This window comes from Xiphophorus couchianus, chromosome 5 (genome assembly GCF_001444195.1).
Source record: "Xiphophorus couchianus chromosome 5, X_couchianus-1.0, whole genome shotgun sequence".
Classification (NCBI taxonomy): Eukaryota; Metazoa; Chordata; class Actinopteri; order Cyprinodontiformes; family Poeciliidae; genus Xiphophorus; species Xiphophorus couchianus.
The window spans coordinates 10,647,489-10,762,087 of NC_040232.1; the positions used below are offsets into that span (position 1 = coordinate 10,647,489).

A 114,599-nucleotide genomic window follows, 5' to 3' on the forward strand; every position below is an offset into this window, starting at 1 on the left:
GAAATAAGCCTCCACAAAACTGATATATGAAAAAAAGTTTGATTTTATAATATGTTCAGAGTGCAGCCGGAATGAAAGATGGATTTATTTTACTGGTAAACATAAAACGGTAAATGCGACACGCACATTTAGCGTTTAGTTATAATTCAGCATGTATGTACAGGAGTCACCATGGAAGCATTTTTCAGCAGCTCCGCACCAGAGCTGTGTCCGACTGCGATCCGTGCGTAAAAGCGCGTCAGCTGCGCTCTGCCTCCCTCTGCCTCTCCCCGTCATGCGCTCTGATTTCCTTTCATCGCGGTCCCAAAACGGTCAGCTTCACTCTGAAGTACGCATCATATTTACATCTGCTTTAGCCTGCAGTCGAAGGACGTCATTACGCACTCGGATCAGCTGAGCCACAACAGAGAAGTATAACAGTGAAGTCCTGCTGGCTTTTGGGTTGAAGGAACCGGAGGAAAGGGACAGTCCAAAGTTTTCCTCTGGAGACAAAGACGCCGCTTTTTCAGACGACTACGAGAAGTTAACTCACCGGAAACATGAAGAAGACCGCCAATTCAGGTACAAATATGATCAGAAACGTTTCATCTTGCTTAGTGATAACATATAGCAGAAAGTCATTCATTATGTGCCTTCATGTATTTATGTTGATTGTTAATTGATGTATATTGGTACAGGAATGATTATGACTCAATTTGCTTTTAATCTTCTGATAATACAGCAGATCTGATATAAGATTGGATAAAATGCATTGTAAATAATACTCCAATTTACATGTGTTTTAAATAAAATTAAATATAGAAATATAAGTAAAATAATGTACATCACATAGGAGATGTCTATGAAAACTCATAATATGCAATGTATGTGCAAATTACTGCTAATTACGCTCTTAACCTTTATTTTTTTCTTCTCTTGAGCTGTTCTGTTTCTTGGTTCCAACTTGTCACATTCTTTTAGACGTCATAACCTCTGTTGTTTTGGGCTAATTTGTTTTGCAGATGAGTGTATGACCCTCAGGAAACCCCTTCTGGGTCTCTTGGCTTCTGCGGTCTTATGTGCCATCCTGAGTGTCATCATCATCATCATCAACTTCTATCCTTTTCTTCCTGACCTTCTGTTTGAACGCATCGACTCCTTCGGGCTGCGCTCTCTGTCTTGAGTCATGATGCGTGCCTGTGTGTCCGTTTGGCTTCACTTTTTAAATGTCTGATTTCTCATAATATCAGGTTACATGGATATTATTCAAGCAGCATTGTTAGAGTTCAGGAGTTGGAAGTGCCTTGCAAAAGCATTCATGAGCCATAAAGATTTCCTCATTTTGACACATTACAACCACAGGCGTCCATATGTTGTAGTGTGTAGGAAGGATTCATGGTTTTCATTTTTCAGAGACAAAAAATCTAAAATAAAAATCGGTATGCATTTGTGTTGAGCCTTCCTGTATCAGAGCTTTGTAGAATCACATTTTCACTGCACTGCACTATACGCTTTGCAATTTGCACATCTCAAGATGTCTTGCAGATTCTTCTTTTCAAAATAGGTCAAACTCAGTCAGATTAGATGAGCAGCTGCAGTTTACTAATTGGATTTAATTCTGGAGTATTCTAACATATAAATATACTTTGATTTAATCCATTCCTGTACATTCAGGGTCATTGTCTGGATGGAAGGTGAACCAGTCTCAAGCCTTGCCCTGTATTTTGCCCCATCAGCTTGGACCAGCTTCCCTGCCGTAGAAAAGCACCCACTGCACGATGCTACCGCCACCATGTTTCACAGTGGGAACCCGAAACTTAATTCTGTTTGATTAAACCAGAGCAGAGTCTTGAACTCGCATAAGGACGCCTTTTGACAAGTTGAAAATGGGACTTCTTATGGCTTTTTTTTCCTCCATTGACTTTCTTGTTGCCAATTTTCCATAAATCAAGGGATGCTTCTCTGTGTGTGATTCCTTTAAAAATAACCAGATCAGACCCTTGTAAAAGTGGCATCAGTTGGTCCCCAGAAATGCTGTAGTAGCAAAGTTTCAAGTCTTAATTAGAAAATATGCTCCTCTTATGTTTTTGTGACAGCCAGATGAGTGCATGGGATTTATTAAAGCAACCAGGTGAAACGTCTGAGCTTTAAAAGCTTTTACACACTACTGTGAATATTAGGGATCAAAGGGGGGAAGTGAAGCTGCGGCTCCTTACGTCGAAACTGTGGGTCAAGTTACCTCTTTGCTGCTCCACTTTTTGACAAACAAAAAAAATCACAATGAGAGAAAAATGACCAAACCTTAATTGTTTCTTATTCGATTTATTTAACAAACAAATCCATCTAAAATAAATGCTAACTTAGACTATCGTCTCACCTTTCTTTACTTTTGAGTTAGCCTCATTCTTATGGCTTTGGAAATAAAACTGTTCATTGTGACGTAATTTCACCAGGCAGACAGGGTTCAGCCACAGAGAAGAAATATAAGGAAACTGAATCTAATTTAGTTTTTTTTAAGTGTTATAACAGTGCTGGACCTCTTCAACAGGCCAGGAATCGGACAGAATAAATCAAATAAAATAAATGCACAGTGTATGTGTACGTTTGGAAAGCACAAAAATATTCACATGATGTGAGAATAAATCCTTGCAGGCTCAAAAGACCTTTTCACACAGCAGCAGTGACAGCTCTATTTCTGGTTCTGGGGACATGCAAACACATAAATGTGGGTCACACAAACAAAATGTTGCACTTAGGCTTTCTAATTCTGCAGAATGATCCTAGCAGTAAGCTAAAATAGGCTTGAGCATGTAGTCAAGATTATGCCCCCAAAAACTGTCTTCTCATGTCAACCTTTGGATTTATTTCACATAAAGCAGGAGTTCTAACCCCCAACAGAGGTCATTTGAAAACACACAAACATTTATTTTTTGGTATATTTGTAAATATTAAGAGAAAATAAAATCTCACAACCTTTTTTTTGTTGTCGAATGGAGACATTATGGCCATGCTGCCCTGGATAAAGAGACACATTTCCAGTATTAAAACCCTTCCACCGCTAATAATAAAGCAACCAACAAGATAAGAACAAAAGACAAATTTTAATTTTCAAATGAGGTAAGTTCAAATTAACATAAACGATGTCCATTGTCCTAAAGCAAGTAGTTCTGGTGAGTACCTGCACGTCTGTAAGTGAGAGTTGTGTATGTTGTTGCAATTTCATATTTCTCAAAGCATTTCCCTAAAGTTAGAGCTTGGATATTTTCCCACATTGGGAAAATAAGTTTGGTAGCGGTCATCAAAGGTGGCATGCTGGCCTCGTTACGGTGTGTTATCACCAACTTCCAGTTTCTGTCTCTGGAGAGTTTCACTGCAACACCTGCCATGACAAAGCATCACCGTACAAACACTCTCACAGAGTCTGAGATTTTTTTCCTCACTCTTGAGTTGTTAGCCATGTGGGTGGTCTGACTGCCGCATCACATCTGATGCATGATGAGAGCGGTTTTCTGTCTTGATGTTTGGCAAGAATTTTCCCCCAGAAAACTGCCCACATCTACACACGTTTCCAGCAGGATGGGTATCTTGCCTCACTGGATAAAGCAAATGTTTGAACTGAGAGGCCACTCTGCTTTTTGATCTATTCTTTGTGGGGGAGAAAGCATAAGACCTGGCAACCACATGCTGCCTTTCACAGATTGCAGTTGAGAAACATTGTCCAGGAGGCTTTATGACCTCAAGGTGTCACATTATTGGTCAAGCTGGTGAATTTCATGGCTGAACTGAGAAAGAACTCAATTTGAAGTGGTTTTTTGTTATTTTATTTTTTGTTTAATGATTGAACTGGCTTACCCCGAGAAAAAGATTTGATCAGTGTGGAGTTTACAGATGTAAAAAGTTGGACTGAATTTGGAATAACAGTAAATCAGCTACGAATTTGCAAAAAGAAAAGTAGATAAACTAAAGAAAACAGTCAATTTAATTCATTCACCAAACAGTAAAGGTTTGCGTAACTCACCTAAAACTGGCAATGAGACAATGCGTTGTTTCAGTAGTATCCTGAAAATATGGTTAATCTCTGTTTGAAATGTCACATATCTGACCAGAAACTACCAGGACCATCTGAACATGGAAGAAGTCTTATTTTTACCTTTTACCTCTAACAATTATTTGCTGTTTTTATGCAGCAAAGTCCACAGAGACCTGAAGTCTGTTGGAGTTAATGAACTGGATGCTTCCATGTTCTTGTGCAGTTTCATGTAATGTAACCCTCGAGTAAAGAGCATGAGCAGGCAGACCCAGGGGAGTAAATGCACTCTTACTTTCCTGCCTTTAGTCCCTCTTTTCTTCCTACGCATGAAAGATTTCGGTGAGCTGCGCTATATATTTTCTTGTTTGGCTTTTCGTTTTTTCTAAAGCAGGCTTGTCCTCAGCTGGAACAGGCTTCTCTGGTGCTGTTTGTTCTTATTAGTCTGAGTTTAAATTTATTTTGTCTCAATTTAGCATTGCCTTTTTTAAGACCCTAATTTCTTACTTTAGTTTGGACTAAACATTTTAGAGCGGTGAAAGAATAACGGCCACGACTGAGCCTGCAGGATTTCATGTGAAGCTGCACACTATATGTTATAGAGTGTCTTCCAAAAGTGTTTATACCCCTTGAACGTTATTGTTACCAACTAGAAGCAGTGTTTAAATTTGCTTTCCCAATAAAATCTTAAAAATCTAGCATGTATTTGTATTCTGATCCCTATTTCCCTTATTCCCTTAAATAAATAATAGCCTTCTTCAAAAGTAAATAGAGCATACAAGTGTGTCATTTATTCACTTTATGTATTTCAGAAAACTGTCACTATACAACAGCCCAGCCTCACAGTAGCTGCATTTGCATTACAAATGTGTGCAAAACTTTGTCACTATTCCGCTAATGTCGAAAAAACACAATTTCACAATTGTGGTGTCAATTAAGAAACCAATTAAAATCATACATGAGTGTTCACGCGATAAGTCATCGGAAAAAAAAAAAGCCACACCGTGATCCTCCACCTACTTCCTGTTGTCTTCTTTGTGGTTTGAGCCAGTGGCAACATCCGGTTGTTGATTGTGAGACTCGTGGTGCGAAAAAAACATTATTTGCATTACAGTTTTGCGAAATAAACCGATTTTGATACAGCCAGAATACATCCTACAGTCCTGTTTTAACCATTTTTTTTGTAAATTGCCATTTTTACATTAAGCAAATGTATTTTTTAGAAGTCAAATTGCACAGCTAAATGGTCAGTACAAATCCGGCTAGTGACACATGGTGACGGCATCATCATCCATTGGGGACAAATTAAAAGCTGCAAAAGACTGAAAGAGTCTTTCTCCTGTTTGTCCCACAGCAGAAAACCTAATATTTTAAATCTGATGTCACTCTATTTGCACAGCAAAATAAAATATTGTTAGTAACATTCTGTTTGAAAGATTTGTTTCTGAGTCATTTGACATTAAATGCTATGATGACCAATATATTCCAACTTACTTTGAAGAATGTCTTGGTACAGTATCAAAAACTTTGTATAAATGCATCAAACCTTATAACTGTAGTCCGAGGCTCATCATTCATCCTCCCACTAAATCTCACCATCGCGTCCTCAAGAGAACGAGCAGATGAGGGGAGTCAATACTGCTCTTTATTTCTGCTTAACAATGCCTCTTCAGTGATAGCTAAGCTGGATTCCCTTATGTCTGAGTCACACTCTGGCCCGGTCTGCCAGTTCATTCTCTACAAGCCCCTGTGGTAGAGAAACTGTCGTTCATTGTCTATTTTTTTCATCACCTCAGTGCAGAGCGGCCCGGCTCGCTGCATATTATGACCCTTATCTCCCCAAAGACCTCGAGCTTAAGTTTGAAACCTCTTTTATCAGTCTTAGGTGCTAAGAAGAAAAGCTGACTCTGTTGGCCCCCCAGGGCTGCATTAGAACCCAACTACTCAGCTAAAGTTTTTCTCCCAGTTGACTTTCTGCTCTGAGATAAGCTAATAGCCTAATGCGTTCCCTCCCATTACTGGTGAAACGACATATGGTTTCTGTTCTGTCTCTCGGGGTCGTGTCTCCCGGTTATCTGTCCTCACAGCTGTGATTCCGATCTGAGTAAGCGTAGCTCAGGGCTCTGAAACGCTGACCCATACCTCCATAATGCACGCTCCAACAAAGGAGACCTCTCTCCCGCTGATGAGCTGTCTCATATACCCCGTGCATTTGTGTATGCACATCCACGCATGTGAGCATGACATCATCTGCCACTGTGTAAGAGTTTGGTTATAAATAGAGGCGGCCGTTGATGACGGTGATGATGTTATGCTTAACAAAGCCCCCTGTGAACAACAAGGGCGAACTCGAGCCATGTCACTGCTGCTTATCGTGATGAGCAGCAAGTCAGCTGTAAATGATTTGGCCTCATGTTCATTTAGGAAACACCTGATGTTGGAGCAGATGTCATCTGAAAAGCATAAGGTCACTGTAACTAGAGCGCCACTGCGATACAAGCTTGATATCAGATGTAGGACAAGCAGTAGTGTTTGTGTTCTAATTTTATTTGTTGCTGCTGCAAATGAAACCTTTGAGGTATTTGTGTCTGGCTTCAAGAAAATCAGAGCTGGTTCAAGAAGTCTTATAAGTTGCAAGGTGGGCCACCATGGATGGAATTAGTTTGTCCAAAATGTTTGACTGATGTGCTCCTGAAATGGTTGCTGAACCATTTTATGTCTGTGCCAAGCAGCTTCATCCTTCTGAAAGTGACCTCAGTCATCAGTGTATATCGTTTTTATGAAAGGGTTCAACACTTAGGCGATGTTCACACAGCGGACAAATGCAACCCATATCTGACTTTTAAATGGCAGCCTGAATGCCCCATTGCAGTGGTTTCACCCCAGAAAATACACAAAAACCACCAGTGATGTATTTTGTTTTCAAAGCATCTGCAGTCTGAACAGTCATGTCACATTTTATCCGACTTTTACGTCACTGAAGTGAGACATGCATCATAATTTTGCGACATGAAGAACCAGATACTGTAAATCTGGATGTAAACAATAATGCTGAAAATTATAATTGTGAAAAAATTATGACAAAAATCTTAGTCACACTCCTGTTTCTGACTGTGCAGTAGTCTCTCATACTGGATGAGCATGTAGCGACAGCGGACAGTCGCTTGCATTGCGATCCCTCATACTGAGCGTGCATGTAGTGGGATGTCACACTTTTTGTGAGAGAAATTAAAAACACAACTAATTTATTTCTCCTTTTTTTTTATATATTAAACTCAAACTGCTGAAATGTAGACAAAAGAGAGATGTAATAAATTTTCATGTGGTTTGGCATCAGTGTCCTGGAAATTACAGCTTTGGCCTGAGTGGTGAGTGCTTTTCCTGACTGCTTATTAGGTCACTTGTCTTGCAGTTCCACTGGAATAGAGAGATCTCTCTAGTAATGCGAGACGGAATAGTTTATTTAAAAACAAGTAATGTTTTACTGCTGCATAAAACAAGACTGGAGCCGATCCGCACAGAGTGCTTTGTCACTGAATTGTGAGGAGACTGAGGAGTTCTTTTGTGGTATGTGCCATTGGAGTAACAGTGGGTACTTGCGAGACGACTAAGAAATAAGATTAAATTTATTTTTGTAATGAATAGCAACTTTGTAGATGAGCTGAATACATGCAGTTGTGGATAAATGAGATGGAGTGGGAAGAAGAGAGAGCGGTGGAGACCAGAGCGTGAAAGGAGCAGACTCAGCTTCATTGTGGCCACTCTTGTTGGTCAAAAGTTCAAATTCGTGTTCAAACTGCTTGTGTAGTAGAACTCTAGCGCTATAATTCACATTTAGCTTTGGTAGAAGAATTCAATATTTAAATGCTCATCTAATAATATTGTCATTAATTTTTACATTATACGATCAAGTTTTGAGTTGCAGGTTTTTCTAGGGCCAATGCTTTCTGTTTCAGTTTAAACACTCCTTAAGTCGCCATTGTCAATAGTAATCACACCGTTATGCTTTGTAATGCTTCCCCTCAATTAGATGGGCAGGATTTTGGTTTGAGTTTGGGTTGGCTTTGGCTTTAGACCAGAAGGAAGGGAAATAACTCTAAACCTCCACATGGCCCGTCCTTGGTAAGACGCTGGACCCACTTCGCCCCTGGTCCTCAAAATGATGTGTTAATGGGGGATTCTGATTTGTAGTGTAAAAGCACTACAAATCAGTAATGAATAGCTTAGATTTGCTGAAGTGAGGTTCTGTGAAATTGCCTCCAGCAATAGTTCCCTTACTTGTTGTAAAACGATTTAATGTAGTGGTGAGGAAACTTAGAGAAATTCTAAGAGCAGTGAAAACCTAACAGGCAGTTTTAGATGCTTTTAGATATTTTGAACAACTTTACCAGAAAATGTTAACATCCATGTAATACAACACGGTGTAGACATTTGCAATAGACCACTGTTTGTCACTGTTTTCAGTTTGCCTTCCAGAGGACGGAAAAAGTTAAAGGGTAATGCCCACGGTGAGAGTCAATGATTATGAGTTTGCCATAATCCTTCATGGCCCTGCAGCTGTAAGTGCGTAGAAGCAAGAGTGGAGCCAGTAATCCACTCTGCTGTTCGCTCTACCCACTGCAGCTTGGCACGGTTCTTTGAGGTGGAGGACTCAAACCAGACAGTTATTGACGATGTGAGGCAGTACTGGATGATTGCCGTTTAGAGCTGAAACATCAAGAACTGTGGCAGGTTGAATTTCAGGTTGAACTGTTGCAGGAAAAAAAAAAATACTTTGCCTTTCTAGCATACAGTGGAAGCTGAAGTATAAAATGTCATAAAATAGACACATGAAAGCATAAGTAGCTTAAACCTGTAGATGAACCTCCATTTCATAACTGGTTTAGTGATACTAGCAAATAAAACTGCAGCATTCTCATGTACAATTTTAAAAACTCTTTACCACACAATTTTTAAAGAGCAACAACCTGACTCATATCTGTCACTAAACTCTGTTATTTCAGCACATTGATTTTCTTATACAGCAGGGACTAAAAATGCTGTACATATTGCAACACATTTGCTCTGTTTTATTATTTGAAGCCTTCAACCTCTGGAATAAGGTAATGAAACAGCCTTTTAAGGTACAAAAAAAAAAAATCAACATTCTCCATTGATTACACAAGGAGGATGATTACGGTTTTTAATGCTAACTATGCCAATTGCTAATATAAGACACTGAAGACAGATTATAATGTGAACTTCTCAAAGATTTCGTCCTTGCTTTAAATTATTAAAACCCTTTTCACAGAAACTACTCTCTCACATGAATGGATGTTGCCAGTGCAATATATGTATTGATCACCGCTATTAACATTCCTCAATTGTAGTTCTTAAAAATAAATTGTAATGGGCTAAATTATTGTCATCGCTGTTCAAAAATTGGAGATCCGAAACTGGACACAAAACTCTTATTGGTACATAATTTGTAGAGATCATTAGGCGTATAACACAAACCTCATTATTGCTCAACACATCTTGCATATCTCTGTGTAGACAATATTAGAGGCCATTCCCATTAGTGCTTTCAGGGCTGCTAAAATAATTCTGAACAGTAACTCTGCATGATGAATTTCTTATGCAATATCCACAGAATCCACCTATTTATCAGCTGCAACAAGAAACCTCTTATTTCCTGAAAGACATCTAAAACCTTTTTAGGATATCCCATTTTATTGAGGTTGCTGCCAATCCTCTTTCACTTCTAATGGTTACCTTATGCTGAGAAAGAAATAGCCAGCAGTGTTACCACAGTGAGGCAGGAAAAGACAGACACACAGACTGCACTACCAGCACTTTTACTGCCTCTGACAGCCTAAATGACCCGAGAATGGGATTTAAATAAGAGAGGAGCCTGTGTGAGTTATTGCTTGAATGAATGAGGTTTTTTTGTAAGCTGGAAAAGCACGTTGTTCCCTGCGCACGAGCACTGTGTAAGCACTGTGTCACGTGCTGCCAATCCTTCTGAATCCCCACGATTTGTTTTTTGAATTGTGAACAGATTTTGTTTGAACATGTATCGATCATTTTGTAAAAACTTCTGTCTGAAGTTTTAACTTAAACTATCATTGTCATTGAGACATCTAGTATACACTAGAATTTCTGATCATTTTGTGAGCCTTTACATAGGTAATTCTTTAATTGTAGGTTTACTTTTTATTTTTTGGTCTGTTAGTGTATCTGTCCTGCCATTCAACCTTTTGAGATAAGGCTTTGAACTTAATCAAAGGTATAGTTTGTAGCATTCATAGCTTAGCATAGCAAGTCTCAGCCTAGCTAGTTCACTTTGTCACATTGTTACTTTTTCCTAAATAAATCCTTTATCCTCTAACAGATCCTCTTCTAAATCCACCACAGACACTGTGTCTCTTATAAAGTTCCTCATCGTTCTGCTAATACTTTGTTGCTACGCTGAGAGAACGTTATTGACGAGGGCAGTTAAGCGGGATCTTTTAGCTCAGCAACATCTGTCACAGCTAACCGTAACCACCGACGCTAACAGAAGTCAGTAGTGAAGATGAGAACAGGTGGTGTCACGCTGACAGGTTATTTTCTGTCAGCGAAGAAAATAACCCAGAGACGGTGGTTAGAAAACAGTCTTGTGTTGACTTTCTTTGTTTTACAAAATCCATCTTGCAGGCAGGACCAAAGCTTAAAGAGTTGGTGTCTAACAATGTAACTGACCCAACTCTGTGTCAATTAGGCCGCTGATCTACTGCTTTCATTGGCCAGTCAGACCAATTTGTACAAAGAAACAAAATGTTGGGACCCAAACAGTGTGTCTGCCCATCGGGAAAAATGTCTAGTATGCCAGATGGCCAGTTCGTCTTGAATGGTTTGTAATCCAATTGAGGCATAAATAGGAACTCGTAGAACATTTATATCTTCTTTTGTAAAGACTACAGCCCCAGATTGTTTTTTTACAGTCAAAAATACTGGTTTGAATGGTCTACCATGACCTATTCACATAAAGCATAGTTTGTGACCTATAAATTGCAAAGTTATAATTTGGAGGCCATTGTGGTTTAACTACTCTCGTTTAAGAACTTCTCCATTATCGTCCTTTATTTTTGTTTCTTGCAACACAGGGAGAAGACAGAATTACTCCACTTTTACCACTTAATGTGGTCTGACAATAATGTAGCATGTTTGTTTTGGAGGTTGATAGGTTGTAACTCCTTAGGAAAAAACAAATAAAACAAGATGAACACACGTTTAAGATGTTGATTTGCTGTGTCACTGCCTGTTTTCTTTCTCCTATAGTTGCTTGAACATCTTGGGCTGAAAGTTCAAAGCTCTATAAACAGCCTAAAAGGTCAAATGAATATTACAAAAAACTCTTTCCACTGATAAAATCTTAACCGTTAATATCTGTAATCCTGGATAAACAGTGTGGTTTAACGCCTGCCTGTGGCTCTTGATAGTGTGAGTTGGTTTGTTTTTGTTTTTTATTGTACTTATTCCAGTCTTTGAAGTATGTTTTATTCCTGATTTTTATTGTTTTTCCTTCTATTTTATAATTTGTCTTTTGGAACTTAGTTAGTGCTTTGCAGCGCTCTGGTTAAGCTAATTGTGTTTTTAAAATGTGTTTTACAATGGAGCTGTACAGCTTTACAGTTTTTAACTTTATAGAGCTCAAATAGCTACTTGGCGATAATTTGATTCACAGACATCTTGTGTGAAAGATCTCTAACTTGATCAGATTTCTATGATCATCCAATGTTCTTTTCCAGTTGTAACAGCAGGCAGTTGCACAAGCTTCTCCCACTTCCTGTCTGAGCAGAAATGTCACTTTCACCTTGCCTGGTTTCTGACAGGCAAGCAGAGCAGAAATCAATTCTCCCCCTCTATGTCATGGAAAAATGCTTGAAAATGTCAAAGATTTCCATCTGTTATTATTCTCATTAAAAGCGCCTGGCAGGTGTTAGTGGGTCACACCAGGGCCTGTGTTTTTTTTTGTTTTTTTTTACCAGCACAAAAGGGAGTGATTGATTGCAGAGAGATTCTCACAGAAATAAAGTGCAGAAAAGTTCTTCTATCTGCAATTTTCAGGAACAGAAAAACGTGTACTGAAGATGAAATGAAGGATTGTTCCAAAAATAGTTTCACATGTTCATGCTCTGAGCTTTGCATAAATTAAATCTTTCTTGGTTGGGCAGTAAAGCTTCATTATTACACGCAGTTAAAGTGACTGTACTTTATGAAAGTTCTGGTCTCAAGGAAGTTGAGATGTAAGAGTTGTAAAAGCAGGAGGTAATGCCGAAGTTCTTTGGCTTGAACTTATATTAACCCTTTCCCAACTGGATCCTTGAGCTGTTAAACAATTCAAAAACATATTACTGAAGTGAAAACTTTCACTGTTACCCTTCATCTTTAAATCCATAAATCTTTCAGTCTGCAAGGATTAGAATGATCCTACTTTCCTTGGAATACCGGATAAGAAATTGATAAGAAAAGAGTAAAAGATTAAAATTAAATGTAAAATTTTCAGGGTTGTTTGTGCTCAAATTGTTTTTAAAATTTTTTTGCTGTCTAGAAAATTGATACCGGATTTTACAAAATCATTGCATCTTCATACACCGTTGACACACAACACGCACACAAAGGGAGAAGGGAGTGTTAGCATTAGTGTGTGTGGTCCACTTTTAAACGTGCCTTTCAATGATGGATGAGCTGCGTTTTCTCTGTACATGCCTCAGGTTGTGTGTGCTGAGTGCTGCAGCTGTAGGAAGAGACTCCCGTGTTACGGACAGCATCTTCCTCTCATCCTCTGTGTGATTGCGAGGAACGCAGAGGAAGATGAGAGCTGCGTGTCTCTCTGGTGAAGTCATCTTTCTGTGGTTTGCTGCAGCACATCACCCTGTTGTCCCCTCCTACTGTCTTATGTGTGCAGAAAGGATTTTTAAATATCTGCTGCTATGTTTGGATGAAAGACTTAAGGGAAACTCTGCATCTGTATGTGCTTAGTTAGGAATGCTGGTGAGTAGTATTTATATAGATATATACATAGATCAAGTGAGTGTTTGCAGCGCAGTGTGAATGTCTGTCTTTTGATAATTGCTTGTGTCAAAACTTAGAGCTATCCTCAAACCCGCTTGAGAAATAGTTGCAGGTGCCTTTCATAAAGTCACCAGCAGGAATATTTCAATAAAATTTAACTATGAGGGGCATGCCGTGGGGGCGGAGGGGTTAGCGCGACCCACATTCAAGCAAACGTAGCCTCGACGCGGCTGTCGCGGGTTCGACTCCGGACCCGACGACGTTTACCGCATGTCTTCCCCCCTTTCCTGTCAGCCTACTTTGAAAAAGGGACTCTAGAGCCCACAAAAAGACCCCTTGCGGGGCGATAAAAAGAAAAAAAAAAATTTTAACTATGAGTTCTTTCTTCTTTTTTTTTATTTTAAATGTAGCTGCACACAAAAGTCACAACTAAATCAATGGACAATCCTGTAGAATGGCTCTTAATTGATGTTTCAAAGTTTTCTTCGACATTAGGCCACTAGGCATATTTTCACCTCTGTTGACATGGATGCTTCAAGCCATCACCTTATCCTTTGGTCTTACCCTTCATGCATCTCTTTCTGCCTCTCCACCATGCATTCCTGCTATTCTCATTTTGTCTCTTATCCTTCCTCACACTGCTCATTCTCCATCATTGTGCAGCGCTCCCCTGCAGGCAACTCTTTAGCGTTGGCTGGCATGCTGGTGAGTCCTTTGTCCAACCATTATGCAACTAAATTTAGCTAGTGTGTGTCACGTGCTCTGCCACAGGTCATGCTCTGAAGTGACAGCTTACATTAATGCTCACCCCAAGGCACACCATCTCCTCCTGGTCAATGTGGGAGACTTTTTTTTCTCCATTCTGGCTCAGCATGGGGGTCGAGTTTGTTTCGCATGAGTGAACAAGGACACGTGTCCGTCTGAGTCTTATGAGCATCTGCCTCATCGCGTGGAAACATGGACTGTGTTTGGTATTAGTGGATCTAAGGTAGGGTAAATAGGAGGCTGAGTGTGTGTGTAGGATGAACTCTGATATTAGTGGAATCAGCTTGGATATGTCTATCTTTGCTGCATGTATCTACTGTACCTCTCTGTGCCATTGTATTGTGTGTGGGAGTTTTTCTAAGGCTCAGCTGTAACTGAGCAGTAGGTTGTAGGTTACAGTGATTAAAGGTGTTGGAAAAAAAAACATTTTCTGATTCAGATGACATAAAACCACAGGATGTAACCAGTTTTCTTATTAGAGCCACAGCCTTATAACTTCTGGGGAGGCTGCAGGATTTCAAAACAAGGTTATTTTAAAAGGTTTTTGAAAGATAATATTTTACTTGTGGTAACTCTCTTGGCATCTTTAATTCGTATAAATCCAGATTAGTCGTCATGAAGACTGCAGCTGAGGTGGAGCGAAAGAAAAGCAGATTTCTAGTGAATTAGAATCTCCAATCTAAAAAGAGTATTATGTTATTTGTGGCGTTTGCATTGGAAAGTTACTTTCAGAGAAGCTCATTTTTATTTTAATTTGCTCCAATTTTTATGCTAATGAGAACCTTTAAAGAATCGATTTATTTTTGAATACACTGAAATTGGCAAATTTTAAAATATCAACTCCAAATCATTTGTATCCAACATAAATTAATAAAACCATTGATTATAGTTACTCCACCTTCACACACTTGCAAATGTCACGTCTGCTTCTAACAGAAACATCACTGACCACCCAGCAGGAAGTCGCAAGAGCAAATCTCTGGATGCTGGATTTCAAATTTTTTGAGAAAACTGAATTTAAGAAAAAAAAAAGAAATGCAAATGAGAAATCAGCCTCAAGTCTTGTTGTATACTACATGAACTGTATAATCTACATAATCCTAAAATTTTTAAATAAAATCATTTTTATCATTAGCAGTAATAAGGAATTGTTAGAATTTTTAAACCAAGTAGATGTTTATTTCTTCAAATCAATAGACTTTTTGATATTGTGCTACTACGTATTATGTATTATGTATTATTGTGCTACTATGACCTGCGTTAAGCAGGTACCACTATACTAGTTTGTATGAAATTAGTTATGAAGAGAATGGATTAATGAATGAATCAGCAGTTCTTTTTATGCACAAAAACACATGAAACAATATATGTTTTATATGTACAATTGAACTGTCTAGTGCTATCTAGTGCAAGTAGTGCTAAGAACCTGTGTCTTCCTGTGTGCCATGCAAATGAGACTGAGTCATCTAATACATGCACTGATGCTGTGTGCTTCATGTTTGTTCTTTTAAACTCAGTGATTAGCTGCTGCCTTATATGTCTGGAAAATTATCACAGAGCAGAAAAAGCCAGTGGCCAAAAGAGACGTGTCTATTTTTAAAAGTGCAGACACGTCACCCTGTAAACCTCCTGCTTTCCTACGATGTACTCAGCAGCAAAATGCTTTTTATTCTGTTGTTTGGTTATAAGCATAGCAACATTACAGACTAAATTTAGCTTAAGGTAATTTATAGAAAACTGCTGTAGCTTCTTTCATAGCTATTCTAAGAATGCATAAATATACATCACAGAACAAATGATGACATAAATGGAGATGATGAGAACCGATTTTTTCCAATGAGACTAACTCCAAATAAGTTATGCGTAACTGTAAAACTGCACATGCAAAGATTGTCAGGGTGCTTAGTCTCATTTTAAAATTTTTTATTTACTGCCACAGTTTTGTTAATTGAAAGTATTGCTAATTCCATGGTTTAATTATAAAAATGATCTGGTGTTTACTAAAACTCTCATTATCTATGAGATAATGTTATCTGTGCTGCATAACGTGCATAGATGTGCTTTCTCCACACTTCTTGTCACCTCTGCTGAAGATATGTAAAATGCTTTAAAATAAATTGAACTTGAATCTTGTCAGCATAACCAGACACTAAAAAAATTTAGAGAATGCCATTGTGATTGTTCACTGTTGCTAAATGCACAGTGGACAAAATGAAAGACATGAAGAATGAGTTGTTGCAGTGAGTAACTCCATGCAATCATTTGGTTTTCCTTCAAAAGAAATCCTGCTGTATTAAATGGAACTGAACTGCAGAGTTTTACAACTAGGATTAAATGTGAATGTAAGTAACTGTGTCTGTATGACCGGATTGAATTCACTAAATAGTTTTCTACTTAAAGTTGTATATTCTTTTAAGTTCCTAAAGACATTCCTTGTGAATCAATATTATATAAATAAAGTGAAAATGAATTAAAGTGTATTAGTTGGATTTTAGTACTTCCATTTATGTTTTTGCAAAATATCCTGTGCTCCCCTGTTGTTAATACTTTACACAACCTGCTTTTGCCAACAGGATAATACTATCCAGATTTCCTCTCCTGTGCTCTTTTCAGCTTTTCAAGTTTTTTAATCCAGGGACAGAAGATTTAAGATTTGTTATTTTAACTCTAGACTTGTGCATGTTAAGGTGACTCAGCTTTGTAAAATAAACTCATATATTAGCAATTAAATATTATTTAACACCTTGATCAACTTTGTAAAACGTAAATCAGACATTGAGATGTATCTGTTAAAATTAGTTTACTAGGATTTGTTGAAGGCGTCAAAGGAAACCACAACTTCACAGTGCGGCAGGGCAGGTGTTTATCTACCTGTTGATAGTTCTGTTTAATTACTTCTGCAAGATATAGTCGTACAACACTGACATTCTAATATCCGTTGCAGAACACATGGTGAAAACATTTTGTAAATGAACGTCTTCATACTACATTCCACCTTTCTTCCCACCCTCCACTATTCAAACCCAGTCAGCTCGTACTTTCAGTCTGGTTAAGGACATTGTTCTTTATTAAACTCGCATATAAAATATTGCCTGTGATGGACTGACGACCTGTCCAGGGTGTACCCCACCTCTCGCCCGTTGACAGCTGGAGATAGGCACCAGCAACTGACCTGACCCTATTGGGATAAGGGTGTAAGAAAATGGATAGATGGGTAAAATGTTGTTTTTTCTGCCATTCTGCCCTTTATAAAATAATACATCCACATCAGTTGGTGTATTAATTGGGCTTCCTTCTAGTAGATGTGGTGCTGATAGCTTTAAAACAATCTTAAATTAATAGTCAAGTCAAGTCTATTTGTATAGTACAGTTCAGCAACAAGATGGATCAAAGTGCTTTACATGATAAAAACATAAGAGCTCTCGGTAGTGCCTATTGATTTAACACTGCATTAATCTCTGAGGGTTTCCAAAAGGCCAAATTAGTCTTGGTAAGTGAGGTAGCAGCAGTTGTTTTGCAGCCAGCTGATGGTGTGCAGCCTCTGGTGGGGGAGTGACTGTGCTGCTGCTACACACAGTCAGAGAAATTTCTGGTTCCCTCAGCTCTTTCTCGGGCATTTTATTTAAATCACTTTTAACCATATAGGAGACGTATGAGGGAATATGCTTGTGGCTTTGAAGGCATAACTTTGTAAAACCTTGGTATACCATAATATTCTGCCTGTAGCCACTTGAGTTGAAATGTAGTGTGCAATATAGGATAATTAAAAGTTTGCAATGTCCAGAAAACTGTGCAACCAATACACTAGTAAGACATTATACAGAGGGCTCCAAGGCTGGGCTACAGTCTTGGTTTCAGCAGTAGGATCTGCCAGCCATACTATGTTTGTTTATCGTGATGCTCGGAATATGGACAGAAAGGTTCTGCTTCAGCAGAACTTGTTTGTGTTCTAACAGGGGAAACACTTAGATTCTTTGATGTCCATAAATATCTTGAGGTCTGTACCATTCCGTGACTGTGTGAGTCTGTTTATTTTGCTCAAAGTGAATTGGTAGCTAATTGTAAATCTTGAGGTCAGGGTGTTGAGAGAGATTGTTCTTTGCAAAAAAGAGGAAGAGGAAGTCAGTGAGTTGTTTTTCTTGGACCGACAGAAAGATTTGTGCATCTGTGTGTGTCTGTTTGTGTCTGGGCATTGTCTCTTTGACTTTCATGTCAAGAAGCTCACTAAATGGTCCTTGACCTTGTAAGAGCAGCATGTGGGGAGTCTGATGGGATGTGTGTTTGTGTTCACACTCTGACGTTTTCCACAACTTAACACGTTCCAAGCAGAAATATCAGAATACATTATCAATATTTTATGTGACAGACGAACACAAAGGAGAGGAATTGGCATTTTTAGTCATTTGAAACTCCAATTCCGATTTTCTGAATATAACCATGTATACTTTTTTCCCTGATCTTTCAGATAAAATTCCAATAAAACAAATTGAAATGTGTCATTGTAACTTGACAAAATGTGAAAAAGTAGGAATACTTTTGCAAGGCACTGAAGATGTGTGTGTTTGAGTAAAAGGTTTAAGAAGCTCTCCCATCATTTAGTTATACACTTAAGTCAAATCTTAAAGCACTGAGCTGAGAGAAGTTCACAGATATGTGCGCGAGATCAACACACTTGAGAGTGAGTGATCCTATTATTAGAGCGGTGTGAAGACGTGTTCTTGAGATGCACTTGATGCATGAAACTCTCAGACTGAAGTGCTTATATCCGCTGCGTGTAGAGAGTTCTCTCTTGTCCATTTCAGCAGTTTCACTGTGTTTGAAATGTAGCTTTCATGTGGGTTTGTGGATCCTTTTAATAAAGTCATTAAAGCAATTACAACATAGCACTGGAGTGTGCTGTCTGTTTCTTCTCTGACCAAAATAGCTTTTTTAAAAAATAATTCACTGTCAGCACGGCAGCAGAGGCAAAAGGGGAGAAGAAGAGTAGCTTGGGTATAGCAGGAACTAAAAAAAATGAGATAGCGACTCCATACGATTCACAGATGGTGGCGGATGTCTGATCTGTTCACTTGTTTTATTCTGACAGGCTGAAAACATTAAAAGTTGGAGGACAGGAGAGCAACAGAGACAGACGGAGGAAAGGGGAGAAGGAGAGAGGAAGGGTGGGTGGAAAGACGGGGACAGAATGACTAAGTCAGGAGAAAGGGGAAGTCTTCTTGCAAAAAGAAAAGAGGGAGGGGAGGAAGGAGAGAAAAAGCGAGAGGTTACATGTGGCTATCTGAGGTAGCCGTTGAGTTATGGATCGAGACAGAATAGCTGGTAAGTTTTTACTCTTTCTATACTTCTTTTGCTCTTTTACAGCAGAGGAGGCAACTTCTCAGACATATGAAAGCTTAGCTCTAGATGCCTTCCTTTTTATGATTTTTTTTGTATATTTTGTTTATTTTGTGGTGAGGCAGCTGTCCTGAGACATGTGTATGTGTGTCAGTTCATCCTTCTCTCTCTCTGTGTGATTCAATGGGCAGCCGTAGCTACAGTTGGCTAGCTTTAAAATCCATCCATCCATCCATCCATTTTCTGTTCACCCTTGTCCCTAATGGGGTCGGGAGGGTTGCTGGTGCCTATCTCCAGCTACGTTCCGGGCGAGAGGCGGGGTACACCCTGGACAGGTCGCCAGTCTATCGCAGAGCTTTAAAATCACCCAGAATATTTCTGGGTGATACAGTGAGCTAACCTCATGTGATGTGCTGTCAGAGTTAACTTCCCGAAATGACAAGTCCTAATCTCCCAGGGCTAAAGTGGCGCTTTGATTGTCAGCCTTGAAATCATAGATGACCCCCCCCCACACACGCACAGCTGGAGTCCACAGATAGATACACAGAATGAAATATTTATTCCATAATCACAAGCTTGGACACTTAGATGAGGGGGATGATGACTTCACTTGTCAGATTACTTCTGGCCAGCCTTAGTTATTTTAAGTTATGTAGAAGTGGAGTGACGCTCATGTGAGATTTTAAATCAGCTCAAAACTCCTGAGTTAGAGAGCATCAGACTTTACCTGAAGACCTGCATTTGCTATTTTTTGTCACTCGCAGCACAAATCATGTGTTGCTTTTCTTAGGTTTAGGGTGTAGGTCAGACTTTGGTGAGACATTTCTCAGCTTTCTGCCCCTGCTTGCTACTGTAGAGTTTAAATGAAACTTAATGGTGTGCATCAGGGCGAATCGTAGGCAAACGGTTCCTGGTGTTTGTAGAGACCATTAGAGTCCTTTCTGGTTTGAGAAAACGATATAACGTGTGTTCATGTGTGCTTTTAGGGAATTCCCATTTAGTATTTGATTTAGTATTAACCAGGTCGACTGTTTGTTCATCGAGGCTTGGCTTCATTCTGACTTTATTTGACTGTCAGTGAGAACTCTGGGCCTACTGGGTGACTTTGTCCCAAGCCTCTGCAGACACTTTTATTTCCACTGGGTGGCACTGTTGCAGTGTTGTAATCCTCTCTCACGCAGCCCCTTATCTATACGTTCGATGGAATTTCCATGTGCATGATTTATATTCTGCAGACAGAGAGATATTTTTGTTTATGGGGTGGGGAGGAATGTAGTAGGCTGACACTGATAAGATATGAAGGCGGAGAACTGAATTATGGAGCTTTATTTTTTTTTCCTCCATCAGAAAACACAGTAGTTAGGCATTGTTTCGCCTCTTGCTTCTTTTCATTTGCAGAAGCTACACTCGGCCAAGGTTTCTTCCTGGTTTTTCAGGCTGAGTTGTGGACTTCTGTTTGAGCCTGTTGTCTTGACAACAGCCACAGAAGAAGCCTCATCTCATCTTGAGTTTTCCAGACAGAAGAAATAAGACAGTGTGGTATAAATGGGTTATTATACGCCTTTATTGAGCATGTGTCTGTGCCTCAGCCGTCCAAAGCAAAGTCTCCTCTCAGTTTCCTTTTGAAATCCGTTGAAGATTAATTTAATACATTCAATACGACGAATGCTCTGACACTGGGGTCACATGTGGCCACCACATTGACTTGTTGAAACTGCTTATTGACAGTGCAGAAGATAAAAAAGATGAGGGATATTTGTTGTTTGAAGTCTGGCCAATAAAACAGGAACTTATTGACTAGAGCAATTACAGTATTTGCACGGTCTGTTGAACATAAGTGAGGGAATGATTCAACCCAGGATTCAGTGTTAGATCTAAAATTAGATTGGCTATTATTTTCAAAACAAATTAATACATTCCAATGGAGGAAATAAGTTAGTTCAAACCAGCTCACATCTGTTTGGAGACATGACTTAAGATGGTGTTTGCACCAAGACACTGAAATGTTCGATTACTCTCTGCTGAATAACTCGAGTTCACTTAGAATAAAAACAGATAATTTATCACCAGCAATTTCCTAGACCTGCCATGGATTCTCAATGGGGGTTTAGGTCTGAACTTTGACTGGGACATTTGAAAACACATGAACAGGCTTTGATCTAAACCCTTCCTGTAGTGATTCTGGTGTGTGTGGGTTTAGGAATACGTCCTAAACCCACGCACTCTAAATACGCTGACACTATGTCAGCGTATTTAGACACTGACATGTTTCCCACTTTTAACAGCCATTTCTCCCATTTCCTTAGTTCAACTTCAATTACTTGTTTTCCCTCACAGCTGCACAAAGTGTATAATCAACCACCAGCTTCTTGTTCTGCAATTAACTTTCTTACATAAATATGTCCCAGTCAGTCAGATCTACTTGTTAACATCCTGTATGCCACCGGACAGTTTCCCTTTGTCTCTCGTGTTTTGTAAGATTTTAGTTTTTCTTATTTTCATCTCCCTGCGTCCTTCATGCATTTGGGTCCTGCAATTTATGACAATTTATGACCATTCCAGCCACAGTTGTTTGTTTAGATTGCAGCTCAGTATCAAGTACAGCGTAGCTGTGGCTCAGTGGGAAATGTAGTCATTTTCCAATTGCAAAATGTTGGCTCAAATCAAACATCCTCCCCTGCCAGAAGACCCTGTCTTTGCAAGGCAATTAACCCCAACTTATTTACTAATCTCTGTTGGTGTAGAAAAGTTTGTAAATGAGTGAGACTTGTGTTTTTTTAAAGATATTTTTAGAAAATTATATTTTTAGTAATAAATTAATAAGGATATCTAAGCAAAAAATGTCTGCATGAGTAAAAAATTGGATTTCAAGATTAGTCCAGCCTTTGTTTCTTCCCATTAACTCCGACTAGCTTATCCATCCCTGCTGAAGAAAAGTCTCCCCACAGCATGATGCTTCCACCATGTTTTACCAAACATTAAAAAATTAGATGCATTGACTAATTATGTGAATTATGAAGGTAATTAGTTGCACTATATTTTATTTGGAGGCTTCGGAGTAAAAAAAGCATCTGAATATAAAATACATGAAACACATCTAATATTTTTATTTGATCAATTAATTTGCAATGGTCTATCCCAATAAAATACACAGATGATTTTAATTGTGCTGTAACAAAATGTTAAACCTTTAAAGGGTTTTACATGCCAGAATTTTTTTAAAATGCAACCCGAGATTTTTGCAATAAATAATTTTTCATTCACATTAAGGGTAATATAAAGATTGAAGCACAAATATTGGAGAGACACTCTTCTTCTCTTGGCTTATGGATAGTAATGGTAAAGCTCATATGGTTTTTGGGTTAGCACTTTGCCTGGAACTGATTCTGCAAGGCCAGCAGTGAAACCTGAAGAGAATGTGGTGGGATTTAAATAACCATTTATTAAATCTGCAGACAGATGGGAGGAAAATCACTCTGCATGCTGGGATATTAAAAGCAAAGAAAATCTTCACATAAAATAATAATAATAAAAAAAGAAATTAAACTCATTTCACTTATGAAGGTTCTGCTAACTAAAAAAAAATACTTTTCAGCTCAATCCAGATTAGAAAAAAGTGGTAGTAAATTGAACTGAAACACAGAATGGGGAAAATACTAAAACCAAAGTGAAAATAAAACCAAGGACAACTTCACAGAGATAATTTTTGCTAGAGTTGATACTCTGTAGCCGCCCTGAGCTTCAGGTCCTCACACCTTAAAGCTTTTGGCCTCCTAACCCCACCCACACTGATAAACACACATGAACCTGAAGTCAGAGGAAATTAAGGAAATCACTCAGCTCTCCATGTTCCATAAATGAAGTGTACAGGATATCCTCAATGAGTAAACGCCCTATAGTCCTCCTCCTACTGCCCTCCTCATATCTCTATTCACATTGTTCCTCTGATCATTATTCAGTCATGATAAATTAGGGAACTGGTAAAACAGCCAGTGCAGTGACTGAAGGAAGCTGACAGGGGAAGCTCCACCTACAGGCATCCTGCCGGCGAGAGCTACTGACAGGTGATGTTGGAAACAAAGGTCGGTCAAGAGGAGGCAGAGAAAGCTCATAATTGTGCTTTTATGGTCAGTTTTACAAAAAGAACAAAGAAGTAAGAGACAAAGTTTTTCCGTTTGTAAAGTCCTTGGAGAGACCTTAGAGTTGTTTGGTATGAAAGTGCCTATGATTCTGTAATAATTTTGACTTTTAAGGTAAAATTAAAAGAAAAATAGCTAATCATCGTTGATGTAAATATCAATGAAGTTATTGCGTCATTGATGATTGCAGCAATTTATTTCTAAATGAGTTTTGGAAGTCTTGTACCAGCAATCTGAAAGGAATATTTGGATCTGCAAAAGCTACAAAAGCAAAAATAAAATGTCTTTTTTTATTGGAATTAACATTAAAATACAATTTATTCAAGAACTGTTGAAGTCTACATGGACACTGATGCTCCTGACACAACTGATTTTATTTTTTAAATTTTCAATAGTCAGTATTTGTCCATGTTAATGCTAATGGAAATAATGGTTTGGATCAAAGTCAAAAGTTTAAATTGGCCATCATGTAGTATTGTCAGCCCAAATGCACTTCACTGATGGCTGTTTAAGTAAATCTTTTAGGATATACTTAAATTTAACTGAGTGTTACATGTAACTGCCTTTTCAATCTATATGTTAAATGAAATTTTCATGCTAACCACAAGTTGGAAACAAACGTAATGTTGGGATCTAAACTGAGCTTAAATTATAAATAAAATATAGAATGAATGCAATATATTATTGCAAAACCTTCTGAACACTGTCATAATTGCATTTTGCACTAACTTATGTTTTCTGTTTTTCAGGATAAATGGGGGGTTAGGTCTGAACTTTGACTGTTATTAAAAGTAGCATTAAAATACAATAAAAAGGAGACAAGTTTAGGGGTGAAATGTTACAAAATGTTAAAGTGAAAAAAAATAAAAATTCTGGTTTTGTTTTTTACTTTTTTCCCATGGATCCCAGAGTTGCTCATTCTGATACAAAGAACGCTGCAATGTGTTCACTCAATACCTTTTTTTTCTAGGAATCTTGAGCAGAAATATTTTAATAGTAATTTCCTGAAAGAGTTGCCATAGATTGGAGGTAAAAAAAAACAAAACAAAACAAAAAAACTTTTAAAACACTTTGATTGTTTCTGAATGTTTCTGGGTAAATAAATGTAACCTTTAAATGAATCCAAAGACCTCAGTGTTTACTGGGCTATTTCAAGGGAACAGACACACAAACACGCCTGTTTCCAGTCACAGTTAAGAAACCACACATGTGTACAGGCTCACATTAAAGTACAGTTACTCACAGAGTAAATGCCCACGCACACACAAGCAGGAACAAATGCCTAAGAGGCTGTGTTTCAGCTCACTACAACAGAGACTTGTGGTATGGAAGCATATGTTTTACAGAACATTGCACTGGCTTGTGAAAATAAAAGCGCTCCCCTCTGGTGCATTCTTATACGCATATATAATCAAACACAAAGCACAACATATGGTAGACATCACAGGCATAAAGTTCCGTTCCTTTAAGTAGAAAGTGTGCAGCAAAAACTCTCCAAAATGAAATTATTTGGATAAATTATTTGCATGTTTGTCAAATATGTAAAGATTACACATGACAGGCAGAAAATAAGAGGGGTCAATTAATGTAGCCTGCACTGCATTATAAAGAGTGACTAAAGCAACTTCTAATTTGAAAACGAGAACTGCAACTCTGCTGCATAATTATTGTTTTGCAAAGCTTAGAAATTTGACAGTGACACCTGCTGGCCAAACAGAAACAACTCTTCACATCATTTCGGTGCTTAGTGGTGCATCAGATTATTTTTTTTTGGCTCAGTTGAGCTCAGATAAATGTATTTAAAATCAGATGACAACATAGAATCATCTCTGTGCACCTGACGTAATACTGGTCTAATTCAGATTTAATTGCGTTCAGTCAGCCACATTCATATCAATCCAAGACCTGAGTTTAATTTGATTTAAATCAAATTTATTTCCAAAGAAATACATAAAAAAATAATTATTTCATGAAATAAAAACATATTTTATGTGTATTTTCTTGAGTCTTTGCAATCCCAGTTGAATAAAAGAGAGTAAGAACTCTATTTTGAGAGAAATAAATCTCCATCAGAACATCGGTCTGCTTCGTTTGGCTGAAGGTTCAAGAGCCACAAACCCTCTCAAAACTCTCTTTTGCTGCATTTGCACCTTCTGACAACATACATTTTATAAATGCTTTTAAAAATGAATATTTTTTAAATCAATATTGTATGTGAAAGGACTCGATGTTCTGAAATTAGACATGCTTTCTTTGGCAGGAGAAAAGGATGGACATCAGCTAGAAAAATTCATTTTAGAAGATGTAATTGAAAAACGTAAAATACGTTAAGGTCTTTGCATTGGGTAACAAGGACAGGGAGCATGAAATAAGAAACATGCCTGAAATGGAAGAATCCAGCACTGAATAATACAAATCCAGAGTTTAAATACATGAGGTGAGGGTGAGCAGTGACAAAAGATAAACTAATCAGAAGAAAAGTGGTGCATCTGGGGAAAGCTAGGAAAGTGAGAGAGAAAACTAATTAACACAGAAAGAGCTGAACTTAGACTCAAAGAAGAAGAAACTTAAAAATACCTAAGAAAATATATTCAAATGTACAAATAAGGAACACAAGAGTCCTCTGTTTTCTGGTTGGAGGAGACGGAGGAGACGCACATTATGACCACACGAGCCAAGATTTATGATTCTCTGCAATTCATGTCTGAAATGGATTATTTACTATGTCCAAAGCTAAGGTAATAATTTCAGCATTGCTCTTGCAGCAAAAGACAGACTTGAGAGGGCCTGTGCTTAGGATTTACATTATTCCTAATGTAGCATATTATTGAAGCTGGTCAGGAACATTAAACCTTTATTATACTGACAAGATTATTTTAGCTTTATTTTCCTTTATTTTGTACTTTACTTTTCATTTTTGCAAGTCAGAGAATTTTATTTTATTTTTTTGGAATAAAAGAAGAACCTAAGGCTCTCTCTGTGAGAAATGTGTTTTGTCTGTTTTGGGAAGGATGATTGTAATTTATTTAGTTCACATACTTTCAAGAGCTTTCAGTAATCTGGCTGTAAAATGTGATGATATTAGCCTTCTGAGGAAACAGAGTGAAAGATATCCATTTAAAAAATAATTTTGTTGTAGTGCAGCTGGGACCATAGACAATCAGTAAAGCTCTTGGCTGCAATAACCTGCCAAGAGAATGAAGAAGTTTATAGTTATTAAAAATAATGGTGCACAAGAAGTGCAAGAGGGAAGTGTGGAAGTTTTGTGGTTGTTGGTTTAACATCCCAGGTTCAGTCCAATACTCGTCTATGTAATGGTGCAAATTGCTATGTTAAATCCCACAGGGAGGCAGATCAGTCAATGAGCAACTATACTGGAAGCTGTCTTCTGTGGTGTCATTGTTTCCAAAATTGTTCACACTTTACAAAGTATTTTGGTAGCTCTCCTGTGTTTAAATTCCTTGACCATCTACCCTTCGTCAGCATCTCCCAGGGGTCACAGATGTCAAGAATTTGACTTGGTGAAGTCATTTTTGCTGGGTTTAATGAACCCGTACGCTCCATGTGCCATGCACTGTTCTTTGTCCAGACACACCTTCAGAGAAGCTGCATTAGGAAAGCAGACTGGCTCAGAAACACACAGCATTATTCTGTATTCTCAGTGACCTCTGAGGTGTTAGGGTCAGGGGCCTCCGGGGTGCTTACTATTCTGTTTATGCCCCTAAGAACGGAGCTTTTCATTCAGGTGGGATTCTCAGTGAATTTTCCAGCCTTTTAGCTGATGCCGTTTACACTGAAAAACTAGATGTGATCTGGGTCATGACATCCATTGTGTTACAAATGTCTGTTGAGTGTGTAGAAAGGAAAATATCAGTTCCCTGTGGTGCACACACATGGCTTAGGCTTATTTTAAACACTTTTTGAAGACTTTTACCATTGAAATGTAACCCAGCATCAATATATTTTCTTCACAAATCTCCTGTTTGTCTCATGACAAACAGGACGTTGTGGAAAACTATTCAGTGATTGGTCCTCTACTTCATTTGATGTGTGGGTTAAGAACATAGCAGTATGCTAAATTGGGATTTGTTGAAAACTTTTGATGTCTCATAACTCTAATTATTCTATCAACACAGTTTTAACAATGTTTCATTTTTCACTTCAAAAATCTATCATTAAACCTGCAGAAACAGTTTCAAGGACGAGCTATGAAATCATGGCGGCACATCAAGCACAAGCTTTTCATCGCTGTCTCTGCCAAAAACATGCTGCAGTATTGGGTTACATCGTCAGATGTCCACGACAAACTCAGAATCCTGCCCCCTTTTTTAACTGAGTCACAGAGGACAGGTTGATGGAAGAATCATCTACAGACTAACTAGATGAGACACTGTCAGCAGCTTCTGAATTACTCCGTCTGACCCGTCTGGCACCAACAACTATGCCACGATCAAAGTTGTTTTTGATTGCAGTTCTTTCTTCATAGGGACGCTTGGGTTCATCGTCGCCTTCGTCACTTCTATCTAAATGCTTTGAGACGCTGTCATGTGATTGACTGAGCCACTGCTTATATCAACAAATATTTAGCCAGGTGTACCTAATGAAGTACTTGATGAGCATAGTTCACTCTAAAAGCAAAATGCCACAGTCAGTTTATTTCTTTGTTTTGCTATTTTCATCGTTTAGCAAGATTACAACAATCCAACACCAGAGATGCTAGTTTGCAGAGTGGAGCATTGCTCAGTGTGGCTAATTTGTAGGAATAGCAAGACTATTTGTGTTTATATCAGTGTTATTTTTGTTCACATTTCTTCTGAGATGTGAGGAGACTGTAGGTTTCAGGTTTCGTAACAAAAAAGCACATGAAGGCGTTTTGTAAAGAAGAGGACAGGGGTTGACTGAAATTGCTTAAACACCAACTTTGTATTTTGCAAAGAGCTGAAAAACGTCCATCACCTTCACTTCCAACATTGATCGCTAAGCAGACCCTTAGAACCGGTCCAGTTAAAGCAGTTACCCCCAACTGCAGTTACAGCGTCTTTTCAAGCTGGCACCAGTGGGAAGAAGAAGTAAGTAAATATATTTCTCAAGTCTACTCAGTTAACGTAATCCGGTTACACTTTAATTGAAGGGGTGTGCATAAGACTGACATGACACTGTCATAAACATGAAGGAGTCGTTATGAATATTTACAACTGTTGTCATGAAGTGTCATTCGGTAAATCATGACACATTTAATGCAAAGTTGACACTTTTAATAAAATTTTAATGCAAATTTTAATAGAACTTTGCATTAAAAGGGTAATTATTGACCAAATAATGCAAATTTACACTTTTAATTGACTTTTACTGCAACTGCGCATTAAAAGTTGCATTATTTACAAAATGACACTTTATGAGAACAGTTGTAAACATTCATGGACACTCCTGATTGCTTTGCTTGCAGTCCTTACTGCCCCTTTGTTTTTATTCGACTTGTGCAGTTGCTAAAAAGGGAAATGTACCTCTGACTGTTTGCTTTGAGTCAACTGTGACAGAAGTTATTCTCTTCCTCCATCAGTTTAGCTCGATTGTCTACGACGGTCGCCTGAAAATCAACACATGTAACCTGATATCTTTTCTGATTGTAATTCATTTCAATTGCTTTTGCTCTTTCACTCTTTAAAAGCTTGATATAGAAATCAGATCTGAAAACCTGTTACGTTGAAAAGAGTCTCAGGTTATTAGGGCGTCTGTCTACATGAATGCCTGTGTGTGCACGTAGGAGTGTGTGGGGGGCGGGGGACACACTCATGCATAGGACACTAGAGGAAGGGAGTGTGTGTGCATGTAGGGGGTGTGTGGACGCGTGTGTGTGGGGTGGGGGGTGCGTGTGTGTGTGTTGCTACAGGGAGGAGGAGAAGGGAGGAGGCTTGCCTTTTCCCCTCACTCTGACGTGCGTATGCAGCAACAGAGCAAACTTAGTGGGAACGCTGTTCCCTTCACTGAGAGCTGTGGGCTAAGTTGTGTTTTGTATTGGGTCTATTTTTGAGTTTCTGCAGAATCAAGAGGGAGCCACTTCAAGGAAAAAAACAATTTTTGTGAAAGTTTAAGCCAGGAAAAAAAAAAAATGTCTGATGCTGGAGTAAACCCGCACTTGGAGGGAATTATTTTGGATTTTGAAGGTTTGTCATTTATTTTCTCTATTTTTCTCAATCCCAGTGTTTATCCTGGCCTTTTATAATGAACGCCAGCATCTGTCAGATACTGTCCACAATCTTTCCACTTGGTATGAACTCGCAGGGTTCAAGTCTGTATGGTGTCTTATTTGTGTTTTTACAAGACTGGTTGTTAGCCTGTCAAAAATAGGGCGGTGGGTAAATGCTCGCCAAATCAGCCTGTCATCTGTTGTTGATTATCCTAGAGAGTAACGTCAGTAACAGCAACAAACACAGCTTTGCCTTCACTTCAGCATGTTAAAGCACCTGCATGTAGCACGTAAGACATTTGTCCTACTCTTTTCCCTGCTTTGTTTGTCTGGTGCATCTGTTCCCTTTGTCCTATTTTCCTCTTGTATTCTGTCATCCTTCCTTCTCTCAGCCTTCCTTTCCTGTTCCTGCTGCTGTCAGTACCTCCAGCTGCTGCTCGGCCTGCTGCGTTTGACGTCACGGCCTGATGACGTGAACTATACTCACAAAGCTGGTTAGGGCTCAACAATGAGAAGTGCTCTGACTCAGAACCTGGCAAAAGTATTTGTGCCTCTTCAACTTCTACATGTATTGTCACAAAACAAAATATAACATGACAGACCAAACGAAGTGGAGCATCATTATGAATTGACAGAAAAGTAATACAAGTACATTTTCCATCAATGGACTAACTTCTTTACTTCTTTATGCTAATCCAAAAGTTTAAAAACAATAAAGAAATTGAGTCAAGTCTCTTATGTTCACAAATGTTTTAATGTGTTGTACTAAATTAGATACACAGCTCTGGAAAAAACTAAGAGTCCACTGCGCTGAACCCCACTGAAAACCTCCTGGTTATTCCACCAAATATTGATTTCTGATTTCTTCCGGAGTCAAAACATAAGTTTTGTTGTTTCTAAATGAAGATGAACTTGTTTTATTTGCATTATTTGAGGTCTGAAAGCACTGCATCTTTTTTGTTATTTTGACCATTTCTCATTTTCTGCAAATAAATAGAAAATTTTTGTTTGGAATTTCAGAGACATGCTGTCAGTAGTTCATAGAGTAAAAGAACAATGTTCATTTTACTCAAACATTTACCTATAATAAGCAAAATCAGAGAAATTGATCATTTTAAGTGGTCTCTTAATTTCTTTCAGAGCTGTATGTGTTTTGGAAGGAAACTTAATTTTTATTTAGTTGGAACTAAGCAGTATCTGTTACTTTCAATGTTTGATGATGTGACTTATAATCTAATTTATTTAGTTTGATCTCCCAAAATTAAGGAAATCAGCACAGATAAATCGGTGCACCCATAATTAGATTATAATACATATTAACCATATAAGATGATGATGATGCAGAAAAGTAGTTGTGAAAATGTTTCATCTACAGAAAATAATTAAGTTTATTTGATGTCTGGATATTAATGAAAGACTGAAGATTTCCTGAAACTTAAAGGGGGATGGTGTAGGCATATTGTGTCATTTTATAGTGCAGCCAAGTAACTCTGTTCATTTCAGTTCTTACATCAAAAATATCATCATAGCCTGTCTCTTTAAGAACCTCCTGCCAGTTGCTGCTACAGTTTACCAAGTCGTTGCAACTGGAGGCATAAAAAGCTGCAAACCAGTAAATAAGACTGCTAAACACATCTGCCTGAATAAGTTAGCATGAGAGGATGTGTGTTTTTCTTTTAGTTGTCAGGTTCCTCAGTTTTGGGCATACTCTGATCAAGCTCCTTCTTTGTGCATATTTTTATTACTTCACTGAACACCTATATCTATGACTCTTTCATATTGCCCAGACCTGCAGGGAATCATGCAGTAAACCTGACGGAGTGAGCTGCGCTGCTCCTGAGCAGCACTCACACCCATCACCATCAGTGGAGGGAAGTGTTTTTGACAGTGCACCATTAAGGTTTTTCTTACCCAGAAAAATACCATAGCTTGAAACTTCATCGTTTATTGTTTGGCCTTGTCCTGTCAGTGGCGAGGGTTGGTTGTGTTTTTCTGTGTGTGACCACGGATTTTTCTGCTCTGTGAGAACTGACAGCATCTAAAGCCCCACTATGCATGAAACGGTTTTATATAACCGGTGTTTGACACAGAGTTACTGTCCTAATCAGTTGACTTATTGCATGTGGCTACAAAACCAAATTTTCTCAAGGATTTAGGCAGTGAAGTATACCCAGACATTTAGGAAAATTGCATTGGCTGCTTGTTATGCACATTCTTTATTAAATAATCTACTGAATTGGCTTTCTGAGGGTTATTTTGTTAAATTGTTTAATAGCGCTGTCACATAGTGTAAGTTGTTCACATGGTTTATTAGTGGCTTGACCCCATGTTTTCTCCAGCTAATGATATAGCTGTGGGATTTATTCTCACTTAGACCTTCGTTGCTTTTCTTCCCTATTTTGTAATTTTCTTGTAAAAATCACTGGTTTCCTAATCGCTTCCTGTTTTAAATGCCTATTCAGCACTTGACTCACTGGGTCCAGACTAAAATCTTGATGTCTCAACAATACAGAGACACAAACTACTTATATGTATAGTTGTTGTGACACAGTTTATGTTTATAAAATGACAGGAATACTCTGGCTGTCAAGCAGCTGACAGCAGACTAGCAACCTGAGCAGCTTGGTTCAAGAGTTGCCCTGATAATATTAGTTAAATTATACTGTTACACAAAATCCCAAAACATTATAGTGTTGTGTTTTTGCTGATACATTACTACAAAATTTAGTAGGTGTTTATTTGAAATGTCTAAAAGTCTATATCATTATAATTTATTTAAAAAAGGACCAATGCACATTAAATATGTTTATTTATTTCATGTAAGATTTAGCCATAGAGACTGATTTTCGTTTCCACCGAAGGTGCAAAAAAAGATAACTTTATCTTTAATATGTTATACATTATATCCAATATGCGATGCAGCAGCAGTAGGAATAATTATTGTTTGCATGTTTTGTTTAAAATCAATGAGATATGACACATTTTTTATACAATTTTTATGTATATTCAAAGAGTAAGATTATTTTTATTTAATTTTCAAAAATTGCTCTGCCATCGCTTTCGATATTTACATTAGAAATGCTGCATTATTCTAACAGGCCATAGTCCCAGTTTATATCTTTAAGTTTTGGTAAACTAATGGAAAGCATGTTTTAACTAAGCTTGGTGTGGCCACAGATTGCTAATTTTTTGCCTAATTCACATGTTACAGTGTCTTAGTCATCTTATATAATTGCTGACCAATTTTGGCAGAAAAGCTTATTGTCTGGTGAGAGCTAAACGTAGCCACAACCTTGGATTCCCCCATAGCAATCATGTAGCAAAATGGAAAGCAACAAGTTAGACAGACACAGTCCAGTGGCAGTGTGGGCTTAAATACAAGCTGCACATTTATTATTAGGCTTAATTGGCAACATTTTCATAAAAATGAAATTGTAAGATTATAAAGTTCTTGGACAAGGAACAGATTCCCCTCAAGTTAATAAAAAAAATTAAAGGGGAACAAAATGAGCGTTACTGTATTCATGAGTGACTTCTTTTTTTTTCTAAAATATGTTTCTGGAACTTTATTGAACGGTTGATTTACAGGAAATATGGCGTAGAGAGAGGAGACCAGGAATCGAACCCAGAACAACCACGTTGAAGGTTGTACATAGTGCAGGAACAATTGAGCCACTCAGCACCCTATAAGTAACACTTTAAGGGTTTTACCTGCAATGCTAGTAAAACCGTTGTGTAAAAGGACATGTCTCACTTTCTCACATGTTGTCTCACCTACAACATGTAGGTCAAACCTACATGTTGTGACCTTTTCAAAAAGTAAGAGTGCAAAGACGGTGAAATGAAGATATATTTTTAAATATGGACTTCAAAACCTCCTTGACATTCAATGCTTAATATGTTTAAACTCTCTTTTTGTGGCATTCCATAATCAGAAACACTCTTCTTTTTCAATTCCAGTTTATTTCAAACATGAGTATAAATTACAGAAACCAAAGAAAAAAAGTATGATCAAAGAAAGCAAGTCTAAACTCATTCAAAACAGAAAATGATTAAAATGATTTAGATTTTGCTTAACTCAAACAGAGCAGATATTAATTTCATTCCATATACATAACAGTCCTGCAGTTAAAAATGGCTATTAGAGATAAACATTTTAAAAAATTAAATTTAAAGAAACAAAATAGGCTTTATTGTAAAATCTGGATGCAAAGTTCCTTGCTTTCTAGAAGAAATTTAAAATTTAACTGCTTCCCTGTAAAATTAAAAATAGCCTCCTTCATTTATTCTCTGTTGTTCATTTAATCTCTTGAGTGTCAAACACAGGATGAGGTAGAAATACTAGACTTTGTGAAACTGTGTTTCTTGTTTTCAAGGGCTTGCTTTAAAAGTGCTTTTGGGCTTGTTCAGATGTTCATCTCCAAATTTCTAATCCTAAATTTCAAGCTGGCAGAAAATGTTTTTGTTTTATTTTCACTTGTCTCTTTTAGTAGCTTTTTTCTGCTTTCAAGTTAGACTTGTTTTTTTTTTTTTGGTTGATTTTTTTTCCGTTTTAAAGGAATCTCTCATTCCTCTGGAATTATTCTTATTTATTTTTTCAAAAACTGTTAAAGAGTGTACCTGAATAAAAGCAATTAGAGTTCAAATTCAACATCTTTACGATTTTGCTCTTTTACCGTTCTTATCTCATTTGATTATTGATCAATCCTGAGACCAGGACATTACTCATGTGTTCAATGGGCAAAAGGTGGGGTAAACCTTGCATTCCAAACAAAAGAATTTATCCACATCATTACAACGAAGGAAAATTTAAATTCAGCAGAACAGTTTTTGGAGCATGGGAGGTAATTGGAGAACTCTGAGAAAACCCACAGAGACTTAACGAGTGTATGTAAACTCCATGCAGAGTCCCCTGCTGAGATTCAAACCTGCAACAATTTAGAGTTAACAGAGGCAACAGGGCCAGCCTCCTCTCTCTTCATTAAATTCTCAAATTAGTGCATGTAATAAAGTTATATTTGTAAAAAAAAAACAAAAAAAAAACTTGTTTCATTTCTGGGTAGTATTTTTTGTTGACTGTGCTTTTCATGCAGCTGATTGTATTCTGGTCTAAAGAGAGCTAGATTATTTTATTGCTTGCAGTAGACTGTAAATACTTTTAAAAAAAACTAAAGGAAAAACTGTCTCATATCTGAAAATCAGATTAGTTTCCCCTATTAATTTGTGGGGAGACAGTTGAAATGTTATTGTGTCTAGTTCTTAACCAACAAAGACACTTTTGGGGCAAACTTCCCTCCCTGTGGGTGAAGAAAGGTTTAAAAATAAACATATTCTCGTTATACATACATAGTTTTCACAAGCATTTTGAACGCAACTCTACAAGTAAACATGAGCACATGTGTTGTAGGCGCACCGCAGGCCAGAAACAGATCACATAATCAGCACTGTGTTTTGAACTGAAGGAAACTTTCTTAGGGGGTGTGTGTGTGAGTGGTCTAACTTGTGTATAATTACGATGCCAGCTCTTGGCCACTGGCTGTGCTCCTCTACTTTTCAATGGAAGTCAGATTCAAGCTGACTTTCAGCCCAATGAAATCTTCCCAGGGGGTAATTCCATCCCTCCGTGTTTGCGAGTTGGACAGTGCAGCTATTTCCTCGCATTAACCAAGAGCAGGGAAGATGCATGAAAGTAAAAACAGGGAGTCATGGAAATCCTTTGCTCTTACGACTGGAGGTGGATGACATTTGGCTGACATTTGGCATTAGAACATGGAGGGAAACACTTTAAGCTGTTCCATGTAAAAGTGTAGAAGTAAATATTATATTTCACCACACACATGCACAGCTTATTCTGTGCATGTCACAGCAATGCACAGAATAAACTGTAAAATGCAATGAAAGCCTGGATGTGTTTATGGGTGAAATGAAATCAGAGCATGATTTAATTATTTCTGCTTATTGTTTCTTTCCAGCTTCAAACCTCACATATTAATTATTTGACATTTTAACTAATACCTAATAGGAAAATGCTATCAAGTGGAAATAAAAATAGGGAACCACTTAGTTCATGATGAAGAAATATTAAAATTTTGATGCCTAATATATATATTTTTATTTATTTCTGGCATTGTTCTTTTTCTCTTTTTCTTGTATGTACAGTCTGTTTCAAGTCACCCCAGCTTCTCAAAGGAAATGCACCCAGGGCTTTCCATTTCATAATTTTCATCCACCCTTTGGTGGATCAAATTAGACATTTTGGATCAATGTCATTTTGCATGCTCCAATTCTTGAGATTGTCCTACAATTTCCTAAACCCCTCTCTGATGAACAATAAAATTAATGGTAGATTCTACGTTGGTGAGCTGAGTAGGTTCTGCTGCAGCAGAGCATCCCCAGACAATGGCATCCTCACCGCCATGCTTTATATTTGCTATGAGATTATTTTCCTAGAATTCTATATTTGATTTAAGCAAAACATGTCCTCTGTTCTCCATTTTGGACTCATCTGTGCAAAAAACTGCAGAAGCCCTGGTCTTTGTTTATGTTCACTTTGTGAATCTTTAGTCTGGAATTGCATTTTGTTAGGGAGCAAAGGTTTCTTCCTTTAACATTACCCAAGGAAGTGTTTGTCTCTTTCTGATTGTAGAGGTGTGAGCCTTGTTATCCACAGTAACAAGTCTCTGCTGTAGGTCTCATGGTGACATTTTAGCTTTAAAAAAACAAACAAAAAAAACTTATATGAATATCTTGTGCTCTAATTTCAGGAAATGCTTTCTTTGACAGCCACACCTGGCTAGCCTTGAATTCCCTCCAGGCTGATAGTCTCCCAGCACTTTATTTACTTTAAAACTCACTGATATCATACTGTACCTGTCAAATGCAGCTAAAGGAAGAATTACTGATTCTATCTTAACAGACAGCTTCATAATCACTGTCTGACAACACTGTAAAATACCACTGGAACAGGAACAGGAATTTTATTTAAAAAGAGAAAATGAATTGATATAGGTTGAGTTCAGTTTATTTATACAGTGTCAGTTAAAATAAATGGCATCTTAAGACACTGTACACACTAAGTAAAAGTGAGTTCAATCCAGTGACCGAGAGCTGTAGAGTTGAATGCTGAACAAGGTGTCACAGGCATATTTGATCATGTTTTTCCAAGAAAAGGAAAATACATGCCAATTGCTATATGGTTTTTTCTTTGTTGTCTCCATGCAGCCCTTAAGAGGTCCTTTGAGGTGGAGGATGTTGACACTTCGTCCCATTCTTCACCCGGCTCTCGCCGAGCCACCAACTCCCCGCACCGTAACGCCATGTCTCCCACCAGTATCTACTACCGTGACCTTGGCAGCGCCGCCCCCGCTACCAACAACAACAACCTCAACTACTCCCAACCACGGTCCATCATGGGTGGCGGTGGCTCCAGGACCCCTGAACCTGTGTCACGCCGTTCTGAGCTCTCCATTGACATCTCCTCCCCTAGCAAGCAGGTGGACAACATCACCAGCCCTGCCTCCTCGCGCTTTGTGAGTAACAGTGCGCTGAAGCGCCCCGAAGTCTTGGGACACTCCAGGACCCCAGAGATGGGCCACAGGAGGGAGGTCACATTTGCCAAGACCCTCACTGATTCCCCAGTGATCCGCCGCAACGAGGGCAACAATAACAACAACGGGATCATCCGAGCTCCTGAGCAGAATCACACTCGCAAGTTTGAGTCGCTGAGTCTTGGTGATGTGCGTAAACCTGAAATCAACATCACTAAAGCTCCTCCAGAGAACAATGGCCACCACCCAGCTGTGCACCACCCTCACCACCCCAACCCACACCAAAACACCATCGTCACCACCTTCCGCTGCTCCTCTCCCAGCCATGCTGGACGCAAGTCACCTAACCCTGACAGTAAGTCTGCACAGCTCAGTGCAACACATGCTTGCTTTAGTTATATTCTCTTTTACTGTCCAATTCTGTCTTACCAAATACAACTCCAAGCAGGATTTCTGTCTTAACCAGAACTAATTTTCTTTAATTGCTTTGCAGATGACTGTACAACTGTGTTTTTTAGCACAATTTTCTTTCTAAATAAAACAGAGCAGAAGCCATGAGGAAGTTACAATAAAAAGAAACTTAGAAACATTTTAGACATTTGAAGTATGTCCTAAACTTAGGAAATTTTGGAAAAACTTCATTGTCAGTATTTACGTCTGGTCAATTATGAATCTGTGACAGAAACAGCATTATTTATAACGAAGCACTAATGCAGAAGACCTATACTTGGACCTTTATCAGTGTAAATGCGGCTACATACTGTTGTCCTCTACTTTCTGCTGGTATGTCACATTGAAAAATTAAGAAAACTTTGAGGGCACGAGTACCTTTTCAATGAACTGTTCTTGAAAACCTTTACAACTTATCCTGCCCCACATTCAATATCACTCCCTACTTAACACGTGAAAAAATATGATCTTACATTTCTTAGACCATGGCTAGAACATGTTATCTGAAAGCAGTTTTTTAAAGGTTTTGTTGGCTCTAGTGGCCTTTATTTGAAAGCAGTTCGACAGAAAAGAGGGTATTGAGGGGGGAGGAAGACATGCGGCAAATGTTGCCAGGCCGGGAATCGAACGTGCGACCACCACCACAAGGACTAAGGCCTTTATATGTGGGTCATGCTTTGCCCCTGCTCCACCACAGCATCCTCTGAAAGCAGTTTTTACTTTTTGTTTTATTTTTGTTCCATAAGTTACCATATTTTTCAGACTATAAGCCGCTACTTTTTTCTGCGCTTTGAGCCATGCGGCTTATAGCCCGGTGCGGCTTTTCTGTGGATTTTTCTTCAACTGCCAGGGGGCTCTTTAGCAGGAAGTGAATCATTGGAAGTCAAAATTGGAAATCAAAGAAGAAAGTGCTAACTTTCATTTAGAACAAGCACATGCTAGTAGCAGGCACGACGGAGAAATGTTTTCAAACTCACATGATGCAGCTTTAAAGTTGAAGGCTATCAATCCAGCTGTACAGGAGGAAAATAAAGCCGCTGCACGTAAGCTCGGCGTGAACAAAACCATGGCTCAGCTTTGGAGATGGGAGGGTGGCGTCCTTAATATATCCAGCAGGTTTATTAGGACGCAGCCTCCTGCTGGGTCCTTATGGAAAACCGAGAGCGGCAGAGATACCAGCGGCGTATTGCCCGGTGCGGCTTATATATGTACGTTTCTAGTTTAAAAAAGAAAAAAATTTGTAGGTGCAGCTTATAGTCTGGTGCTCTCTATAGTCCGGAAAATACTGTAGTTCAGTAACCTGTCTTAGAAGATCAACACTAGCCTACCACTATGGTGTTGCAATGTCTGCAGTGGAAAATCATTTAAACTAAGTGAAAGCGACTGTCTTCTAGTCACATAAACCCAAGTCACACATTCTCCTTTGGTGGACGAACAGGCATCCTGCTGGTTTAACAATATTGCTTTTTCCACAGTAGAGTTTCTTTGAACTTTCCCCGTAAGTCTGTAGCTGTTGCTCCACATCCATTCACACTATTCTATAACTGAGTGAACCAGTATTAGATATCGCACCAAGAAACAGTCAACAACAGGAGCAGCTTGTCTGATTAATCGGATGTCTGCCTGTCTGCCAGTAACACAAGAAACCGTGTCCTTGGAGAACCATCTGTCAGCAGTAAGAGAAGGCAGACTGCCTGTCTGTATTTGTGGTTATTCATTTCTTTTGTTCATGGCATATTAAAGCTTGGGGGATTTTTGTGATGTGTGGAAAACCTCACATGGCAAAACCAGTTTGGCGTGGCAGTTGAGCTCTTAATTAGAGTTATGATAGAAGTGAAATTATACATGTATGTAACTGAGAACGAAGACGTTTTCCCCTCTGGGTTGGATTAGTTCTGTTTGATTCTGTATGACAATATGATCCAATTACATGCAGAGTACAATTGATTGTTCCTTCTCAAAACCACACTACTGCATGTATTTCAGTGTGGAATATTTTTGAGTACAATTACATGGCTTACAGATATGTTTGCCACATTTTAATAACACATAGGCAGGTTTATATAACCCATATATATTTTTGTGACACTTATACAACTTTTGTTAAGTTATTTTGGTAATAAAAGTTAATTAAGTTCACAGACTTATTGGGTCGAGTGTGTAAAATATACAGATGTGGACACGTGTGTTGACAGTCATGGTAAAGATCTGAACAATTTGAAATTTGATTTGAAGTAAGTAAATAAATAAATCAAACTCAGACCAAGTGTCTTAAGAAATGCTATTTTTGTTCTATAACTCTTCAAAAACTGTCAAATGAACACATTTCTGTGTTCATTTGAATATATGTTTTGGATCTTTGTCCGTTTCCATTTTACTGTTAAAGTTGTTAAAATTTGTATTAGATAGCCTGATGTTTCAAAGAGCTCTGGCTGTATGCTCTTAACAAGCTTCCCTGGGCTTTTGGAAAAGAATCAGGCCCTTTCCATAACACATCTTCCATCATACCCAACAATGGACTTGATGGATTTCTCCACATATTCATTCTTTGTTTTGCGCCAAATCCAGCCAGTGTTTGTTGCTCAATCTGAGCCTCAATGATTCCAGCATTTCTTCTGGAATCATTCAATATAAAAACAGCAAAGATTATTTTAAATTGTTGTCTATATAATTTCATTTCTATTATAAGTGACGCCTTGAAATTGTCCTGTTTCTTTAAAAAACTCCTGCTCTTTCAAACATTCTCCCTTCAGTATCTTATCACAACAATGCTCCTTCTTTATGCTGTTTGAAACAGCTTTTAGGAGTATCGAACTGAGAAGAAGTGTGTATGATAAACTCAACACTGGAAACTCATGCATGAAATAATCAAAGCAACACAGGGAATGTTATTCACTGTTTTTGATGAGGGAATAACAGTGTACAAAAAAAAGTTTTAAAAAGTTGATTTTAAAGATTTTTTATATATCTTTGTCATGCATGGCAACACATTTTTCTGCATCTTTATATAGAGCAATAGTATCATCCCATTGAATAGTACTGTAAAGCAGAGGCTCATCTGGAGTGATGACTTTTACATCGTCACACTGATTTATGCTTTTTATTTTTTTGTCCTTTCTACTATATGCAATAGGGAAGATATTCACCAGACCATTCCAATATTGTTCGATCATCTTCATCACTGCCAAAAGTAACATGTGAAATAAATGGCTGTAGCTACTAGAGGAAAACTAGGTCTTTTTGAGATGCATTGCTATTAAATGCATTACTCAGGTATTTTCGTACTTACTTTTTGATTAGATATAATCTCGGTCTGATTTTAGGCCATTTAATGTTTTGTACTCTTAGCTGGGTCACACTATTATGTGTTCAAAGATGAAATAGCCCACTTTATCATTTAGCAGATGTTTTGTCTTCAGACTGTGAACAATGCGCCAATGTCTGAGTCTGTCCGTGTTCGCCAGTGCTGCAGTATGTCATGTTGTGTTCTGCCTCTTTGCTGTCTTTTGTAAGCATCTATAAATCTCTTATCTGTGTCTTTGCTGAGGGTTTGACATGGAGCTGTTAGAGATTATTTAGGCTCTAGCTACTTACTGGTCCACAGGGAGGGGCCCAGTCAGGACTCGAAATGAGTAGTGACCTCACTGGGAGTCCCAACGGCTAAAAGCTGTAACCCACCCATTTTTCAGGCATGTAACAATTACTTTCATTTAGATTAAAAAAAATATTCTGAAAAGTGTGGCATGCAATTGTATTCATCCAATTTGAAGAATCCCTTACACTGCAGTCATGGCAGTAACCTTAGGCTACGTCTATTTTAGCTTTCAGCTTGTGACTGAAATGTTTAGCTTTCTTATTTGTAAAGCAGCTCAAGCTCAGTCAGACTGGATGGAATACAGTTTCACAAATACAGTTTCATCTGAACCATTGCTTTGTAGCTGGCTGTTGGCTTATTGTGCAGAATCTCGAGTCTTCTGCAACATCTAATCGGTTTGCTGATGCTACCATCACCATGTTTCACTTGGGGATGATGTGTTCAGGGTGATATGCAGAATTAGCTTTTGCAGTCAAAGACAGCGGCCTGAACACTCACCAAAAAAACAACAAAACAAAACAAACTGTTGTGGTTTCAATTTTTCCCACACTTGCCATTTCCTGTATGGCTTGTGGCAAAACGAACAGACCTTCTTATTGCTTTTCGCCTGTCTCTCTTTTATAAAGGCAAAATTGTTTGAAGTTCTGCACTTCCCTCAGAATTTCACTCATGAGCTGCGGATCTCTGTAGCTCCTCCAGAGTTACCATGGATCACGAGGCGGCTTCTCTTATTAATGATCTCAGAGCTCCGACTCTGTATTTAGATAGACTGCCTTGTTGGGTTTTCAGAGATGTCCAAAGCTTGGGTTTTCTTTGACATCATAACTGCTGTGAATGTCTGGACAACAGCAGACAAGTCATAACTGGAGCTTTAGTGCTGACCTGTCTGCTGTTGTCATGATGCTCTTTGTTCACTGCAGACCTCTAACAAACCTCCATGGCCTTCACAGATCAGCTCAATTTATACTGACTCTATTTACATATAAGGTCACTTTTAGATGGTGCCTTAGTAAAGGGGGCTGAATATAAATAATAGTTTTGCAAAGGATCGTGAGAAATCTATTTATCCATAACTTTTCCGTGATACAATTAACGTGTTGGGTTAATCTTGTTATTTTTTATGTGAATATCAATTGTGATTTCTTGGCTGTTCCATAAGCTACCTTCCTGCCCATTCAGTTTTTCCACGGCAAAATGACATCACAAGCAAGTGCACACAGAGTCCACTCTGCTTCCTTCCTTGTTCTTTCAACTGGGATTGTTTCCCCTGCAGTGTGACCTCACTGCAGGGTATTTCCTCTCTCTTGGGTCTTGTGATATTATGATATTAGTCCATCAACTTCCCAGCTCCTGGTGCTCTGTACTGTTTGGAATATTGCAAAGAAAGACATCAGGATGTTTATACTAAAGGTGATCCTTATAAATGTTATGGGTAACCAACCATTTTGTGTGAACTGTTACTGATGGTTGCTTACTGTTGGGCAAATAGGTCATTTAGGTTCAAGAATTTCGTCTTACTTCTTTCCACTAAAAAGCAATTGATCATCTTCTGAAACCACATCCTCGACTTCAATTACAGAAAGACAGATGTAGTTATTTATCTTTTAGGGAGTGAGACCAAAATCTCTCTTCTAATGGGTTGTGGTACTTAACAAGAGTGAGGCAAGAATTATAGTAATTTCTGAGTAGAATACAGAGCTGACGCGAGTTGAAGCCTTAGAAAAGTCCCATCTCAAAATGGGAAGGGACATTTACGGTACTTAGATGAATTATAGAAGCACATTTTAAAGCAATGGCAAGAAATCCCTCCATCTGTTTTCTGTACCTGCCTGTTCCTGTTCAGCATAGCGGGGAGGATGAGCCATGCCATTAATCCTTGCATCCATTGCCAAGATCCAGAAGGATCTAATTTTATAGTGTGGCTAATGATGAGACCTCATTCCATATAAACTCACAATTATTAAAATAATTATACGTCTTGTCAAAGTGAAGTGTGTCTTGTCAAACAAGATGAGCTTGACTGCATCAAGTGAAGTAACTGTAAGGTATTATTATTAGTCCAGATATGATTTGTGTCCCATGCAAAAAGTTAGACCAATGAGACTCATTGACTGATCAGGATCAGCTCAAGGAACCTGATAGAAAGCCTAACCCTTAGTCCCAACACCAGATCAACACCTTAGGCCCTAAGGTGTTGATCTGTCCAACAAATTCCCCAAACTGCAGTTGGATGGAGGATCTTAGGGATGCGTAGGAACAAGTCGAGTCCACGCTATGCAACTCAGCAACTGCCAATGTCCTGACTGCAGATATCGAAGGTCAGCTGTGTCTATTCTATTAAAACAGAGCTGATACTGGTCAGATATTGTAGCATTGTTGCAGAAAGTGATGAATGTTAGCAGAAGTAGAGAAAGAAAATTTGCATTAAAATAAGCAGCATGATAAGATAACCTGATGGTTACTTTGGAGGAAGACGCAGATCTCTTTATAAGAAAACATGCCGTCAGCAAACATGGAACAGAGTTGTAGTAGTAGTTTGACAGATATTATTCCATTAAGGACACTTTGTTTTGGCTTTTTCCAGCTAGAATCCTTCATGAAGACTTGTAGGTTCAGGAATCCACAAACAAACAAAAAAAAAGTCAAGCTAATTACACTCAAGTCTGTGTTGAGACTGACTGATTGAGGCTTAGAAACAGAGAGTTGCTTTCATGTTAACACTAAAGATGAATTTCCTCCATTTTTACAGCTACTAGAGAGCGGTGAGGTCAGCAGGGGCAGCATTCAACCATAAACTGCGTCCTTATCTGAGGACTGGTGGGTTATCGTTGCGATCACATCCTCATTTAGTTTCGTCTTTAGTCATGACTCTAGGGAAACAACCACTTTTATAGCAGTGGCCCAAGGGTAAAAATAACAAGACTGAAGCCAAGAATATTTTTTGGGAAGATGTGCATTTAAAGAGTGGTAGTACTATTGTGTCATGTCTTCCTGTTGTTCTGATCAAGAACAAAAGAGATATCGTCACATCAGACCAGCAGATGCTTTAAGTAGAGCTGGAAAATGGCTTCAAACTGTCCAAATAAACACACTGTCTTCAGCTGCATTTGTCTTACAATTAAGGTGTAACTGTTCTGGTCAAAGGAGCAAGTGAAATCATTTGTCTTTAATTTGTATTGACCTTCTGAGACTGAGGGGGAGGGATCCACAGAGACTGATTTGTCTCTGCTTGTCCGCAAGTCAAAAAAAGAGTATGCAAACAGACTTTCGTTATCTTTGGATTTTTTTTTGCTGATTTTCATTGTCTCTCATCAACAAGCCCTCACACACACACACACACATGCATTCAGCCATACATGCACCCTCAGGCAGAGGCATATCGGAGGTCAATCCTCTCCCAGTGTAATTACTCTGGACTGATCCCAGACCATTACTCAGCGTGACCTGTTGGCTAATTACCCTGGAAAGAAAGAAGTGAGAGGCAAAGTAGAGGAAGCAGAGATTTTTGTCTTGGTGCTTATGAGGGAGAACTGCTGTAGAGAGAGAATGAAGTCAGCATCCAGATTTAAAAGGATGATTTGAAAGAATATGACTGCAATAATCACCCATTTTGACATATTGGACTATTTGTAGTACTGAAACAAACATAACTGGGCTACAGAAGTATAGATTTACTTGTTCAATGACTTCAGATTGCTGGACATAATAAAACCACAAAAGCAACATTGTGTATTATCCCCCCTATGCCAGCAAAAGAGTGCCTCACCAGACATCTGTAGGCATCCCATGTTGTCTGACCGTAGACTATTAATGTTGGACACTCCATTGGGTAGAATTGTTCAATTGTCCTCAAATACAAGTAGAAAAATCAGTTAATTTATGCACATTGATATGGTGAAGGCGACTTGGTGAGGTTCAAACCGAGCACCAGAATGGGAGAGGAATGATACTTAATTATCTTTGGCTTGTGGTGCCAAATGGACTGGATTTTAGATTCCTGACCACATCCATCCCAGAGAGTAGCAATTTTCTGATTACTATGATTACATTTTCTGATGATTCCAACACCTTGTTAATCTTACGAAGGCAGTTATGAAAGCAAAAGATGGTCCAGTCCAGTACTAGTAAAGTGTACCTAATAAAGGGCACAGACCTGCTTTTGCAGGGAAGCACAGATTGTTAAAGACAGTGTGTCTGGTTGAGCCAAATAATGAGCACTCTGGAAGTCAGTCTCTTATATCAATCTTGTTCAAAAATGCCCTGCAGTGAGAGCAGCAACAGTCCCTTCCAGATATCCAGAACTGCATTTTGGTCTTGTGTTTCTCCTCCACCAGGAGGCAGTGTTTGATAGATAACATCCAATTACAGGGTAAATGGGACAAAACCACATTTCCTTATGGCTGCAGCCTGATGAAGCTCCTGGAACTGAAACATGGACCACATGAGTGTAACTTCAGGAGAAATGTATCAGAACAGAGATTACTTGCCTTTCTCATGGAATGAGATTTTCTTTTAACACTCTTACGTATTATTTCCTCCATATATTTATTTTTAACACTGCTTTGAAGTCTGCAGAAACTAACAAAGCTTGAGAATATTTGTAATAAATGTCTTTATCTAAAAGGGGGAGGGAGTGTAACTGAGCACTGGGAGGATGACCATACAACCCCACACAAATAGACTCACACACACACACACACACACACACACACACACACCCCTGCACGTATACACACACAGTTCCGCACTCCCAGATAAGGCTTTCGGAAGTTGAAGTTTACTTTGAGCATCTGGGGGAAGTCAAGGGTTAAAGAAGTTTCCCACCACTGCAGAAAGACCTTTGTCCTATTCAGTCATCATGCCATGTCCCACAGCTGCTGCAAACACCCCCTTACCGTTCAGCTTCCTGTGTATGCTGAGCACCCCAATGCAGATACCGACTTCTTCTTTAGCAGATTCAATTTCTCTTCCCTCTCATTTGTATGAATATGTTTCTTTTGGCCTAACACTGAACTCCACAGGAGGTTTTACTTAAAGGCTTGTTTTTGGCAATTACATACATAACAAAACTCCAATCTTGTCATAAGATGAAAGGCAGATAGTAGATATGGGCTTCGGGCTGCAAAGAGCAGGCTAAGATAAAACTTACACTCAGCGGTTATCTTCAATTATGTGATCCAGCTCCATTTGGATCCTCTGTTTATTCAAAGATTAGAGGTTCTTTTGTCCAAGAAACTAATGGGAAAATCATGTCTTTTATATTCACAATCAAATTAGTGAGATTAAACTTGAGTTCTGTCAGTTATCAAAACAAAAACAAACATTGCATAGCTGTGCTTTGTTGTCTGCCATTTTTAGTATTTAAAGAAAACATTTTGTTAGGTTTCCGTCTGACTTCAAATGATGAATATGCAAATCGTTTGAATTGAGTATGCAGTTATGATTTAGAAGAACAAGGAAATATGAATATTCTATAATAATCAGCCTTATCATTCTTTGCTAATGAAGTTTTACACACTTGTTAGCTCACAGACAACATGCTTCAAAAAGAGCAACCGTATAATGTCTGCATGGACAGATGGTCAAACATGTCACATTCCTGCCATCTGTTGAGATGAATATGAGAGCAGAGATTCAGCAGCTTTTGTTTTTTAATTTCTGTTTCTAACTCTAGTCATTGGAAAAAATATGAATGGAAGCTATAGTTAAACATTTTCTGCATTGAATACAATGGAGACGCTTGTGGCCCAATGAGTATCTGCTTTGCATAATAACTTAGTTGGAAGATTTGCACTTTTACTGCACATCCTATACTCAAGTCACACAATTTGATCATCAGTTATCACAGATTTCTGAACATAAATAAAATTGGAAAGTCTCAAACCCACCAATTATACTGAGCTGCTAAGATATTTAACCAAGGGCTACACAAATATTGCAGCAAAAACCTAATAAAAACACTTAATCACATTGTATATTCAATGGTTAATGTAGCTCCAGCTGACATCAAAAAGTCAATTCAAAACCTCAAAAGCCTTTTTAAAATCGTATTTCTGCAATATACAGTACATACCTGCAAGCCGCCTGTTATGGACCACTTGTCCTTTCACATCATATAAGACAATCAGCTGAGACCACAGGCCATATGAATATTTAAATTATATAGCTTGGATTGTGGAACCAAAGGGGCATGGTTTGTAACTTGATTTCCCCAGGGTTGAGCTCTGTGTCGCAGTCCTCATGCACACTGTCCTTTTGTATTTTGGTGCATTCGCTGCAAAAACACAAAATCTTACCAATTAATTTTGGCTTAGTTTGTAGCCAAAATGAAATGAGACAAAACGAACATACAAGTAACCTTTTAGCAAGCTTTAGATTGAGCTTGTTTTAAGTAAATGGTTCCTTAATATTGATGAAAAGTAGCAGTTCCACTGGCAGATAATTTCATTTATAACATGGAGAAAATGTCTTATTAAAAGTAAAATAATCTGCTAGTGGAGCTAGTACTTTTTTAAAAATCAAGTATTATTCATCCAACAGCAGTCCTCTCCTCCACTACAAACGCACAAGAACTAAACAGGTACAGAAAACAGCGAGCAGCTTCAGAAGTCACTATCTAAATGTATTATGAAGACTGAATGCACATTGCAAAGTTATATGAAAAAGCTTTTAAAATCTTTATCATGTTATGGACAGGTACTTTCAGCGACAAATTAATATGCGCAGTTTAAATTAGACTTTGAAGAGTGAACTACATACTTAGCCGACTGCAGGACTGTGTATTAAAAAGTATTTCCTTTTATGACATCTTAGAAGCTACTCTTGCCTAAACATTCAAAAGCACCATTCATAAGGGTGATCTTTTGTTGTCACAGAGATTTACGCTGACAATTTAGGGATTTGGATAATTCAAAGGAAGCTTTTAGGTTCTCTTTCCAAAAGGGAACGCCATAATCTGTTTGAAAAATAGACGTGTCGGTGGAGCTCAGATAAATGTCTAGTGAACTTTCACCTCCAGTCTGGATGGCACGAAAAGCTCGGTGATGCTACACAGCAGACTGAACACATCAACATCACTCAGGAGAACAGGAGGCAGGCAAGGATGAGGAATTCAACACTGAAGGGGGGCAGGGGGCAAGCTGTTTCAAAGGAACAACCACTGGCAGCTGGAAATTCTGGAGGTAAAAAAAGTAAAAGTGATGCTCACTGATCCCTGAAAGCAGAACTTCTCCCTTGGCCGTAATTTGCCTCCTTGCTTCTGTCTTCGTGGGGTTTCCATTAAAGATAATTAGCATCATAACTCGGTTAGATGTTTCTGGAAGACATGCAGCAACTACACAAATAGTTTAATTACAGAGCTGCTTCCGCCTTTTTTTTCTTCTTCCCTCTTACTGGCTTTGAGTCGTCCCCTGCCCCTGCAGATCCAGGGATTCCCCAGAAGGCAGAGCCCATGGAGTCGCTCTGTTTATTGTTCATTAGGGAAGGCTTTGCCTCGTGAAGATCATGAGATAGATCTAAGTGTGTATGAGTCCGGGAAGGGATTGTTTCTTCAATTAGATCTTGTTGTTGCAAAGAAAACTTACTAACAGCTGCTAACCTGATAAAGTGTGAAGTTGGACCTTTGAATCCCCATCCAAGCAAGAGGTGAAACAGAAAAAGGCTCACAGGAGAGATGACTTCTACTTGCAGTGAAATATACAGCAACCACACAGATTTCACGCTTGGTGAGTATCAAGTTTGGTTGTTAACACTTATCTCAAAGGCTTTCATGCGTTGTTTCACTAAACTGATATTGGACACTGGCTGGTTGAAGCCAAACATGTCCGATGCTCATAATGCTTGTAAAGATGTGGATAAGGGAAATTGATGAATGATTTGCCCTTTTTCCACTGTTGTAATATAGTTGCAGTATTCCCTCTTGTGAGACTCTGCTGCTTAGTTTTTTTTTCATTTTTTGGAGAAACAGTCTCTCAATTCACTGCCTTTGTGGTGTTATTTTAAAGAACACATGATTTAAACTTATTGTAGTTGGCTGGTTAAGGCTGCAGTTTCTCTCAGACTGTCTGAGTCCTGGAAGGATGTTTCCACTAAACACAGCTGAAGAAAACTTTGGCGGCTTAGAGCTCACAGATAAATATCACAAGCAAACACTGTTCTATCAATGAAAACCATAAAATCTGCTCAGTTTTTCTGTCCACTTTGGGGTAACCATATCTAAAGTCCATAAAAGCAGCAAGTGAAAAAGAAAACAGAGTTTTTATTAACTTACTTTTTTCATTTTTTTTGTCACACTGCTACCAAATAGCATGTGTTTTATTGAAATTTGATGTAATTGTCCACAGTAGCACGTTGTGATTAATACTTGTAGTTTTCAAAATATTGCACAAATTACAATCTGCAAATGCACACCACAAGCAACCAAGTGGCCCATGATGCATATCTTATGTTGGGGAAACTATTGACTGGACATCATGTGTGGTGTGGTGGTGGTAGCATCATGCTGTGGGCATGCTACTCTTTAGTAGGTGGAGGAAAGATGGATGCAACTCATTACTAAACAATTCTGGAAGAAAAACCTGTTAGAAATAGCAAGACTTGAGAATCAGTCAGAAGTTCCCTTTTCAGAAGGAAAAAAAAAATCAACAACCTTTTCAATAATACTGCTGAAAAATACACGCCAGCCCTTTACATTTGTCTTTATATATATATAAAAAACATAATTTCACTACTTTTTAATAGTTTATCAAGTAACGAGGCAACAAGGAGAAGTTCAAGGGGAGTGAATACTTTTGTAAAGACGTGTATATTGGTATTAAGAAGCTCGGGATGTGCATGTGTACGGTACTTTAATTTAAGTGTATTGGTAACATGTGGGAGTGATGTCAGATAGGGACGGAGGCTGCTGAGTCCTGGGGGCCCGCAGTGGGGAGTCCTCACTCGTCACACATGCTGTCTCCATTTGCACCACAGGGGAGTGGAGCAACAGCGGCACAAAACACACAACAGGAAGACTGTAACAGAACTATCTTCCCTGTAGATATCCAGGCCAAGCCAGATGTTCCTCCTCTTTTCCCTTTCTCCTTTTCGAGCAATAATTTTCTACCCACCCCCGTCCTCCTTATTTATCTCTTTCTTCCTGTCTCCTCTTTTCCTTAACGTCCTTCCTTTCCTTCTCTTTCTGTTCTCCCCCTCTCTATATGAGAACATGTCCCAGAGTCGCTTGAGCTGCTGAGTTACAAAAGTGACTCTTTTAATCGGCTCCTTCAAACTCCTCCATCTATCCTCAGCAATCATCCCTGACCTGGGCCAGTCGCAGATCTCCCCCACTGACCCGTCAAACAGTGTCTCCCACAAAGATTCATACTCCCAAGAACTTTCTCACTTCTTGTTTTCTTACAACCAAACACTTCAAAACAATTTTATCAGGATTTGTATGTGATGGATCGAAGGTAGTGCAAGTTGGGAAGTGCAAGGATATTTATTATTTATCCAATTCTAGAAGTCTGTGTGTATTTGTACTCACCCGACCTCTCCCACCCCTCCAGTCAACACTTTGCAGAACCAACTTTTTCCGCAATTACTGAAAAAGTTGTTAATTTTTGATGTGGGTTGTAATGTAGATAACTTTACAGATTGAAAGGCAGATTGGATAAAAATCAGTTTACACATGAATAGTCTTGATCTACAGGTTCCCATTGCAGCTCTGGCACTATGTTTAGGTCCTTTGTCCTGCTGGAGGGTAAACCTCCACCTCTGTCCAATATTTCACAGCCTCTAACAGGTTTTCCTCTAGAATTGCCCTGTATTTAGCTCCGTCCAACTCACCATCAACTCTTCTTTTGTGCCTCTTCTCTTGTCATCTGACATGGGCTGGACGTGACATGGACCCTCTGATTGGAGATTACGATTCGTTAGCCCTAAGGATTTCATGATTGGTTGCTTTTCTAAATAACCTCTCTGGGGTTAAGGTGAAAGATCCTCACATTTTTTTCTCCTAAGACACAAGAACAAGGTAAATATAAAAGCGTATTTGTCAGGAGCGTATCTTGTTACCTTAACACTTTAGCTTGCTTGTGTTGAATGGAAATGAACAAGGTCACTTGCATGCATGCACACCCACACACTATCCATTCCCTTGATTTTGTAAATGCTACTTTTTCTCTTTTTTCCAGTCTGTCACATCATACAGACTTCTCATTTGATCTTAGGTTCCCACAAGAGGAAATGGCAGCTTGAGACACTGGTGTGTCATGGGTTTCATCTAGAGAACATTGCTTACTGAGTGGAGACAACTTTATGGGAACATTTTCTTTGATAAGAGGAGATATGCAACAAAATGCTGTCATATCAAAAGGGCTACACTGTTGATGCATGTTGGGGAAAACATTTAAGATTTCTCTCAAGAGACACCAAAGCCAATTTAAACAAAAAAGAAAAAGAAATGTTGGAAGAAAAATCCTCGCTTACTCATAAAACATCGATAAGTTAAAGCAAAGACAGATCAGATATCTTCTCTGTAGACAAGAGGTCGTAAATGTTGAGTTGTGTTCTTGAAAAAAGTTTGCATAACTTTGTCTGCAGAACACAGATTCAATTTTTGTAAGATTCTTAAGTGACCTTCCAAGTAGACAAACCTCTGCTCCATGTCAGTTCTTTCAGATCGGATTCAACATATTTTCTGAGATTTTTAAAATTAATTTCATTATGTCTATAAGGACAATTAATACACATACCTTTTACATTTGCCAAAAGTACCCGATAAACACAATTTTCTACTTTGACTTTCACAAGAAAACCACAACCAAAACAAAGACTGAAACCCAGCCGTGGCAGGAAGGAAGCCTTTCTGCTGAACGTTATAAACGTCTCTTAGACCTTCAGCCGGTGTGCTGATGGGAAAAAAAAGTATCAACCCATATCAACACAGGAACAAATAAATCACTGAGTTGTCCATGTCACTCTAACTCATCAATAATCTCAACCCGTCTTTCACTTTAATCATTAAGTTTATTCCCAGAACATATTTCTTTTTCCTTTTGACATTGCAGTCTTGCAGTTCGGGTTTGCAGGGGTCACAGGATGCAGGAGTGATTCAAATTTCTAGGAAACATTTGGAAACAGTTTCATTTGTTTTGCTGCCAATGTTAAATTCGACGCAGCTTCACTCAATCTAGCTGGTGTTGTTTAGCCTTTAGGATATCCTTTCTTAAAGGAATAGATGCCAGTTATGTGGGAAATAATTTCCATGTGTATTGTGTGAGCCTAACATGCTTTAGTATAAAACTATAAGCAATTTGTGGCCACATGCAAAGGTGAAATCAGTGACTGAAGTATAAAAATCCACAACCACATCTTTTCTTTTTTATTCAAAAAAGCAAATTATTAATTTTTGATTACAGTAGATCAAAGTGAGGGTTAATTAAAGTATGTATTTTTTTCTTTTGATAGAGCTAAATTTTGAAGAATTTAGTCAGAATACAATATTCTAGTCTAATAAAACATCTCAAATCCATTTGATGTTGAAGAATGTAATGCTAGAGGCTAAAATAAAAGTAATTGTATATTGTTTATCACCACATCTGGACATAAAATAGCCTTTCACAACTTAAAACACTGTAAGATTACAAGTGTGTGTATTTGGTTGGCTTTATTTGTTTAATGAGACTTCTTATCATGCTAAGCGGTCTTATTTGGCCCCCCGTTTTTACACTAATCCAAGCTAAAGTATAGCCTCTTTTACAAATGATCTCTTTAAATGTCTAAATATAGAAGAGTTTTGAGTTAGTCATGGGTTTAATCATGTGTTAGTCAGAGCTGGAGGGATGCTGTGTTTGTGCCTCCCAGAGACAGAGAGCTAGTGATCGCTGAGGAAAGGAGATGACCAAATCTCCTCAGCTGGTCCACACACAGTTTGTAAAATTTAATACCCTCCTCTGTTAAACAAAGCAGTGGGAGGGAAGGAGCAGATGGACACACACAGGAGGAGGGAAAGATAATATTATACCAACACAATCATGCACACACACACAGGTTGAAGTCTATTTGCATTTTCAGTTGTGACATAGACAATTTTTTCTTTCTCAAGTGGGTTTTCTCGCTCCCACGTGGATTGGGAAAACTCTCCTGTTTCCCTAAAGTTCTCCACTGACTTTCTCTGAATGAGGGGTGTGGCAGACGAGTGCCTTGGGATGGCGGTCACGTGACACTGTGGGCGTGGCCAGGGAGCAGCAGCAACAGAAGCAGTTTGGCCTCACAAGCTGGAGCTGTGATTCAGAAAGGAAGAGAGTGGGAGAGAAGGAAATAGAAGGAGAGGAAAGGGTTGGGTGAGTTGTCACTTTTCATGTTTGCTCTGTTCTTTCTGTCTTGTGCTAAAACTTGGGAATGGTTTCACGAAGAAAGAAAAAAAGTGTTAGGCTTGAAGAGTAAAGTAGGAAAACAGAGAGGGGGTTGAAATGGATGTGTTGAAGCTGCTTGTTTCTCATTTTGCCAGGTGTTCGTTGCTGTGTTGTGCTTGGACTGAAGTTCTGAAGCAGAAAGGTGAAGCTTGAGCGTGTTTTGCGAGGAGGTGTGTGGAAAGACCGTAATTTTGTTTGACAGCCTTATACTTGGTGGAATATCTGCTCCCCTGCTCTCTCATTGTTCAGTCATTGGAGAGAGTGTGGGGGGTCAGCACTCCCATTCCTCCTCCCCTCTTCTTTTCTTTCTTCCCCCCCCCCCATTGTGTCCTCTGCTCTGCAACATGCATAGATGGTCAAACTTCCAAAATGAAGCTTGACCATCTCAGCTGACCAATCAAAATAGCCTCTTCCCACTCTATTAGTGATTTGTCTGTCTTTCTTCTGTGGATTCACCTCTTACCACAATCCCTTGAGTTCCCAGCCTCAGTTTGGCCCAGATCAGTGAAGCCAAGCTGTTTTGATGCAGCTTAATTTTGATTGTCTCAACAATAATTTGTTGGGGGAGAAGAAAAAAAAAATCTATCTTGTTTTATTTTTAGATTTTCAGATCTGCTATTAATCAGAAAATAATAACTGACCTTTGATTTATGTTAAGCGTTCAGACTTTCGAAGTATCATCCATCAACCACATGTTCACTGTGTCACATGGTCTTCCTCTCTGACTTGCCCTCTCTTTCCTGAATAGTTGCATTGTTGGATACTACACCCAGGTGTCTTAGATCAGAAGTTTTCTTTCCTAAAGTTTTTTTGTCAGTCTAAGGAGGTCAGAGAAGACTTGTCCTAGCAAACTGAGTTTATTATGTCTGGACATGGACGAGTATCACGGTGTAACCAGATTCAAAACTGCTACTGTTGAGTTATTTACACAGTTAAAGTCCTTTTATTGAGATGCCAGAGAAAACTTTGGAGTAACTGGGGTTGCAGCACTGCCCCTCCCCCTCTCATTGCTAAGAACTGCTTATTCAGAAGACTAAAAAGAACCAAATGCTCTTTAACCAAAAAAGGAGAAATTTGCCTCTTTGGAAACTTTTTGGTTTGAAAAGACTGCCGTCATGTAGAAAGTAACCAGTGTCACTCGTCACGCTGATTTAGGCAACTTTGTTTTAAAATCATTTGCAAGTTATGAACAACAACTCTGTTAAGTTGGGATGCTACCCCAGGAGATAGCTCAACTAATTGCCTGGTGCTAGCTAATACCACATTGTTATACTCCCTGTCCAATTCCTAAAGTGCAGAAGGGAAAAAAATATATTTTGAGCCCAATAATTTTCCAGGTTGTGTTTGGATTATAATAATTCATTCAGTAAAATTTCAGATTTATGAGGCAAAAGATATTAGAATTGCTTCCACTGCATCCTGCAGAGTTAAAGCTCTTTGGTCACTAAAATTACTGTTCTTTTAATTCAATTTACAGCAGCCCAGATAAGAAAATTATGATTTCTTAAATTTTTTTGATTGGCAGAATTGTACTGCATGATCACAAAACAGATGACTTCAAGTGCAAAAAACATTATGTAGAAATACTGAAGTAACATCTCAAAAGTATTAACTACCACTGATCAGCACCTGACTGTCCAGAGCTTAGACTTCATCATGTTCTGCAGATCAGCTGTCTCTATGTTTTATTTCAGATAGTATTTTAGACTCTGACAGCTTTGTAATATTTCCATCAGTCAAATGGTTGAGGTGGGTTTTGAAACCTGAACGCTCCAACTGAGAAATGGTGTGAAAATCACACCTCACTCTTTGAGTGACAAAATGGTGCCTACCCACTCAATGGGGCTCGACTTTTGAGGTACTAAAGGTTCATTAATAACACTATATACCATTTTCCAAACAAAGGCTGCTTCGTTAATGAACTTGCATGTATTATACAGAACAGACGTTCTGTTGAATCAGTGCTGCAACTGCATCATATTGGATATAAATATTTGTCATTTAAAGCATTGATTTACATAAAAAAGTGCTTCAATCCACCTAGTCAATGTTTAAAGGATTGCTAACCAGATAAAGCTTCTGATAAAGACTAACTCAACCACAAGTGATTGAAAACGTCAGCATGATTGTTCAGGGCTGGTCTCCTTTCCTTTTAGCCAAACTCCAGACACAGATGTTGCTTTTAGAAACTGTATAGGGTGTAGTTGACACGTCCATTTTCAAACCTGAAATCTTGAATGATACAACAACATCTGTAAATGCTTAGTGTTTTGTTGCTGTTGTGGACGATCATCACACTTTTGCTGTTTCTGACCAAAGAATTCGCCTGCAGGCAGTCGAGCTGCAAAGAGGCGAGGTGTGAACATGTTTAACTGTGAACAACGTGACTGTCTGCAAATGCTGCTTTTTACATTTCTGTTTTTTCTAAAGTTCTTCCTCTCTGCAACTGGGTTACATTTATACTACGCCTTTAACATAGTACTTCTGTTTTTTGGTTATTTCTTTGTTGTTCAGTGAAGGGTGACACATTTCTGCGTACATGTCTTGCTCTGTTTATCTCTGTGGATGCCCACAGGAGACAATGCTTTCTGCTCTACATGTATGTCATTGCTGGGAGGAAGTCGGACATGTCATGTTCTTTCAGGGCTGACAGCTTGTCGGCGCTGGGGGAGGTACAGTTATGGTGGTCTCTTCTTCAGCGCTGTGGCAGTGTGATTAAGTAATTATAGGTCATCTGTCAGATTTGGTTCTTGAAATTATGACTGGAAATAAAACATATAGTTTCTGGCATGTGGAGAAATTCAACATGGTCATATTTAAATGAGTTAGTCTCTTTCTTTGAATAATCAGGTTGCATCCTGTACATTTTATTTCTGATCAACTTGACAATCTTGATATTTTGGAGTTATAACATTGTTTCTCACAGTGTTTTCTAGAAAATTTGATTATTTTGTGCATGACTTTGTGTCCTGATTGGTAATTATTTGTTTGGAAATTAGAAATCAACCTTTTTTTTCTAAGCAGTCAACACGCCATACCTAGTTGTACTCAATCGCGCTGACAACGCTTCTCAGTTTGGATGGTATTGCAGAGAGAAGACGATGTGTCAGCTGTTTTCAGTAAGGTGTATGGAAATGAAGTCAGAGGAAAAAGAATAAGAAGCTTTTTTGAAAGCCTATTAAATTTTTGTAGAAGGATGCCTGTTGTTCATTTACATTGCATTAGATGTCAGCAGATAACAGGAAGGTTAATGTATTGCAGCAAAGTTCCTCTGTAGAAAAGTAATCCTTTAGATATTTGTAAAAAGCAAAAAAAAAGGTGCACTCTTTTATTATTTATTTTAATTTTAAATCAATACATTAGAATCAGCCTGAGTAAGTATTAGCAGGTTACAGGTTTACAAAAGTTCTGCTTGGTGAATTTCTAAATGATTCACTTGAAGTGACTTACTGACCATTAAAGAAAAATGTACCTGAAAGCTAGATATATTTTAATTATAATAACATTTCAATTAAAAAAAGAAATAATTACTGTCTGAAACCTCTTAAGTGAGGGAATTCACCCTTCATTTCTAAAACACAAAATATTTGCATAACATTGAAATATCACAACCTGAAGAGTTAACGGTCAGCTGTGAAACACTTCTAATTTCCTCATGAATTGCTTCGTCACATTCAGAATGAAAGTATTTAAACCAGCCAGCCCCCCTTACCACTTAGTGATTAGTGGCTTCCAGATTTACTGCACTACGGGCTCTGTTTGTCAATTTTCCCAATACCCCTTCCCCTTCTGCAGCTGCTAGCTGGTCTTGCGGTAGGACCCTCCTAGTTTCCCTTCCATGTTTCTCAGAAATGTTCAGGCTTTGAGTTATAGCTGTGGTCAGTGGGTTCTCACAATGGCACACAGCAGAACAGTGTCCTCCCTGCTGTGTTGGACTTTGCTTTTTTTCATTTAGTCAGTCTCCGCTTACAACCATTGATCCCAGCTGCGCTCAGGCGGCTTGTTTCTGGTATTTTAACACTTATCTCTGGCAGTGCTCTTTATCTCAGTGATTCCCCCCATGTGATGACCCCACTCTTTGTCTCCTCACATTTTTTTCAGTCTTTTAGGGGTGTTTGAGACCATCTGCTCTGCTCCACATAAAGCCAAAGGCTACATTCTCCAAAGGCCATCACAAGTGACAGTGTCTGGTGGCATTCCTGAGACCTCTTTGAAAATTGTTTTTGTTTTATGGCAGTGTGCAGCCATTGTTGGCCTCATATGCCGTACAGTGGAATGTGAACCTAGACTTAAAAAGTACAGATGCAGTAGGTAGCACAAGAAATGAGAAGCTAGTGCAGTTAATATCAGTGAAGCTCCGCCATAATGCTAACCGTCATGACGTTTAGTGTAATCAAATCTGTGTAATCCTTTTAAGCTTGTTATTGCTGATCTTGTGTTTGGCTTGTCATTGTGAGTGGAACTGATCTCCAGTTTATTATTGATCAGTGGCAGTGACTTAAATATGGTTACTCCATAAGGCATTGCCAGACCCAACAATTGCATTATGCTTATGACGTTCATCATAATCCAGCGCTCATTTCAAACTGTACTGTGCTTCCTTAACTTTAAAGTAGGCATGGGCTAGTATGAGATTTCAGGGTATAACCTTGAATAAAACACCATAGTTTCATGGGATTTAACATTTAAAAAAAAAAATTTAAATAAAAGAATACCTATGATTTGGGCTACAAAGTGGCACAGTTGGTAGCAATGTTATTCACTGGTTACTCTGATTTTGTTGTAACCAGTTATCTAATTTTATCTTTTAGGCCTTCCTCAGCAAGCTAGGCAGCATTGCACAGCAAGTGGTGGTCATAGAGCACTGCAGAGTTACTCTGTGCTCCACACAACCCAATTTAAAGTACTTTGGCAAAAAATCTTGGCGGCTTTTGAGATTAAAATTTTTAAAACTTTGGATATGTTGATACTGGTAGACAGCCCTTCAGGAAAATATAAAAGTCACAGCAGATAATTTGGGGGTTTAAAAACATCAAAATCTATGTCATTAAATGACTTTAATTTCATACAGTGATTCAGAGCAGCTCATTACTGCATATGACTGGGAGTAATTTGAGAACTTTCCAACAAAATAAATTATAGCATAAATACACCTGAGAATGTTGGAGCCATTCAATCTGCTTAATGATTTTGGGAAAATAACTGAACAAACTTTAAGAAATGATTTAGGAAAAATGTCTTGGAGGATGTAATCTGCTCCACCAATTGGATGGTTGAGAGTCTTTCTCAGTAATTCGCCAAAGCGTGGAGCTCAAGTCTAGATTCTAAAACTAGGCTGGGTTATATTTAGTTAAAAATTGAGCTCACCACATCTCATCTATGACCAAAACTCTGTCCACTCTAGGTCAATCTGTAGCTGTCTGTAGTTATCCTAACATTTCACTGCCCCATATTTTTCTTTCGTTCATGTGGACCAGATGGTTCTTGCTGTGACATCTGGTAGGATGGGGTGCTGCATGGTGTGTTGATGTCTTCACCTAGGCAACCAACCAAAGATGAGCCTTCCTCTGACAAAACAATGTTCCAATATAATAGAGCTAGGTCTGAGCAGGTAGTTTGGGGAAAAAAGAAAAATAAGTATTGCTATTGGAACATTTTTGGGAACATATGAGCAATTAGATTCAGACATTTCGTCTTCTTGGGCGAGTTTGTTGTCAAACCCCCTATTATCTATATTTATTTAAGACAAAAAAACAAACACAAAAACACACAATACTAGCCAGAGGTGAAGCAGCAATTTTCCTTGGTTTTTTACTTCCTCACCACTCCATCCAAAATTAACTAATAAAACTAATATCCTATTAAGAAGCAGTAAACATGACTTCAGTGTCATCATTCAGTATGTTCCTGAAGAACACATTGCACCTGCTATTCTAGGTGCTTCTAATAGTAGAAAATAAATGAATTCCTGTGTTCAGCTGCTAACGTCTGAGCTGCCTGACTGCGGATGTGAAGTCTGTGGTTTTTCTACTGTCAAGTCCTCAGTGACAAACAGGAAACCAAGATAAAACTCACAGCAGGAACTCATTTTTATTAAACATGTCATGCAATCTTTTGGACAACCTTGCAACCAGTAACTCTGAAGTTTGCTCAACCTATGAGCAAACTTCATCCTCACCAATGTGAGCGATTAAATCCTGAACCCACCTCTAAAGTGTCTGCATTTAAAAATAAATGACCAGAGCCTGGGGTTATCTCTTTGATGCGATTGATCCATTCATGCAAAGAAAACTCATCCACTTCATTCATTCAAACAAAGCCGAACCTCTAAATGTTCCTGTTGCATGTTGTGGTAAAAAATATAAAATAATTTGCTTGGTGTTGTGTAGCATGTTCTTGCAGTAATCATGGGATGGTACAAAGTTCAAATTGTTTGGCGACAATGAGTGAAAATATAACAGTTTCAAGATATGTTATTCAAAAAATGTAAAATAAAATGTAGAAAAGGATCTGACTTTTATCTGAAATACAAAAGCAGTAGTTTTTGGTAACTACTGTTATTTAGTAATACGTTATTACAGTTATGATGCAAAAATAGAAACCCATCATAATTTTTACAATATTTTCCCTTTTTGTGTAGCTGTCCCTCAGTTGGTTAACATGTGGTTTTAAAAAATCTGCCTATTCATTTAATTTGACTCAAATGAGATGAGGTCACAAGATTTACAGGATACTTGAACTGAGGTAGTGACTCAGCCCTAATCTGGAAGGAAAAACTGGATAAACTTAGTAAAAGGTATTGTCAAAGGCCATTTTATTTAGACAGTACGACTTCTTAATAGCAAATGTATCTTTGTCAATCACAGTAAATTGCAGTTGCTGCCTTTTAGCCAGCTGACCAGCAATACACAGAAACAAGTAAAAGAGAGAACATGTGCGTCACAGCATCTCTTTCTATGAAATCTCATCTAAAAGAACTGAAAATATACAATATATATATATATATATACATATATTAGTACAGTATATGTCTTAATATCTGTAACTGGCCCATTCCTACTGGTTACGTCTATTAAATTTTGGTAGCTAAAAATTCCAAACTAGTCAACTGGCCAGCTTTTCTTGTTATATTTTAAAGAGATTACTCATTAGAGACCATATTCAGTTCCTGAAGAGATTCATTGATACACTCACTGATGCTATTGTTTGTACTGTTTGTTCTTGTTGGTTTGCCATACCGAGTTTCAGTTTCTCATGGCTGACACGTTGTTCCTTTTTGGTGCGTCAGTTAAATTGTTCCCACGTGAGCACGGTTTGGATTTAACTGATGCTGTACCTCTATCATGATCTGAAAATTTATTATGGCATAATGTTGAGTTGCAGATTTAATGAAGAAATCTCTTATGCCTCTTATAACCTCTTATAACAAAAATATTTTGTTATGAGAGGTTTTTACAGGTAGGGGGAAGCTGAAGATTGCAGTCTCTTGGAAGAGATACAGCCTCTGAAAGTACTAGTGCCTGCCTATGAAGGGGAAGTCAATTTTGTTGCAGAGTAGCTGTCACCGCGCCTTTGCTGTGTATTTTCCTCTATTAAAGTATGTTTTCTATTTGTACAAGTTCTGGGGTCATGGAGCCCAAAAAGCAGCTTGGCTACAGACTTGTATGTCATTAGAGCTTATCTGCATCATTCATCGTTCAGGAGGCTTCCAATGCCTTTCGGGTTCAGTATGAAACAGTTCATGTACAGGGTTAGCCAAATGATACCTTGTGATATTGCATGGGAAGATTTGCAAGCAAAAGCTGAATGTAAACGGATCCAAATACCTTAGGAATATTGTACAAAATCCAAGACATGTGTTGGGTTTCTTAAGCACTGCTGCTCTAAATCAACTTGTGCTCACTGTGATGCTGTGCTAACTGAAGGCTGACATTACATTATAGATTACACAGTTCTCCAGAAATGTCATGTTTGCTTTTTTTTTTTTACTTGAATTAATGTCCTGCGAGGTAAATTGCATCTTGAGAGAGTGGGAAAAAAAACTTCTATAGAGATTAATTACTGACTGAGTGGGGCTCTTACATTTTAGGTGAGCAGTTTGTGGTATCGAAGTGCATCAGCTAACCATTAAACTGTCAAAGCATTGAAATTTAGCAGGACTGACGGCGACTTTGAAGGTGTGGCGCTCTTCCTTCTAATCTAAACTCCAGTTATTCTGTGAGTCTTGGAAGAGACGAAGATTTTCAGAAGTATTCATTTGAAATCCATGTAGAAGTCTGAGGTAGAAGAGTCTATGATCACAGGACACATGCAGATTTATGGTGTTTAATGAGGAGACAGACGAAAGTAGTCGTTAGAAATGTATTATTAGCCCTCTGTCTTTACAGTAAGAAAAACCTTAAAAAACACCCACATACTGCAAGTGCTGCATCAACTGGTCATTACAAACGTTCCTCAGAAACATTGCGTGTGCAGTGCTTTGTAAATGTTTTCCTACTGGTTAAACCCTAAGCATCAGTGCAGTGTAATTTTTTTTCCTGCAAAAAATGAATGCATGGGAAGATTAAACATAAATATTTAGAAAGTATTTTAGAAACAACTGTCTGAAAAGAACAGCATGCATCTGGCGCTGCTTTTTATGACACCTCAGAAATAAAACGTCATAACACAAAAAAGAGAATACAGGTCAGGGACAAAGTTGTGGAGAATTTGAAAGCAGGAAAACGTCATAAAACGAGATCCAAAGCTTTAAACATCTCAAAGAGCTCTTTTCAATGCATTGTCTGAAAATGGAGAGTGTATAGCACAACTACAAACCCTTAGATGTGTTTAGGTCACCTAAACTGTCTGACCGGGTAAGGAGAGCATTGATAAGAGAAGCAGCCAAGATCCTCCATTATAACTCTGGAGGATATGCAGATTTTCACAGCACTGGCTGTAAGTTGGGCACTTTGCAAATCTAGCTTTAGTGCAAGAAAAAAGTAATTGTACAGAGAAAATATAAAGTTTGCCTTGAGAAGAGAACTTGTTAGAGACTTTGTTTTCCAGCAAATACCAGCTCTAAGCTTACAACCAGAGTTGCAGTGAAATGGTTTAGTCCAGTGGTCTCAAACTCCAGTACTGAAGGGCGGGGTCCTGAAATTTTTAGATGTCTCTCTGGTTTAGCACACCTAGTTCAAATATTAGCTCATTAGTAGGGATCTGTACAGTTTGACTTCATGCTAGTGAGGCAGTTTCACTGTTTAATTCAAGTGTGTAGGACAGGGACGCAGCTAAAGGTTGCAAGATTCTGGCCCTCAAGGAATGCAGTTTGTGACCACTGGTTTAGACCAAAGCATCATTATGTTTTCAAATGGCTTAGTCAAAGCTCAAACTTAAATGTAGTTCCGAATCGATGTTGATTTTTGAATTAAGGAGGTGCTTCTCTTCCCCCAATTTGACTTGAGTTAAAGTGTTTTGCAAAGACGAATGGGCCATTACAAACACATCCCACTCTTAAAAGTATAGTTCGTCACTGTGCACCGTTTAAACTGAACTCTCTCTTTTGTGATTTTGTCAACCAGAAGAATCGACGATAAACACCTGTAGACTGAATATGTTTAAAGCTGTCATTCAGCTTTAAACATGTGTTTGTGGTTTGTGACTTGAAGCCTCAGACAGACACTACCAAAAGTTTCTGTTAGAGCACAGGAAACTGTTGTCTCCTCCTCCGAGAGGAGTGACTCGATTTCTGCAAGCATGCACTAGCACATTTTGGCAGAGCCGAGCTGTGTTTTAGTCTGCTTGTTGCAGCGTTGCCTTGGCAGACTGTCTTCATTTTCATTTTTCATTTCAGCAGTCCTCCTCTAAATTGAGGTAAGTTCTGATTTGTAGTGACTGTTTTGTGTCCAAACCATGTTTTGTCTGGTTTGTCTTGCTGCTTTTAGACTCGTGCAAAGCAGTGTTGGAGTTTTTCACTGGAATTCAAACTTCTGCACCCATTGTTTCAAAAACATGTACATTTACTGTTTTGCAGTGCAGCTATGTTGTTGCTTTTTTATTTTGGTTAAGTTTAATTGAAAAGTTCGTGACAAAAAGAAAAGCTTTGTCATTTCAATAATGGATAGGTGCAGTAGTGTATGATTTGAAGCCTGGAGCCTTGTTTCACACAGGAAATGAACTACTTAGTGTTCAGACGCCTTTACCCTTCATCTCAGTTTCACTTGTATTCACATCTTGAGCAGTTCCTTTTGAATAATTCAGTGAATAATTCCTCTGTTTATTTTTGCCTTTCCTCAGGGTCAGAGGTCAGCCTGAGCCACAGCAACATGTCCGAGTCCACCAAGCCCCATCATCCCAACCCTCAAGGCAAGGGGGAGAAGAGCCATGGAGGAGACTTCAGCTACGTTGGCATCGATGCCATCCTGGAGCAGATGAGGAGGAAGGCCATGAAACAAGGCTTTGAGCTCAACCTCATGGTTGTGGGTGAGTTGTAATCATTTAATACAAGCATAAACGTAAATGCCAGATAAAACAGAGGCACAAAGAAATCACACCAAAACCTGATTATTTTCAGTTCAGCCAATCCACATCAGCCACTGAGTGATTGAAAATAAAAAAAAACCCGTCAGATCAGTAAACACATCATATCTAAACTAACAGGTTGTGGTGACACAACACTCTTCAGTTTGCTGGCTGTTACTGAGGCAAGAAGACTGAAAGTTGCCTTTTTTCACTGTCGGTGTCGGGATTAAGATGAATTCAAGTTATTTAAAAGGAAACTGTATTTTTACACGTGAAGACGTGAGCAGTAGCCTCTGAGACAGTGAGAAAGCGAGATTTTCAGCAGATAACAGGAAAACTGAACAGAGTGCAGCCAGCCTAGTCTGTTGTTTTTAACTTTCAACCTATGTCTATTGTGGAAGGAAGAGGATTTGGAAATGTTCGTGGGATTTTAGAAATTTCTGAGTTAATGGATCCATCTTCAGTTTGCAGAGCTCTTTATGAGTAATCAGGGTAAACCTACATTTTGTAAGAGAGAGTTCCAAGGTATCATGACTCTAACCTAAAATTGTCACATAAAGTTGCATAAAAATGATCAGGTTTCCATTATTTATAACAGGAAAGTAACAATTATATTGTCAGTCTGCTTCATTTTTTCATGACAATGATTTAACAAAAGGTTTTTCTTCACCTAAAGATATTTACCAAAATCAAAAACTGATTTCAACTTCCATCACATGTAGTGATGCACATTTACATTTCCCTGTAAGCTTACATCTGGTTGAGTGATGAGCAATTATGGAAGACTGAAGTAAAACATGGACTAAACACCCACTGAATTTAGTGTAAGTATTTAAGTAAATTTCCAAATTGCTGCTCTGCTCTTTTAACAAGCTAAAATTGGGTAATTAGCTTGTTTATTTTAGCCAGACTATCGTCTTACTTGCCTAGCTGCTTACTAAACATGTAGTTCTGTCTTCTTAGCATGTCCATTGCATTTCAGAAAAGCCTTATCTTAATAACACTAATGGGAGGTGCTCCTTTACTTCCCATGGCATGACTTTGCAAACAGCTGACTTACTTCTGTGTAAACAGCAGAAATGAGAGTGACTGCGGGTGGCATCAATGCAGCCCTGACCCAAGCATAAACCATAAGAAAAGTGTTTTATGAAAAGTATTGTGGTTTTAAAAGCATAGCTCTTTTTTTAAAAGGGTGGTATACATTGATCCTGGAAACTGGCCTGTGCTTTTTCTCCAGGCTATAGTGAGCTAATTGCTAATATTCATGCTAAACATGCTAATAATCATGCTACAATTATTTGAAATCTCAGTTCCATAAATATTTGTTCTTTACTTTCTGACATCACCTCTGGCCCTAATATAAATGTTAATACTAACCACAAAAACACATTTCTATTCATTCTAGTTCTTAAATATGAATCAGATTGTTTTAAAAAAATTGGTACTGGCAAGTCTAACATTGATCGGAAATCAGCCACAAAATTTTGACATGGAATGTTTGTGGAAGAAGAAGCTAAATTTAAGGGAAAACAGTAGAATTTGCTCCGGTTTGTGAAATGATGTAATCACTGATTGTTTGTTTAGATTTTTATCAAGCACGAGCAGGAACTAGACTCTAAATTTGATTATGTTTGCATGTTACAAGAGACTGATCTGAAATCTAAACTGACACACATGTATCTAAGAGAGCTTGAAGCTTTTATTACTCCCAAATGTGTGGTGTTTACCATAATTAAGAAAAAAACAATATAAAATTTAAAACATTCAATATTTTATGCCGTAACAGTAAGAACTGGTAGTTCAGAATGGCATGTAAAGAGACACGCAAAACCATAGTCAGCATTTACATAATTATTTTTCTCATTACTCACTTTGAACATTTTCTAATGTGTTTTTCTAAGCATTTCTTAGAAGAAATGCCAGCCTGGCGCCTTCATCCACATGGTTTCTTTTTGTTTGTGTATTCATGGTGTACCAAACAAACAAAGCAGCTTGAGTGGATAAAAAGAGGCTGTCAGCCTCAGAGGGACAATTAGTCTGACAAGTTGAAGCGTTCGCATCAGCAGCAGCTGTTACATTGACTGTGACAGTAAGACAATATGAATCGGGCCGCTCCATCAAGTCTGTGTATGCATCTATTTGTGTCAATTTTTATAAACAGTTGTCTGCTAATGGCAAGAAGAGCACAAGTTAAAAATGTTGGTACTGTTCTCAGTTTTTGCCAGTCCAAATTGATTGTGTTTGAAACAAATTTTATTTACCTTCTGGTTCTCTGTCATTGGAGGCAAAAAAGACAAAAATGTGATGGCCAAAAAATACTTTGGGAACGACAGTAGTGATCTAAAAATGACTTTACTGCATTTAAAAGCATTTTGAAATGGTCTGTTCTCATACAGGGTCCTGCAAAAGTACTTGTAGCCAATGGTCTTCTTGCAGCTGTTTCTTCACTTACATTCTTTAGAAAACCTTAAGACCTTCACAGAGCCGCTGTATTTTTTTTTTTTACTCGGAGCGTATCACTAGTTTGTTGTCTTTTAAAGGCAGTTTATTACACTGGATTTTATTTCAGGGTGTTATTTCAGCTAAATACAAAAATTGTCAAGTTTTAATTACAAATTATAATTTTCCTTCCACTTACCACTAATTTATATATGCTGTCGTACCGGTCTATCAAATAAAATCCCAATAAAATTAATAATTGTTTTGAGATGTAAAATGACAAGTGTGAAAAGAAAACTGTATCTAGTCCACTTTTGATGATCTTATCCCCACATTGCATTTGTATACATCCATATCTATCATTCAGTCAGTCTTAATTTTATGTCAGCCTTTTTACCCATTGAGGCGTGAGCAGCTTATCCTGCTGAAAACGAAAATAACAGATTGCCATTTCTGTTAAGGGATATTCTGAAACAGTCAGTGCCACATCTCAGAGCCATATTCATTGAAAGGTAATAACTAAAGGTTTTCCATGTATACTGAAACCCTAGTCTGTGTACCCTGGGTTAACTTGTTCCTGTTGTACACACTGACCCAGACTTTTGCTAAAAGTTTACTAAGGCAGTGGCTTTGGGCCCAGAGGTTTTGGGGGAACAAATCTTAAGATTTCTGTTTTTGGTAAGTGGACATTTTGGGGGATTTTGCCCTCTCTCCCAATTCCCCCCAAAATCTGCACAAACGCTCATTTAACATTGACGTGTTTTAACTTGTTGGACTTTGAAATAGAAAACTAATACACAACATTTTAAAAGCAATGATGTTATAGACCACATTTTTGATCCACCCATGCTTGGTTACATGCATGGAGTCCCTCTAATGTAGTCGTTGTCTAGAAATATATTGCCCATATGCAATGATGGGACATCCATAAGGTTCAAAGTCAACTTATTGCCAGTGAATAGTGACCACAGCCTTTATTCTGGATGAGTTCATACATTGATTATTATGAAAACAATTCAAAGAGTAAAATTCACCGCAAACGGAACGAGTGGCTTGGCAACACAATCATGTTTTTTATGCTTTGATTTTGTTGACGCTGAGAGTTTCTGTTGAAAGCAATTAGCTTTCCCTGGAGGGCAGCAGTTTGTGCTCACATGTTGGTGAAGCATCAGCTCCAAAAGGAATCTCTTGGCATGACAAACAAAGATCTGCAACATAAACTGTGTTTTTCCAAGAGAGAAATATTGATACTAGTAAAAAAAAAAGAGGGTAAAAAGAGGATGCAGAGAGGAGAACCAGAACTCCATGGAGGGTGTTTATAGTACTACTGGTCTGGTCAAAAATTATACAAATTGTTTGTTTTTTTTTAATTAATCCCACACAAAGAATTTGCATGCATTACTGACATCAATGTAATTAAGTGACTTTTGACATAATTTCAGTTTATATTGCATGTGGCACACAGACTACACAACCCTGTAAACGGCTGGCATGTACGCGCTTGCAGCGCTCCGACACCTGAAGGAAAATTCAAAACTCGTGTGGTGAAATGAAATGTTGTGCAACTGCTGAAAATATGTTTTATGCAGCAGTAGATGGAAAAAGAACAGACAATAAATTTGTGATTCCACGTCAAATTCTTATCGAGTGAGCAAATGTACAACGCAACAGTTATAGTGTCAGATTCCTTGGACCAAGTGTTAGCAGACACGTACCTAAGTGCATCATGGAAGTTCAGTTTCTCACAGTCAGGCTGGTGCTGACTTGCTATTTGTGTTTGGTTCAACAAATCCTGAGAAAAATGACTCAATTCTTGTGCTTCGTTACCTGTAGATACTTGAGAGTGATGCTTGGTATTGTGATAACACCAGAGTGTTAATTAAAGTATGAAGAGTCCTGTGAAGAATGGACAGAAGGATAGAAGCAAAGGTTTTTCATGGAGTCTGAGTCGGGTCATTTTAAAGGTTAGAACAGCTGTGGTCTTCGTCTTGCTCCTGTAATCTTGTGGCATTCAGACAGAGTATTTTCTGACCCCCCCCCCCCCCCCCCCCCCCCCCCCCTTCTGCTGGCTGACTTCAGCTAATACGCTCCAGTGTGAGTGTGTCTGTGACAGAGGCAACGGAAATGTGAGCATGTGCTGGAGGATGAATTCACTGAGTGGCCTGAATGTGAAGTTGGTGTAAAAGGACAAGTGTCTCCCTGGGTGCAACAGAAGACCTAGTAAGTTGGCAAAGCTCCACATGACAGTTGACTCCCGCAGGGCCTGATGACAAAGGGTAGGAAAAGGGCTGAGTTTGTGTAAAAGTTCATTTTAAACAAAGCTACATTCCTAATGCATGATCTTGCACTTCACAAAAGCTTTTGTATTTGTTACATGATTGCACGTACACTGCAAAAACACAAAGTCTTACCAAGTATTTTTGGTCTAGTCTTAAGTGCATAAATGTTAGAACACATGAAATGAGTGAAAAATAACTTTCAGCAAGATATAGAAGATTGTTTTAGGTCAATAATTCCTTAATATTGATTTTAAAAAGTACTTGTTCCACTGGCAGATTTTTTTCGCTTGTAACAAGACATTTTTCCCATGTAATAAGGGAAATAATCTGCTAGTGGAACTGGCACTCTTTCATCAATATTAAGGAATTATTGACTTAAAACATCCTCCCATATATTGGGGTTGTCTGTTACACAGGGCGAACATTTTAGAAATATATGGCTGGACACATGAGGAGAAGTTGTCAAGGAGAATATTTTGTGCAATGCCTTTTTTCTTTATTTTTCAGTAAGCTTAATATTAGTTTAGACTAACTTTATTGTGAAATTCAGTTTTTGAGAGGCTTACTTCCTGTAGAACCGCATGTTAAGCAGAAAGATTGCAGTCTCATTACGGTTTTTGCCTGCGTATGCTGTTTTGTTTTAAAGAAGGAAGAGAAATGGTTATAAGAGATTTGGATCTTCATGTTTTGTATTTTAATTTTTTCCTGATAAAGATTTTGTTTTTAAATTCATTTTTTTTGCATGAGGCCTTTTACTTTTCTAAGAGTTTTTCAAGAATGACACAAACACTGGATTTGTTACCATAACCGTGTTTAATGCTAAATTATGGTGTGTCGCTATTATAATGCATTTTTTATTTTTTTGACGGCATCTGGCTGTTCGAACCTGAACTGCATTATTTCAAATTAATTAAATATGGTTGCTTAAAATACATCTGAAGTTTAATGAAACCTTTGTTATATTTTTAAAAATGCAAACAAGGTGACATCTTCTCATTTTGTTTTCAGATACCAGTTTTGTTTGTCTGTTGTATATGTAGACACAAGAAGTGAAAAAAAAACTACAAAATGGGATGTAGAAAATAAAAGCAAAGCTCTAAAGACATATTGAGTTTGTGGGGAGCAGTGATGGTTATAAAGTGTAACAGCTGCTGGCAGGAAAGATCTGCGATAATGCTGCTTTGTGCAACAACAATGCAGCAGTCTCTCCATTTCAGTAACTGTTTTAGCTAGGGTTCTTCTAACCACCTGCACTGGGCTGAGGGGGCATCCAGGGACAAATTCCCTCAATGTCAGTTCCCTGGATAAATGTTTTTTTTTTATAAAAACAAATATTTCTTACACTATTAGCCTCATTCTTTGTGGTTCCTCAACTACAACGTAAAAACGGCTAGAAAAACTGAACCATGTTAAAGTGCTTCTCTTCCTCCCTTCAAGATGTGGAATTTCTGTTGAGTTAACAATGTATCACAAAGACAGCCAGGTTTAATTCATCATATTCATCCCTTGGTGGGTGATAATTCTTTTGTGTGTGGTCTGTCGAATACATCTCTCCTCCAAGCCCCCACAGGTTGCTCATATGACCTTGCAGCTTCACGCTTGCGATCCTTGTCCTCTTAAATATGCAGACACACTCACACACACTACACCCCATACCTCAGACCTAATGTTTTGTCCAGGCTTTTTGGGTTAAGCATACAAAAAGTTGAATTTAAGGGAATGCATTTGCATCCTTGTGAAAGAGAAAACAAAAAAACAGATGGGAATCTGACGTTCTTGCGTGTTTGTGTTTTTGTTTTTCAGGGCAAAGCGGCCTGGGGAAATCCACCTTGATGAACACACTGTTCAAATCCAAGGTGAGCCGTAATAAATCGGTCCAGTCCAACCCGGAGGAGAGGATCCCCAAGACGGTTGAAATTAAATCCATCAGTCACGGTTGGCCTATATTCAAGTTTAATAGCCCACAGCATTTACACTGCACATATGGTGTTATTAATTATGCAGTGTGTTTTTTTTTCTCCATATGGGCTATTGTTTTCATCAACATAATTATTCCCTGACATGGAAATTGTTTTGTTTTTGTTTAGATATTGAGGAGAAGGGAGTGAGGATGAAGCTGACGGTTATTGACACTCCTGGTTTTGGAGATCAAATCAACAATGAAAACTGGTGAGTGAAGTCAGTTCCCTCCATGACTATGTTTGGTTACTCATTACTGCACGTTCCATCAAATTTTAAAGGAGAATGAAAATAAATGTTATTAATAAACTTTTTCACACTTTGTGATGCTGCGGCAACAAGCCTCAAGTTATTTAATTTGATATAGACCAACGCAAAGTAGAATGCATAGGCATTCTACCAAAAGCCTGTGCTTTTATCTCAACATGTCCATTGCAGTTCATAGTCGTCGTTCTGCTGGAACGTGAAACTCTCCCCCATTTTCAGCCTTTATTCAAGGGTTGAAAATTTAAAATCCTTGGAAAATGTCATTAATTTCTTCATTAATTCTAACCATCTTATATGTCTCTGCTGAATAAAAATGCCCCACAGCATGATCAGTCCATCACCATGTTTCACAGTGGAACTGTAGTTTTAGTTTTCCATCCGAATTAGCTCTTTGCACGTTGGCTAAAATCTTGAATGTCAGTCTCATCTCAGTTAAGCTTCTTCTTCCACATGTTTGCTACTTCCAACTGATTTCTACTTAACATTTGTCCGTGTAAGGTCAGATCTGTGGGGTAGACACCACATAGTTGTTTTAACAGATTCTCCCACATGAGCTCTGGATTTCTGCAGCTCCTCCAGCGTTACCATTGATTTATTGGCTGCTTCCCTGATTTAAGATCTCCTTTCCTGGTCAGTTTAGTTGGACAGTCAAGTATTAGTGGGTTTGTAGTTCTCTTGTGATATTGTTTTATAACCTAACCTTGCTTTAAAGTTTTCCACAATTTTCTGTGCTGTGTACCCTGGTCTTCATTATGCTGTTTATTCTCTCTTGTTCTTTAACAAACCAGTAAGGCCTTCACAGAACAGTTCAATTTATACTATTCTGTGAAATAGAACAGTATGAAGTACACACAAGCATTTGTTTTCTTCCTCTTAACAATTTTTCACTACTTTGTGTTGGCCTAAATCTTAGTGAAATATTTCAAAGCCAGCAAATGTAACTTGGAAAACATTTTTGAGGTTTGAAAAATGTAAATAGACATTATAGCGAGATGTTTTCATGTTTGCTAGTTAAACAACTCATTTTTACACTTGTGCTTCAGCTGGCAGCCCATCATGAAGTTCATCAATGACCAGTATGAAGCCTACCTGCAGGAGGAAATCAACATCAACAGGAAGAAAAGGATCCCAGACTCCAGGGTTCACTGCTGCATATACTTCATACCTCCCACAGGGCACTGGTAAGATTGCCTCCTAAAAAGATCAGCTCCCCTTCCAGCCCCCCATCCCACACCCACATCCACCAAGTGGTTCACATTTCCCTCAAATGACCTCTGAGATGACTCAGGCCTCTTTGGAATCTCCTCTGACCGCCTGTGTGTCCGCAGCCCTGTCAGTTTCTCAGTTTCATCCACCACTCTTATGATTTCATTTGGAAATAATCCCTGCCTGAGCTTTTTTAAATGTTAACAAGACCCTTTTGACCATTTCTCTGTATAAAAGTCTCTGATTAAAAAGAAAGATGTAAAACCGGGTGGTTTAAAAATCATGAGCAGATGCTATTTTACTAGACTGTGGTCAAAGAAAATCTCTTTCTGTCGTCTGTGGGAGCAGAATTTCAAAAAAGAAAAAAAAATCTGAAAGTATTGTTATAACAATATACTTTTCAGGCAGTAACTAAGACAGACCCATCCAATGCTGCTTCCCCGTTATGTACCAAGAGCTCCACAGTTGTTCGCATACAAAACAGATTCTTTGTGCAGCTGTGGGGGAAACATGTACGTATTCTTGACAGAAACCCCTCAGCAGTAAGCCATGATGCCACAGCTGCTGCTTCTGGGACCGTGTGTGTTTGGTAAGAGGAGTTTAGGTAGAGCAGTCATGTGGGGCACAGTTGTGGTATTGTGTGGGTGTCCTTACTCATTTGTTATCATGAATATGGACTGCCTTCCAAGTTATTATGGCATTATGAAAATGTATTTTAAATTGGTAGTACTTTATAGGTTTGTAAATTATGTCTAACAAGAAACCCACACCCCAGTGAAAAGACGGTGACATGTTTACTTATTATGAGCAGGAATCTAATTTTAATGTTGGGCTGCAATGCATTTGAACTGTTTGTTTGTTTCAACCAGTGATTTTAAGCAATAAAAAAAAACACCAATTGGGTTCACAATTTTTATTTTAACGCACAAAAATCCACAAAGACTCAAATTATACTTGCAGGCTCACATACGTTACACCCAAACCTATATTTGGTTGAATGTTCTTTAGCAACACATTTTTGTGTCTGTGAACAAAGTTCTGACTTTTTCAGCTACTTTACAACATTCCTTATCATAAATGGTAGAGCTCTTTCAAGTTGGTTAGTTTTCTGGCATGGACTCTGCTTTTGATCATCACCCATAAAGTTTAAATGAATGAGATCAAGGCTTTGGGGAGGCCATGTATGCTTGGATTCATTGTGTCCAGGTTTATAACCTCCGACTCACAAACTACTGTTACCAGCTACAATTTCACCTTAACATTTAAGATTTTTACATTTGCATTTTTTTGAGCTCATCCTAAATGTTATTGACCTGGATGTCATTTTGTTCAACATGGAGAAATATCAAAAAGGGGTGAAGGGTTAGTAGAAAAGGAAATAAGATTATTTTCTGTTCAGGGTCCCAGAAGTGAATATAGATGACCTACGTAACAGATGAAATTGTTTGGTAGCAGACTGTTAAAAGTGCTCAAGATAAAAAAAAAAGTTTCCAGATCTTGTCAAATGTATCGCTCTAGTTTAGAATATATCGACGAATCATTTCAAGGCTGAAACACAGCTGTCTCGTGTTTAGATATTACAGCAAGTCTGGCCAGAAGAGAAACAAAGGAGGACATGCATGCTTCACAGCTCAACTGACCCATTAAATACAAAACCTCTGGTAGTATTAAATCGCTGACACAGATATGGTCCAAGAGATTCTTGGAGCTTTTGAATACCGAGCCAGGAGATGAACTAGAATGAGCTACTTTAAAACTCCTTCCCCTTAAGACATGGAGTGTGCTTAGTATCTTAGACTTCTTCAGATTTAGTAAATCTTAACTTGCAGAGAATTAGTCTGAGAGGAATCTGCTGCAAAGTTGCATTTATAGATTTCAGATGAAAGATATGGGGTTACTGAAGCAGAAATACAACAGTCTTGGCATCAGATGCTATTTTCAATAAAGGCCTCAACAGTATCTCCCTCCAAGCAGTGCAGCTTTTACTTCAATTTCGGTGTTTGCTCTCTGATTCCTGTCAGCTTAGAACTGCCTTCTGATCAGTTACAGTAAAGGAGGATGGTGGTTTGCTTTCAAGTTGTTTTCTCTACACTTACTGTGATCACTGAGCTGTTTTCAACCTCATTTATTTAATCACTGCAGCCGCGGAATTATTGCATGCATACAAGAGAACACATGTAATATGATCCTGCATGCACATTGTTTTGTTTATATTTCTTGCCCTGTCACATGTTATGGAAAAATGACTTGTGCTGTTAAAAGGATTCGGAAATGCTCAGTCATGCCGTGTGTGCTTGTGTATATTTTTTTCTACACGTTTTCAGCCGTTACAATACAATAATTGGATTCAGAATTAACTGACTGGAAGAGATCACTTCCCACCAACCTGAATCCTCTTGTACTCATCCTTTGATCTAGATGTTTCTTCCTTTTTGTCTTTGTTTTTGTATCTCTCTTTCCCCACGGCTTTTGATGCTCTGCATCACTCATCTCTCTTTAACTTTGTGCTGCTCTGTTTCCTTTCTCTGCTTTCCATGCTTTGTGGAACACATGTTCACCAGTGTTTCATCATGTTTCAAGGCTGATATGCCCATCAGTCTGTGTGGAGAACGAGTCAGGCCTGCCCTACAATCCGCCCCTGGGAGTCTGAGCCAGGCTGGCTCGGCTCAGTCGAGGCTAATTGAAGGGCAGAGCAGACTGCATGAAGGGAGTCTGTGTGAAGGATCAGCTGCAGGCAAAGCTGAGATGAAATTAAAAAAAAATAAAACATAGAAAATCTAACAAGCCTAAGAGCATAACGTTCCTATCAACTGTGCCTTGCAGAAGGATTCGTAGTTCTTAAAGCTTTTCACATTTTATCATTTAATAATCTCAAGCTTCAGTGTGTTTTACTGGAATTTTATGTAATAAACGAAGACATATATTTTTTAAGATGTAAAGTCAAAAAAAGGAACAATTTCTCAAATGATTAGAAAAGTGTGGTGTGCAGATGTGTTCAACCACTGATAAGTGACTCCAAATACAATCAACTGCATTCAGTCATCCAAATGGTCAAATAACAAACACATCACCTTCAATGCACCATTGTTCATGGACAAAGAGATGGCGCACAGACTCATGGAAGAATAAATTTGTGACAAGACAAATTTGATAAACAAAAGACTTGCAGGTGTGATGTAAGTCTTCTGACTGGGAGAAATTAAGATAAATCCACATGACACTTCTCAGACTTTTGTCAAACGTTTTAAAAAAATCATATTTTGCTTCCACTTTACAATTGCAAAATCTAATAAAACACATTGACATTATCAATGATAAAGGCTGCTGTTCTAACAAGTTGTGTGGCATATTCCTCAATGTGAATGAGTGATGCATCAGAACGGATAGCTTTAGGAAATACATTTACTGCCCCCTTGCGGTTGTTTTATTTCATTACATCAAATCCTTTTAAAGTGAATCTAAACTTTACTTTGTACCACAGAGGGAAACGGGAAATTATTCACACTCAAGTTTCTCTGTAATCATCCTGCAGCCTTAGACCTTTGGATGTGGAATTCATGAGGCGTCTCAGCAAAGTGGTCAACATCGTCCCGGTCATCGCCAAGGCCGACACACTGACCCTGGAGGAGAGGGACAGCTTTAAACAGACGGTGAGAAATGTTTGAATGTGCTTAGATGTTTTCTGCCTTTTCAGCTGCATCACATATGAGAAAATAAAGATGCAACCATGTGTGCAGTCTCTTTCGGATGGAAAACTTGTGCTCACTGATGATTAAAATCTCAGCTGATATTTAATAGCTTGTCCATAATATATTGTGAAACTTTAGCAGGTCTAACTTTGTGTTTTTCTCTCTTGCTGTGTGTAGATCAGGGAAGAACTGCGAGCCAACGGGATCGACGTCTATCCGCAGAAAGAGTTTGATGAAGATGCAGAGGACAGAATGATCAATGACAAAATCAGGGTAAGTTTAAATTAAGATGGATAAAGCTTACCTGAAACATGTTGGCTGATACTGTCTGTTTTTATGCGGGGGAAAAAAACTACATACAAGCCTTGACCAGAATAAAAAAGTGAATCGGAGTGTGTTCTGGCCCAAATCAGGAGATGATCCCTTTTGCTGTGGTGGGCAGTGACCAGGAGTACCAGGTGAATGGGAAGAGGCTTCTGGGAAGAAAAACAAAATGGGGCACCATTGAAGGTAATGGAACACGAGTCCTTCTCGGTACACACAGGATTTTTTATTTTTTAACCTCTTGCAGGATATGTATATAAAAGAGGAAAAAAGATGAGGAAAAAAATAACAAGTACACCGATTGGAAACAAATCTTTTTTTCTTTAAAGAACATCTTGATTTTTGTTACTTGACGTATTACTCAATATCTACTTGACATCAAGTAAGTCTGATTCAGTAGTGGAGTGTAGCAATGTATTTCACCATTTTTGCAGATATCTGCAATAAACCCAAAATTATGCATTAGCGCTAAAATTATGGGGATTTGCTGATTTCTGTGTGAATTTCTGCGATCGTGGAAATGCGAATAACTGAGGGGACTTCCTCGACCAGTCTTGGATGCAGGTCCTTGATGATCACACTTGAAGTGTTGATTTAATTTCCCTTTTGTCAAAGAAATTTGACACTCCAAGGCAACTGGACCCACCATACTGTTTGGCTAAGCTTCCCACGGAGAAAAACCCCCCAAACATGTTAGTTAAAGAATTAACACTTTTGTTTGATTGGACCAGTTTACCCCACTCACCTGTCACAACAGCTATTTTATTGAAATAAATAGCATAGCGACTCACATTCTTCTTAATCACTTACCACAGTGCTCACCAATGTGGTGAAGCTGCTCTACAAAGAAACCCGTGGTCTACACTCTTTCTGAAGTATTTTAAACTGTGGATAATAACATATTGCAGCTTTTACATGTGGCTGAGCGGTCTAGCCATTTGTTGCACAGATACTACAGACAGTTTACATGGGTTTCTCTGAAAAGGAAAACAAGAGACGTTCCTCCTTCTTAAGATAATGTGAACAAAGAACAGCAGTAAAGTTATTGCAAACAAGTGCACTTGTAATTTGGTGTGTGGTAGTTTTACATTTTTTGTCTGACATTGTCAAAGAATTTAGATGCGAGTGTGTCCTGTGCTGGCATTTTCCCACATTTAAATGAAGCTCTTTTCATGGGTGTTGGGGAACATTGTCTGATTTACACATGTTTTTTACATTACTTGGTTCACAGAAACATTTCATCTGGTTCTCAAATACAGCCTAGACCGGCGTTTCCCAATTCCGGTCCTCAGGCCTCCCTTCCCTGCATGTTTTAGGTGTTTCCCTTCTGCTACACACCTAGATTGAATATATGGGTGATCAACAGGTTTCTGCAGCACTTGATGGTCATGCAATCATTTGAATCAGCTGCTCTGGAATAGAGGCACATCTAAAACATGCAGAGCAGGGAGGCCTGAGGACCGGAATTGGGAAACGCTGGCCTAGACAATTAAAATGTGCAGATGCTGATCAGAGGCATGTTAGAAATACAAGTTGCTTCGTGAAAAGGATTCAAGTCACAAGCTACAGTATAGGCAGAAATATATATAAATTGAAGAGAAAGTATTTGTCACATTCATATTGGATTAAAGGGAAAATTTTTGAATTTTGAAGTGAGTGTTCGTTAAAAAGTTCTAAGAGGATAATTGGTGTCTTGATATAGTGTAAATCCAGGTTAGTTGAAGGCTAAAGCTAACAACTTCCCCCTCAAAAACAACATAGTTGTTTATATTAAAGCAATTTTAAAAAACTTTTGAGCTACTGTCATGTCTGTACTGGATGGTGATTTTAAAAAAAACCTGTAATTTTTACACAGGAAGTAGAGGAAGGAGGTGATATTCCTGTGTGGAATGTACAGAGATCTAAATATGTAAACAATTTCTGGTCAGAGTAATCAGTTTATGCTGAAAGTTATTTATTTTTCCCTCTAAGAAATACTCTGTTGAAAAGAAGTTTAATGTCTGACATTCAGCCTTTCCCACAAACTCTTCAAGAGTTTCAATCGTAAAACCGATTGATTGTAGTTTGCTTAACGAATAATAATCAAGATATTCTTTTTAAACTCGTCTTTTTAAAATCATCTATTCATCTTGAGAAAGTTTACATTAACACAATTTGGTTTAAACACAGATTTTAGTAGTGGGGTAAAAACCTGTTAATAAACTTTGAAAAGCTTAAGGTGGTGTTAAGATCAGTGTAACTGCACCAAAGTGTGTTTTAAGCCAAAACACTCAATTAGAGTTATATTTCACTTATTTATTTCTTTAGAAAGCCAAATGTAAATTATAAAATAAAGACGTTTAATGGCCAGATGTGCATTTTCTTTTAAATTCTGTCTGAATAACTGTTTAACATAAACATAATTTCAACAAATGTCCTTAAATTAGTGTTCACTGTAATTGCTATAAAATGTTTGAGACTAAACATTTACTCCAGGCAAGGTATGAACTTACTCTAACCTTTTAAAATAACCTCGCTTAAAAAATCCTGAACAATTCTTTTAAGATTTTTCATGCTGGAAACAAGCGCCTCCCTTTTTGAGTAAAGACATTTCTGACAAATTAATTACATTTTAGAATCTCTCAACACTTCAAGGAAGCTGAAGGGAGGCAGATAAAGCAATAGCTGAAACCTGTGGGAGAGATGAAGCTACTGTAGATTTCAGAAAGATTTGGTAGTTGAAGCCTTCATATATCATTCAAAAGGGAGAAATTGTTTATATTATTGAAGTTTAAATATGGGAGATTAAAGCAGGACTAGAGCAGCACAGATGCCAGCCAAGTTAGCGTTGCACATTCCCCTGATGCCTCTAATCAGAGCTCACAGGCCGAGCAGTTCCTCCCCTCTCCTCCTTTGAAAGCAAATTTAATTTCCTGCTCAGTATTTCAAAGCTTTCCATAAATGGCGCACTCCTTTTATTTCATTTTCAACCTCTGACACAATCTCTAATTCCAACATGTGTTAGCCCTAAAGGGAGGCACTAGTGACTTGTCATGGAGAGTTTGTTAAAGCGTCTCATTTTAAAGTTCTCCAGTGTGGAGGAGACACTGGAGACACGTTATTAAACGCTCTCCATTGAGGAGTATGTTATCTTGGTTTAAGAAAATTGCTGGAGATTTCAGGGTAGCAGTGTTTTTCCTCCGTTTGCTTGTGACCAACACTGCCATCTTGTGGTGTTTTAGGGATTTTTAACATTCAGAATTGTTTCTATTGCTTATCACTATTTTTTTTTTATCTCTCTTTGCAGTTGAGAACATTGCACATTGTGAGTTTGCTTACCTGCGAGATCTACTCATCAGGTGGGAATCCACGTCAGCTATTATTTTCTTTTCATGACTTTTCATAAAGGTTTAAATGAAATTGAGCTCAGGACTGAGTCTCCTGCCAGGTCAGAAACACTCAGGCGTTTTGTGGGCTGTGGTAATTGTAGGTACTCTGCTGAATCAATAAAGCTTTACTTCCAGCAAGAATCAATAGAAATGAAATTTTTTTAAATGTTTCGAGTGCCTGCTAATATAATGCTACATCTCAGGATTTGTTCATGAATTAGTTTTCTTGAGTTGTTGCCTGCATCAATTAGGTAAGTGAAAGAGCAGGTACAGTCTCAGTGGGGCTTTAAATAATATAGTTTAACCGTTTTTCTTTTTCAGTTTGATTTTTGTGCAACAAACAATTTGAATGAATGTAAAAAAAACTACAAATTTGTGCATGAATTAGAATTTCTCTTGGGTTTTCTTAAAGCCACACAGGGTCAAAATCGTTTGCGCAGGCTCAAACTTATGCATAAACAAAAACAAATATTTTGTATAGTTTCCTTTGCAAGTTGCATAATGACTGTGTGTTTTGTTTTCACCAACACGCTTTCTACATAATTCTGGCTGAATAGTTACCGAGTTAGTTTGTTTAAATTGACTGGCTGCCTTTGAAGCGCATCTCAAACATAAAGGCTAACATTGAGGCCATTTCAGAAGCCTAAGACTGGGCTGATTGATTCATTAAATACCAGTTTTGACATTAGTGTGATCCTTTTCTTGTTGGAACACCGAACTTTGTCCAGGTTTCATTCATCTGACCCAAACGCTGATGGAAGGTAATTGATCAGGCATGTTTAGGAACAATCCAGGAATGTCATTGTGAAACCTAGCATAAACTGGAAAGTGCTGGAAAGCGGCTACTGTCCACAGTATAACCATTTAAAGTTCAGGACCGACTGAGAGGCTGCTGACAAGAAGAGGTTTCTTTTAAAGCTGGGCATAAACAAAATCAGCCAAGCACAACTAAAATGGACAAATCAAATCCCAATTGGAGAAATATTTTTTCTGTCAGATGTTTGGTCACAGCATGTATGTTTGAAGGATTTGAGAGTGGTAGAGGTGCATTACACATAGATGATGGAATAATGGAGGATGATGTCCAGATTTTTCATTTTCACTTCAAAACAACAGCTAGATGATTTAAATTCGAACAGAGCTGCCTAAAAACTCGATCTCTGTGATTTAAATGGGTGCAACAACTCTCATAACAGTTGTTGTTTTAATATACATATGAAATTATGCCAGAATGTTATCTCCAATCAATTCAGATTATGCAAATTGTTAAAATGATTGAAAGTGTTGTTGTTTTATGTACCCAAGAAACACTCAGGCGTTTTGTGTAGGAAAAGAAATGAGCAGTTCAAAAGTGTTAAAAGCCGAATATGACCTTCATACCCAGGATGAGTGTGTAAACACATCAGAACTGTAGCTGGAGAACAAAATTTTGTCTAATAAAAACAAAGACTTTCACCTGCTAAGATAATCCCTACTCATCCGCAGGACTCACATGCAGAACATCAAGGACATCACAGGGAGCATCCACTACGAGACGTACCGCGTCCGTCGGCTAAACGAATCCAACGGCCATGTCATCTCTCAGACATCTGACCATATGGCGGTTCAACCAAAGGCCAACGGTCAGCTGGAGGAGCAGCCCGGTGCCCTGCAGGCCAATGGGGTGGCTGCTCAACATGAAGCCCTGTCCCATGAGATGTAGAGGTCAACTGTGGCACCGGTTTATGATATCAGGCACAATCCATACACTCAGACATGCTTTGTTTACATGAACAAGCCCAAATCTATACAGAACACACATGCACACTGATGCTGTGAAGAGCATTCTAAGCACACAGATGGACAAGATACATTTTTCTTTCTTTTTTTTTTCTTTCCTCTATAATTGCATTTCCGAGTAAAAATCCTTGCTGCAATACATGGCGATGTAAAACAGTTAAAACTAAAAGTTTCAGTTCATGGAGCGACTAAAGGAAAATCTCCTTCCAGGGAGCCGATACCCTCAGTCAAACCCTGACAGAAAGCCATCCGATCAGTTGAAAACAGCATCATTTTAAATGAAGTACAACATATGACGATTCTGGCCGCGCTCTGAGCTAGAAATATTTCCGTGCCACTTGCCTGGTCTGTTTTGTGCTGTGGTGTGGTGTATAGTAATGTATCGTTACTGAGGTTAAATAGGACTAGGGTTAGGTTAGGTTTACATTGTTATGGGTAAAGATATAGTCGACACCTCTGCACTGTGAAACAAATCCGAAATGCAACAGTAGTGTGGAGCAGCTCCTTGTGTTGTTAGGATGTTCCGAATCCCTTTATTGCCAAACCAGACTGTCTTTGTCAATACATTTCTGATAGTATTGTGTTATCAGCTGTGTTACATTTTCCATCGCTTGTTTACTGTTGTATTTTTATGGCTTATGTTAATGTTCTAATATTAACTGTATAAGATAAGGTTTGTCCAATGCAGTTGTTTTGTTCATTCTTCTGACCGTAAACCAAATACATTTGTTTTTGTTCTAAAGAGAAGCACATACAGCATATAGAGCTGAATTATGAGTAGCTATTTAATTGTTGTTTAATGTAGTACGTATAATTCAACTTTAACTCCTGAAGTTTGTAACAGGCCATAAATGATAGTTAATAATAACTTTAGGTTTAAAATGTTGTCATGGTTTTTCCTATAGCATGTTTTATCATATTTGTGAGACTGCACTGTGTCGATTATGAAATTATTTTGGCAAGAGGAAACATTCCTACCAATTCATGAGACTTTCATTCAGGATTTCTGTTACATTTGTGTGTGGAAAAAAAATGTGCCTATGAAATTTTAAAATAAAACATGCAAATAATTTGATGCAAATACATTTCAACAGCAGCTAAAATGTAATATTTTTGATGACTTTTATTCTCAAGGAATGTTTTCTAGGCCCAATTTACCTGCCATTCTCAGTCAACTTTGCAAGCCTGAGCAGAACTATTTTCCCTAGCAAATGCAAACAGAACTATTGTATCTTAAGGAAAAGTAACTAAATTACTCTTTGTTTACTGTTGTATAGTTCCTGTGTAATTTGTCATGCTATTTCAGATTAAGGTTTTATCTTTGATATGCTATCTCAAAGAATAAAGATTGATATTTTTACTGTTGATTTGTGTAAAAAGTGTAGAAATGAAAATAACATATAGCCTACTGCGTCTCTATGTTGAATTCACCATCATCCATATGTTCAATTATTTCCTCTGTAGTGGATATTTATAAATTTAAATATCTCTCACCCCCTTATCATTACTGAGCTACCTCCTTTTATTCCAAAAATTAAAAATAACAACTTGCCTAGGTGTAGAAACGCATTAGCAATGCAGTATAGCGTCTCTTTAATCCAGTTTATAATCACATACTGATGTTCGGTCATCTGCACCATCTAAATTACAATACAATGAAATATTACATATTTGAAGAATTGTGGTGCAGTTTGTTGCATTGCAGGGCAAATGTCCTTGGTTTGAATCCTGGCCTGGAGTCCAACAACATGACCGTTGGGGTTAAATGTGTGCTTGTATGGTCCTTTTATTTCTAAAGCCTGCTTTAGTCTATGTTTGGGGTCCCTGATCAGTAGGAACATATAATTTTGTCCTGTTTTCAGGAAAGTGGCTGTTAGTCTTACGGGATAATCTATCCTATAAACCATGTTCCCTTGTAAGCAGCCATGAGTGGCAAGAAGATAAACTGCAGACCAAATTTTGCTCAGCTTATTCAGAATAAGCATATTTTATAATATCCAGATATTGTGCCTCACAATGACAGCAGAAACCCCTCTGGGAGAAACTGTGACTTTGCAGCAGCATCATTACTCCCCCGGACTGCTGTAACAGGGCCTCTCATTTTCACCTCCTGTCATCCTTCTCAACGGCACCGCTGACCGTAATGTGTTGACAGTTAGCCGCATCTCAAAGGTCGTCATCTACTGCTCACAAATTGGAGCTCCTGCTGTAGCTGTTGTTGCTGTGTCTCAGTTGGAATCGCTGCTCAGAAGCCTCCCCGTGAAGAGAGCAACAGTGTTTTGGTGACAAATGTCAAGGTGAGAGGCAAAAAAAAAAAAAAAAAAAAACTTGCAGGAAGATCAGCAGCCACTGAAAACTCCACTGACACCAACATGTATATTTAAAGATTTTCCCTGGCTGCAGAGCTAAGCCTGAGAGTGAAAGTGTTTGGCACTGAAAGCATTATGACTCTTGGCTGCAAGAGAAATCTGGAAGTGAATATGACATCTTTACTGTCTTGGTGGTACGATATACACCCCATGTTTTAACAGAACCACAGAGTAAATTAGTTAGCTGCTTTTAAAATCGGCTTTCAAATTGACATTGTGTCATCTAGGCTGTATTTACACAAGAACGCTGCCTGCAAACGGCCGATATTTTCAGATGAGTGGGGAAAAGTCCTACGTTTAGACGGCACAGTCAAGACACATTGTAGTTGTCATGCCAGGCCACTGGTTGGCGCTGTGATTCTAACTTGTTCACATTTGACCGTTAGCTTCCAACAGTAGCCCATCTCTGACGAACCAAATATGTATATGTTACTCGTCTCTACTTATAGTGACAAATATAACAAATGATGTTTTGTTTTTCCGGGTTTTTTTTCTTCTTCTTACGACTTTCTGCTTTCCCTTGATCTTGGAGAGCCTGTAATGACGAACAGTCAGTGAGAGAAAAAAAGGACAACCACCGTCTTCTTCCCCAAACTCTGTCTTTATTACAAATTATTGAAATTATGAAATTATTAACATTTCCTAGAACAATCACATTCCTGTGTCCTTTCTTCTGCTACAAAAAACACACACAGCCTTCACCTGTGTAAAAAAAGGTATCAACTCTCACCAATCAATCCAGAGTGCAGCGATATACATTAAAAAACCCATTTCTCAAATAAGAGGATTAATTATGTTGAATACTGCAAGAGGGAGATGTAATAATGGACAAAACCTTAAGCTCACTCTAATGTGTTTTCAATAACTACTGTCCGACTGAATAAACTACAGTTTAATTGATTACATCGCAAGGGAGAAAAAGTAAAGTCTATAGTAATAATAATAATAATAACAATAATCATAATAATAATAATAATAACTCCTTTTTAACAGATAAAACAACACAATGTATCTCAGGGTACCAATGTTTAATCGGGGAGTGGAACGGAGCTAAAAAAGATACATGTAGCGATCTTCAGAACGGCCGTTATGCGACCGTTGTAGCTAAAATGTAGCTAACTGCGATCCTAACAAATCCATTTTTTTCTTTATTTATTTTCAATGTTTCAGCACATCTATCAATCAAATTACAAATCATATCCAAATATACATTGTTACTCCACATTTTTAACGGGGGGCAGCCCTCACCAGCTTCACACTACTAACCTGTAATGACGAACAGTCAGTGAGAGAAAAAAAGGACAACCACCGTCTTCTTCCCCAAACTCTGTCTGAAGAGCGAGGGGCGGGGCTCCTCAATTCCGGTCTCCTGGTGAGACGTTGCCAGAACCTTCGTTACCCTTTTTTTTTTTCTCTTTTTTTTTTTTTTAAAACCCATATATGTAATTAGTTGCAATACTATTAATTTCTGTGTGGTGGCGTATATTTTCTTAAACAGATTTTCTGGACTATCACCAAGTGATAATTGAATTCTCCCACTTTATGGTGTATCACATATACAACATATATATTCTGTGTAAAAGTTGTGTTAAATTCAACAGGTTAAGCAGCACCCATAGTCACATGGAATGGCACTCGGAACACATTTTAGCACCAGTGATTTTAGGGTAAAAATGGATAAATTAACTCACACACAGCTAATAAGAACAGAAGCCCAATAAGGTACGTTATTCAAACACGTTAAACACTTTTCATTGTCTTCTGCTTATCCGAGATCGACTCTTGGGAACAACAGGTCCAAAAGAAAACCTGTAGTGGTTATGACAAATATTCATCTGTTAAGTTTCAAAACAACGTGTGTTTAGAAAATCCAGCAATGCAACGTCAATGATTAGCGCGTTTTCTGGTAACCAGGTGCCATGAAGTAAACATCTGATTTTTACTTTTGCAAAAGTAAAAATCAGAAGGCAGTGATTAACATTAGATGATGACCGTCCTCGACAAGGTTATTCATTTTCCCAAGGAGGAAGATTTGCAGAACATGTTTTGCAGGCATTGCTGGACATGAGGTGTTCCATTTAGCTGTTGGTGCAATCCATGGATGCCACATTAGGATTCTTCCTCCAGCTGGTCCACAAAAAAGTCCTACGTGAATAGGAAACTTTCTCCATCAATTGTCTTGCAAGGCATCTGTGATGAAAACGGTTATTTTCTATTTGTACACATAGGCAATAGTGGTTGAGTGCATGATGCAATAGCCCTGTCAAGGTCCCTAATATATAAGCAAGCCCTTTACCCACCAGCTGGTTTCTTTCTTTTGGGAGATGGTGGATACCCCTGTCTGCAGCCTCCAGTCTGAATAATGACCCCATATCGACACCCTGTGGTCAGTATGTACATGTTGTTTGTTTTCTGTTTTTTGAAGAATAACAATATTTGTTGTTAATCGGTTGCTAAGAGATGAGCTCGTTTTCTGGCAACCAAGTGCCACAAAGTAAACGTATGATTTTTACTTTTGCAAAATTTACCAACTGTAAAATTCCAGTGTCTAAGCAGATGAGCAGTATTTCAAAAGAGCTTATATTTTATAAACAATATTATTACTTGTTAATAATTCTGTGTTATGAGATGAAAATTTTTTTTTCTGGTAACGAACTGCCACGAAATATAAATCAGATTTTTACTTTTGTGTTCAATGTCTGTTTTATTGTATATTTACCACCAATGACAAAAAAGTCACTTTTCTGCCAAACTCGCCAGCTGCACAATTCTTAAGTAGTACAATTTAAGTAGTATTTCAAAAGAGCAGAAGAAATGTTATGTTATTTGAACAATAACAATATTTATTGTTAATCTGTTGCTAGGAGACGAGCGCGTTTTCTGGTAACCAAGTGCCGACCGTAAACATCAGATTTTTACTTTTGCAAAATTTACCAACTGTAAATTTCTTCTGTCTAAGCAGATAAGCAGTATTTCAAAAGTAATAGTATCAATAATATTACTTATTAATTATTTGGTGTTAAGAGATTAACTTTTTTTTTTTAGTAACGAACTGCCACAAAGTATAAATCAGATTCTTTTGTGTTGAATGTCTGTTTTATATTTACCACCAATGACTAAAGAAAAAAAGTATTTTCACTTTTCTGCCAAATTCAACAAATGCACAACTCTTGTCAAGTAGTATTTCAAAAGAACAGAAGAAATCTTATGTTTTTTGAACAATTACAATATTTGTTGTTAACCTGTTGCTAGGAGATGAGCGCTTTCTGATAACCAAGTGCCAGAAATAGTAAAAGGTAGTAAATTAAATTAGCTCAAATTATAGCCATTAAAAGGTAACAGAGTTTGACTCGGTAGTACAAGTTTAAAAATATCATGACCCCTTCAATATATTAAGAATTTTACATTGATGCTGACTTTTCGTTTTAAGTTCGTTTAAATAAAATCTGTATTAAAAATTATAACTACTGTCACGACCGAGCTGACGTTAATAGACTCGATTGGTTCCGCTGTCCTGCTGTGCGCATGCGTATTGTTGGAAGCGTATTGTTGAGTCATTTTGCGCCTCACCGTGAGAAAATATAAGTTTTCACGACTTTTACTCGATAACCAGGTGACAGAGAAGCGCTTTGTAAAGTATGCAAAATATATATATATATATATGTATATAAATGTGACCTGGAACGGCTTGAATGTGATCAAACCGAGCAGAGCAACTACCGTTCATTAGCAGCGGATTCCTGCGTAGGGGAGCAGAATCTATTTCGTTTTTTTGGTGCGACACGAAACGATACCAACTGCAACTTCAAGCTCAGCTGCGAGCATAAGTATTGCCGTCACACCTCAGCTGAAAGCAGCATTACCAGCAACGCCACGGCTGGCGCAGACAGGCAGCAGGCCTTCCTGACACCGTTAACCTCGGAGCTGAGCTTCTCTGGCGCCCGAACACCGCTGTTTCTCAGGTAAGTTAAATAACATCACCAACTGCAACACAAACAGATGTGGTAAAACTTTTACCTGTACAGCATTCATCAGCTGATACCATACATGTTATTGTTTACAAGCGGAAATTTCGCGAATGTGCTGAATGAGCAAAGCCTATTCTTTTACTTGCCCCGCGGTAGAACGACCCCGTTAACAAAATAAAACCTGGAGATGTAGTTGTTAGTTCGGTGCTATGCGCAACAGCATAGGAAAAATAACCAAAAACCGTTAGAGAACAAGTCAAAACCACTTTTCCTCTCGCTCTCTGTTAGCTACGCTACATGAAGACTCGTTGCCATAGCAACTTTACCTATCTGGACTCCATGCTAACAAACACTCAAATGTTTCCCACTCAAAGAACAGAACTTTCTGTCCGTTTATGTTTTTCAGACCTGGTGTTTATTTTGCGGTTATTAATAAGTGATCGTCTGAACACAGCTGTGGTTGATTAGCTAATTTAAACATCTGCTCTACTGGTGATCTGTCAGAGTTGGTGTGTGCGTCGCCTTTTTTTTTTTTTTTTAGCTGAACCGAAACACCAAATTCCGCTGCACATCAACATATTACTTTTGTTTTTTAACTTGTGATGACAATTAGTAGCAAACCAGTATTATTGGTTATTATTTTCAAGTTAGGCAACTCTAAAACATTTATATTACTTCCAGTCAGGTTAAACATGTTGGTGAAATTAAAAGATGAATTTAATCATAAGTCTGTCTGTGGAAAGAATAATTTTGAACCAAACTGCACTTAATTTCAGTTTCCGTGCTTCTTGTTGCATTTTGTTGTTTAAGTTATACATTTGTGATGTTTAGTGTTTTGCTAAAATGATAGCTCTTAGCATTTTAGCTGCAGCAGCAGTGTAAACATTTCTGTGAGAAAATTATTATGGACACATATTAGCACTACTTTAGTTCCATTATGTAGACCTTTTCAGCTCAAGACATTTTAAAATGTCACATCAGGAAATGCGGCAGTGCATAAATGATGGCAGCATTCCAATCTAAGCAGAAAATGATATTTGGTCACTGATGTGAGTTTTCCATTGTTAATGTCACTGTTGCTGTGTCTTTCATACTGTCACATGTCAAAATAAGGCTTTAAAAACTATTTTTTTCTATGATTCCAACATTTGTTCAGGCACTATGTGGTGCATAACCTTTAATATGATAACTCATTCATACTATTTGATTTAATCAAATGATATTGTGTTTTATTCCACTGATTACATTCAGAAGTAGCTATACATATGTTGCATGTCAGTGAGTGTTCAGACTCCTACTCATCTGTACTCATCAAAGCCCTTGTTCGCCAAGAGATCTTTGAAGTGAAGGCTTAACAACAAAAGGAAACATCAGTTAGCAGATGCCGCTCCGCTCAGGCAGTGAGACAAAGCGGAGCGGCAATATGTGAAACTGTGGGAGGCCTGAATTAATTAGCCATTAAATAAGACAAGCAGCGGGAGTTAATTTTAAGTTAGATACCCTGGAGCAACCCAGATATGATGAGTATTAAGAATTGACGGGAAAGTGAAGTGTGGTTGAGATTTCTGTTTGAGCAGCTGGCTGGCTGCAGGTAGACACCGAGGACCAAGGCTAAGAAACGGTGAAGCCGATCTCTGAAAAACATTTATGCATGGCAGTTGGTGACTGACAAAGTATAAATGCATGTTTTATTTCTTTCATGTACCCACCACTGGATCAAAATTACTACACTGACATAGGGTTTGTTGTTTGCCTCCATTTTTAAAAGTCTGGCTGCTTCAGTGGATTTTGACTGTTTTCAACCCATAGAAGAAGGGCACCTGTTACATATTGTGCTTATAGGGCTCAGCACTGCCCCCTATCAGTGAGGCTTAGTACTTTCTGACTCCCCACCCGCATTTTCACTGCACATTTTATGGCCAATTAGAAGTTTAACTGTACCTTTAATTAGCATGACATGCAATGGTAATTTTCCAACTTTACATTTTCATCTGAATGGAGAACCGCAAGTTGGGTTTATATTGAGATTAAATTACACACAGGTGGTGTCACCTGTGGTGTCACCTGTGTGTAACACTACACCTCACCGATTCATGACAGGTGGACTTTTTTTTATCAATTAGATGACCTTTTAAGGCAACTGGTTATGCTTTATTTTCTTTAGGGATATCAGCACAAATAGGATTGAGAAAATACACAATGCCGTAATTTTCTTTTTTGGTTTTTTTGTAATATGTAATATAAATGTTTAGTATGTTAAAAGCCATTTGTCTTTTTCCTTCCATTTCACATTTGTGGAACATTTTGTCTTAGTCTTTTACATAAAATAACCAATAACATATTGTGTTTTCCTTGTGCCTGTAAGGTCAAAAAATGTGAAAAATAGTTTGCTTTCACATGTAAAACATTGGATCCTTTCATCACATTTTTAGGAACTATGAACAGCAGCAGAACCCAAAATGTAACTGTTTAAAACATGAGTTTATCTCTTCTGCACAACGTGGTCATGGTATGAAAATGAGAACTTACTTCTTTGCAGCAGTTTGAAGATTTGCAATTATAACTTCTAAAGACTTTTAGCAAGGACCTATTCCTCAATTAGATATTTTAAGGCTATCGTTTTTTAGCAATCATTATTAGAACTCCTCAAACCTTGTCTCAGTAATCTGCAGCCGCAAGCTCCTGGACAGACTTACCACTTTGAACATTAAAATAATAAATGCTGATAACAAAAAGGAGCTTTGGAAAAAAAGTATTTTAGATAGCTAATTCCTGGGCTCAAAATATAATTAAGAAATGGCAATTAACAGAAACTGTGAGGGTCAAGTTCAGGTGAAAGACAGAGAAACTTTTTTTTTAAGGAAAAGACCATGTGGGAGATATTGTACGAATATTCAATATGGGTTTATAAGGTTGCTTAGATTTATGAAAATGTTGTGATGGTGAGTAATTCCTCAGTTCAGCTTCATTTGCATAAATTGTATTACATGCTTTTAAACCACCAAGAGCATAAAACTCCCAGGGTTTTCCAAAGGCAAAAGAGTTAATATGAGTAAGAAACGTATACAAGAATATAACCACCCTCCTGTTCAGCTGTCTCCATCACAACAGGGCAACAGTGCCTTCCTGCGAGAAAATACTAAATATACAAAGAGCTATTTTGAAATGAAACATTCTGATCTGATGAAATCATCTGTTCTTTAATCACTGTAGGCTCTGTGGAGCCTGGTAGAGTTGCTGCAGGCAGACAGGCAGAAAGCCAAGCAGACACACTTCCAGTTCAACATCAGTGAAGTGAGCCAGATCCTGTCTGTACCAAACACACATTTAAACAAGCCCGTCTTTCATCCACTTCGGTCTCCCTCTGTGCTTCTTAAACACACATAACAGGATGTTGTTGTATCTGTCTGTTACTCACATTTGAATTAATCTGTAGGCATAAAGACATCTAAAAACAGAGCGCAGGAGCCTCGCTCACACCTCCTCTGGCTTCCAGCACTGTGCCATCTGAGTCACCAACACAGGGTCATTTATTGGTCATTAACTTTGCATTTAGTGAGACCACATTCTGATAATTGGTACACTGTGATCATTAACACCGGCAAAATTACAGTAAAGATGCGTCCTGTCTCCACAGAGACACACACAGTGTCACATTCCTCTGATTTTTTGCCTTTTTTACCCTTGAGCCCCACTGGATATGAAGCATTGCACCCACGTTTGTTGTTGAGGTATGCAAATGTGCCACATCAATCTATGTGTTTGGTTGGTTTCAAGCCATGCCCATCCCTACTCCTCCTACACCCCCTCCTTACCCCACCTCTTTTTATCCACACCTCCCTCCTCCACCTTCCCTCTATCTCCCTCCTGCTTCTAAATCAGGGCGCTCATGTGCGCGGCGGAGGGCTGCTGTGCCCACCTCCATATCTTGTCCATATGCAAATTGGACTTGCTTTGATTAAAAGACAGCTGCATATTTCATTAAAGTCACCAGTGGATGTGTAAGGAAAGAAAAGGCACATCTCCCTGGAGAGGTGAAGGTTGTTTAGCTGGTGTGAATGCTGCGGTACCCAGCTTCTGTTTAGTGTTAGTGAGGAGAACAAACTGGAAAGCAGGCTGCCCAGGGACTTCTCTGAGCTTTAATGGGACAGACTGATGGGTACATTAGTTAAAGCTCACTCTGAGGCAAGTTACAAGTGAATGTTTACAGCATGAGAGCTAGAGCAAGAGGTGAAATAGCTATATAACTTTCTGAGGCTAGGGTTTGCCTTGCAAACCTTTTGCGTTTTTGCTATTGAGATGTAACAACCACAAACTTTAATCCATTCCATTCCTGTATTTGAGTAGCTTTGGCTGTATGTTTAGGTTAGCTGATCTACGGAAGGTTAATCCTTATCCCAGTCTCAGGTTTTCCCGCTGTTTCCAACAGGCTGTCTAGATTGCCCCATGTGGATCCATGTACTGGCTAAAATAAACAAACCCCACATCATGATCCTACCACCACCCTGTTTCACAGTGAGAGTAGTTTGCTCACGGTGATGTGTACGGCACACTTTTCATGTTTCGTTTGCAAAAACTGTTGAAACCCAAGCATCCATTTTCTCCCTCTTAGCATTATTCAGTACTTTGAAGTTTGGGGTTGTCACAAAATATAAAAATGTTCAAGGGGTACAAGTTTTCTTACAAGGCACAGTATATGCCGTTTGCCTCCTGGTTACAGCAGTGTGGTGAAATTGGGTATCTGACTTGTCTCTATTTGGTGTATAAGGATGTCTTGTAGCTTGCTTTTTTTGTTTTTAAATGTCAAACCTTTACCTACTCTTTTTGTGCTATTGCTTAAAGATGTTTACAGGGGTGAGGTGTGGGGGACGATGGTATCTGGTGAACAGATGCTGGCACTCTGCCAGCTCCAGTGGAATTCAAAGACACAGGAAGAAATGGGAGGACTGATTATACTCTGCATAATCAGTCAGAGACGACTGTGGATGATGGTGAGCTCTCCTGCTTTCTTGACAGGACTGATTGTATTTATGCAAGGATTGAAATAAGGGCGGGGAGGCAGTGAGATGCTAGCAGGTGCAAGGAGAGCTGTAATGAGTGGCCCCCACTGCACAGCCAAGGACATATACCCAGGAGGAACTGATTGAATGCCAGGCCAATAAAAGGAGGCAGTTTCATGCACCATTGACCCAGTTGGCATCCTCACAGTCACACTGCGATGAAACCCCCTTCGAGGTCACGATAATATGAATTACATTTTGTTCCTCTGCGGCTTGTACTGCTCTGAGCTAGAATGAAACCAGACCCTTAAGCCAATTTTCCTTTTCTTTTCCTTCTGCTCCTGCTTTCCATCCGCTGTTTTCATTGTACGTCAAAGCTAGGGGAAAATCAGATTGAGTGTTTGTTTGGACAAAAACGAAAGGATCAAATTCTGGTTCACAATAGGTGGGGGAAAATAATCAGATCTAAGCCTGCAGCATGCATACAGCCGGAGAGATTGTCCTTTCATTTTCTTCCTTGGTGGAGCTGCGTCCCAAAGCGAGCTAATAGAATGCTTGTCTTGTATCTTTTCAGCCATGAACTTTACTCTGTCTCAATTACATTCAGTCTGGAAACATGCCTTGAAGCTAAATAAAGGGTTTTAGCTCAAATAAATTATTTGAAGAAGGATGTCCACTGATATTTTATCAGATAACATCCGTTTCTGGAAAATGAAAAAAAAGCACATTTTTGACATTGGTTCATGCTGATAACTTCAGAAAACAATAATAACAAAGACAAAAAAGGCATAAAGGTGTTCAAGTAAATTTGTAAAGAGATTAGAGTGCTTTTCTGTGTGACCCAAATCCAAACCTTTAATGGATAAATTAGGATATTCTCACTGTGTTTTCAATCAGCTCCAGATCTATAAAAAAATGTTTGTGGTTTCTCTTTTTTCATACATCCTCTCACACAATCTGACTTCCATTTTATTGTTATTGGAAAGCCAATTCCTCTGAAAAATATTACTCCAATATTCTTAAAATTGCCATTGTAGGATCCAAAATTTGATCCTCAGATAAGCACTTCTGCTAGAGAATCATTTTGAATGAAACTCCAACATTGCAATATCGACCCAATAATTTAAATTAGAAGAATTATAAAAAGAAACATTTATCCTTTTCCTTGTTGGTCTGTCTCTTGTTGGTCTGTAAAATCCCAATAAGATGTATTGAAGTTTAGTTTGTAACATAACAAGATGTAAACATTTTCAATATCTGTTCTAAGGCTTTGCACAGACTTTTTTGTAATTGGTTATTATGAGTGATTGTGTAGATGTTTATTGACATTTTTCTAAGAGTAATAGTGAACAAAGCTGGGAGTAAAAAAGCAATAAATCCAGTGACATTGTACTTGTTTACATGAGTTGGTTTGTTTTGTCATAGATGTATTTTTATTTGTGGTAAAGAAAAATCAGTGTTGCACAAAGAAACCTGGGTTTGTGCTTGTTCAAGATGCAGATCTTGTTATTGACTTGAGTAAGACCACGAGTAGTTTGCGTTGAGAGATCCGTTTGATTTCTGAGAAAATATTTAACACGAAACCAAACAGAAAAAGGATTTTGTAAAATAAGTATGTCTGGCACTTTCCAAAAGCAGCTTGTCTCTGAATGTGTGCTGCAGATATTGCAGCAGTGCCTCCTGCTGTTTAAATACCAACATAGCATTGGAAGCTGGAGGTGCGAAATAAATAAAAATATTGTCCTCTTCCTCATCCCTGACATTAATGTATATACAAATTCACGAGCATCTCGGTGCCCTTTCCACTCCATCGAGCTCTGCCCACTGCTCCCTTGTGTTATCAGTTCACTGTTTTCTGCAAAAAATAGAAGTTAAGCCCACCTTATTTACATTTATATGATCAGATTTTCCCCCTTATGGAAGGTATGCAAATTTGCCCTTTTCAGGAGTCTTGAGTTTGTATGTTTGCTGCGAAGGGGACGAGTAAAATAATAGCAATGCCCTCCAGGAGGAAACACACCCAAGTTCGGATTTTCTGGACCTCATGAATTTTGTGATGATCAGTTTTGTTTACCTCATCTTCTCCAAGATTTATTAAGACGTTTGAGCTGTAGGGATACAATGCATGAGATTTATGTAGACTCAAAATGTCTGACTTTTCTTTTTTTTTTTTGCCCTACAATCCGGTGTTTTCAGAATATCATCTTTCATTTTTGTCACCTGACGGCCTCTAAATTCATCCATCAGATTGTGCTTCTTGTGAGATGTGAGAGGGAAGGGGAGGCAGCAGGGTGTGCTTGGTCATCAGTCTTAAATCCTCTGTGTGTTGGAGCAGAGATGGGGATAAAAGGTAAATACCAGCACTGGCTGGATGAGAAAAACCTCAGTGAGACATAAAATGTGTATGAAGGTGGACATTCAGCTTCAGTAAAACTTCTAAACCCCCTCGTGGATTGAATGGCCGAGTCTTGCTCCTCTTTGATGTTTGTGCACATACAAGAGTGTAAGACTGTGTGTGTGTGATTGTAGTGGGCAGATAAGACAGAAAAGCACTTGAGCAAATTGCTTTCTGCCCAGGTCGGCATATTGCCAGCGCCGGTCTTTATACTTTAGAACTGCCATTGCAGAGCTACAGGCCGGCTCGCCATGTTGCCCTGCTTCAACACTTTGCCTCTCTTCACCTTCTAGCAACCTTATTGATGAAATGCTGATGTGGAATATTCAAGTGACATTCCAGCTAAAACCAAATAATATAATCAGGTAATAAGAAATTAATTTTCTCCATGGCTGCACTTTGGCTGAGGTGTTGATGCTGCGATGGAGGAGAGAAATCAAAAGGCACACGATGCAGGTGGAGGGCGGTCTCTTGGTAGCCTGCCCTCTCTCTCTGTGTGCATCAACATTTCTCATGACACACACTGACGGTTTGACAGCCAGCCCCCACCACCGCACACATTCACACACCCCGTTTCTCCTGTGCTCATACAGCTTTCCAGATACTTTAACATTAGCGCTAAAACCAGCCTCTCCACACCACTGAACTGTAAATGACCAACCCAATGGACGCCACATCATATGCACATAGACAAATGTACACTGTCAGGGGAGAAACCTAATGATTGTCAGAGTCTGACATTGTGAGTGGCAGTGCACTGATAGCCTGCTGGTTCAAGTCTGTAAGATACACTGCTTTGCAAAAGTATTTCACATTTAAATTTTACAGTTTTTGACATTTAAAGCAGATCCATTAATGTATCTTGTTGGAGGGTTTATCTGCTAGAGCAACTCAAAGTAAGTGCATAACTATAAAATGAAAGATTTTTCCAAAAAACTTTATGAATAAATATCTAAGCAGGTGTGCCAAGCGGTGAAACTGTCCCACACTGACGTTCATAAGGGTTTTCATTTACCCATTTATGGACCATATATGTACGACGTATAAGGGACTTGTGTCCACTTATGTAGGGGACATATGGAAGACTTGGATCAGGTAGGATCAAAACTGAAGTTTTTGACCTACATATGAAATGCTATAAAAATGAAAACTAAAGCTGGAAAATCCTGGGAATTCATAGTGGAACATAGTGATGGCAGGGTCATGCTATGGGAATATTTCTCTTCAGAATGTCTGATGGGAAAAATTGATGGAGAACTGAACCCAATTGCCTGCCAAACTTTTCAGATTTTTGCATCACTTTGTGTTCAAAATACAATTGAGGCTTATGGTTTAATAATAAAAAAAAAGTGGGAAAGTTGAAAGGGTCGGGTTTTTTTTCTGTTTGTTTTCTTCTCACACCTCCAGGTTTAATCCTTAATCTCTCCTTTCTTCTCCATTCCATCCGCTTTTGTTCGTCATGTTGGTTAATTAGGAGGCAGAAGTCCATCGGTGTCAGTGCTCTTGTGTTTTATTGTTCCTCCTTCTTGCTGACCCCACCTTCCCACATCCCCCCCTCAGGGTGGAGACATCATTAGCCCTCCCCCACAAGGTATAGATGCACACACATTTCATGCCAGAGTCCCCACAGCCCATCCTGTTCTGGCCTGGCATGGCCATCCATCTCTCTCCTCAACCGCCACCCACCCAACCACAGCAATCACCCCGCACCGCCCCTCCACCTCCACCTCCCCGCACGCTACCCATCTACCTGAGAGCATTTGTCTTCCCGTCGCTCTGTGAGCAGTGGCCGACGCAGTGAAGAAAGACGGGCTGTGAGGAGGGTGAGAAAAAAAAAAAAACTCACTGGCAATATGCAAAAATGTGAAAAGGTAGATGCGGGTTGTCCTGGCAACGGCTCTGAGGTTATTTCCGAGCGCTGATGGAAATCAATGTCATGTGCCAGGCAGGCAGGCACCTCCGTCCTCAGGAAAATTAGAAAGAGTGGGGGGTTGAAGGAGAGGAGGAGAAGGAGGAGGAAGGGCTGGAGGGACAAAGAAATATGCAGAGGAGTAGAAAACATTTTTTTTTCTGTTCTGAAGGCTTGCTCCAATGTTTTTAGTTTTGCTATAGGTCATGTTTCTTTTGTTACCACTTTAGTATCTTGAATAAACAGTGCTCCATCTCTGGCACCAGCCTTACTTCCTTCTTGGGTCCAAAAGGGTGAAAACAAAATTCTGTTTGTGAGATAAATCAGTACTTCAGGTTGTGTGAAGACAAAAACAGAAATCTGGCATTCAGATGACCTGGAGGATTAGCTCAGCCTGGTAGGTCAGAGTTACGTTCATTACTGATTTATTTTCCTGAATTAGCAACACCCACCATTGATTTTGAAAATTCCAGCTCAGCATGACTGATTTTGAACCTTCTCTCCTCAGACGTCCTGTTCTGCTGTGTGACATTTTCTACTGCAGGAATTTGAACAGGGTTCAAATTTAGAGCCACTTTCAGGGACTCGAATGCTTTTAAGCTTTTTCAAGGACAGCTTTTCAAATGTCGTCAAGTGATTTGTCATTCACGTTGTAAACAATGTTTTCCTCAATTATTCTGAAGGTAAAGGTATTTTATTCCCAGTATAAAATAACTTAAAATTGAGTGCTTAAATACTCACGTTGCTAACGTAAATGGATAAAAGTTTTAGTGCAGTGGTTAAATAAAAACAAATTCGAACATTTTAGCCCAAATGCAAAATGCAATGTGAGGAGGAAGTAACATGAAACAAGGTGGTTGTTGCATCATCCTGTGTTTTTTTTTTTTTTTTTGTCCATCAGGGACAGAAAAACTGCTGAGGTGGAGACTATGAAGTCAATACGGTCAATCCTGGAAATAAACCTGATAGAGGCTAGAGAAGAATTGAAACTGGGCTGGAGGTTCGCCATCTAGCATGACGACAACCTAAACATACGAGTCAAAAACAAGACCTGAATCCAACAGAATTTTCTGGCAGGACTTGAAAATCACTGTTCAAAGACACACTCCACTCATTCCAAGATTTTTTTTACTTTTTTGATAACAAAACAAAAACATGTAGTTTTGCTTCAAAGTTATGTACTACTTTGTGTCAGTCTATCATATAAAATTCTGCTAAAATACCAAGATTTGTGGTTGTAATGTGAGAAAATGAAAAAAAAAAAACCCACTTTGTATGAATTTTTATTTTGATATCCTGGCTCAATTTGACTCGCATCAGTTCAAAAATTACACATTAAAATAACAGCTGTTTATAGTGTTTTGCCTTTCTGTTGCAAACAGACAAGCTACTAAAGTTTTTTTTTGTGCACGTATCCGATGCTAGCCTGCCAGCGTCAGCCATGTGCAACATTTTGTAAAACTAATTTTTTCTGCCAGTTGAGAATTAATATTTGGCCCAGATTTGATTTAATTACCCTTAAAGTATAATTTACAGTAGAAAGCTCTGCAGAGCTCAAGCTGCCACTGATGAATATAACCATGGCAGGCCGCTGTGTGGACTAGATGAGCCGTGTGTGCCAAGCCAATGGGTCCTCCCTCTCATTTGCATAGCTAACATGGAATTCACATTCCGGTTGACACATTTTCAACCCGCCACTTATCCTATTACTGGTTGTCCCCTGTCTCAGCATTGTTTGCTGTGTCTGCACTCTCTCCTCTTGCCAGCCTGGTTCCCACACTGTTGTGTGGCAGGGAGCTCACAGGCTGTTTGGATGCTGCAGAACTGGACATAACCGGGTACGTCTAGAAACACCTGCTGGCACATTCTGCAAGACAGCATGAAAGGAAATATTCACATCCAGTGCACCTCTCTAATGCCACATGAATATACATTCCAACTGTTACACTTGGCAGTGGCACAATAATAACACTGAAAACCAGCTGAATTACACTGAAACAATCTTTGTTCAAGTAATTTTAATATAAAATGTAACTTGGACATTTTTTATGGGTCATATTCTAGGTTGATGAAAAGCAAGATGAGATATTTTCTTCAGACACGCCTGCATGCATGCATAATTTCTTTGTTGCCTTGTGTGTATTGTGCAAGTTTCCATTATGGAGGTAATATTTTGTCATTAAGGTTTAATTTTTGTCGGCGCCTTTGCTCTGCATGTTTAATTTGAGTCTTAAATAAACTCCCCCGACCCTGCAGCCATTTCTGCCTCCATTTGCTCCTCTCCCTCCTTTCCCCTTCACTAACTTCCTCCCCCTTTTCCTCTCCCTTTCTGGTCTTTTTAGAGGGCAGCATTGTCTTGCAAGTGAAATACATTTCCTTGGGCAACAAAAAGGAAACACTTATTAGTGTTAGAGGATGGGTTACCTTGTTCACCTTCACCACCACCGCAGGATACGTTCTGTTATTATCTCACAGAGCCGCAGTGGCATTTGCTTCATCACAGGACCGCCGACTCGGAGTGTGTCGTTCTGCAGTGAGCCTTTCAAAGTTTCATGAATTCTTCAGCAGGGGTCCTTGGTATCTCTAACACAAGACGTCCATGGCATTTCTGTAGAGTTCTATCTTAAATTGTTGTGCAAGCTGACTCACAGCAACACTCTAAACTCTGCAAATCTAAACCCACCGCACAGATTCTCTGCGGTGGAAGAGTTCAGCTGGATGCTACTGCCATGTCACACACTGATCTGCTGATCCATTTTTGATGTGCTGTGTTAGTAGACTATGGAAGACATGAATATTCATGAAGGTGCTGAGAGCCTGTACGTCGTCGCACAGTGATTTCCACCCATCAGGCTATGCAAATTATATCTACTCACATCTCTGTTCCACCATACTGCCCCCTTTTTCTTCTTAATTAATGATGCTTGGAAACTGTTTTCAGTTCCAAGAAGATGGGCAGAATTAGAACTGATATTAATGTTAAGCAATTATTAAGGACTTGTGCTGTTCCTTAAGTCATCAAGAAAAATGCTTCCTGTTAAATGATCTTATACATCTTCATCTTCAAACCGATTGTATTGAACCGTGCAGTAGATTTAAATCATGTTAATGCGAATTGAAATGAGAAACTTCTCCGTTTGTAAATCTTATTTCATACTTATCGCAATCCTACATGTATTTCCCTGTATTTACAGTGCTCTGCTAAAGTATTGGACAGATTCTTAATAAGATTTAGATCTAGACTTTGACTAGGCCAGTTTAATACATGATTGATCTGTATGTTTGGGACTGTTGCTCTGCTAGAGGAGGGATACCCAATGATGGGATTGAGATCTCATTTAAGGTGTGAAAACAAGTGCGGGGGAAAAAATTGTTCTGTAAATGTTACTAGAGATATAACAGTAGCATTTACAAATGCATAAAACATTATTTTTGACGTGGGTTTTGTCATTGCAGCGGTTTAATTATAGAACCACATTTTAGTTCATTAGTAGCACTTGCACACCAAATTAATTACAATGTTTTAAAAAATTTTTTTTTATTTTGTGGGTTTAAAGTCAACAGAACATAGAAGATGAAACTCCATACCAGCCTCAACTCTGCTGCAGCCTCTAACAAGTTTTCTTTCTTTCTCCTGTATATGCACACATATTTTAAGCGTTGGTTAAAACGTTGGTCTCTTCTGACCATATCACTTTTTCTCTATGGTTGCTGTGTTTCTTAGATGCTTTCTGGTGAATATCCACCAGGACTTCTTATGGCTTTTCTCTTGCCACTTTTCTACAAAAGTCAGGGTTTGATGTGCATGACTTATGACTGTCCTATCAACAGGACAGCAATATTGTCTTATATATATGTCTTCTCCCACAAGACATTGATCTCTGCAACTTCTCCAGAATTACAGTGGGCCTCTAGTTGCTTTTCTACTTAAGGTTTTCATGTCTAGATTTACTATTGAGGTGGGGTCTATGTTATCTTTGATGAACTCTTGCTGGTAACTACAATTAGTTTCTTGGGATTTTATTTTATAGAATCATAAAAAATAGACTCAACACAAATGGATGTCAGACTTTCTTTTTTTTCTTTAAATAGTAGTTTAAAAACCATGTTAAATTCTTCTGCTTTCCGTTCTTCTTTGTGATCAGTCAGTAAAATCCACTGGGGTTTGTAGCTGCAATTATCCTGTGAAAGTTCAAGGATAATTTTGCAAGGCAATGCAAATAAGTATGGAAGATTACAAAGCCTTTCCTGTAAAACCATTTGAAGACTGACAATTTTCAAATGTAGTTTTCTGCTGGTTCTTTTTTGCCTCCAGTTTTTTCTGTATTGTGCGTTACATATGTGTAAGTTGAAGTAAAGCTCTTTGCTCATTAACATTAAATTTCTAGTGATTATTAAGTTTAGATAGATAGATAGCATTTATTGTCATTGAACAGAATTCAACGAAATTTCCATTGCAGCTCCCGTGCAAGAGGTCAAATATATACAGTATAAATACAACATAAATACAATATATACAGTATAAAGTATAAATAAAAGTTTGCATGCCTACAGAATGCTTTTAAGCGTTTGCATGGAAATCTGACGACGTCCACCATCCCTCCCCCTCAATCTGCACTTGTACATGATAAAACACACCTGGCATCAGGCACATATGCTGAATTATAAGTCGTCTACTCGCCTCATCGTCTGCGGCCAATATGGGCCACGAATCTCGTTTTCATCTTGAGAGATGAAAAGTAGATGGAGGGCAACCCATAAAGAGGAAAAGTGAGGAGCAGGAGGGGGGGTAAGCGATAAAGCTGACATCAGGGTCAAGTGCTTATCTAGCATCACATTTCCCTTTGAAATCCGTCTATATGAATATGCTCCTCCTCACACTTTTAGAGGCTTTGAGTGTACATGTGTGAGTCTGCGAACAGTCACACAGACCAAGAGTACGTGAATAAAATCGGAGGAGTTCAGGAAAATATTGCTGGTTATTTTAAATGTGTGTGTGAGTGTGTGCAGCACAGAATGTAAGCAGGAGATGAGAGAAAGGGAGAAGCCATTCAGCATGGAGGTAGTAGCTCACTGACAGGCTGCACTGCCACGCTCAGCCAGTTCATTGCTGTCATTCCTTACTTCTTTTGACATTTTCAATTATGTCTTTCACACATGGCTGGGCACTTGTTTTTTCTTCTTCCACACGCTCCTTATCGTCATTCTTCACTTTTCTCTCTCACTCTTTTGCTCCCACCTTCCCAGTCTGTTCCTCCACCTTGCTCATTCCATTTCCTTTTTAAGTGGCTGCTCCCTCTTTGCTTTGTGTGCCACAGCTGTTCACGTGCCGGGGGTCAGGTAGCCCTGCGATCCCATTACTTCCTCAGTCTTCCTCAGCGTGGCGTGAGAAGGGCAAGCGACGGGGCCGACAGAGGAATGAAAAGGAGGCTGTCAGAGATGTCAGGGGAGTCCTGTTCAATTTATCAACTTATACTGAGGGGGTTCACATGGGGCAAGGTGCAGAATGTATAGATGAATCTGTATATTTTTTTTCTATTTACATCCTGTCCTCCACTAAAACCTTTGAGGGAGATTCAAATAAAGGTATACTGTGCATTGGGGTTTTGTTTTCCTAACTGTTCAGACCTGGTTGCAATCATTTGTGTAAAATCTTCACTTCAACCTCAGATGAAATTATGGGAAAGAAATCATTTTTTGTGATAAATGCATAAATGGTGTCATTCAGTTTATTATTTTGGTATCAAATTCTTGAAAGCGTAAAGACAACAAATGCTGTCAACCGTTCCAACAGGTTCATCAAAAAAATTATAAAAATAAAGAATAATCCTTTTCATGAAAACAACTTCAATTTGAAGTTAAAATGTATATTCTGACTATTATTTAGGTAAATATCCTATTTATTGTAATTTTGATGATGACCGCAGCCTTGACAGAATGGCACTGATTGCAAACGATGTCACATTTGCTCATTTATAGTCATAAATGCGCAGGCTGCCCAGATGTTTGGACAGAGTACAAACAGAATGTCAACATCTGAAATGATTCTGAATTGATATTCAATGGGAAAAAATTAATTCCAATGCATTAATTTCTTGGTGTAACTGAAAAGAACTGTGTACATGGTTAAATAAGAAACAATATGACAGCAGCTTTGGTTCTGCTGGCTGTTCCTGCCTCCTTATTAGGAGTTTTCCTCTCTACTGTTGCCTCAAATCAGATTGTGTCTTACATAAATGAAACTTAGTTCCTACAATGTGATTTGTCTTATTTTCCTAATTTATTCAAACTTTATTGAACACATGATAAGGTGATATCCTCAAATTACCTAAATCATAAGTTATATAAATCATTACCATAGACAGAGGAAAGAAAAATTAATTACTATTTAATATTTCAGTGTTGTCTCTTGTACTAATGATCTAACTGACTAATTAATTGAGTCCCAATGAAAACATAATGTTATTCTCCACTAAGTCCGTCAAAAGACACCAATAGCAGATCATTTTCTTTTTGGACAATTTTGATTTACTGATTGACTGATAATCTGACTGACTGATGGCTTTTGTAATGAGAAGAAGCCCATTTTTCTCCATTAAGGTAAACTTGTGGGGTGGGGGTCCCCTTACATTCAGCCATGATGTAATGTGTATGTTCTAATGACCTCAGCATAATCACCACCATTATGACACAGGCTCTCAGCTCCCTAACCCACTCCATCATCAAAGTGTTGCCTACTCATGCCTACAGCCAGCGCTCATTTGCTCCTCGCTCCTCTTCAGCGCAGTCGGGCTGACAGATTAGTGGAGCAGCTGCCAGATCTTTAGACAAATCACAGCCACAAGGCTCTGTGTGATTCTGGATGAGCCAGGCAGTGGGTTCGTATGCGTTTGGCGCCTGCCAATCCGGTGCCCTTGGTTGTTCTGGCTTTCATTTGGAGGCAGCCAATACAGCAGGAGGCCAGATATCTGTTTTTCCAGGCAAATCAGAGGAAAAGCTTGCCAGTTCCTTTTGCCCCTTTATCCCCACTCTCCTGCCGACTCTTAACCCTGACCCTTCCGTGGGGGGATTCCCCCACTTGGCAAGAGAGAAGCCTAAAGGAGAGGAGGGAAAAAAAATGTTGGAAATCAGTAGTGTAGGCTGAAAAAGAGGAATGAGGAAGTCATGGTCAAGGGCTGATTAATGAGCCTTTAATTTAATCAGCAAGTCCCATCTCACCAGGGCCTCCCTCCACGTGGCTCTGAACCAGCTTATTATTTTAGCAGGTCTGTGATTGCCCCCGGACCCTTTCCCATTTCTCCACCACATTCCATTCTTTTCCAGCCTCTCTTCTATACAATGCTCTTATCTGTGGCAGCATGGAGGATAGGACTTGAGGGGAATGATTAATTGAGCATTACAGACCATGAGGGATGCCTTACTGCACTGCATTTTATTTTCAGACCCTGTGCTCAGATATCTAAACAAAAACTAACACTGCCCATTGTCACACTGTGATTGTTCTTTATATTGCATGTTGGCTTTTGTTGCATTCGGCCTATTCATTTAGCTAACTGTTTAATAGTCTGTTTAATAGTCTTTAGCAAATTAATCTAAATTATTGAGCAATGTGATGTTCTGTGTAATACATAAATATAACTGATCTAAAAATGTATTCATAAAACTTGCATTACAATCAAGTTAAAAGTATGAGGCGTTAGTTAGCAAGAATCAAAAAACTGTTTTTACCCAACAAAAAAGAGATTCACACATTGTCTTTTCTTTATTTATCCATTTTAGTTGCTTAAGCGTAACCAAACAGCCAGGATAGCCAAAATATAAGCTGCCATGCATTACAAATATTAGAAAAACTCATTTTGCTACAACCAAAAACTTCAATGCTATTGTTGGGGTTTTATGTAAAGATCAACATAGTAATTGGTTGTGAAATAGAAGGAAAATTAATCACCATTTTCGAAAACGGTACAACTACAGCTACTAGTATTTTGCTTGTATCTGCTAAGTATTTTCCCCAACATGATGCTGTTGGACCATTTTTCACAGTTTGCTTTCAGAGTGATGTGTGGCCTAAAATTTGGTGAATGTTGGTCTCTTCTAACCAAAACACCTTCTTTTCACAAGTTTGCTGTTCCCTACAGGACGTCTTATTGACTTTCTTCTTTTCCCATAATGAACGGGCTTGTGAACTGCACCGACTAATAGTTCTTGTGTTAACAGATTCCCCCTCCAGAGTATTTCAAGAGGTCTGAATACTTTAGCAAGGCACTGTTGTTCTTGTCAGGGTTTACTTCTTAGAAGGAAAAGCAAAATTTAAGTCTGGTCTAGCAGTGCCAACATAAACCAACACTATGTCACAAAACTGAAGCTTTTTTACTGCAATAAGTTTGAGTGTGATAGCACAGGAACAATCCCCACAATACTTTTCTGTTTCTAAAATGTTTAAGTAGCAGACTCAAATCCTATAGCAGCCCCACGCTAACAGCACACAGTATCATCTCAAACCAGCCTCACCTTGCCTTTCATCACTAACACAAGTTGTCACTCTGCAGACTGTTCACACCCTCGCTCAAGTTTTGGGTCAGATAAAACAGCGCACGCAGCACCTTCTTTGGCGAATGCAGAAAGCGATTCATTTATTGCCAGATAATTAGAAATGATGGCAGGTGAGGGTAAAAAAAGAGAGGGTAGAAGGAGTGGTGGAATAAGAAAGGCTTTGTAGTGAGTCAGAATGGAGATGAGAGAAGCTCTTTAATTCCACCTCTGATTACTAAGTGGCTTCGTCCATTATCTTTTCACAGTGAATAGCAGAACACCATAAAAGTAAAATGTGACTCATCCATCCCTGCCGGTTATCAAACACAGCGGCGGACGGGTGCCAGTCCCCCCAACCCCCATCTGTCCCCAGGGAGATTGACACAGCTCCTGCTTAACATAGTCCTTCAGAAAGTACACATAGGTTGTGTCCTTGTGTTTCTACATTTAAAATCTATTGCTGTACTAACCCCTTTGGAGGCATTAACAATTGGTACATATGTGTGTGTCTGTAAAATTGCATATGTGTGTTTTCCTTCCTGATCCGAGACATGGTAAGGAGTATAGGTCCCCTCCTCTATCCACGGCTGTGGTTCTCCAAGAGGTATTACTTCTCTTATTGCTGCTGAAAAGTCCCATCAGTGCCAAGCGCCCTGATTTATGTCCCTGATCCCACCACCTCTAGCTCCTTTCCATTAGGCTTTACAATATTCCCCCCATTGTTCAGCTCCCCACGTTATCAGCCCTGCCCAGGCGTGTCAGCAGCACCGACCTCGCACACGATCACGTTGAGGACGGATGGAGGGAGAGATCGAGGACGCAAGGAGAAGAGAAGGGGGGAGGGCACCGGTGTTTAGATGAGGAGGGAGATGGAAAAGTGGGAGGTGGGGGATGTGAGGGTGGTTGAAAGTGGGGGAGATGGAGCAAGAGGAAGCTGAATGAAATGAAGAAAAGGAGGTGGAGGGCAGCATGTAGAGGGAAGTATAGGTATGGGAGATGTCCATCTAAGCCTCGGTTTTATTGGTCCTGAAAGGTTGGAGGGGGTGAACGTGGGTGCTGGCATCGGTTAGACCAAATGTGAACAGACTGCGATGATGGCAGGGTGGAGATGTAATTTAGATGCATTACAGAGGGGACATTCTCTTAGTGTGCATCCATTAAGATACCGTCTTTATTGCCTCCGAATGGGCTGTGTGTTCTGCACGGTGTTGACGAGATAAGGTGTACGCCGTTGCTGCTACTGAAGAAAGCTTTTTGATATGGATCCCATTCTGTCAGTTTCACTCAGCCTTGCTGCCTTGAAGAGAGAGGTTTGGATGAAGACGGGAAGTCGAGGTGCACTTTGTTAAAACGGCTACCTTTTAACTCAGACGGTGTACAAAATAGCGAGGGCAGATGTAACAAAGCTGTTAAGAGCGCCACAATGAATGCTTAAAAAGGCAGCCTTGAGAAAGGTCAAGAGGGGCGCACGAGAGGAATGCGAATGAATGGGAACAATTTAAAGAGATTCAGGATCAAGGTTGTCTTGATATTGTGTGAGCAAGATGGAGTGGATGAAGGTGATAGTGAAGAGGTAGAATAAGTGCACTGAAACTTATACATTTGGTGAAATTAATCCAGTTCTGTGTCATCATAACTCAAATACAATTCCTTAAAAAAATTTTCTTTTCCTTTCAAATTTTTCAACATAATGTCACATAACACAAAAAAAGTAATATTTTTGGGATTTTGCAATAGACTGACACAAACTAGTTCATTTTAAGTTAAATGAATGTTATGTGCATTTGTTTTCAGCCCTTTTTACTCTGATGGCAGTTCACCCAATTTCCCAATTGGCAAGAAGAACAACAATCAAAGAAGTCAGCTTATTTAAAAATACCCCATATGTATATTACAGACCTATGAAGACATGGTCACCCATCCACACTGATAGGACAGGCAAGAAGAACAACAATCAAAGAACCTACTGATATTGTAACTCTGGAGGAGCTGCACAGGTCCACAGCTCATCTGTCAACAGAACAGTGATTAGTCATATTCTTTACAAATCTGGATTCTCTACAAGAGTTGGAAGAATTTTTTTTTTAAATTTTTGCTCCAACAGAGACAGACTTGCTACCCGTGATTTAAAAAAAAAACTTAACACTGAACACTTTTCCATGAATTACAGTGGACTATTTCTGGGATGAACCCAAAAACTGCTGTCTAATGGTAAATATTTGAACATAACGGACGTGAACTAAACTTTTGCTACATGTTGAACCTCAAGCAAACAGTAGTTCAACAGCCAATGTTCACACTCCACCATTGTTGGCCTGCTAGGTCAAAATACTTTTTGGTGACCACAAACTCAATCAGTTCTCTCCTAGCCACTACTGGGCTAGCGTCCAACTGCTCTGCCAAAATTCGAGATTGTTGCAGAGGTTAAACTTCCTACAATAAAATGTCTTAGACCAATGAATCTGTTAAAATGGCTCACATCAGATTGAGCTTGAGCTGTTTTGTAATAATAAACTGTCAGAAATTTTGATGCTACACCTTTTCAGTTTTTTTATTAGGTAAAAATTTCTAATTGTTTTTGCTTCCGCTTAACATTACAGGTAGCCTACATCAGAAAATTCAAAATGTGTTCCAATGAAGCTCATTGGTGAGATTAAAAGTATCTTTTGAAGATAACAATCTTTAAGCAAGTATAAAACATATTTTTCATTAAGTCCACATTCCTGTAACATTTTTTTATTGGTCTGATGTAATATTCTGAAGTTTATCCTCATTAAAGCCTGTTTTCATTAGTCTTAAGCAGAAAATCATCATAACTAATGAAAATAAAAACATTAGTGTGTAATTGATCTACATAATGTCTTTCACTTTGTAAATTGAGTTAATGAAATAAATTTGCTTTTCATTTATAGTCTAATTTATAGAGATGCAATTGTATGTGGTACTTTGCATTGATCTATCACATAAAATCCCACTAAAATACCTTAAAGTTTGTAGTTATAAACAATGCAAAAGATCAAGCGTTTTGAATAGTTTTTCAGGACCCTGTACATATTACACTCCTTTCTCTTTCAATTCTGCAAATGCCAGCTCAGACAATGACATGGTGAATTTCAAACGAGTTTCAAATCATCCTCATTTCATATGTGTGGCGAGGGGGTCCTTAACCCATTGAAGAGCTGAATCCTTCCTTTAAAAAATCCCTCTGACACACACCTTTTAAGTGGAGAAGGATGAGAAAACACGGATGAGAGGAAAAAAAGGAGAGGGAGGAGGTAAGCAGGGCAGCTGATAAGCTTGCCTGCCTGCAACTCTGTAGAGAATAAGGCAGGAGAAGTTTTAATATCTCTAAATCAGTTGCACGATATTGAAAGTGTCATCTAATTGAAAATGATTTAGGACAGCGGGCCCGCCTGGCAATCATATATAAATTCACTCCTGACACCAGCTCCAAAGTCTCTCTATTTCTGTTTTATGAGTCATTTGCATGGTGGGGGCCTCGGAGAGTATAAACCATGCAAATTATATGGAGCGCTGCACAAGGTGATGTATCCCCTCCCCTCCTCCAGCTCTCCATCTCGCTTTCATTCCCCCCTTAGCCTCAGGAGAAATGCTTTCTGCTTTCCTGCCGCCTTTGTCCAGAAAGTCATTTATTTCTCTTGTTGTTTGCGCGCTTGTTATTTTGCAGCTTGCTGCATAGGTTGTGGAGAAGGAGTCGGCTGACGCCCCGTTAGACTGAATGACTGTCATCTTCCATTTGTAGCTCCATGTAATACGTGGAAGTTATTTCCTTATTTGTAGGGGGGAAAATAGATGGAGATACTCACAAAAGAAAGTGTGGTGTATATCTGCCCATGGTACATAACAATGAATATCCTTGTGCTTTAATGTGGAAAGCACAAGGATGAAAGCTGTGGAACACATCCATGCACTTTAGACTATAATTCAAAGCAATACCTGTGCCATCTAAAGCTGGACACTAAATAAAGAATCATCACAATGTCTGAGTTGACTTTCTTCTCCTTAAGTTCTGTCATGAGGATTCGCTTCTTTAAAGCCATCGGCAGAAATACTCCACATGAAGGGCGGCATAAAACGCACAGGAAATTCAAAAGAGCATATAGAGAAAATAACATTGGTAAGATGAGACAAGTGGATGGATCACGGTAACTCTTTTCCTGACTGAACGCCTTTCTTTTGAAGAGTGTAGCAGTATAAGCTTTATATGCTGTAACCTTTATGACCCCTATAAAACATTTATGATCTAAAAAAAAAAAGTTCTCCACAGAGAAAAAGTTTTATTATAGCAGGAGATAATGAGGAGGAAAAAGAGAGAAACTGAAAGTAAACCAATCTAGAATTCATGTATGTTGCTAGAGTTTGTAACCTTTGGGGGGGGAAAAGCAGTTTAATCATCTTCAAAGCAGTTTGGGTCAAAGTGGAGAGCAGACCGGCACTCGCTGCCCTTCTAAATGTGAAACAAGTAAATATTCTGAGTTCTTGATTCTGATTTCATCATTAAAGTCTAAAGCACCCAACACACATCTCCACTAATTTCCACGATGAGATGACAATTGTTTGCCCTCCTTCAGCCAAGCAACCGGCAAAATTCATGCATATGAAATTTTGAGCTTGTACATATAGACGTTCAACACATGAACGTTGAAAAATGTCCAACTTTTGTCGCTGGACACACTGGACATTATCACGTCCAGTGTGTTGCCTTTGGCCTGTTGCTGTTGTTTGTTGTTCCCTTTCTGTAAAGTTCATAAGAAGATAGCTGAGTTTGACATCAATGACAAACAGTTTGGGATTTGGGGAAAAGTCAACTGCATTATTTGTTTTATCAAAAATAGCAACAAAAAAATATTCTTTTTGGGGGGGATCCAGTCCACCTTGGAATGAGACAAGAAGGAATTTCAATAGGAGAGTTGAAATGATCACAAATATGGGAATGTTTTGGTTTTAGTTTTCAACTGTGCTTGTATTTTGATTTTTATTGTTTACATTCTGCCTAGATCTCACTATTTCAGATCATTTCTTTGTATTCAGTTCTAAGTGTATTCTTGTATTTCATTTGTTCATTTCTTTGGATGAGTTCTAGCCCTGGTTGCGTTTGTTTCCCTCAGCCTGTCTGCCTTTTTGTCTTCTCTCCCAGCTGCACTTGGTGTGTAATCATCCACCTGCATCTTCTCAGTAATCAACTCCTCAGGATTTAAGCTCCTCCTCACTATTTGTCACTCACTGCTGATTTCTTCTTCCTGTTCTGTCATCCTGTTTTATTTTAAAATTGTCTTTTCACCCTCCTCCTGGCTTCTTTGGTTCTGCATTTGGGTCCTCTAGAAACAGCTCCAACCATGACAGAAATATTCAAAATTATTTAAAAAATAATTTTGCCATGTAAGCAAAACAAAATCTTATCTTTTCATTCTCTAATTGAAACATAGTAAAAAGAATTGTTGAAAAAAGTGACAATTCTTCTCATTTCAATTTTTTGGTTCCAGCATGGGTTTATGATAGAAATCTTTCCTTCACTTCTCTGCTTTTTTTGCTTTGTAAAATCTTTTTGGTTCATTTAGCGAGAGGCCCCAGGACAGTAGCAGTTATTAAGGTGTCAGTAAACATGCAGAAGGGAATATCCATGCACACTGTATAATCTAACATGCTGAGGCCTTTTGTTTCAGAAACTGAGCTAAGTAAGTCCTTGGGGGGCAATTTGTGTGTAAACATGTGTGCCCTTGTTTTTCCCCTGGATCTGTGGTTTTGCTCTATTTACTAGGAAGCATTGCGGTGTAACATTGCATGTGTGTGCACACATTGTCCATGTTTTGCTTGTACACCTTCACATCCTTTCAATTAATCAAATATGAACCGCTGTGCCTATATTACAATATTCTCCATTTTATTGTTTTTATTTGTGCCTATATGCATTGATAAGCATATGCAAATGTTGGGGCTACATATATGTGTGTGCACATTCAGGAGCTGTTCAATGAATGACTGCAACACTCTAAGTGTTGCCTGGGGAGTCACTGTGTGCGGTGGCGGTCTTGTTTGTCTTCTGCTGCTGTTCAAACAATGGCTCCCCATGGGGCCACTCTCCACCTAATTCAGAGACTACAGAGAGGGAGAAGTTGATAGGGGCCAACTTACACCAGCTCAATTACACACCTATTCACTAGCGCACACACAGACACACAATTGCGACAGATGCACAAGCAAACACCAAAACATACTCTACACGAAGCTGTGTAAGGGTCCACCAACTGGAGCCTTATGGCAGTACGGTACACTTTCTGTTGTGCTTACACACACCTCAACACACGCCCACACACACTGTGAAAATTATCCTAGTGTGTCAATGTCAGACGAGAGTTTTCAAGGTTCTGTCATTGCCTGTAAAATAAATAAATTACATTTACATCACTATGAAACAATTTGGTCATATAACTAAAAGTAATAGAGAAGGTAAGAACCATATTAAGAAGTAGAAGAAGACTCTTTGAAAGCAAGATTCTAGATTGTTAGCTTAACTACAACATTAGTCTGTAGTTATGCTAGCAGTAATCACACACTGTAGTCTACCCACTACAGTCTGAAAATTAGGTTACTTTTTCTTTTTTTCTCTTTCCTTTTTTGAAAACAACACATCAAGACATAAACAAAAAATAAAAGAAAGACGGCATTTTCAGTGTACTGTTTATTTTTTTTGCTGAAAAGTCAAAAAATTCACTCTATCATCGGCTTTCTTATTTTGTTATTGATTTGCTGCTCTATCAGGTTTCCATTGCACCTGCAATGCAATTTCTTAATATGAACTGTAACTAACATTTTGTCATGAGTTTCTGCTTATTTATGTAAATAATATTTGGCTAAACTGTCAGAAACAGGTATAGTTTTGGTGCAGTTTCCCAACACAAAACCACAAGCATAAAGGAATCAGTTTGTCCATATGTGTGGGGGTGTGTTGGTGTGTGTGTGTGTGTGTCTGTGTGTTTTGTGAGCACTGTGGGCCCATTACAATGTTAGTGTGGGGTGACTACCAGGAGAATAGACTGTAGAAACAAGTGGATTAGGACTTTCTAATAAGGACAGGCAATACCTCTTGATGGATGATAGCCTTCACAGTGTATTGCCATACATGAAGAATGTCCGTGCTGTAGGGGCTTCAGTGTATGTGTGTGTTCTGGTTTGACTGTGTATGTCTTCATGGTATCATCACTTTTGTCAGTGTATCTGCGTGTGGGGGCGTGCATGCGGGCGTGTGTGTGTGAGAACTCCAATGAAATATCAACGTCGTTCCGTTTCTTTCTTTTCTCCCATTAAAGCAGCCTCAATTTCTGCTACAGGTGTCTTTGAAGACCAAAATAAATATTTGCCATTCACAAATGCTCAAAGCCTACTTGAACAGCTTGGCTGTGCTCAAAGAGTATCATTGATAGATTTGCTTGGAAGTACAAAGGAGTCCTGGGTAAGGAGGCATGGATGTGTCTGCTGCTTGTGTAGTCAATGGGACCCTTTTACAAGCTCTTTAGGAGGATAAAAAGCATGTCCTTTTTCAGCATGACACTGGTGTCAGTGTGTTTCAAAGGTGCTCCAGGGCCATTTAGGAATGGTGACAGTGCCGCTTGCTTTGATTAAAGCTCTGCAGAGCAGAAAAGAGAGAGGCAACTCTCTGTTAAGTGAATATGGAAATGACCTACGCCACTCTCTTTTGCTCCTGTGTCAACCTCTCTTAATGCGCTGAGCAGTGGTGTGCGTGGGAGAAAATGGTGACATGATGGACCTTGTGGATTGGTTGTGACCGGTTCAAGTCTTCCAGCTTTGATTAATTAATACATTTCCAGTGACTGTGGGCTCTTAAAGACTGAGAATGTTCAAGCAGAACCCCAGTAATTTCTTCTCTTGAACACTTTGTGGTGTCGTATTCACAGAACAGTGTGTAAATACTCAAAAAATATGTATGTCCTTGTCACCGAATGACAAAAACGAGCAGTATAGACTTTAAAAACAGAATGATTTTGCATTCACATGCAAATTTGTTGACACCCTAACTATTTCTGTTAGTCAGAGAGTGACAAAAGATTAGGGGCAATCCTTGTTGTTTTTTTTTTCAATATTTGAACCTGGTAAATTGAAGTGATTGTAGGACCTCAGAGTCAGGAGGAATTGTATGTTTTTATCCTGGCTATGAAACAGCAAATCATATATTTGCCGTCCCTGAACTGCTGAGGGGTTTCATTGTCCGGTCGACATTTGTTTTGTGGAGCCGGAGAAAGCTTGAGATTGTATCTCCTCAGATGAATTGTGAGGGGTACGTTGGGCGTATGGGATCTTATTTGAGGTGTACATTAGTAACTTCTCAAAGGTGCTTCAGCATTCTCAGGGTGCCATCGTTTATTTTTGCAGATGATGTGGTTTTTTTAGCAGCTTCATGCTTCAAGGTGTGCTGGAGTTTCCACTGCAGAGTTTGAAACAGCTGGAATGAGAATCAGTTCCTCTAAGCCTCAGGCCACGGTTCTCAGGTCAGAGCTCAGTGCACCTCAAGCAGAGGAGTTTAATTCAAATCATTTTCAATTCAATTCTAAGATATGTATCTTTTTTAATGGGTGTTGGTAAGATAAAGCAAGGGATGAATTTTCTGCAGTAATGTGGGCACTGCTCTGATCTATCCTTGTAGGGAAAAAAAGTGCTGAAACTCTAGATTTACCAGCCTACCTGCAAACCAAACCATTCTGGTGTTCTGGAAAAAAATGCTGTTCACAGGTAGATACCATCCAATATGACTAAACATAATCTTTTTTTGTAGTTTCTCTAGATAATCAAAACTACTGGCGACATAACCTGAAATATTGACTGAGGAAAACTAAATAGGAATGTAAGAAACAATTTTCAGATTTCTATTTGTAAAAACTGTTGAAAACTGTTGTAGTATTTTCTTTCCACCACAATTGTGGCCTACTTGCTATGTGGTCTTGCCCTTTAATTCCATCAAACCTTTAATTTTGGTTTTAACCTGAACCAGTGTGACCAAGCTAAAAGGGAATGAAAACCATTGCAAGACTCTCTAATAAAGACAGAAATACACAGTCTGGACAAAAAAAGAAATATGGTCACACACTTTAATATTTTGTTGGACACCTTTAGCATTTACTA

At 38.6% G+C, this 114,599-nt stretch overlaps 1 protein-coding gene and 1 long non-coding RNA gene across 9 annotated transcripts; one reads left to right on the forward strand and one right to left on the reverse strand.

Moving 5' to 3' along the window:
• Positions 1 to 454: 454 nt before the first annotated feature.
• On the forward strand, positions 455 to 82,637 carry septin9b (septin 9b). 8 transcript variants are annotated; one of them, XM_028017844.1, is made up of 11 exons: positions 455 to 561; positions 36,692 to 37,372; positions 63,736 to 63,921; positions 70,482 to 70,613; positions 70,766 to 70,847; positions 71,948 to 72,085; positions 75,643 to 75,760; positions 75,977 to 76,072; positions 76,213 to 76,309; positions 79,410 to 79,461; positions 80,977 to 82,637. In XM_028017844.1, the coding sequence occupies exons 1-11, from the start codon at positions 540 to 542 to the stop codon at positions 81,191 to 81,193; spliced, it is 1,821 nt and encodes a 606-aa protein (XP_027873645.1). In that variant the 5' UTR covers positions 455 to 539; the 3' UTR covers positions 81,194 to 82,637. The 8 variants fall into 8 exon arrangements, with proteins under 8 accessions (XP_027873645.1, XP_027873644.1, XP_027873643.1 ...); XM_028017843.1 differs by lacking the exon at positions 455 to 561 and adding an exon at positions 19,008 to 19,129; XM_028017842.1 differs by lacking the exon at positions 455 to 561 and adding an exon at positions 29,219 to 29,447.
• Positions 82,638 to 88,759: 6,122 nt separating this feature from the next.
• On the reverse strand, positions 88,760 to 103,719 carry LOC114144082 (uncharacterized). The gene is made up of 3 exons (XR_003595404.1): positions 103,709 to 103,719; positions 98,766 to 98,768; positions 88,760 to 88,782 (listed from the first exon to the last, which is right to left on the reverse strand). It is a non-coding gene; the product is annotated as an uncharacterized LOC114144082 (long non-coding RNA).
• Positions 103,720 to 114,599: the final 10,880 nt, after the last annotated feature.

Bases quoted from the DNA above. Each gene is read 5' to 3' on its own strand.
- septin9b (XM_028017842.1), top strand. From the start codon at position 29,393: ATGTCTGATGCTGGAGTAAACCCGCACTTGGAGGGAATTATTTTGGAT. The intron at 37,373-63,735 runs GTAAGTCTGCAC...GCCTTTCCTCAG, and splicing joins CAAGTCACCTAACCCTGACA to GGTCAGAGGTCAGCCTGAGC. The intron at 70,848-71,947 runs GTGAGTGAAGTC...CTTGTGCTTCAG, and splicing joins CAAATCAACAATGAAAACTG to CTGGCAGCCCATCATGAAGT.